This window comes from Maylandia zebra, linkage group LG16 (genome assembly GCF_041146795.1).
Source record: "Maylandia zebra isolate NMK-2024a linkage group LG16, Mzebra_GT3a, whole genome shotgun sequence".
In the NCBI taxonomy this organism is placed as follows: domain Eukaryota; kingdom Metazoa; phylum Chordata; class Actinopteri; order Cichliformes; family Cichlidae; genus Maylandia; species Maylandia zebra.
The window spans coordinates 17,617,755-17,760,216 of NC_135182.1; the positions used below are offsets into that span (position 1 = coordinate 17,617,755).

General features: G+C 40.7%; 7 protein-coding genes and 5 long non-coding RNA genes across 32 annotated transcripts in view; 7 read left to right on the top strand and 5 right to left on the bottom strand.

Moving 5' to 3' along the window:
* Positions 1 to 4,991: 4,991 nt before the first annotated feature.
* LOC112436087 (nectin-2-like) lies at positions 4,992 to 15,952 on the top strand. Its single transcript, XM_076874885.1, has 8 exons — positions 4,992 to 5,273; positions 5,474 to 5,561; positions 6,259 to 6,332; positions 6,889 to 7,038; positions 8,140 to 8,481; positions 8,600 to 8,902; positions 9,696 to 9,789; positions 13,636 to 15,952. The coding sequence occupies exons 4-8, from the start codon at positions 6,924 to 6,926 to the stop codon at positions 13,661 to 13,663; spliced, it is 882 nt and encodes a 293-aa protein (XP_076731000.1). The 5' UTR covers positions 4,992 to 5,273; positions 5,474 to 5,561; positions 6,259 to 6,332; positions 6,889 to 6,923; the 3' UTR covers positions 13,664 to 15,952.
* Positions 15,953 to 18,862: 2,910 nt separating this feature from the next.
* On the top strand, positions 18,863 to 21,754 carry LOC143412986 (uncharacterized). Its single transcript, XR_013093527.1, has 4 exons — positions 18,863 to 19,057; positions 19,777 to 19,876; positions 20,956 to 21,000; positions 21,559 to 21,754. It is a non-coding gene; the product is annotated as an uncharacterized LOC143412986 (long non-coding RNA).
* Positions 21,755 to 26,932: 5,178 nt separating this feature from the next.
* Positions 26,933 to 35,117, top strand: LOC112433213 (uncharacterized). Of its 5 annotated transcripts, XM_076874964.1 has the most exons (7): positions 30,204 to 30,847; positions 31,263 to 31,358; positions 31,493 to 31,582; positions 31,872 to 31,958; positions 32,033 to 32,061; positions 32,219 to 32,263; positions 33,977 to 35,117. In XM_076874964.1, the coding sequence occupies exons 1-7, from the start codon at positions 30,787 to 30,789 to the stop codon at positions 34,016 to 34,018; spliced, it is 450 nt and encodes a 149-aa protein (XP_076731079.1). In that variant the 5' UTR covers positions 30,204 to 30,786; the 3' UTR covers positions 34,019 to 35,117. The 5 variants fall into 5 exon arrangements, with proteins under 5 accessions (XP_076731076.1, XP_076731079.1, XP_076731075.1 ...); XM_076874961.1 differs by lacking the exon at positions 30,204 to 30,847 and adding an exon at positions 26,933 to 27,021 and having other exon boundaries at positions 31,266 to 31,358; positions 32,219 to 35,117; XM_076874960.1 differs by having other exon boundaries at positions 32,219 to 35,117.
* A 12,047-nt stretch (positions 35,118 to 47,164) lies between these two features.
* On the top strand, positions 47,165 to 51,547 carry LOC143412967 (uncharacterized). 7 transcript variants are annotated; one of them, XM_076874953.1, is made up of 6 exons: positions 48,711 to 48,878; positions 49,646 to 49,750; positions 50,506 to 50,530; positions 50,620 to 50,646; positions 50,738 to 50,904; positions 51,127 to 51,547. In XM_076874953.1, exons 1-5 carry the CDS (start codon positions 48,836 to 48,838, stop codon positions 50,862 to 50,864), a joined length of 327 nt encoding a protein of 108 aa, XP_076731068.1. In that variant the 5' UTR covers positions 48,711 to 48,835; the 3' UTR covers positions 50,865 to 50,904; positions 51,127 to 51,547. The 7 variants fall into 7 exon arrangements, 4 of the variants coding, with proteins under 4 accessions (XP_076731068.1, XP_076731069.1, XP_076731066.1 ...); XM_076874954.1 differs by having other exon boundaries at positions 49,646 to 49,741; XM_076874951.1 differs by lacking the exon at positions 50,506 to 50,530.
* An 8,616-nt stretch (positions 51,548 to 60,163) lies between these two features.
* On the bottom strand, positions 60,164 to 66,059 carry LOC143412947 (uncharacterized). 2 transcript variants are annotated; one of them, XR_013093466.1, is made up of 4 exons: positions 63,247 to 66,059; positions 62,428 to 62,527; positions 61,305 to 61,349; positions 60,164 to 60,746 (listed from the first exon to the last, which is right to left on the bottom strand). It is a non-coding gene; the product is annotated as an uncharacterized LOC143412947 (long non-coding RNA). The 2 variants fall into 2 exon arrangements; XR_013093465.1 differs by having other exon boundaries at positions 62,428 to 66,059.
* A 264-nt stretch (positions 66,060 to 66,323) lies between these two features.
* LOC143412946 (inositol polyphosphate-4-phosphatase type I A-like) lies at positions 66,324 to 76,475 on the bottom strand. Of its 2 annotated transcripts, XM_076874887.1 has the most exons (4): positions 76,023 to 76,475; positions 70,088 to 70,181; positions 69,722 to 69,932; positions 66,324 to 68,629 (listed from the first exon to the last, which is right to left on the bottom strand). In XM_076874887.1, the coding sequence occupies exons 1-3, from the start codon at positions 76,124 to 76,126 to the stop codon at positions 69,879 to 69,881; spliced, it is 252 nt and encodes an 83-aa protein (XP_076731002.1). In that variant the 5' UTR covers positions 76,127 to 76,475; the 3' UTR covers positions 66,324 to 68,629; positions 69,722 to 69,878. The 2 variants fall into 2 exon arrangements, 1 of the variants encoding a protein (XP_076731002.1); XR_013093464.1 differs by lacking the exons at positions 70,088 to 70,181; positions 76,023 to 76,475 and adding an exon at positions 69,998 to 70,031.
* On the top strand, positions 70,180 to 80,202 carry LOC101475761 (nectin-2). Its single transcript, XR_013093463.1, has 6 exons — positions 70,180 to 70,256; positions 71,149 to 71,298; positions 72,404 to 72,745; positions 72,864 to 73,166; positions 73,960 to 74,053; positions 77,900 to 80,202. It is a non-coding gene; the product is annotated as a nectin-2 (long non-coding RNA).
* Positions 80,203 to 80,496: 294 nt separating this feature from the next.
* On the top strand, positions 80,497 to 85,980 carry LOC143412984 (uncharacterized). 2 transcript variants are annotated; one of them, XR_013093524.1, is made up of 4 exons: positions 80,497 to 83,284; positions 84,004 to 84,103; positions 85,182 to 85,226; positions 85,785 to 85,980. It is a non-coding gene; the product is annotated as an uncharacterized LOC143412984 (long non-coding RNA). The 2 variants fall into 2 exon arrangements; XR_013093525.1 differs by lacking the exon at positions 84,004 to 84,103.
* Positions 85,981 to 94,972: 8,992 nt separating this feature from the next.
* On the bottom strand, positions 94,973 to 97,692 carry LOC143413002 (uncharacterized). Of its 6 annotated transcripts, none has more exons than XM_076875089.1 (6): positions 97,642 to 97,692; positions 96,779 to 96,874; positions 95,990 to 96,014; positions 95,874 to 95,900; positions 95,616 to 95,782; positions 94,973 to 95,393 (listed from the first exon to the last, which is right to left on the bottom strand). In XM_076875089.1, exons 1-5 carry the CDS (start codon positions 97,682 to 97,684, stop codon positions 95,656 to 95,658), a joined length of 318 nt encoding a protein of 105 aa, XP_076731204.1. In that variant the 5' UTR covers positions 97,685 to 97,692; the 3' UTR covers positions 94,973 to 95,393; positions 95,616 to 95,655. The 6 variants fall into 6 exon arrangements, 4 of the variants coding, with proteins under 4 accessions (XP_076731204.1, XP_076731203.1, XP_076731202.1 ...); XM_076875088.1 differs by having other exon boundaries at positions 96,770 to 96,874; XM_076875087.1 differs by lacking the exon at positions 95,990 to 96,014.
* A 28,134-nt stretch (positions 97,693 to 125,826) lies between these two features.
* Positions 125,827 to 129,380, bottom strand: LOC112433320 (uncharacterized). Its single transcript, XR_013093532.1, has 4 exons — positions 128,523 to 129,380; positions 127,704 to 127,803; positions 126,581 to 126,625; positions 125,827 to 126,022 (listed from the first exon to the last, which is right to left on the bottom strand). It is a non-coding gene; the product is annotated as an uncharacterized LOC112433320 (long non-coding RNA).
* Positions 129,381 to 131,596: 2,216 nt separating this feature from the next.
* On the bottom strand, positions 131,597 to 141,722 carry LOC112433642 (inositol polyphosphate-4-phosphatase type I A-like). 3 transcript variants are annotated; one of them, XR_013093467.1, is made up of 4 exons: positions 135,784 to 135,998; positions 135,249 to 135,432; positions 134,973 to 135,183; positions 131,597 to 133,900 (listed from the first exon to the last, which is right to left on the bottom strand). XR_013093467.1 is itself a non-coding variant. In XM_076874890.1 (4 exons), the coding sequence occupies exons 1-3, from the start codon at positions 141,371 to 141,373 to the stop codon at positions 135,130 to 135,132; spliced, it is 342 nt and encodes a 113-aa protein (XP_076731005.1). In that variant the 5' UTR covers positions 141,374 to 141,722; the 3' UTR covers positions 131,597 to 133,900; positions 134,973 to 135,129. The 3 variants fall into 3 exon arrangements, 2 of the variants coding, with proteins under 2 accessions (XP_076731005.1, XP_076731004.1); XM_076874890.1 differs by lacking the exon at positions 135,784 to 135,998 and adding an exon at positions 141,270 to 141,722; XM_076874889.1 differs by lacking the exon at positions 135,784 to 135,998 and adding an exon at positions 141,270 to 141,722 and having other exon boundaries at positions 134,973 to 135,432.
* Positions 135,368 to 142,462, top strand: part of LOC112433643 (nectin-2-like) — a 10,080-nt gene continuing 2,985 nt past the window's right edge. The window contains exons 1-5 of the mRNA XM_076874888.1: positions 135,368 to 135,507; positions 136,402 to 136,551; positions 137,651 to 137,992; positions 138,111 to 138,413; positions 139,207 to 139,300. Coding sequence (XP_076731003.1) covers positions 136,437 to 136,551; positions 137,651 to 137,992; positions 138,111 to 138,413; positions 139,207 to 139,300 — 854 coding nt within the window. The 5' untranslated portion in view covers positions 135,368 to 135,507; positions 136,402 to 136,436. The remainder of the gene's footprint in view (positions 135,508 to 136,401; positions 136,552 to 137,650; positions 137,993 to 138,110; positions 138,414 to 139,206; positions 139,301 to 142,462) is intronic.

Sequence of the window (142,462 nt, forward strand, 5' to 3'; positions counted from 1 at the left end):
TTTTCGTGGGTAAAGACAAAGTTCCTCTAACATCTCCTCCCATGTCATACTGGACACAACTCAAGATGCTGTTCTCTTTGTTCTCTTTGAACTTTAAATTAAACTTGCGCTTCATCTTAATTAGTCAATCATGTGCTTAATTATTATGTGCTACTGAGAGCCACAGGTATGATCAAATTTCTTTTATAACAAGAAAAACAACAACAACAACAAAACATGTTGTTGTTTAACTCTACCTCAAAAGACAACACAGGTGTAACAGATGAAATGGTCATAGCTCAATATATGTAGAAAATACTTTTATGAAGAGGTTTCTGTATAAAATTAGTAGTAAATTAATTTAAATTTCTATCTTGACCTTCACTGGAAGTGATTGATCCGGCTTATTGCCACTACCTACTTTTGAGATATTCAGACACTGTTAAATTGCACACACCGTTGTGTAGACCACTTTTATCAGTTGTGCTGAGTGCTAAAAATAATTGTAGGTAACTCGTGATTTATTTTTTCATGGAAAAAAAATCAGCTGATCAACATCAAATATCAGCTTGGTAAGTAAACCCAGGTTTACCTTAACTAGGTACTCACATGAAAGTGGTGGCAATGGCAACATCTGATTCACAGTCACATTGATCGGTGCACCAGAAGCTGAGTGGAGGATTTTAAATATGAACAGTAAACTAGAATACTACAAAGTTATGAACATTTCACACACATGATTCAGGATGCAAGTAAAATTTCTGCTGCAGATAAATCAGAGATGTGAGAGAAAAAACTCCGTACTGTAGTTTAGTGTCAAAAATGCTGGAGCTGCTGTGCTCACAGACAGCTGCATGCTTGAGCTAAAGAGGCTATAATAGCTCTCTTTCATTTCCTCTGATGTGTTCTCATGCAGTTCCTGCATGTCCATGTCTCTGTGTAACTGCATGGTTCATCAGCTTAGAAGTGATCATAGATTGAATTCAGGTTCTCCATATACTGACTCCTCCGCTTGTTATTTTTCCAATGAGCAGTGCGACCCTGTGGTTGATGGAGCTCCAACTATAAAGCTAGAAAGTGCAAAAACAAAACATGAGAGAAATTATGGGCAGGGATAGCTCAGTAGGTAAAGTGGTCGCCCCATGATCGGAAGGTCGGCGGTTCGAATCCACTTAACGGCTACCCTGAGGTACCCCTGAGCAAGGTACCGTCCCTACACACTGCTCCCCGGGCGCCTGCTTAGTGGGCTGCCCACTGCTTCACAGAGTGAATGGGTCAAATGCAGAGAAAAACAAGTAATTTCCCCATGGGGATCAATAAAGTATCCATTATTATTATTATTATTATTATTAAATTAGACCAGAGACATGTGAGAGTGTTACAGAGAGTTTTAGAGATGACAGAGATCTTCTGCCCTCCTCTGACTCAGAAGGCATCTCACTGCAGACTGGACCTTGAGTCCGTTTCTTCATCATAATTTTTCTTCAGAGAAAATGCAGTGACCAGTAATAAAACCCCTCATCTTAGTACTGTGGAGGTGTTTTAGGGACATTATAAGATCAGTGTAGGTTCATAAAGAGATTTTAAATCGTACAGTGACCACATGAAATGCAAAACATTTTGAGAATTTGTGGTGTTTTAGCACAACAGTAAAATCTTTGCATATGGTGTGTTTGCTGTAACTCGTTAACATGCCAATGCTGTTTGAAACTATTATGCAAACATGATAACTGTTTTTTCTACTGCATGAAGAAACATACCTCATCAAAAGCACAAAGGGCTGGTTCAGCCCTTGTAGGTTAGCATTAGTTTGCAGTACTGACAGAAGTAGTGAACAAATTGTATGATTTCTTTTATTTTGTTACCTGAAAAAAAACCACACATTTTATTTGTTAACATTATCTTGCAATTTGAATTTTATTTTTTTAAATCGTGTATTAAAGACATCATAGACACAATTTTTTTCAGTATCCAATATCCAGGTCTGTGAGCAGCATGGTATGAGCTCCTCAAACTAAGTTGCATTTAACTATTCTTTTTTATCTGATGCAATTTTCAGATGTTTCAAAACCTAGACATATATTTCCTTATGTACATAAAATAATTGTAGTTTAGAGTAAAGCAACACTTTATATGCAGGCAGACACAATAGAAAATGATCACTGATAAAAATACTGACAAAAGTTCAACAGCAGGATAGAAAAAAAGCACATTGATGCGTTTATTAGAAAGTTAAAAGTTTTTACTCCCCTGCAGAGGAAGAAAACTAGCATGATCCCACATAGAAGGAATCCAATTGCAGATGGGAGTATATATAAAAAATACTTTGATGAAATGGATTCTGCATAAACAAGCAGCCAATTAATTTTAATTGCTTATTGTTTACTGGAAGTCATTATAACTGTTTTTTTTATTCTACCCAAGTTTGAGGTTCTCACACAGTCAAATTCTATGTAATGCTGTGTAGTCCATCTAGGCCACTTATGATACATGTATAAAGTCCTTCATCCTCAGGTTGAGCACTAAAAATAATTATCTCACTGGGTAACTCGTGATTTATTTTCAGTTTGTAAAATGAAAAATTTGAAGAGGTGTGATTCAGCACAACGGAATATTGGAAAGCAGATCTGCCGTTGCTCCAGGAGATTTGTTTTGCATTTATGTTGGATATGTTGCAAGTCAACGTCACTGAGCCTCCTCTGAACACCAAGATAGACCTGTGGTCTTCTTCAGGCTTCTCTAAAGTTTAAATGGAAAAAATAAATTAAAAACAAGGTATCTATTTAATCTGGATAAAAAGATGATTCACAAACACAAGTGTGCTCTGTACCTGCAAAGACATGGCACATCACTAAAAGCTGAATGAAGAGCAGTGCTGCTTTGTGTGTTGTTCATCTTATGTGGAATGAAACATGAACTTAGGTTGCATGCAGTGTTTCAATGTAACAACAAATTGTAATAAATGAAGTAAATAAAGGGCTGTTCTTCATGTTATAAATGAAAATAAAATAACATGCCTTAAAACTGTGGTGGCATAGATTAACACCCTTTACCCACTTCACAGTTGTGACCATGTTGCATACTTAATCAGTATAGTGTCTATAAAAACTTTTGTAGACAATTGTTTTGTTTTATTTTTTATTTTGCTCACACCTAAAGACTAAATGTGACACAGTGCATGCAACAAAATTGCAATTTTACCCTGTCATTAGTGAGTAACAAAAACAACAACAACGCTGTCATGAAATAATGCTTCATCTAAAAAAATAAATAAATCTGCTGTTAAAAATGCTCATCAGAACTCTACTTTTCCTTTTAGAGGCATGTATGAATATTCATTTACAATTGGCTGTTACATTTAAAGATAGGTTAGATCAGTAACGGAAGTCCCTTCAACAAGTGGAACTTACAAAGAGTTTCTCTTGGCAATGCAAATGCGTTTGGCGCAGCAGGGCATTCAGATCAGATGAACTAAGTGAACAGCACTACCTGTATTTCTTGTGTGGGTCACCAAGAACAATCTCTCCAACAGGAGATTGAGAGACCAGTGACGGACTGCTAGATCGGCTGTGAAACTGACATGCAGTTGTTCGCACTAAAGGAATACTACCATCATTTCATTGCTACCATATTGCGCCAGCTGTGGTCTCAAGGCTCACCCTGATAACAGACGGTGTTTAGACTGTTCCTTCCTATTATAAGTCCAAGTCCACCTGGGTCGGCTGGAAGACTGTTTACTTAGCCTGGCTGGGCGAAGGATACTCTAACTCAGGACACACACACACGCATACACATACACATACACTGATACACACTCATCCCCCTCCCTTTCCAAACGCCTTCGATGCGTGTCCCCTCCCGGGCCAGATGGCAGGTCGACTGGATTGGCGCAGACATGCTGCAGGACCGGATGCGCTGTCTACACCGGCTCTCTCTTACACTTTACCCACCTGTTGCTTATGTTGTGTTTCTGTGGTGTATTGACTGTCATGTGCTTTTTGTGCTTGGGTGTTTTTTTTCTGTTCTCAAACTGTTCTCCCATTAGGAGCTCATTCTCAGTGGAGTTTTTTTTTCTCCTCCTCTCACCTCATGTTGTGTATTTTCATTGTTTTTTCCCTATCAGCCTACCTCTCTGACATGTCTCCCCAATGTGATGTTTTTGTAAAGTATGTCTGGTCAGATGGTTCCTTTGTAAGTGCACATGCCCCATTTACTGGGCTGCCTGCTGTAACCCACAATTTCCTTCGGGATTAATAAAGTATTTCTGATTCTGATTCTGATGAACAAGGATTTGGCCTATTGTGTTTAAAAATACCCAATATTATTTCACTGCTTTTGTTGGAGTGCCACCTTTTGGTACATTTGAGAATTGTTGAGAATTTATTCTTACACAGCAAGTAGAATGGTTGAAGCCAGTTCTATTCACCTTTATTCCTTCCATTTTTAAAAAAATGTTGTTTATTTTCACAGAAATCGCACCACATCTAACCTTCATTTACCATCACCCTGTGTATAAAATAAGTCACATCTTCTGCAGTTCAGTCTCTGGATGTAAAATTCTCTTTCGACTGGGGATAATCTTTGGAGTATCCACTTTTAAACAGACACCATTCTGTAGTTTTATTAGGGTCTGATCAGAGCATGGAGTTGAAAGTGGTTCTGTTAAATTGATTAATAAAGACCATTTAAAACAAACACAAAGCTTACAACGAAACAACAACTTCATATCTTGCAATGGTCAAAAATAACAAGCACATGATTCTGTGAGTCACATGCTGCACTTTTCACTTCATAGACCACGTCAATGGTGTTGCTCTCAATTGCAGTTATACTAAAGTCCAGGTAAATTGCATGACGGCTGGTTTAAATGTAATATTTGAGGCCTTTGTTTTCCATTACTTGCATGGTTTACATATTGGAGCAATGCTTTGTACCTTTGTCCACTGACCTCACTGGTCATTTTCAGGGGTTTACACCAGGGGCGGAGCGTGGGGGTGGCTTATTGGGCTTAAGCCCGGGTTGTTTTGTCAGAAGCCCGGGGTCTTTTGGAGTGTAATTTTTTCATAGTTAGATGCCTGGCTGACAACTGTATAAAACAAAAAGTACACACAATATTCGAAGCACATAGTGCACACTGTGGGAATTTACGACTGTGCGTGAATCCCCCCTGATATTGGTATGATCCGAGCTCAGGCACTAAGCGACTGAGCGAGGGGGCGGGGCAGCTGCTGCCTGTGAGTGCGCTGTTGGAGAAACGGAGCCAGCCATACTAAGGAGAGCTTAAGTTTGACCAGGTACCAAAGCAAATCATTCGTACTGTACAAATAATGTAAATATGACAGTGAATCATGAAAGATTGATATCAAACTGATCACTTGACCAATATTACGTTACTTGCTCTTCAAGTGAATCAACAAATGGCGAAATGAAAAGCCGAACAAATGCTATTTTTTTTTAGAGTCTTAGCTTACGTGTGTTTATTTCATATTTTCAGTTCTTACCCTCCCTGACTAAATTGGTTTCAGTTATGTACTGAAATATAAGAATGGACATTAGAGGGTTCTTTCAAAGAAAAAACTCAGGTAAATGTTATTTTATATATTATGCTTTGTATGTTGTTCAGTATATTTCTATGCAAAACAAGAGGGATTTCAGTACACAGCAGGATATTCACATTTGTAACCAGATATTTACATACACTTTAGGGAGAAAACATAAAACATTTTTACTGTACAACATCAATTTAGAGTAAACTTTTGTTTTAGATAAATATTGAAATATATTTTGAATTAGTTAAATGTCAGAATAAAGAGAGACAGAGCTGTCTATTTTTATCACTTTCATCAAATGTAGGAGTACATATACACTAAGTTTATTGTTAATAATTAAGAAAACTCCAGACGATTCCATTCTGAGCTGAAGAAGCTTCTGATAGGTTAGTAGAGTCCATGTGAGTAAATTGGTGGCACAGCTGTGGATGCATATAAGGCAAAACACAGAGCCTGTTTCTGTGACATGGGAAAATCAAGAGATGTCAACCAAAACACCAGGAAAAGAACTGTGGAGCTCCATAAGTGTGGCTCAGTTTGAATACAATTTGGTGCCATTTACAATTAAGAAATAGAGACAGTTTCTCTCTTTACTCTTAAAGTTAACAAATATGTTTTTTATATTTATCAATCTAAAAAAAATAAACATTTAGTCTGATTTGATGTTACAATTAAAAAAGTGTTTTTATCTGAAGAGTTTGTAAATATCTGTATATTTGATGATTGTCAGCACAAAGAGAGAGAGAGAGGAACAGAGAGGGAGAGAGAGGAGAATGAGGACAGAACAGAGATGAACAAGAGCAGGTGAGACACACATGTTAGTCAAATGGTCGTTTACCAAAAGTATCGCCATATCATAGGTCCTCATGTATCTCGTACCTAGTGTTTCTTTTTAGGTTTGTTATTTTTCAAATTCTATATTTATTAAGTTATGCAGGCTTGTTTGCACAACTACTTTGGTAGAATTAAAAAAAAATAAGTGTAGTGCAGGTCTATGATGATTTTTAGTGCTAGTATCATCTAGTTCTGATTCTGGTTCTGTCTTGGTTAAATCCCAAGTAGTCCTGACTTTGAACTGTTGTAGTCCTGTTTTAATTCTGGATCAGTTCTGGGTCTGGTTGAATTGGGGTTTAGTCCTCATGTCTTGATACAGCCCTGACCTTGTTCTGCCTTGCTGCTTAATTAAAAAAAACTAGTTTAAGGTGTCCTGCACATGTGATATATATATATATATTTGAGCAAAAGTCAAAACAGAGCCAATTAATCTTTCAGTCATTTCTAGCCCCCCCCCCCCCCCCCCCCCAAAGGTTTACACGAATATGTATTTCGTTTACCGACCTAACAACGTTTTTTTCCCCAGACTTTGGAACGTTCTTATAACTTTAAGATTTGCGGATGGATGAAGCTGCCTTCTTTTGTGCCAATTACTGCCACCGTTTCCCTTTAAGATGTGACTCCATGACACGTATGCTTCTGATGATAGTGCTTCTGATGAGTACAGACGCTGAAGGTACGTGGATTATCCTTTATTGCTGTTGCTTTGGTCGAAGGTAGAATAGAAAACGTCTTACATCTCTTATTTTAAATAAGAAGAAAACCCCTTTTTTTTAGTGAGCTGCCCGCGATCACCTTCGTTTTGGTATTTAATTTCTTCACTGTAGGTGATCACTTCGAGTTTCTACGCTAAACATCAATTGTAAATTATTATGTTTTAAAAATGTTTTTAAAAAATGTAAAAGTGTAGGATTGAGAGTCGTGTTTTGTTTTTATAACCCACTCCTGGCTAAGTACTCATCAGTAACTGTTTTTGATATGGGCGAGACGGACGGTTGCCCAGGGCGGCATCACGGGCATCGGCAAAAAAGTTGCTCGTACTGTGCCCCGACATCATGCCAGCGCATTTTGAGGATGGCATAGACACTGATCGGTGTTCTTACGGCCATTTGCTGGGAATAAGGGCGCCCTCCGTTTGCGAGGCGCGCCCGCTGCTTGCGACACAGGGAGGAGAGGACGGGGATTCTCTGGCTGGCTGGAGCAGCATCTAATAACCAACTCGCAAAATAAAACAAAATAAAAACAAAACAACAAACACGAAAACACCAGACATCATGATACAGACTTATAATTTGCACCGATGTTTTTTTTTTTCGAAATTCTATACGCGAAAAGTGAGCGCGAGAGCCCTCGGTGCGCCTTCTTGCTGCTGCAGTCAAAGTAAACTTTATTGTCATCTCCGCTACATACAGTCCAGTATATAGAGAGACGAGACGACGAGGCTTCAGTTACACCAGTGCAAATAAACAAACAATAAATATAAGAAGAGTAAGAAAATAAATATTCACTTTAGGACTCGGGGTAAAGGGATCAATAACAATTTAAAATTTATAATTTACAGTTTGATGATTTAAAGTTTCACACACAACCTGTCGACAGGGGAGGGCTGCTTCCAAATAGAGCACATTTCATTCATAATGGGAGGGAGGTATTATCCATGATTGTCCTTATTTTGCACATCTGCCTCTCAGACACCACCCTTAACCCCCCACCCCCACCCCAACACACACACACACATACATTATTCATTAAATTTTTGTGTGAATGCTCTTTACAGCTCTCCGGGTGATTGGTGGAAATGTGAAAGTGGTTCAAGGAGGTACCGCTATGTTATCGTGTTATGTCATGGATACCAATGATGACCTGACACAGATTACCTGGCAGAGGAGGACGAGAGAAAAACCTCACAATGACAATTTTCTAACTATCCTACCCAGAGATGGACCACAGTTTGTCAGTGAACGTGATGATCGATTTAAATATATTGGGAATTTTAATGACAAAAATGGAACTCTCCAGTTATCCAATGTTGCCCTGAAGGATGAAGGCAGCTACACGTGCATCTTCACCTTGTTTCCCAGTGGAAATCAGAAGACAGAAATACCTCTAAACTTGCTTGGTATACTAAACTTTTGTTTATCTTTATTTTAAAATACTCTTGTGTTTGTATGTGAGAAACAGTTATTGTCACCATCTGTCTTGCATGTTCATTTAAATTAGTGCTGTAACTCTCCTAGTGCCTCCTTTCACAAGCATCAAGGACAATCTTCCCACTTTGGGCACAGAAGAGGTTTTATTTGCTACCTGCACGGCTGCTGGATCAAAGCCTCCTGCAGAGGTGAGGTGGCTCACTGGTGCTTTGGGAGACAAAGTGAGGACGACAACAAATTCCACACAGTATGACAATGGCACGACTACCACAGTCAGCTCTCTGTTTGGTGTTCCTATGAGAGAGATTAACGGTCACCAGGTCCAGTGTGTCATCAGTGGTGACTTCCTGTCTAAAGTTGAAAGTCTGCCCTTCACTATACAGATCTACTGTGAGTATCAGTTGCTGATGTAGTTTATTTATTTATTTTTTTTATCCATGGTTGATGCATTTGTTATATTTTTTCTTGGAAATCTCTGAAAATTAGCCAGTGGACGCATCAGTCGCAATGCATGAACAGACTCAAGCGCAGGACTCTGTTAGTGAAACAGTTGTACAGTTTATTTATAACAGACAGAATACCTAGGACACTACTAAGGGACTGATAGATATAATCTGTTGCTGAATTCTGAAAACGCTAAAAGCTTTATGTGTAGTAAAGACAAAACATTCCATGTACCAAACTTTGGTTCGACTCCTTACATAATTAAATAAAACAGAGGCAGTGTTACTTTGATGTTTGACAAAACCCTCAAGGAAATGACTAAAACTAAGAAAGTGGACCTAAATGTTTGTTACTGGAAAGAGGATCAAGTCCTATCCAGATACTTTGTTTTGTTTTTCCTCTTTATTCTCGAGTGTGTGCTTTTTTGTTTTTTTAAATGAATGGGAGTGAAACATCCCAAATCTCATGACTTTGCCTCCTGTTTGTCACATTGTAGCATGTTGTCACAATAGATGGGAAAATTCTTTCTGAAAGACAAAAACATCTAGACTGATTAAAAAAAAGACCATTGTTATTGCTAAAGACTGAATCATGGCCTGAACCACACAACATCAGCCTCAGTCCCAAAAGTTTGTCGAGTTTGGATTCAAGATGTAGGAAACATTGGCGAAACATTATTTTCATGTTATTACTGTGTCCTCAGTTCAGGATTAACACAGCTGCCTTTCTGCTCTTGCAGTCTCTCCCACAGAAGTGAACATCAGAGCAAAATCTGAGGACTCATTTGAGTGTGTGACAGAAGCCAATCCAAGTGCAAATTTTACATGGAGCAGGTAAAGTAGCTTGAATAACAGTTTCAGCTGAAACATTCATTTCATTGGTTCTTTTTGTTTGTCTCAAGTGACCTGTGCTGAGCCATGAAAAAAAAAAGAGCGGTATAGAGTGTTTTTATATGGTTAACAAAGTTTGTGAGGTTTTGTTCATATATAATTTCTCAAATTTCATTCCCAGTAGTCCTATCTGAACTACCATAGCCAGTGGCGTGTCTAGAAAATTTTTGTTGGGGGGGCCAGGTAGGGGCACAGATTTGGAGAAGGGTGGCAGATTTAATTGGCAGATAATGTTTTAAAAAAAAATTCTACCAACCCTTAACCATAATTCAATAATCCTATAAACCTAATAACCAAATGCACTTTTAACTCTTATTAGAATGAGATTTTAACCACTACGGTGCAAAGTTTTTAGATACTGCGTTGATAAAGTACAAGAGATACAATCAGTGCTTTGTCAGTGTTTACTCAGCAGTCAAGGACAGCAATATTTGCATAGTATTTTTACTGACATATAGTGCACATATGTTTTGGGCAAAAACATTTTTGAAAATTAAAATACGAACATTTGTAACAAACAATTGACAAATTAGCCAATGCCAATGCAAAACTTTATCTGCCTGTTAAAAAAAGAAGATAATCTTCTCACAAACTGGTGTTTGATTTTGAAACAGGAAAAAAGTGGGGAAACAACTGAAAAGACTAACATTTGAATGAAACCTGAAAGCAAGTAAATACTTTCTATGCTGCCTTATCGTAAACTTTGGTAATATTGATAAAGAACAACACTGGCTGATGATAAAATACAGTCAGCTGGCATGGTGACACTGCCAGTATTAACCTGCAGGGCTGGACTGGGACAAAAAAATTGGGCATTTTTACTACAGACCGACCCACCAGGTAGTAAAGCCATAAAGACTTTGACTGAAAACAAACCCTGTTGTGACAGTGATGTACAGTCTTGTTGGTATATGTATGATTTCTATACATTTTACGTCAGATAAAAACTTTGGTTGTAAGATTTAGATAATTATTTAATAAAAACTAGGTATTTTAAATGAGAATAAGAAAGAAAAGTATTTCTTTGTGCCCACCTTTCCCTGTTAATGCCCTACCTGGCCCCCTGGCAAAACTTTGCTAGACCCGCCCCTGCACAGTTACCAGCTGTCTGCTACATAAAAAAGGATCCTGGTGTTATTTGTCTCTCAGAAACAGTTCATAACTTCCCTTCAACTCATTCATGTGACCTAAAAGGTAAACCTGTTTCTCCATCACCTGTTCAGCTCTGATGGTTCAGTAAGGACATCTCCTGGTTTCATCTTCATGTTTCCCTCTCACCACATATCTAAACAGACATCATGACCAGCAGCTTTACAGCTGTGGCTCCAGCAAACATCAGCTGATACTAGAAATTAATATTAAATACATTCTAACAACAGCCGATCAAGCTTAAACGTGCTGCTGTTGTTTAGCGCAACATCTGCTGGTTTCCTCTTTCTGGCGCAAAGTGGGCGATAAACAAGAGAGAAAAGCCGATCAGCTGATCATTGATCAGTTTCATGATTGAAGTAGCAACAGGAGAGGGAGGGGGAGAGAATGAGAGAAGAGGCAGCTGTGCAGCGTAAAGACAGAATAAATCCAGCTTTGTGTCTTTTTTCCATTCTAGCTAAAGTCTGGGACAAACTGCGTCTCTTCTCAGCTCAATACGAAACGCGTAATATTTTCTCTGAATGAGGGACCATTCCATTTTTTTAAGGAGCCGTTGGCAACTCTACTAACCTTATGAATAAAATAAAGTTCACTATCAGTAACATCATAGCACCCACCCAGCTGTATAAAAACTCCGTCAAACTGGCTAGAACGCAGTATGAGTTATTGCAACTGACAGTAAAAAGTCAGCAACATGAAAATAAACTCCACCTAAACTTGGTTTATATCTGACCCAGATAGACTGCAGGTCATAACTTCTTACCTGAAGTTCAGTTCACCTGACACTCGGACTGGTGGCTGCTTCGGGTCTCTCCTCCTGCCTCCCCTTCCCTCATCCACCTGTTGCCTCTGTGGAAGCCCCGTCATAGCCACCACCAAACAACGGAGTTATTTCTACACATCGACCTGCATCTGGCCAATCCACCACCTCTCATTGTTCATGCCATTACAAAAAAAATAAAAAATAAGTCACTGGGGATATGCCCGGTATGCCCGATGGCCAGTCCAGCTATGTTAACCTGCAACCAAATCTGCAGCTCCATACAGCAATGTTACGACTTAGATTATATCTTATAACGCATAACTCTTATGTTAGCTGCCCTCAGTAGCATACTGTCTGAAATATTCCACAGCTGCAATAATTCTTTAAGTGTTATTTTTTTCCTTGGTATTCTAATTTCACCGAAGTTTACTAAACTCAACAAACTTGATATTACTTACCGGGACATTTATTCTGTCCTCATTTTCTTTCACCGAAAAATTGTTTCCTGCAGTGCCATCTTTCGCGCTTGGCTCTCCTACCTTTGCTAACGTGATGCGCATAGCGCAGAAGCGATGCTGCATTCACTTACACTCGGATATCTGAGCGTCACCGTGAAAACATAATCGGACATTTGATATTTGATTGAATTTTATTGTTTTGCCTTTGGGGTGGCACCTGGGGTGGCCAGTCTGGTTTGGGGGGTGGCCTGTGCCCCCCCAGGCCACCCCGCTGGACACGCCATTGTTACCGGGGCACGATCACCGGGGACCCGTTTTTCCAGCACACACGCCCGATACCACGTGACAACAAATACGTCATTTCCTGTTGACTAAAAAAAAAAAAAAGCACCCTCTCACGGTCCTAGGGACCAAAAAATTGTCCCGCCCGATCAGCGGGCGAAGCCGCTGCTGCACGCCGGAAATGAGGCTTCATTTCCCGCAGGTCTATCTAAGCAGCCCGCTGTTTTCCAGCCCGGGGTCAAATGTGGAGCAAGGGCGCCACCCGGTGGACAAATAAAAAAATTACAACTCTAAGGCCCGTCCTGCAAAATGAAAATGAACGCTAAACATCAACGATCCCTTTGACCGTAATTAATTTGCAGTGAAAAATAGCGTTTATAATGGGTTTCAATGGGGCACAAATCGACCACTAAGCACAATAGTGTAAGTTTGTCTGTAGCTTAGCCACTGAAGCTAATTGAAGGAAGTCAGACTTGAATTTTGAAATAAAATCATATCAAACTTTTTTTTTGGAGAATTTGGCTATAGTCCATTCAACACTGTGCAAATGGCATGTAATCAAAATTTGAAAATAGCCACAAATCGACCCAAGACCCTCCAGGGGTTTTAAGTACACGCAATATTTTCACTCTCACATTTTACTCTGTACTGGAAGACTTGTTCATTTTCAAGATTCATTCATCCATCCATTTTCTTCCACTTTATCCGGAGCCGGGTCGCGGGGGCAGCAGCCCAAGCAGAGAAGCCCAGACCTCTCTCTCTAAATGTCAGCTTTTTCTTTACGTAAAGACTGGGGTCTGTAACATATCAGCTCGTTTCTTATTTATTAAAGAACATGCCTGACACCAGGCTTTTGAGTTAACGGCTCCATTCGATCTCTGCAAGTATTTTTAAGTATTTTTAGGTTCTTTCCAGCAGGATTTGTGGCTAGTTCTGGAGCTTGACCCTAAAAGATTTCAGTGTGTCGGTGCTTCTGCTTTCCCTGTTGTCCTTCTCTTCCGTCTTTATTTCTGTTTCTGTCAAATTTAAAAAAAACTGCACTCTGAAATACACACTCTTTGCAAGATGTTGTCTAAACTAGTGGTTGGAAGGCATATTTGTGTTTGGTCTCTGATGGTTTATTTACACTTTTTGCAGGCCACGCCCACGGACTACAGCGCCATGATGAGCAACAAAGCCAAGAAGTCTATTGACTTCCTTCTGATGCAGGACACCGCCCCGACGATAGCCACGGACGTGTCACTGCAGTACCGCCTCGACATCGTCTTCTGCCAAACGGTCACCTACACATATTTTAATTATTGTATGTCTGAGCTGATGCGTTTATCCTGGAGTGACTCAGAGTGAAGGAGAAGGCCAAGAAGAAGTGTAAATATCATAGAAGCAAGGAGTTCAGAGCTCTACGACTTAGTGTCTTTATGGTATTTATGTGTGTAATGGAGACCAGGGGTTCCATTACCCTTACTTGTATTTTTATTAATTGACTGACTGATTTGTATTTAAAAACCGTAATGAAGAAAAACACACACTGGTTGATTGTGATTCTTTATTAGGCTTTTTGGGTTGTTATTTAAGTGACTCGTTAAAGGTGAAGAGACAGGGGGACTGGCCATCCTACCTGTGTCAGGAAAAGAACCTGTGTTAGAGCTGTTCACATTTAATCATTTGTCTGTAACCTAAATTAGTTGTATATGTAAAAAGAGAAGTGTTAACAGTACTCACTTTGTAAAGAGTAAAAGCAGCTCAATCACCTGCTTATGAGCTCCTGGAGAAAACCAATGTGCCAGGCTAGGGGAGTGTGTTGGAGTGATTTTGTTAAAAGTTGTCATTATTGTGCTTGGACCTTGTCTTGAACTGTATGTTCAGATATTTTCTGTTCCTCCCCCACATGTAGGATGTTGGGGATGTTACTAGCTATAGTTTTCAACTGCAGGCACAATCTATGTAAGATTCTGGTTTCCTTATTTGGTAAGGAATGTTCACTTCCTGCCCTTTATGGGCTCACCATGTAAATGGTGGACTGTTAGAGAGGTTAAGCCATATACGAGGTTGAGGGGAGATGACCCTTTTATGACTAGAGATGCGGTTAAAACGTTTGTAAGCAGGAAGTCACGTATACAGACACACATACACTCTCTCTCACTCACACACACACACACACACACACACACACACACACACACACACACACAGTGCCTTAGCTTTTACCACACAACATATGGGGTTTACAATGGGCGGTTGTGTAACTGTTTTCATTCAATAAAAGGCTGCGAGTGGAGGCTGGAGTTGGAGTTGTCTGAGTTTGGGTGTAGAGCTTGCAACTCTGAGAATCCGACCAGGCTTCCCCTGCACAAGTAAAAACCAATCGAACTCTGATTGTCTTACTTTGTTCTGAGTCAGCGAGGGCTGAAACCTAACTGTGTGGTTAAGGTGTTTTAATGCAGCGGTCCCCAACCGCCGGGCCACGGACCGTCGTTTGGTCGAGAGATGAGGCTCGGGTGTGAAATGTATGGTTTTCAGAGTTTTTATCGTTTTTTATCGTTATTTTGTTATCGTTTTTATCGTTAACTCTGTTTTCCTGGGTCTTTCACGTGTGTTATGAATAAATCTTCTTTTTTTCCGGTATCGGTACTAGTTTTATTTTGTTGTATTTATCTGTGACACCTTAAAGGCCGGTCCGTGAAAATATTGTCGGGCATAAACCGGTCTGTGGCGCAAAAAAGGTTGGGGACCGCTGTTTTAATGTATATAGAAGAGACTGAAGTTTATATGTTATGGAATTATTTATAGGACTTGTTACAAATCTTCATATGTCTATGATGTGTTATATCAGCCCGTTCTCACTCCCGAGGCGTAACATGTCGACGTTTTGTCACGTCCCGCGGCGTTCCTGAGGAACGTGAAAGGAGACCTTCGGCGTTCTTATGGTACGCGGCGGGCTATGGCTGGAATCCAGTTCAATGACGCTCCCGCGGTAATAGACGTTCCAGCCCTGTATTCCAGCCCTAAACCTAACCTTATCCCTAGCCCTGACCATAACCTTATTCCTGACCTTATCCAGGACTTTAATGATGTTAAATAGCGTGTTTCTAAGCGATTTGAAGAAAAAGAGCAAACATGTGTAGATTCAGTCCAGACAGTTCTCATATTTCCTCTTTTTTCCGAGGTCATCATTTAGGAACGTGGTGGGTAGCCGAAAATGTAATATGGTGACGATTTGTCACCTAGCGTAAAATGTTACGCTTTGGGAGTGAGAACGTGTTGGTTATATTGTAGTGGTTTTCTTATGGGGAGGGTTTTGTTTTCCTTTGGTTTGCTGACCCCCAGACTTGGTCTATTCCAGATGCTCACCTGAATCAGGTAGAGTATAACAGGAAGCCATTTGCTTTTCAGAAGGGTTGGATTCTTTGCTGTATCACCATGTGTTCTCATTAATAAAGTACATTTTACTCCAGTCTCGTGCTATTTTAGTGGAAGTGACCCATGACCGTCGGCCAAAACTGACAATATGACTATTAAAAGTCTGAGTAATACTGTAATTTTCTGCTGCTCATTCCTGTGCAATATCCCATCTGACCTCCCGTCATATTTCTTTTCAAGATTTTCTTATTTAATCACTAGTGTACATATATTTATAGATACATATATATATATATATATATTTTTAGTCATCTTTTCTCTTTTACCACGTCTCTCTAATATTTTGCTCTTTACTATTTTTCTATTTTTTATTTTATTTTATTATATTTTATTATATTTTCTTCTACTGTACCATGCTGCTGAGTGACTGCTGCTCGTCAAACACATTTCATTGCAATGTTGACCCTGTGCTAACTTGCATATGACAAATAAAACTGAAAACTGATAAAACTGAAAACAGTAAAGGCAAAGGGAACACATCAAGTAAGGATTTCACACTCCCACTCACAACGGCACTTTCAAAGCATAAAGCCAAATGCTTCAAAATTTCATTTTGAGGCATTTTAAAAATGAATGTGTTTGAGTTTCATTGCTCCAAAGTAATGTTTTCATATAAGCAAGATAACCAGTTTGCAACCATGTAAGTACAGTCCTCTATTGTGAACAGACGTGTTGGCAATCTGTCTGCGTTTATAAATTAGACAACAGTTATTTGCAGATCTTCATCAATCTGCCTGAGAGTGATTGCAGTCAGTCTGAGTTGGACTGCAACTGTTTTGAGTCAGGTTGCCTCCAAGGAGGCAGTTTATTATTTTCCTTTCCTAGTTGGACAGATGGCTGTTGTTTTGTTTTTACTGTAGTGTGCTGGGCCATTAATGGCTCAGGGGCTGCAGCGTATCCGCGCCAACACCTAAGGCCAACGTGGAATCACCGGTCAGACTAACATAAAGAAAGAATCTGTTAAATTACACATTTGTATTCATTAAGTCACAGACAATGAAAACAAGCAGAAATCAAGATGTAATATTTTTATAATTTTATTGATGTTAAATTAAAGTCCCAGCTTAGTTATGTTATCAGTGCAAGTCACTTCAATCTGTATAGCACCAAAGGAAACAATGGTGTTTTCAAGGTGCTTCACACTGTAAGGTAACAACTTACAGTATTAAAAAGAAAACCCCAAAAGAACAAACCCCTCTGAGCAAGCACGAGGCGACAGTGGGAAGGAAAAACTCCCTTTTAAGAGGAAGAAACCTTCGACAGAACCAGGCTCAGGGCGGGGTGGCCATCTGCCGCGACCATTCCTGGGGATTTCAAAAATGACTTGATCTGATCTAAATGTAAAACTAGCTCATTTAAAGTGTCCAGTGAGTTTTAGAAAATATTTTGCTGTTGATATCACGATGTCACTATAAAGTGGAAACTTTGTTTCTTCCCTTACACCTCCCAAAAAATGCCCGCACCGATGAGAAGCACTTAGATATGCAACTTGGTTCTGTGAATATCTTTCTTTTGAAAGTTTTAACAATATCTTCATCAAGATCTTGGAAGTTTAATTGCCAGAATGTCACCAAAGATGCATGCTTCCATCTTTTACAGAGGGATTTGAAAACCCTCTCGCTGAGTTTCTTGAACTTCTCTGGTGGGATTTTGTCGTATCTGGCCCTGATTTCAGTCCAGATTTTCATGGTAAGCCGGTTGGAGATAGCTTCAGCACTTTCAATGCTGAAGACTGTGCCTGATTTTTTTGAAACCTGGGAAATCAGTCCTTCCACAAAGATTTCCACTGAAAATCTGCATCTTTCTTTCTTTTCATATGATTCCAGTCTATCAGTAACTGTTACTGCCAACAGGTGTTCTTGGAATACTGAGGTAGTTATGATATTAAATATTGGTTGTTCCATTAAATTCATTGAATCCTCCTCCCCACTCCTCCCCATTTTCAATGATATTAGTGACAATTTATGTAATTTGTCACAAATATCAGTGAAAATCGCATTAGCAATGCAGTCAAAATAATTCTGCACTTTTCGGTCTAAATGCAAATCCATCCCCTTGAATTTGTCCAAGAGTAGATCCAACAAACGTTTTTGGTGAGAATGAGGGCACTTTAAAAGTTTACCAAGCTTTGAAAGCACAGCCTGAATTAATGTCTCTAACCATCTTTCAAAGTCTGTTTTTTCAGGTGGCTCACAGTCTACAGAAGATCTGTGATGCTGTATCTTTTTATATGACTCCGTTTGACTTACGTTTGTTAATGGTGGGATGCTGGCTTCATGTTCAACACAGGATTTCTGCTGCTGGGGATCTGGAATTGGATTGTTTTCTGGTTTTGCAGCACTGTGTTGGTCAGCATTTTGACAGCTTTCTTCTGTGTTAGCTGTTTCTTGGCTGTTAGCATCTATATTCTGTGCTGTATCAAACTCCTGCTCAGCAGAATCGTCCAAAAATTTCACACGTGACAAAACCGTTTTGCCAGTAGTGGTGTGGACAGAACAGTTTTCATGTACAGGGGACTTCTGGGAAGACCTCAGTGGTGATACTGCTACTGACTGTGCACACAGGTCCATTACGTCCTCTACAAAACCTACAAGCCGCTTAGCGGTGAAGCAATCCGGATAGCCTGAGATAAGCTCTCCCCACTGCTTGATCGAAAAACTACTGAACAAGTTATTCAAGAGGGATACCAAAGCATGTACTGTAGAATTATCCCCATTGGTCTGAACTGTTTCATCATTTGTCATTGTGTTACAGTTCGAGCTTGCCATTTCACTTTTTTGTTTTTTATGTCTAAAATGTTGTTTTGTGTTAAACTCCGTGTTTGAACGTTTAAAGCGCTGCTGTCCCGCTGTGTGAATGCGTTTCAACTGAACAGCCAGGTCTATATATAAGGTCGGTTTAAGGTTTCTTTGTAACGTCAGGTGACGTTTCTTTGTAACGTCACCTGACGTTTCTTTGTAACGTCACCAGTCAAAGGACTGGCCCGCCCCGTCATAACGAAAGGGGCGGGACAAATCTGTTGCTTAGCAACTGAAAAAAAGGCACACCGCGCTGAATGCTACATCCGGCCTGCGACGGTACACCGCCTCCGCACCACCGTTTAAACATGAAGTGTGGATGTTAGAAGATCCCAAATATGGTGAGCTACTGGGAAATTACTCACGTTTTTGTTCTTGAGAGTGAGCGATAATAAGCGACATTTTATTGAGAAATTACAGTAGTCTGTCTACAAAAACTACAAAAATGACCTAAATAAGACAGAAGTACACATTCATTTTTATCGTTTTGTCAACAACAGGGCGCATGAGGTTTGTTCAGTATTTGTTGTGTCTACAAGGCTCAGGCGCCCCCATGAAGTGTCTTATTTGTATAGTTGAAAGCATTATAAAGGAACGCAAAACTAAATTACATATAATTATAATTCTTGGCACTTTCTGGTGTGTGTGAGTTAGTGTTTCTCTTTTATGATTTGTGGGTCCAGCATCAAATTCAGAATCCTTCCCATCACACATGAGGTCTTGAATAATCATCTTATTTTAAAGACCTTGTAGTTTGATAGTTTGCTCTCAGACTGTGGGCTTCCTTGTGGTTTTTAGGATATTTAGAAGTAGAAGGGGATCATCCTTCTGTGGAACCAGCTCCCAGTTTGAATGCAGGAGACGGACACTATCTCTACTTTTAAGATTAAGTTTCAAAGTTACCTTTTTGCCAACGCATATAGCTAGGGCTGAATCAGGTGACCATGAATCCTCCCTTAGTTACCCTGGGACTACCCTGCTGGGGGATTCCCACCATGTGTTTATACACCTCTCTGCATTCAATAATTAGTTCTTGTTCATCTCTGGCTCTCGTCCACAGTGTGTCTTTTGTCCCCTTTTTCGTCTCCTCATCCCCAAAGGGTCGCAGCGGGCTGCCCCTCTCTGACCGTGGTTCTGCCAGAGGGTGCTTCCTGTTAAAAGTGAGTTGTTCCTTCCCACTGTATTGAGGTTTTTTCTTTTTAATTGTAGACTTTCTACCTTACAATCTATACCACCTCGAGGAGACTGTTGTTGTGATTCAGCTCTGCATAAATACAATTAAATCGAATTAAGTGGGTTCAGCTGTTTTGTGAAATAAATGTGAGTGACATGGTAAGTAATAGCCTGCATGTAACTCATGGTAAGAAGAGCAATATCGCCCCCTCCTGGTTCAACCTTTTTTTCTTTGCAGTAATCTTTCCAATAATAATACATATGCACTAACCTCATGCTTGCTGTTAACAATAGCCTAAAGACACAAAATCAAGTTTAGTTTTTTCCTTAAGTTTATGTTTTTTTTTTATATGGTTGGCATTTATTTTGTTTCTTTTTAATAATTAAATTGATTCTATTGATTGTTTGCCAAGCACTGAGGTCTCTGCTTAGACTGTGCTACTGGGATCACTGATTTAAAAATGAGGCAAAAGCACCAAAGTTGTGCTCAAAAATAGTACAGTGAGCTACAACCTGTTGCTGTAGTAATTCTAACACACTTATTGTTTTTAAATACATACATGTTTAGTTCTTTTAAACCTAATTATATATATTTTTTGCAAAAGTGTCACCTAAACACCCAAATATACGTAATTCAAAACTTACTTTAATTATTACCCATTTGGCTGGTAACATGGACCCAGTCTGATGGATAGTTACTGAACAGATAGTCTTTTCTTTAAAGGCTGCATTCAGAGCAAATCATTGTAAAAACAAGACAAGTAATAACTATAATACTGAACTACAATAGAGAGAAAATCCAGTAAATATAATTATATTATGTAAAAAATATACAAATATTTACCTCTAATTTAAAAAGACATTACAAGGGTACTAGTTTCATTTTAATCTCAACATAATCTAAATTGACACTAAATCAGTTTAAATATTACAGCTGAAGGTGATTTTAATAAATGTACTGCTGCTTGACTTTGTTTTACTACTGCAGTATAATTTATCATGTACAAAAGCTCCAAATGTTGTTTCTCTGACTTAATGTTCTGATGACGTTTGTGTTACTTTGCAGGAAATAGTCAGGACCCAGATGAACCTGTGCTGGAATTCAGTGTGGGTGAGTAATATGAGCATTTATGAAGGCTGTCCATGACCTGTAATTAAATTTAGCGTCATTAGTGCCACTCATTGCAAGTGACAGTGCACATGCTTTCAGCATGGAGTCTGCTCTTATGGTAGCAAAATAAATTCAGAAAATCTCCATCAAAAAGCAGCTCAGCAGCAGAAATATATATGGTCAGCTGGTTGTGAGTTAATGAGCATGTGAAATCAGTGTGAACATTTTGAAACAACAACTCTCCAACCTCGTAATTGTAAGACTGCCTGTGCAGCCACAGGAGCCTTCAGAGAGTCTTCCTGCTTGTCTCTTGGGTTGATTTGCTCGTGTTTTCTCACCCAGTCAATGACTGTAAAAGGGCTGGACTAATTGGAGGCAGGTGTAATTGATTGCACTGATATGCTAGTCTACTTATAGCCCACATTACAAACACTGCTGTGTTATTTTGTCTCTCAGTGCAGGTATGTAATGTGACAAAACCTCTAATGATCTGATATGTTTGGGATGGATGGGCTGTGAATTATATAGTGAATTGTCTTATTTTGTCGCTCTGTGCAGGCTTTCTACTTACAGGGTGGTGGGTCTCAGAGGACAATTGCTACCCCTGTTGAAGTGAACAACGTGTGGAGTGCAACTGGCTTTGTGGCATAGCTGGCTCTGGCCTTGGACTGTGTGTTTTTACTTTGTACCTAAATGGGACACTGGACTTTTAACTACTATTCATTGTGTTTATAAATAAAATTTTAGAATTTTATTGACTGTCATCTTTTTGCCCACGGTGGAGACGGTTGGTCAGACCTAGAATCTGTGTGCGTGTGTGTGTCTGTGTGTGTCATCAGCAGGGTTTTGCATAAAAGAGTGTGAGCAGGTCAAAAGGTCAATTCATTTATTGTAGTTTTATGGCAGCACCCTCTAGTGGCCTTGAAGCAAACAGTCTCCTAACTAAGCCATGGCATCTCTGGTCTCTCCTACTTTTGTGTGCTCTGCTGGAGGAGCAGCATTGGATCTAGTGATACTGAGTAAGCTGATTAGGACAGGCCTGGAGAAATGTGGTTTGCATGAAGTATCAGGAAAAAAACAACCTTGTATTGTAAAATAATAATACACGAATAATAAATACTTTTCATGACATTCAGATTTCTGGACTCACGAGTTCATAGAACATTAATGTTACGAAACATTGAGAAGTCTTAAAACTACATTGTATACTTATTATTTACTTTAATCAGATTTGACTGGTATTTTTAAACATTACGTTTTTGTTCCTTCAACTATTGTATTTAAGCTTATGACTCACTCACAGTATGTTTATATAACTGCCTAAAAAACGGTGAGGATGTGGCCGCAGTGGCTGAGAAGCAAGAACTTTGCTTTGTCTTTTTTTTTTTTTTTTTTTTTTTTTTTTTTTTTTTAAATTGGGAAGCATAAATGAACATACCAGAAAACCCTGCACGAAGGAGCCATATTTGTTTTTTGTGTGTGCATAAGATGAAGCTTTAGTATTATTACACATATGATAAGGATGTTAGCATGCAACACACAAACTCAAGTGGTGTTGCCAAGATAGTTGCTGACTGGCAAGAAACTTCTAGAAGAAATCTGGTGACAGTCCAAAGCACAAATGAACATGTTTAATACTCGTGCAAGACCCTGTGGGAAGGTGCCAGATTGCTGTATTTTGTGTGAATCAGGAAAAGTGCACGGTGATGACTAAAGCTTATAAAACATCTCTCTCCTTATGTGTGCATATATGAGAAAGAAAATTCTGCCAAAGCAACTTTAGCTTCTTGCAAGCATCAGTACACAAAGGATGCTAACACAAAGCTAGCCAAGAACCAAGAGTGATTTTAAAGTTGAACGTATGCCGACCCCAGCAGCCAAAGGGAGCTCCGGGGAGAGCTTCTTGGGGTCCAGTGATGTGTCCTGAAGAGACGACATGAGCTCTCCCTCCTGTAGGCCCACCCCAGCAGTAGGTGCTGTCTGTCTCATTCCGAGTTAACTGCTACTCCTCTACATCTAAACGAGCCAGTTGAGGAGGTTCAGGCATCTGACAAGGGTGCCTCTTGAATGCCTCCTGGGTGAGATGTTCCAGGCATGTCCCACCAGGACAGACAGGACACACCCAGGACATGTTGGGGAGATCACAGCACTCAGCAGAGAATGCCTCAGTGTCCCCCAAATAATGGAGGAGCTGGCTCGGGAGAGTAAGGTCTGGGTCTTCTCTGCTTATGCTACTGCCACCGAAACTGGACACCAGATAAGCTCAGAAAAATGAACAACCTGTTTAAATAAAGGTTAATTTAAAAAAAAATGTTTGTCATTAGCTAGTCTGTGTACATGTACTTCTTCTCCAGTGTTGAAAATGTTAAACTCACAACCTGCACATTTTCTGGTTGCATCATCAAATAAATACCCCCAAAAGTAGTCTGAGTACTTTTACACTGGTTTTATGCTGCGATATTTTCAAAGTCTTTCACTGAACACATTCAGTCACACATTGTTCATAATTTATTGGAAGTTTATTGTTTAATGTCCTGTCTAAATAACTTCAGTCACCATTTGTATTCATTAATGAATAACTGACTTCCAATATTAAAAGAAATAGAAACTGTTGTGCTGTTGTTCACGTAGAAGGGCCTGCTGCTGGATGTCCAGACTTTGTGCGTCAGCAGGAGGGTCAGGGTACAGGGTTCGAACCTCCTCATGAGATGTCGTATCTGCTGGATAAAAGCAAGCTACATCACATCAGGGATTGTCCTAGAGCTGCCCTACAGTAACAATCAACTGACTAATATATGAAATACTTGCAGTAGCACAATAATAAACACAAAGCAAAAAAGTGTTTAGTGAAGATAAAAAAACCTCATCAAAGTTTTAGTTTGGATAAAGGGAGACAGAGCACCAATCTAAACAAGTCTAAACCATCTGGCACCTCCACACTTGTAAGAACAGCATGACCAAAGTGATTGTAGGAGGAAACAACCTTGACTTCCTTTACATAGCTTAGTACTGAGAATAAAAGAAAAGCATGATTAGAATTATTTGTGCTTCTTCTTCTTTCGGCTGCTCCCTTTAGAGGTCGCTACAGTGGATCATCCGCCTCCATCTCTCTATTTCTAGCATCCTCCTCAGTCACACCAACCCCCTGCATGTCCACCTTCACTACATCCACAAATCCTTTCTGTGGTTGTCTGAAAACATCATCCACGGAGACTCTTGCCTGATCTCATCTGTCAGCCTCTCCATCACCAGTGCAAACAAGAAGGGGCTCAGAGCCTCTCTCTGATGTAATCTCAACCCATCACATACTTCTCTGCCCCTCAGGACTTTCTTATGCAGCACCACAGTTACTCTCTTCGCACCTTATCATAGCCTTCACTCCTACCCTCTCTATGCCTCCCGTCTCCATCCTCTTCAGAGTTGCCTCACTTCCTTCTCTAATTCAATTTTCGTCCAAAGTACTCCTTCTCCCTTCTCAACACACTTTCTTCACATTAGCACATTTCCATCTCTATACTTGGTTACTCTCTTCCAGCACAATTTATGTGCCTTGCCATTCATTAAAAATCATTTTCTCCTTAGTGTCCAGCCTCACATACAACTCACTACAAGCCTTTTCCTGTGCCAGTGACACCGCTCTCTTTGCTGTGCACCTAGCCTTTTAGTACTCCTTCCTTCAGCTCCCTGACTATCCCACTCTTTCTTTGCCAGTCTCTTCCTTGAATACATTCCTGAATCTGTTATTATTTGTGCAATGAAAATTAAATCAAGAAAGATTTTGCTTTTACAGTCTCACTGCAGGTTGATACATTATAAGCACGCCTGTGGTTCACATAAGCATTAAAAGCTTGTATTACTCCCTGATGTTTTGCCTGTTAGCATGTGCAGCAGCTGGAGAAGGACTCCTAGCTGAAGACAGGACAGCTTCTCGATGTGCAGATTGGTCGTCTTCTACGAAGAAGCAAAGGAGAAAAACCCCAAATTAAACAGAACAACTACTTCTAATAACAAACAGACGTCTCTCTAAAACCGTGGCAGCAGTTCACCATGTCAAATGCTTTCTTGTCGTGCACAGTGACTATAACAATCAGCCCCACTGGCTGCACTGTCCTGCAGTGACATAAGTTAATTCAGCATTGCTATAAAACAATGAGGCTATTACGTTTGACCTGTACTTGCAGAATACATTCCAAAGCTTTTGTTTCCTAAAGCATTCGTCCTTCTTTGTGAGCAGTTTGTGACAAAAGAAAAGCCCAGAAACAGGCACCAGTTCAAAGGCATTTCTCAGATGATTTGCTGTAAACTTGAATACAAGCACAGATGAATAAATGTCTTGTAAAACATTGTACTGAATACATTCTTCACTACGAATATCAAATTAAGATCACACGTTAACAGCCCAGAGTTAGTATCGTGTCTTTGCCTCACCACATCTGGGGGTTAACTGGGTTAAATTCAACATAGCAGCGTCTCTAAATGACTGATTCTAAGCCTGGCACAAAAGATAGAAATCCTTGTTGTTCTGGCATCTTATGCCTGCACACATTACCCTGCTGTTCAGTGGTGCCTGACTGCAATACCTGTTTACCAGATTGTAGTGGGTCTCGTGTGAATCTGTGCAACCCATCTGAACCTCCAGTTGTCACCGCTCTTTCCTCAGACACCAACGTAAGGCTGACAGCAAACTGAACACTTCCTGTTGATCATCTGAAGCACGACAGGGGACTGAAGGCAGGGCAGGGATCAGGAAAATAAAGGTTTATAATTTGCACAAATCTTACCCTGCTGGCTGGGAATTTCATTGGGTGGTGGGTGGTTTGGTGCTGACACTGAGCAATTCTGTGAATGCATTTTTATTTATTTATAGAGTTGTCATACAGGGCAAAATGTGAAAAAATTTGCAGTCTTTGCAATGAGTTACTCAGAGTTCTAGACGAGCGCTGGCTAAAAACAGAGGAGGGCCTAGATGGCGCAAGATTTGCCAGCTTTTTCTGCAAGGTTGGGATGGGCGGAGAGGGCTGCCTCTGCAGGACGACAACTAGATTCTTTCTTTGTCATTCTTTGACAACGACACAGCGAGCTGAAGCACTCCTGTCTTTTCAGGCTTACTGTACCTCATAATTCAACCGTGAGTTAAATCAAACCAGTCGTCGTCTGATTTTTGTTATGTTTAAAAACTATAGTGTCACCGTCTGCCTGAGAAATATTCTGCTACAAGTGGGCTTTGGTATTGTTTTTCTCTCCTTTTCTCTCCCTCTATCGCCTGGGCGGAGGCCATTGTGGGCTCCCGCCTTTGGCCTACATACCTGGGAGATGGTGAACACCTGCGTCTCATTAACCGGCCTCTACTTACGGGAAGAAGTTAGACTGCTCTTTGCTGTATTGTTGCTTGACTCATGTTAGTGAAGTCCTGGCTAGGACACTAGTAATCTAGTTCTCTTGGATTTTGAATCTTGTGCTAACACGTCGTTTCCCTGTGTACAGACACCCTGGACCTGCCCTTGTTCCTTACAGAAATTCTGGTACGAGAGAGGAGTGAGAGACTGGTGAGACGCCAAGAGAGACAGAAGGAGAGTGAGTGTGTTCCCCCTGCTTTTCCCTGCAGATTCCCTGGAGACCTGATCCCTGCACCCTTGTCTATAGCACTTTGACACTGTCGCACATTTAACTTGGTCTAACACAGGGCCATATAGGTTTTTCCCCTCTTAATAATAAACAACTTCATTTAGGAATTGCATTTTGTGTTCATTTGTGTCATCTTTGTTTAATATTTAAATGTATTCATCAATTTCAGAGAAAGCTCACATACTCAATACCAACAAGAAGAAAGAACTACAAATGACTAAAGTTGCAGTGAGGAAGTGAGATCTGACTAATGACAGGAAGTAAAAAGAGTCATCAGTTCAGAGACTGTGACAGTTGAGATCGACAACAAGAAAGACGTGAGGCAGAGAAGCACGATGGATGAATTCAGATGGATTCAAATGTTTTTATCTCTGATGCTGATGATTCTGATTCCAGGTAAGGATACAGGAAACATTTTATTAGCAACAAAACTAAATATTATCAGTATTACTATGGTCAATAAACTTTACAGTAAATAAGAAAGCTGAGCATGTACTGTTGTTTTAGGGAAATATGGGACATGTTTACAGACCCGAGTCTAAAATCTTCGCTCTGATTGTAAAACTGCTGCATTCTAATTTATCTTTCATATTTCTCATCAATCTTCTCAACAGTATCTGAAACTGAAATATCCATTTTTATGAAAGTTGGAGATGACGTCACTCTGCCTTGTCTAAATGTGATAGATGAGCAGAATAACTGTGACAGTACTGAGTGGACATTTGTTTCAAGACACAAAACAACAGTAGAGCTGATCACACTTGGACAGACAAAGTCAAATCAGACAGACTGAGTGTTACAGCGAACTGTTCTCTGGTTATTAAGAAGCTCACATTTGAGGAAGTTGGTCTTTATTCATGCCTACAGTACAAATTAGGAGAAATACAAACTCTAAACGCTCTGGTTCATCTGTCTCAGGTTAATCTTTTTATTATTAGTCATTGGGAAGCACCTACAAAGAAATCCGTCACAATGAGAACCTGTTCTAACCATTTGATTTTGTGACCAAAGGTGCTGGTGTAATGACTTGTAATTGTGACAGCCCTGACACTTTGATATAAGTACTTGCTTTTGATGAATATATTATCTGTTTTGATTAAGGGACTTGCTTTTGAAGCATTGACTACTTATTTTGAGCAACTGACTTTTCTTTTTGATGAGGTGACTCACTTTTGCGAGTTATCCACCATGTTTTGCAGTTTGCACCAATTGTTTTGAGAAGAGCCTTAGTAGTGGTGCAGAGATCAATTCTGTTGTGAGAAATGCACCAAAGCAACTGAGAAAAACTGTAAACTGCTCTGTGGTGACATATGGACAGTGTCATCACACCGTGAATTGGCTGATTAAACGTCAAGATATGAACAAAGATGACAAAGAAATACTGACCTCACAGACTGACTGCTCCACTACTGTGACCCGTTGGAAGTCTCACTATATCTATCCATCAAGATATGAGAAAATGAAGTGTGACGTGACTGATGCTAACACAGGAAGTGTGCAGCTGTTTACCTTTAGCTGTCAGACCTCAGATGAGGAAACAGGTGAGCTCACGATCAGCTGTTTAAAACAACTAAAAATAGCTAAAATATTAATTAGATGTATTTCAGGTGTTTGGGCAAAATAGCTTTTGTTGTGTTTATAATTTTGGGGCGATCGTGGCTCAAGAGTTGGCAGTTTGTCTTGTAATCGGAAGGTTGCCGGTTTGAGCCCCGGCTCCGACAGTCTCGGTCGTTGTGTCCTTGGGCAAGACACTTCACCTGTTGCCTACTGGTGGTGGTCAGAGGGCCCGGTGGCGCCAGTGTCCGGCAGCCTCGCCTCTGTCAGCTTGTGGGGATAGGTTAATTGATTAATCCAAAGTGCCCATAGGTGTGAATGTGAGCACGAATGATGTCTTTGTGTGTTGGCCCTGCGACAGACTGGCGACCTGTCCAGGGTGTACCCCGCCTCTCGCCCTATGACAGCTGGGAGAGGCTCCAGCACCCCCCGCGACCCTAAGAAGGATAAGTGGAAGCGAACGGATGGATGGATGGATGGAAGGGGAGACCTTGGCAGTAGAATAATGGTAACATTTAACAATTTCAACCTAACACTCAAAAACACAAAAGAAAAGAAAACTAAGAACTAATGGAAAGAATATAACTGAAACCACAGGTAATAATAAACACAATGCCAATTTATTTGTCTCACAATCTGATACATTTGGTTTTGGGTTTTTTGCTTGTTTTTCACAGGTACATTATGATAAAGATGATGTTTCAATAAAGTATGAAAGCACTGGAGGCTCTGGTGTTTCTGTCAGATACCACTGATCCACAACATCAGCTCAGCAGAAAAAAACTGCTGTTGTATTATCAGTATAATCTTATCTAGTTTAATAGATTTAATCCTATTGTTACGGCTCTGGCCATCTTTTGAATCACAGTGGCTGGATTTTGCTGGCAGCTGCTGATTGGTTCCATCATCAAGTGGCTGTTTTAAAAATCCTCTCCAGCAGTCTCCCCAGCAGTAGCTGACAGCAGCAGCAGGCCCGTCCTTGGCCTCCAAACCATCTATGACAGATCTGGGTGTGTGATTTCAGAGAACTGCCAAGTTTTGTATTTAGTGTGTTGATACTTTGACTTTTAACTAAGCACTGAAGCAGAAAGAGAGAACTGCCTTATTATTTTCTATCATTTTTTTCCCTTGTTTATTCAATTAGCGAGTTGGGGGTAGCGCTCGGCTTTTGTTTGTTTTAGATTTCTAAATGACCGTTATGGGTTTTGTAGCATGAGTTTATTGACCGTTAAATACCATTAAATCTGTATCAGTTTCTTCCTTCTTATTGCTTACAATAATGTCATCTGGAGATAAAATGTTTTTCTATTCATTTGTTATCTGCCCACAACTAGTTTTGCTCTAAATGAATGCCTGGCTCATTAGGTGTTTGTCTGGTCTCTAGATTTATTTGTCTTTTTTCATTTCCTATTTTATTTTGGTTAGTTTTCTTTCATTTCTTGGTAGCTTTACTAACACCTTTGCCAACTCTGCCGTGATTGCCTTGAGCTGGGTGTATTTACCTTCACCGGTTTCTGCCTCCCAATTTGTGTCTTGTCTTCCCTTTGCCCTTTTTAGTTTACTGCCTTTGCTGTGATAGTTTCCCTAACTAATCTTATCTTCCTTGCGTCAAGCTGGATTTTGATTTTGGGTGTCCTGTTTTTACTGTTCTTATTTTGTATTTAGCCAAAAGAAAAAAATCCACTGTGTAACTTGAATAATACCGACAGGCCTGTGACTGAAACACTGGTTATCACAAATAAGGTGTTCGTGATATATTTGTTGAATTTAATTTGCTGAACTCTAGGGTTTTAAACACTAGAACATATTGATGAGCATATTAATATATTATATATAACATATTAATGAGCATACTTATTTACCAATTTCACAGATTATTGTTAAATGCTACTGCTGATAACCCCTGAACCACAGCCTCTATTCTCACCACTTACCGTTTTCTGTCAGAAACCAAGAGTGTCGCTACGAACCCAAAACATTTGGGGGCCTTACCTTCCCTTAATTTTTTTATATTTTCACTTGTAACAGCAGATTCTTAAAAAAACAGTAAAATGAGCACACCACATTGTAACGAACACACTTCCTCTCGACCTCATCAGGGGGAAATTACTTAAGATTAACGGTGAGGAACTGTTGGGTTTCACTCCAATAGCATTATCTGCTATATTTCCTGTACCTGCAGTTGTAAAATCAATTCATCAATTCATTGAGTCTGACACATTAACTGTCATGCACCTTCTGATTTAAAATATTTAAAAAAGGGGAGCTGCATTATTCCAAAAAATATCTCACATTCGACTTCTTTATTCATTATTTTTTTTTCAATGTCAAACACATCAATGTCACAAATCAACTGTGAGAATGACAAAAATATGAACCTGCCAAGTCTTCATATAAATTTCCTTTAGAAAAAATGTTTCAGAAAAGCTGATTTACTCCAGCTGTGTAACATTATCATCAACATAAATGAGAGACGACTAAAAATTGCTAAATTTGTGGTGAAACATGACAAATGACAGGAAGTACAAACCGTCCTGAAGGGTCATCAGTTCAGAGACTGTGACAGTTGAGACTGAGAACAAGAACGAAGTGAGACAGAGAAGCAGAATGGATGAATTCAGATGGATTCAAATGTTTTTATGTCTGATGCTGATGATTCAGATTGTAGGTAAGGATAGAGGAAACATTTTTATAGCAGTGAAATAATAATCGTATCAATATTATTACAATCACTTACCAATAACATGAATAAGACAGCTGAGCATGATCTGCTGTTTCAGGGAAGCATGTTTATAAAGTTGTTTCTAAATTGATTTTCACTCTTATTGTAAAAAGTGCTGTATTCTAATGTTTTTTTATTGGTTTTCTTCAATGAAGATTGTTGATGACGTCATTCAGCCTCGTCTAAATGTGATGACCAGAATAACTGTGATGGTACTAAATGTTTTTTTATTTCAAGAAACTAACAGCACAGCTGATCAACCTTCGACAGATCGATGAAAAGGCCACAACTAAACCAGACAGATTGATTATTGAGGTGAAATGTTCTCTCTCTGTTATAAAGTATTACCCTATTTACTGAGCAGGATACAACACAGTGAAGTGTGAGGTGACTGATACAGACACAGGAAGAGTGCAGCCATTTACCTTCAGCCCTCAGCCCTCAGGTGAGGAAACAGGTGAGCTCACGATCAACTGTTTAAGATGACCTCAAATATTAGTTTGATAGATTTTACATTTTTAAGATCTTTTTTTCATTAACAACTTGTGAAATAATGACACACTTTTTGGTTTGGTTTTGTCATTTATTCAGCTGAAGCAAACACAACAAAGGAACCAGCGAGAAAAACTGAAAGCAGCACAAAATCAGAACCAAACACAATCAGCAATCCTTCAAAATCACGTAAGATTATGATGATTAAGCAGGAAAAACACGTTTTCTTTTAGAGTTTTAAGGAGAGTTCATACTTTAGTTTACATCTTTTTTCCTAATGAATATTATTTACATTTTGATGACAGAAAATCACTTACCTATCCTATAGGAAACATAAGATGTAACATTTGATATGATGGTGTGGTTTTGGCAGGAAACATTGTTCACTTGAGTATCATGGCTGTTAAATGGTGTGAAACGTTTTTCAAACATTAACATGCAAAAATGTTTCAAATTTGTTTTGTCTGCTTTATCGCAGCTATTTCGTGGTACATCAATGGAGCTATTGGTTTGGTCGCACTGCTGATAACAGCTGTGTGTCTCATCATAAGGAAAAGAATGAAAGGTGAGAACATTTACAGATACAACATTTGTAAGTTGTTCTATGAATGTTAGAGTTGACTGTTTTTGTCTTTCCAGGAAACAAAATGCAGAAGAATGAAAATCCTGTGAGTTTTGAAACATATAATTAAATATTCCTATATCTGCCACTAAAAAGACAATTAAATAAACCGCTCATCTTTGAGGGAGTGTTAACAAGAACTAAACTGCCTTCATAGAAATGCTTTTCCACCAGATGTAACCGCACTATTGTCTGTTTTTCAGGGACTGAGTTCAAACCCTGCAGAGACTCAAACCAATCAGAACTCGGTGAGATCACCCACTACACCTAGAGTTAAAAACACTTCTTCTTATTCTCTAAAAAATTGTAAATGCATGACACTAACTGAAAAAGCATCCAAAAGATAAGAAAGTTAGGCCAAAAATAAAATCAGTAGACCACACCATGAATCGTAAAACCTGAAGTAAGAGGTCAAAACACAAATGCAATATCTTGAGACACCATTTCTGAGAAATTAAAGTGATGAATGAAGAGTTGTTTATGTTGCATTACAGTGAGACATATTTTCAAGGATAGCTGTTGGCAAAGTAGGATCCAAGTGCAGAACTCAAATCCATGTTAAACTTAAAAAGCAGCTTTATTGCTGACCTTAGCAGGCCAAAATGCAAAACACAAAATAATTCAGGCAACACTAAAAATCTGGAAGTCACAAACTAGCCTCTAAGGAACATAGAACATAACAAAGAACAGAAGCAAACTGGGGCTTTAAATACACATGAGGAGATTAGGCCATAGTGGAGACTAGGAACTCAGTTGTACGGTGGCCCTGAGAGGCCACTGCAACTTAAGAAAACACCAGCAATAAGAAAAATGCTGCAAAAGCACACAAAACACAACAAAAAGAGGAAAAACGACAACGGATATAGGAAAAAACAGATTTCCAAAAGCACAACGTGTTTCTGGGGAGACAATAACCCGACGGACCAGTTGCAGGAACCAAAATATGCTAAGAATTGCGCTGGGAGACACTTAAAAGAAGTGGAGGATTTATCGGTTTTGTGAGGAAAGAAAAGATGAGTGGTATATGTGTTAGCCTAACTATTAGCCTAAAAATCCATCCTCAGTATTATATGAATCATGATAAAACACACCTAGCATGTTTTGCGTCCCTGCAACTGGTCCGTCGGGTTATTGTCTCCCCAGAAACACTTCCCTTTGCTTTTGGAAATCTGTTTTTTCCTATTTCTGTTTTCGTTTTTCCTATTTACGTTTTTTTTCCTATGTCTGTTACCATTTTTCTTATTTCTATTTTGTTTTGTGTGTTTTGCAGTGTTTTTTTTTATTGGTAAATGGACTGATTCTTATATAGCAATTTTCTACTCTCCCAGTGCTTTGACTACTGTAGGGGCACTGTAGGGGTGGCTGTAGCTCAGGTGGCAGAGCAGGTCAGCCACTAATCAGAAGGACGGTGGTTCAATCCCAGGCTGCCTCCTGGCTGCATGCCAAATATCCTTGGGCAAGATACTAACCCCATGTTTGCCTACTGGTGGTGGTCAGAGGGCCCGGTGGCGCCAGTGTCCGGCAGCCTCGCCTCTGTCAGTGCGCCCCAGGGCAGCTGTGGCTACAATGTAGCTTGCCATCGCCAGTGTGTGAATGGGTGAATGACTGAATGTAGTGTGAAGCGCTTTGGGGTCCTTAGGGACTAGAAAAGCGCTATACAAATGCAGGCCATTTAAACAACATGCCTCATTCACCCATTCATACAAGCACTTCTAAAGGTATAGGTCAATTGAAAAATCTAAATTGCCCATAGGTGTGAATGCAGGAGTGAATGTGAGCGCGAATGGTTGTCTGTCTCTGTGTGTTGGCCCTGCGACAGACTGGCGACCTGTCCAGGGTGAACCCCACCTCTCGCCTTATGACAGCTGGGATAGGCTCCAGCACCCCCGCGACACTAAAAAGGATAAGTGGATGGATGGATATTACTGAGGAGTCAGCATGTTTTTCTCTTCATTGTTTAGGTGGATCCTGAAGTTTCCTATGTCACCATCAGCAACACCTAGAAAACCAAGATAAGGTGTTTTGTTTAGTGATATGTTTGTTTGTTTGTTATTATTTTATCTATATATCAGACAGCTTTTTTCAGATTCGTGTTGATGATGAAATGATGCAGTGACTTCTGCTCTACTGTCAATTTTAAAATAACATAGTTCAAGCTGTTGAAAAAAAAGAATTTGCATTTAATGGAAAGACAATTCTTGAATATTGTTTATGGGTCCAACAGATTTAAAGAAACACCAGTTTTTGGGACAGTGCCCAGCTACATTATAATACACTTATTTTTCCTTTTTTTAAATGAAAATATAATTGGTACCAGGAGTTCTTTGCTATGGATATGAGCAGTTGCTCTAAGAGAAGGCTGGATAGAAAACATACAGCTAAAACTATTGCTATTGCTAGACTATTGAACAGCACACAGGATTCAGTGCCATGGTCATAGAGTTTTGAGTTGTATTTGAGTTTCAAATTTGTGTTCTGAAGATCTTCCTTAGCTTCTATTTTTATTATTTATTACCTGTTTTTACTGTTCATCTTATTTTGAATTTTTCCTCTGTCAAAAGAAAAGAAATCCAAAGTACTGAAAGGAATCTATGCTCTTTATTTTGTTCTCATTTTTATGATGATGGGTAGGTTGACAGTTGAGGTCAGGCAGGAGTCTCTGGTCTATTATGTTTGTGGACAACATTAAGAAACAGGTGAAAGACGGCCTGTAGCGGTGGAGGAGTGTTCTGGAGAGAAGTTGTGTGAATGAGAGGGAGACAGGTTTAACAGAGATGCTTCAGGGAGTAGAGGTAATATAGGTGGAGAAATTCAAATACCTGAGGTCAATGAGCCAAAGCAACATTTATGATGTTATTATCATTGTGTAACCACATCATTTCTTTAGGGATTAATACATTTTTCTGATTCGCTGACACGCTGTTGTTATTTTAATCTGATAGAAGATGTGTATTCAAGTCTTAATCCTCTCTTATAATATGACTGTTGTTAAATGCCTTTAATGCCTTTATAGTTTGTGTAAGTGAAATATGTGCAGTGTCAAAAGTCCAGTATGAGTTTTATAACATGTCTTTCATGATGATTAAATAGAATCTGAATCAATATCTTGAATATTCTTTTTTATAGTAATGTAATCTGGAAAATATGCATTTCTATTAATTTGGTGAAATTCTATTTTTGCAGAACAAATTTTAAACTCTCACAGTTTATGTCTGAGCACTTTTTTGTGTATTATTCCTTTTGTCCGCCAGAGGTCCTCAGTTTTCCAGTATTTGCACAGTCACCTGTTAGAGACTTAGAGACTTAGACTTAGAGCTTTTTATTGTCATTGTGCAGTTTCTTGCACAGCGAAATTGGGTAGCTGAACCACAAAGGTGCTAAAGTAAGAAGAGAAACCAATATACAACGAAGGCGGAAAATAAATAAATAATTAAATAAATAGAATAAAATAAAAAACAGTGTATATGTATACATATGTGAGTGGAACTATATACATGGTGTATGTGTAGGAAACATTGAAACAGACTGGGACCAAAATAATTGCACATGAGCCAAAAATATTGCACAGAACATGGAAAGACTGAGATATTGCACATAGATGATCAACAGCAGTGTCAGGGTGGATGTGTTGGGGAAGTCTTTACACACTCTTAGTTTGCATTAAGAGTTCTGACAGCCCACGGGAAAAAGTTGTTCTTTAGTCTGTTGGTTTTGCACCTGATGGATCTGAGCCTTTTTCCAGAGGGCAGGATGTTGAAGAGGTGGTGGTTAGGATGGAGGTGGTCCTTTATAATTGCCCTGGCTCTGGAGAGACATCTTGAGCTGGCAATTAAGTCCAGGGAGGGGAGTGGACAGCCGATCACCTTCTCTGCAGTTCTGATGACCCTCTGTAGTCTCTTCTTGTCAGCTGTTGTGCAACCAGCGTACCACACAGGGATGGCGTGCACCAGCACACTCTCTATAGTGGCACGGTAGAAGGACACTAGGAGGTCAGTCTGCAGCCTGTTCCATCTCAGCACCCTCAAGAAATGGAGGCGCTGCTGGGCTTTCTTCACTAGAGCTGATGTGTTTGTGGACTGTGTGATTCTTACTCTGAATCTGAATAAGTACGCGGGACCACTGTGTGCGGTAAGACCATCTCTTTTCTTCCTGTATTACCATCTACCGGCATGCATTGCCAGTGCGTAACACGTAATTACACAATCAAACAGTGAACACATACTGCCCATACAACAAATGTACCAGAGACAATTATGAATACACCACATCTCCCCTTTTAAACAAAAACAGAATATTCCTTTTCTCAGGACAGAACTTCTCTTTTTCAAAGCCATACAAGAACATCTGGCAAACAATCTGCATTACATTTTTAACCTTTTGTTTTTGTTTTCTTGTTCTTTTCTTTTCTTAACAACTCTTTTTAGCTTTATTTTACTGTGCTCTACAAAACCCTTATAACACAGTTACATAACAACAACCTTTCTTTTTTTTCTTACAGATCTAACTTTTTAGGTTTAACTATTGGCCTCCCTGACTTGGTTCTGACCACATCAGTGTTAACAGGTGTAGCAGGGATCACACTGGGTGTTTGAGGCTTCTGCAACACAGGCACATTAGCAGGTTCATGCACAGGTGAACTTAAAGGAATCAAATGCACACGATTACGCCTCACAGTCCCTTGTGGTAACTCCACTGTGTATGATCGGGGTGTAGAGTGATTTTGGATAACAGTGCCTGTAGTTTTGACATCAGTCACCCAAACTTGCTCTCCTGGGGACAGGCTGCATAAAGGTTTTGCGTGGTGGCGCCTGTTGAAGTTTGCCATGTCCATCATCCTCTTCTCCCTTTCCTTTCGAGCGAGCAGTGCGTTGTCCGGCAGTGTGGGCTCCAGCTGCGATGGAAGCATCGGCAGTGTGGTTCGCAGACGTCTGCCCATTAAAAGCTCTGCAGGGCTGTATCCGGACTGCAGTGGTGTAGCTCTATAGGCAAGAAGAGCTAGATAAGGATCAGCTGCTTTTTTCAGAAGATTTTTTACAGTCTGCACAGCACGTTCTGCTTCTCCATTACTTTGCGGAAACTTGGGACTGCTTGTGATGTGTTTGAAGCCGTATGCTGCTGCAAAGTCTGTAAAGATTTGACCTGAATACTGTGGCCCATTATCAGACATGAGGACCTCTGGGATGCCGTGACGGGCAAAGAAAGATTTCAGGTGAGTAATGACGTCGTTTGATTTTGTCCTGTTTAACAAAGCAATCTCAACAAATCTAGAGTGATAGTCAACAGCGAGAAGGTAAGTTTTCCCTCCCAGCTCGAAAAGATCTGTGCCCACTCTCTGCCATGGGTGGGCAGGGTATTCTGTTGGCATGAGTGGCTCACTGTTATTGTGTCTTTCTTGAATACACGTTTTGCACTTGAGCACCATCTCAGAGATTTGTTGACTCAGCCCGGGCCACCACACTGTTTGGCGTGCACGAGCTTTACATTTTACAACACCTTGATGTCCTTCGTGTAGTTTTTCCAGCACCTCGTTTCTCATTGCTGAAGGAATGACAAGCCGTGTGTCTTTTAACAAAAGGCCGTCTTCAACAGTGAGCGTGGCTCGGTCAGGCCAGTAATTTCGCAGTAAAGGCTCTTGTTTTGCATGTTCTGGCCAGCCTTCGGTGCACATGTCCATGACGCGAGCACACACACTGTCGCTTTTCAGTTGTTCCTTCAGTGTTTGCATATATGATGAACTGACAGGCATGTTTGCTACAATACTGTCGACATATATGTCTGTGCTTTCCATTAGCTCTTTGTCTGACAGGTTCATTGGTTTTTTCAGAGGTGAGCAGGACAAAGTATCTGCTGTCCAGAGCGATTTCCCTGGGGCGTACTGCACAGTGTACGAGTAACGCATGAGTCTCATTCTGAATCGCTGGATCCTGGGTGGCAAGAGATCCAGAGCTTGTCCTCCCAGTAAGGAAACGAGAGGTTTGTGGTCCGTTTCAAGACAAAAATGTTTACCAATCAGGAAATCACGAAAACGCTCACACGCCCATGTAGATGCCAGTGCCTCTTTTTCCACTTGTGCGTATCGTTGTTCTGTAGGAGAAAGGGACCTCGATGCATACGCCACTGGTCGCCAGCCTTCTTCCCACAGCTGCAAAAGAACACCTCCGAGACCATAGGATGAAGCATCTGCTGATACTTTGTTGGGGTCATACATTGCGAGCACTGGGGGTGAGGTCAGGGCATCTCGTAATGTTTTGAAAGCTCTCACTTGGTCAGTTCCCCAATACCATGCATTCTTTTTGGAAAGAAGATCTCGCAGGGCTTTGTCTTTTTCAGCTAAATGGGGGATGAACTTGCCCACTTGATTCACCATGCCCAGAAAACTGCGCAACTCTGACACATTAGTTGGCTCTGTCATTTCTGTAATTGCCTCCGTTTTCTTCGGGTCAGGACTGATTCCTGTATCCGCTATGATGTGACCCAAGAAAGCAACCTTGCTCTGGGAGAGCTCGCATTTTTCAACATTCAGCGTTATGCCTGCTTTTTCCAGTCTTTGCAGTGTAGCATGGAGACGGGAATCGTGCTCCTGATGGTTACGTCCCCACACCAACACATCGTCAATGTGACACACCACTCCTTCGAGACCCTCGATGACCTCCGCCATCATGCGCTGAAAGTGTTCGGGCGCTGAGTTGATCCCAAACGGTAGGCGGTTAAAGTGGAACCGCCCAAAGGGTGTGATGAAGGTGGTGAGTTTGGCAGACTCATCGGACAGGGGAATCTGCCAGAAGCCCATGTTGGCATCCAGTTTGCTAAACACTTTGGCTCCTGCGAGCATTCCGAGACTTTGTTCAACCGATGGCAGCACATATTTTTCCCTGCACACATACTCATTTAGTCCGGTAAAGTCTACGCAAAGTCTTAGCCTAGGGCTGTTTTTCTTTGGAACAACAACCATGCCGGCACACCAATCCGTTGGTTCCTCAACTCGGGTAATGACACCAAGCTCTTCCATTCGTTGGAGTTCCTCTTTTACCCTTCCCATCAGAGGCAGAGGAAGCCTTCGCGGAGTTTTGAGTGAGTACGGCATAGCATTCGGTTTGAGTTTAATGTGATAGGCCCGCTGCACTTTCCCTAGACCATTGCAAAGTTTAGGGTAAGTAGTCTTCAGAGTGTCCATTGAAACCGCGTCAACTCGCACCAGCAGGCCAAGAGCTGTAATGGCGGGCAGGCCTAGCAGTGGAGTGCTCAGGTTTCTTACAACATAGACCTTCTCTGTTGTCTGTTTCGCTCCGTAGTTGAGCTGTAGCTTTGTAAAACCTGCAACGTCCAGTGGTGTTTTTCCAGGGCCTAACAAAGGTTTTTCTGGCTGCTGGAGAACTGGTCTGTGTTCGTTAGCAAAAATCTTTGATAAGTCCGAGTCAGCTATTACAGTCACATCTGCTCCAGTATCCAGTTTGAAAGTGATTTTTGCATCTTTCACTTGTATGTTGGCTGTCCACGCCTGGCCGTCACTGGAAACTGAGCCTAGGAAGAAACCTTGCTCCTCTTCCTCCTCAATACTTTGCACTGTCTTGCTTTGTCTGCAGACTCGCTGGTAGTGACCTTTTTTTCCACATAAATGACATTTTGCATCATTTGCTGGGCACTCAGGTTTCGGATGTGGAGAGCCTCCGCACTTGTAGCATTTGTTACTTTGTCTCTTGCTATATTGCTGTTGTGTTTTGACAGTTTTATTTTTGAACATGTTGAACTTTGTTTTGTCGTGCTTTTGTATCACTCTGTCAACTGTTTTCGCATTTACATGCATTACATTTGTTTCACTTCTCAAAGCTGACTGTTGCTTTTGATTTCTTCTGACTGCCTGGCCATATTTATAGCTTTATCCAAGTCCAAGTCTTTTTCCATCTGTATGCGCTCAGACAGCCTCGTGTCGGCCAAGCCCACTACTATTCTGTCTCTTATCAGCTCATCGTGGAGCGGTCCGTAGTTACAGTGCTCTGCTAATGCATGCAAGGCAGTCACGAATGCATCAACAGTCTCATTCGGCTCTTGTTTGCGCATATTAAAACGTGCGCGCTCATAAACAACATTTTTCCTGACAATGAAAAAGTTGTGGAAGCTATCTCTCACTTTAGCATAGTCCCGTTGGTCTACATCACTTAACTTTAGTCCTCTCAGGACGTCATCCGCTTCGTCTCCCATACAATATATGAGAGTGTTCACTTGATTTTCCTCCGAGCTCGCAGACAGATTACTTGCCTGACGGAATCTCTCGAAGCGACGGACCCATCTTGTCCATTCGTGTGGTTTGGAAAAATCAAAGGGCTCCGGTGGTTGGATGCTAAACGTAGCGCTGGGAGTGCTAGCCGCGGTGCTAACTCCTGCCCTCGGACGATCGTCTACGTCGTCATTCGGCATTTTGTTTCCACCTTCCCCTTCTCCTCACACTCGGCAGATGTATGGAGTCTTACGAGTCACACAGCACTTCTGACACCATGTGTGATTCTTACTCTGAATCTGAATAAGTACGCGGGACCACTGTGTGCGGTAAGACCATCTCTTTTCTTCCTGTATTACCATCTACCGGCATGCATTGCCAGTGCGTAACACGTAATTACACAATCAAACAGTGAACACATACTGCCCATACAACAAATGTACCAGAGACAATTATGAATACACCACATGGACCAGGATAGGTCCTCGGATATGTGGGTGCCGAGGAACTTAAAGGAGGACACCCTCTCCACATAGTCACCTTTTATGGAGAGGGGAGGAGGGTCAGTTCTTGTTTTGCGGAAGTCCATGACCACTTGCTTGGTTTTCTTGGTGTTTAGCGTGAGGTTATTGTAGTTACACCATTCTGACAGTCGCTGGACCTCATCCCTGTAGGCGGTGTCATCATCGTTGGTGATGAGCCCCATCAGAGTGGTGTCGTCTGCAAATTTGATGATGATGTTGCAGGGGTGCGTAGGGGTGCAGTCACTGGTGTAGATGGGGTATAATAATGGACTCAGCACACATCCCTGTGGTGAGCCAGTGCTGAGTGACAGGGTGGATGATTGCTGGGTGCCAACCTTGACTGACTGTGAACGGTCTGTGAGGAAGTTTTTGATCCATGCACATGTGGAGGGGGGGAGTCCAAGTTTACCAGCTTGTCTATAAGAATGTCTTGGATGATAGTATTGAGCTGAAATCAACGAAGAGCATCCTTACTGATGTCCCAGGATTCTCCAGGTGATGCAGAGCGGAGTGGAGAGCAGTGGAAATTGCATCCTCTGTGGACCTATTTGCCTTGTAGGCAAACTGGTGGGGGTCGAAGCTGGGTGGGAGGCAGTCATTTATGTGTTTTAGGACCAGCTTCTCAAAGCACTTTGCAACCACTGGAGTCAGTGCGATGGGTCTGTAGTCACTGAGGCTACTGATGGTGGTGGACTTGGGGACTGGGACTATTGTTGACAATTTCAGGCAGTGAGGGACAGAGGCATGTGTCAGGGAGAGGTTGAATAGTCTGGTGAACACAGGAGCCAGCTGGTCGGCGCAGGCCTTGAGCACTCTACCAGCAGCTTTAATGACACCACTCCCAAGACTTGTCTCAATTTTCAATTTTGTGCCTCCTCATCTCAGAATCAGAATCAGAATCAGAATGGGTTTTATTGCCAAATGTTGAGCAGGTTTACAACATTAGGAAATTGCTGCGGTGCTTCAGTGCAAACATGCTGTCATAAATTGCGCTTAAATAGACATGAAAAAAATAAAAGTAAGAATAAGAATTAAAAGTGCTACGTAGAAAGATATATGCATGAGATATACATGAGATATATACATGAGAATAAGAATTCAAAGTGCTACGTAGAAAGATATATACATGAGTGCAGGTGGTGATCAGTGCCAAAACATGGAATCATGCAGTGAACACAGTGTAGGGTCATGAGTTAGTGGTGGGGACAGTCGTACGTTTATTGTTCATGTGTCCAACAGCAGAGGGGAAGAAACTGTTCTTATGGCGAGAGGTTCTGGTGCGAATGGACCGGAGCCTCCTGCCTGAGGGGAGCAGGTCAAACAGACTGTATCCAGGGTGAGAAGGGTCAGCTGAGATCCGAGCTGCACTCCGCAGTGTCCTGGAGGTGTGCAGGTCTCCTGTGTCCTCCTGCTCGTGAGCTGCAAATCATTTTCAGTAAACCAAGTAAACCATGTTAAAGGATGTTTTAACTCAGAGGAAAGAGAGGAGAGGAGACTTGCTGCAGGAGTTACAATCAAGGATGCACAGATGTGTCTTTTGCAGAAACCTTTGCTTCACAACCCTGGTACACATCTTCTGCTTGCTTGGTCACAATTTCTGTTTTAAATATATCAATAAAACACCAACAGATAGTTTGAGTCTGTCCTGCCTCCTTCCTGCTCTCCTCACACAACTGTGAAAGACTGAACACAAACTCTCTAAACCCTTAAACCGATTTCATAGTGTCAGCGTTCAACAATTGTGATAATAGTTTGTGTTTCTGATGTTTAACTGTCCGTTATTATAAAGTCAAACCTCATGAGCTCTGCTGCTGTTGTAGCCACACTCTCACCAAAACACTTTCAGTTCTCAGAAACGTCTTCAGTTCAACAATGAGGAAGAGGAGCGTCTCAGACCTGCTTTATGTTCTGTAGCTGCAGCTGTGTAATCAAATGATCTATTAGACATCAAAAGTCCAACTGTGGTGGCGGAGGTGTTTGACCCTTCAACAGAACCTTGTTATGTGCTTTCATTTTCTTACATTTTAAAGAAAGAGAAGCTGCATTAATAGAAACATTTATCTTAAACTTCACACATTCAACTTCCTCAGTCGTCTGTTTATTTTCAGGGAGTGAAACACATGAAGCTTAAGTTCAGCCTTCACGAGTACAATGAGGAAGACTTATAATCACACTTCTGTCTACTTCCTGGGTGTTTAGTGGCCAGAGCTTTTCATCACTTCCACTTTCGAACACTGTCCAGCTGATTGCTGACATCACTGGTCAAGTCCAATCGTCTTTCTCCCGGCCTTCTTCAAGACAATCAGCCTCCACTTCATGTACTTTAAATCTCCCTGCTCATCTTTCAATCTCCCTTCCAGACATGTTACTCAGCGCTCCATCCAATTCTCCATCTTAACCACCACCATGTCTGGACTGTGGGGGGTCCTGCCTAAATTCTTTCATCAGCTGGAATCCAATCAGCCGTGAAGGCCATCAGAGTCCAATCACCAAATAGCTTGACTGGATTCTGTTTATCAGTTAATCATCTTCAATTCATCCTAACAATCAGTATTTAAATCACTGTCAGTCTGTCACAAATGCTCTGTGGGAATAGACACAAAGTGCACCTGCTGAATGTGATTTCTCATTACAATAAATTATGTTTATAAAAATCATGAATTTCAGACACATGAAAAGCTGACATACTCAACCTATGAAACATTATCATCAGCAAAAATAACAACTGGATCCCTAAAGCTGTGATGAGGAAGTGACATCTCACTGATGACAGGAAGTACAAACAGTCTTACAGAGTCAACAGTTCAGAGGGTGTGACAGTCGAGATCAAGAACAAGAAAGAAGTGAGACAGAGAAGCACGATGGATGAATTCAGATGGATTCAAATGTTTTCATGTCTGATGCTCATGATTCAGATCGCAGGTAAGAAGACAGGAATCACGAGTTGAATCTATTAAAATGAACATCTTGCCAAGAATATTATATTTATTCCAAACATTACCAATATCCATTGATCCAAGTCGTTTCAATGAATGGGATAAAATAATATCGCGGTTTATATGGGGGGGGGGAAGCGGCCGAGGGTTTGTTTTAAAACTTTACAATTACATAAGAAGGTGGGAGGATGGGGGTTGCCATCACTAAAAAATTATTATCGGGCTGCTCAGTTGGAAACGGTGGTTAATTGGTGTGATACAAGCTACCAAGCACACTGGAAGACTATAGAGGAGAATATGTTTTCCTCCCCAATACAAGCTGTCCTGATGGACTCGAATATTCGAAAATATATTGACAAGATTCATAACCCCTGGGTGTCATGCACACTTAATATATGGAGAAAAGTCGTGAAAGAATTCAAACTTGAACAGGATTTGGCTTTATTCAAATGGTATGCATATGATTCTGACTTTGCCCCGAATAAATTGGACTCACGTTTTAAAAGCTGGCCTGCTAAAGGGTTATCTACATATGATAGTTTGATAAAGGATGGGAACCTTATTAGTTTTGACACGCTGAAACAGAGACACAATCTAGAAAAACAGGATTTTTTTCGATACTTGCAAATAAGACACTATATAAAGACAACAATCGGTCAGATGTCAAATACTAACGTGGAATTGGTAACTTTATTTAGACAGGCGTACAGTGGGGATGTTGACACAAGACTCATTTTTTTTTGGTACAATTTTTTTATGAATAAGCTTCCACACTCAACTGATTATGTGAAGATGTTATGGGAAAAGGAGGGAGGGATGTGTATTTCTAGGGAAGAATGGACTCAGATGTGGGAATGGCAATGGAGGAGTACTTCCTCCAAAAGCTGGAGGGAGTTCGGATGGAAAACTCTGATAAGGTTCTTTATCACTCCATGTCAAAAGGCTCACTATGATGGGAATCCTCCCGTGTGCTGGCGAAACTGTGGATACCAAGGAGCCCATCACACCCATATTATGTGGGACTGTCCTGTGCTACGGACTTACTGGAAAGACATTCATGGTATATTACAAGGCATTTTTAACTGTACATTCCCTCAGGATATGAAGACAATTTTTTTTGGCTGTATACCGCAGAACTGGTCCAAAAATGACATATGTCTGTTAAGAGCTTTATTGGTTGCAAGTAAGAAATGTATAACAAAGAAATGGTCCTCGCAAGACATACCGACTTTGTCATTATGGTGGGAAATTACGTTAGAGATATATAGGATGGAGGAAGTAACAGCTCATGTTAATGACAGGATGGCCTGGTTCCATCTGTGTTGGGATAAGTGGGTCCAATACGTTAATACCTATAAACCGAATTTTCTCTTTAAAGCTTGAAACCACCAATTTAGTTAATTGTTTACTCCCGACAGAGCTTTCTCCTTTTATTTTATATATATATAATTTTTTTTCCTTTTTTTTTTCTTTCTCTTTCTTTCTATCTGCCTTTCTTTCTTCTCGTTTTGTTTCGTTTTTCTCTTGTAAACTGTGTTAATTAATGCCTGTAATCATCTTTATGAGGTAATATTGTAGAAATAACACAAGAAGAGTGCAGCTGTTTACTTTCGACCGTCAGCCATCAGGTGAGGAAACAGCTGAGATCAAAATCAGCTGTTAATATAAGTAAAATCACATCAAACATTTACTTAAATATTTCAAGTGTGAAAGTAGAATATTGTTTCTCATGTTTACATCAGATGAGAAACATGAAAAACTTTTGTGCTTTTACTTTTTCATTTATTCAGGTGACACAAAAACAACAAAGAATCCAGCCAGAAAAACTGAAATAAGCACAAAATCAGAAACAACCCCAACAATGAAGAGTCCTTCAAAAGCAGGACTGAAGATTAAGCTGGTTGCATAAATATCTGTTTATTTTAAATTTATTTGAGCTTTTGAAATGATATGCAAATGAAAACTCACTTTAACTTTGTATATAAATACTTTTAAATACAAATCATATCACAGAAATTTGCACATTTATTAATAAAATGCTGTTACATTTTTAAAAGAAAGGAATTTACACGGAACAGAAAACTGCAACCAAATAATTTTAATAATCACATTTTTTGTGTTTGACAGATTTTTTGTTTCTTTGAGGTTCATTGTTGTCTCTGTGGGATTAGCAGCGCTTTTAATAACTGCTGCAACAGTCAATATAAGGACAAGACATAAAGGTACATTTAAGATTGAATGATTTTGAATTTTAAAACAAAACTGAAATTGACTTTCTTCTCTCATTTTAGGGAACAAAACTCAGATGGATGAAACCACAGTAAGTACAAATCTCAATAATCCTAAGGTTGTTATTCTGATCTTGTTATTTGATATTGTCATTGACCCATAACTGTGGATGATGATGTAGAAGTGTCTTTGGATAATGGGATTAAATAAACATGAACCAGCTGTCCCTCTCTGAGGGAGTGTTAACAAAAACAAAACTGCCTTCACAGAGACAGTTTTCATCCAGATATAACTGGACTGTGTCTGTTTTCCAGGGACTGAGTTTAAACCCTGCAGAGACTCAGTCTGCTCCTCAAACCAGCTGGGACTCGGTGTGATCACACACTTCACCCAGAGTTTAGACTACTTGTCAAAGTGTGCTCTGTAAATACAAATGTGTGTGACTCACTGTGAGAGCAGACGAGAGATAAGAAAGTTGGACAATGCAAAAATGTGTTTTAGTGCAACTGCAATTTTGTATTTACAGCTCACTTGTTTCAAAATTCCATTTTTTGAATAAATTGTTTGGATGATTGATGTTTGTTTTTTTTAAATAGCCTCATATTTAAATTTGTTTATTGATCTGAAACTTTCACATGTGAAAAACATACAAAAAAAGGAAATAAGGAAGAAGCCAAAGACTTTTTCACTCCACTGTAAATCAAGTAGTTGTAATCTTGAAGGAAGATTTCATGAATGCTGTTTCAGGGTGAAGAGAGTGTCCGTCATTATCACGAGTTTGAAGCTGGAAATCAAATGGATTATGTTGAAAGTTGTCAGTTTGTCGGCCCCGAAGGAAAAGACTATTTGTGGAGTAAGATGGATAAAGATGGAAATGTGCTAAACAGTGAAAAGAGTGTGTTGGGAAGATGGAACGAGTACTCTGAGGACCTGATGAATGTAAAAAATGAGAGAAAGAGGAGGATGAATGGTCAGTTAAAAGTGTCCAATGTTGGGGAAGTCCTGACGTGAAGGGAGCTTAGGAGCAGTTACAGCAAAGGCAGCATTAATCTGTTTATCAAACATTAGATTAGAGTAAAAAAAAAACACTCCTAGGTTCCTTGCAAAGGTTTTTATTATTATTATTATGAATTCCTAAAGGGCCAAAGTCACAGCGGTCACAGGGACCAAACACAATCACCTCTGTTTTCTGTTCATTTAGGTTAAGGAAGTTAAAAGCCATCCATGCCATCCTCAACATCCTCCAAACAATCTAGCAAACCCTTCAGACGACTCACAGATTCACGTTTCAGTGGCAGGTAAATCTGTGAGTTGTCTGCATAGCAATGGAATGAGATCCCATGTTTTTCAAAAAATTGAACCCATGGGGAGCATATAAATAGAAAAGAGAACTGGACCAAGATTGGACTCCTTGAGGACCCCACAAGAAAGTGAGGCTTCTGAGGACGATGTTTCCCCCAATCTAACAGAAAAACTTTGGTTGGACAGGTAAGATTTAAACCACTCCAAAGCAGTCCCTTTGATTCTGACACAGTGCTCAAGCCGAGCGATAAGAATCCCATCAAATGCAGCACTGAGGTCTAACAGTATTAAAATGGCAAAATCTCCCAAGTCAGAAAAGTTAAAAGGTCATTAAAAACTTTTACAAGAGCAGTTTCAGTGTTGTGGTGCGTTTTTAAAACCAGACTGAAATACTTCACTAATGCCATTTTTATCTAGAAAGGTCTGGAGCTGAAGAAGGACAACTTTCTTTAGGAATGTCTGGACTGACAACCAAACATATCAAGCTTCTGTGTTTGAGCCAGAGACTGCACTTGTGGGTGAACAATACAAACATTTTATATTTCTTATATCAGTAATGTAACTTGCAACAAAACGTTCTGGGAAGCTTAAACTTAGTTTCAGAATAATTAAATCTGAGACTTTGTTTTATTGAAAAGGTTAATAAAGTTTGAAATTGTATCAAAAATAAAACAAATTATTAAATAACACCGGCTACAATATTGGTAACATATGTGTGTTGTTCAACAGAACTTTTTCCCAGGCTTTTGTTTATATGCTCAGTCGAAAACCACTTTAACATAATTTTCAGCATAATTACTATTTTTTGTGACTATTCAGTACTTGAGTATAATTTATTGAATTATTTAGTAATAAATATAAAGTAAAAAGTTTTGATCACAAATGGGATTTTTCCAAAACTAAGCTTGCTTAATAGTTCTGAACTGTTACTGTAAAGTTTATAATAAAGTCATAATAACCTGATATTTAGAATCTCCATATATCATTTCCTTTATGCTTATATGTTGTCAAACAATGGCAGTAAGAAACATAGTGTTAAAATAGCTCTATATAGCATTATCTAATCTTGAGAAGAGGTCAAAGGTCAGTTATGGGGTCTTGCTATATGCTATGAGACAAACATAGCACAGTTGTAAGTATCATAGTTTCTAGGCTCTAAGGCTTTGTCAGTTTAATAGTGAGCTTTACAAGATTGATTTTCGTGCTAAAAGCTGGCACAGAACTAAGTTCGCTTATGACCACTAGAGCTGGAAACAACCTCAAGCAATCCTAAGGCTAATCAGCACGGCTAGCATTGTTAAATGTTGTCATTGCTAACATATAGCTGTTTAACAGCATAGTGAGTAGCGAGAACGCTAAGTTATTGTTAGCTTTTAAAAGAAAAATGTTGGCAACCGTAACCATGGCCTGCGGAGGGTATATAAATGCTGCACAAGGTTCCATTCGTCCCTTTACACTTGCTATTGGACTTGTTTTGACCTGCTCCAACCTCAGCCTGTGGAAAGTTAAGTTTTCGGGAAAATATTTACTGAAAGCGGATTTGACTTGCTCGCCACAACAAGTACTTCATCTTTGGATTGTTTGTACTTGTTTTTCATACAGCAAAGCCTGAAGATGGCTCGTCGTGGACTCGACAGCCCCCTGGACTTCGCTGCAGGTACTTTTAACATTTCTTCAGTTATTTTAAGAGCTACTAAATGACTGTAATAATTTAACAAGTTCCAGTGTGAATATCAAGTTTTAATGTTATCAAAATATGCTTATTCCAATATTTTTCCCCGTAAATTGTTTGTATGCTTTAAATTTTCCGGGAGAGGTGTAGAAATTATTAACGACTGGTGTATGAATTTGAAAAAAAAGGTGTTACTTTGATTTGAAGGCTTCAAATTTGACACTTTTTTAATGATTTGGTTAAAAATAGCTTAACGGACTAAAATTTGTAAAATGCCCCAAAATCAGTCTCTGTGGTAACAGCATCTTCAGCATGTCATGACGTCAGAACACACAGGTGTAAACACACCAGATCCCGGTCCCTTCCTAACATCCTGTTCTTCTTGGATCAAAGGCTTTATTGAAATAAACTATAACTTTTCCCCTGCTACAAAACATGATAATAAAAAATAACAAAAATAAATGAATATAAAAAAGAATATGAAAACAGTAATCATAGTACAGTAGTAATAATGGTATCCTTATGTTATGCCACTACTATATCTTATTATATAGCAGTTAATGATGTGAACTTAGTTGACTTAGCTGTTTTTTGCTTGCATGAACAAGTAGAAGTGTCATTCAGTCTGACATAAATGTAGCCTAAAATGCTTTTCTCTCATCGTCTGCTCAAACTAACAGATGTAGCTCTGTTCCTTTAGCACTTGATGTTTATTACATTCTTAATGTTATTTTAAACTTGTTTCCTCACAGGTCGTCTCGACTACGTGGTTGAGCGTCCTGCAGAAGAAGGCCTTCCAGAGGTCATCAGGATCCTGGATGACTCTGATACCGAGCGTGTCAGTGAAGGTGAGTATGGTGAGTATATCCCTCTCCCATCCTCACCCTCTTCTCCTGAAGCACAGGATCCTGATGACAGTGAAGAGGAAGGTGAGTACCCTCCCTACATACCTGAGGACGTCGAAGAGGTGAGTGAAGACACTGACAATTCCTCTGACTGGAACAACTCAGAAGAGTGGGCCGATTGGCCTAGTGACGACTCGGGGTATGACACCATGGATGAGAGAGCTGATTCCCCTCTCATCCAGGAGCTCCCTCCAGAGCCGTTTTGGCACGATTGGCAACATCCTATTGCTCCAGGTGCTGCCCCGTTCGCCATGCCGCCTTTCGGCCAGGCCAACGCCCCACTCTTCCCGGTTGGTGATCCTTTAGCTTCTCCTGCTTCCTCTGCTCCTCCCTCAGCTGCTTCCTCTCCTGCTCCCTTAGCTGCTTCCTCCCCTGCTCCCTCAGCTCCTTCCTCTCCTGCTCCTTCTTCCGCTACTCTCTCAGCTTCTCCTTCAACCTCAGCTCTCACCTCCTCAGCAAAGAGAAGCGGAGACGACACCTGCACTGATGAGGTAAGTGCAAAGAGGTGCAAGGTAAGTGATGACACGTTTTATGGCCCTTCAACATCCTCGGGTTCTGTTGGTGTCAGACGCTTCTGGGAAAGGCCTTTTAACCTTTCACTTGATGACAGCGACTCTGACTAGATTATGTTAGAACTTGTTTTTAAGCTTTAAATGTTTAAGTTGGCCTTTGCAGTGTTTGTAAATGACTAACATTTTTTTCTCAAGCTCTAGCTCACCATGCAGGACAAAGGTAAGTCCGTACTTAATGTCAACACAAATAAGTAGAAAAGGTTTAAAATGATGTCGTGAACTGACTGTAGTCTCTTGTTTTTACATAAGGTATAGCCTGTGGCTCAGGGATCAGAGGTAAGGTAAAAACACATAACAGAAGAAAAGTAAAGTGAACAACTCTGTGATCTGTGAATTCATGCTTTTCTCTTTGTCTTTTTGTCTTCAGGTGCTTTACACTTGTCCTCTCCCAGCATTCAGCACTTCAGACACTCAACGCCCAGGACGGAGCTAACACAGAGAGATACTCCACCCAGAAGACAGCCTTACCCCAACCCGATGAGAAGGATGGATGACCAAATGACAAACTGGAGAGTGGTGCTGTGTTCCAGCTATGTAAGTTATCACCTCACATTGGCTACAAACTGTCTTGAAGACTAAATCCTTCCAATAGCTGGTGTAAATCATCGTCCTACAGTACTGTAGGTTTAAGTTTACTTATAGTTATTGTGTATATGTTGAGTTTAAAATTGCATTTTAACAACATGCTGCAGCTACCAACAATGGAAATGCTGTTTTGTGTTAAAATGACGTCTTTCTCGTGTTATTGCTTTGCAGGGCAGCTGAGAGTGGACAGAGCTGCACAGAGGACCAAAGATCCACTCTCAGCACTTCATACCTGACTGGCCACAGCACCACCCCTCTTCACCCAGGGTGAGGAGGGCCCTGACCCCACCTGCACAGAGGGAGTTGTGAACATGCACTTCTGTGTCGGTGGGTTTAGGAGCCTCCTCACACTCACACGGATGAAGACTGTCACTGGAAGATGTCTCCATTGCATCAGCAGGACGTAAGCATTTGTATAATATTACAGTTTGTGATGTTTTATACATGTTTTTATTGCTTCACTTCAAACTAGGAGATATAAAATAAACCAGTTTTCATAATATTTTCTGTGTATTTAGTTGTTTTCTTAATAAGTTATTTGGAACATCATTGCAACCTGTCAGCTTTTTATTGGGGATTTATAAAGTTGCTGGTGGCTCAAGTGTGTACAGTGGGGTGTTGTTTTTGTCACATGGTAAAAGTGACCTCATAGGGAGCAAAAAGAACAACTGAACAATTTGGGGATTCACAGACTTTGGTAATCATTAAAAGATGAAGAAAAATAGTTTTATGTGATCAGTTTTAAGTAGTGAGCAGCAATTTAATCAAATGCTGGGATGAAATGGGACAAAAGGGTCATGTGACAGCCACATTAGTTCCCTTCCCTCGTTTAACAATGTGTAAGCAGACTGCTTTAACCTGCAATTTACTGCATGTTATTAGGCTGCATGGTACAACCACAGTCTGCTAACCACCTGTGGTGAGCGAAGGTTTTGAGGCATTGTTCGAACTACTGATGAAGCTTTATCAATGCTTGTTAAGTTTCCCAACCACATTTCATCCCGATGGTCCAAGGCTTACATCTTTATGCTCACAAACGTGCTTCTGTAATTAACCAGTAACAAATGTATTACTTTAAGTTACAGTGTGAGGGGCACTGATGAACATAAATTAGATTTAACTTGATTATGTGTTTAGGTCAAGAGACACAGACCTTCATCTGTAAGAGGCTTTTCTTAAATGTCTGATCACGATGTTTGTGTTTGTCTGCAGCATCACTGCAGCAGAGAGGGTATAACACAAGGCCACAGTCACGTGGTATTCTGTCCTGCTATTAAGTGAATAAAATACTGAAACTCTGGCAGTAGACTGGAGCGAGGCAAAGAGTATGTAAAGGGACAATAAGAGGAAATGATGGGATTTAAAAAAAAAAAAAAAAAAAAAAAAAAAAAAAAAATTATACATGTCTGAGAAACAAAGGAAGAAGAAAAATAAAAAAAAAATGGTGGAAAAAAGGATTAGAGCCTAAATTCTAAAGCTGCAGCTTTGCATGCTGGCAGCTCCAAGATCTCACTGACATGTAATCATAGACTGAATAAACATAGGCCAGTGTGATGTCATTGATTTGTAGACTTTAATTTGTAACAAAGGGCAACCTCTGGGTACACACGACACAACACTGGGAAATATACCATTCACATCTGTGCCAAATTGAAACTCTCAAAACCTAAACTCTGCTGTCAAAACCTAACATTCCTTTGTCAAAATGTAACTGTTGACAAAATGACACATACTTGCATCATATGCAAACACTTACAGATCAGGGGGAGCACACTATTCTACTTTATATAAAACACTGCAGTCTTTCATTGTTTATTCAGAAGGCATATTTTCAGGAGACACATTTTCAAACAACCAAAACAACAAATAGGCCTACTCAGTATTGTACATTGCAGTACCATGAGAATGGGTGAATGACTGAATGTAGTGTAAAGCACTTTGGGGTCTTTAGGGACTGAGTAAAGCGCTATACAAATGCAGGCCATTTACCATGAATTCAGAGAAAGCAAAAAAAACCAAAAAACACCATAATACAGTAATAGAAAAAACACCATACTGTAAACACAAAAAATCATGACAATTGTGCATACGTGGGCTCATGGATCCCGCCGTCTGTTGGCGTCTGGCCACAGGACCTCATCGACATCGCAAGCAATGTCTTCTCTCGCTAGGCACCGGGGAAAATATCCTCTTGCATGTCGAAACCATCCATGGATTGCTGTCACCTGAATGTCGCCGCAGGCCTGTTCCATTGCCTGCAGAAGAGGCATGCGGGCATGTGGTTGGCGGTCATATACACGCCATCTCCAAGCCGAAAAAAATTCCTGTATAGGGTTTAAAAATGGTGAGTAAGGGGCAAGTATACCACTTCAAGTTGGTTGTGGTTGGAGAACCAGGCCTGGACCAGAGCAGCCTGATGGAAACAAACCTGGGCTGATCTGGTCTGTACAACTATGTTATGGAGAGCATCTAGAAATGTGAGTATATGTTGGCTGTTGTATGGACCTAGTTTTGCATGATGATGCAGAAGCCCTCGAAGGCTTATGGCGGCACACAATGTGACATTTCCCCTGCGCTGCCCTGGGACGTGCACAATTGCCTTTGACCAATGACATTACGACCCCGTCGTCTTGTTTTGCACAGGTCGAATCCAGCTTCATCAATGAAAATGAATTCATGAGGCTGTGCAACTCCATCCATGGCCAAGAGAACATATTACTGTACTACAGTGCTACACATACAGAACCCCATCACACAGGTACCTGTGTAGCTCTCAGAATGGATCCATGTGGTACTGATATGGTACATATTCAGCTGCTACTGGATTTCACCAATACTGTATTGTACATGTAAAGGACAGTTACACTTACCCATACATATTCAGCTCAAAGTCCTTTGACCCTGTCACTGTTCCTCTCAAATGGGACTCTGTAGAGCTGCTTCATGGTGATGCTGTGTTTTCCCAAGATGCGTCTGATGGTGGTGATGCTCACATGGTTTATGCTGTTGAACACTTGCCTGTCTGCAAGTATTTGCTTTCGTAGCTGGTGGAGACGGATGGCATTGTCTGCCCTCACTAGGTCCACAACGGCAAGTTCCTGCTGTTGTGTGAACAGGCGTTGGCGTCCTCCCCCAGAAGGTCTTCGAGTCAGTCTAGAGAAATACAACCACATATTGTCATCGCTTTGCTTATTTTTCTTACAGTACTTTACTGTATGTACTGTGTCATCCACTGTACTTCAATATAAGTAATCATGCTATGTTTCACAGAAACTACCACTTTGGCTGCAAAAGGAGCCTTAGCACCCTGCAATACCCTGTACACTTGATATGGTAATGGTATATACTGTAGAACAGTGCTATAAAAACCATCTGAGTGGAGTAGAAGGTAGAGAGGTGAAGACAGACCTGTTTTCTAGTCGGAATGTTCTTATTACAGATGCCACTGTGAAGCAGCTTAGATGTGGGTGGACTCTCTGCCCAGCTTCCCTCATAGTCAGGCCATGGTTGATGACATGGTCCACCAAAGTTGCTCTTATATCATCAGAAATATGGGTCCGTGCATGGCCTCTTCGACTTCGACTTCGACATCGACCTGCTCCTCCTCCTCCTCCTCTTGCTCTCCCTCCATCCATGCTTGCAAAGTTCTTGAATTGGCTAAACTGAGGGCTTTTTGTAGTTGGCTAATTGGTGTTCAGTTTTACAAGTAAGTGCCTTCAGGTGTGTATTTGAGTGGTTGCAATTACCCGATGTGTTTTGTATTTTGGGTACATGTGTTTTCCAAATGGCACCCTGAAATTTCATTTTGTGAACAAAGTGTCTTATGTATGAAATAGAGTGTAGCATGCAGGACCATGTGTGTTGCATAAAGGAGTAAGTGTGTTGCATAATTGCAACTAGGGTGCAAAGCAGCGCTTTTGTTTAAGGTAGGGGTACATGTGTTTGAGGTATGGTAACAAAAGCTTCAAGTTGTGTTACTTTAGTCTAAGCATGGGTTTGTAGTGTTCAAGCAACGGGCAAAAACTGTAATATCTCAAAAAGTATGAAAGGTATGACCACCAAAAGATACAGCTGGCATTAGCACAGGGAGCAGAACAGATTCAAGTTTAAATGGTGGAAATCGGCTGAAAACGGAGGGAGTAGTTAACCAGCAAAGGTCGGAGCAACTAGAATAAGGTAGAATAAAGTTTAAAGAGAAACAGGATCTCAATAGTGTGAATTCACACAATAAACAGAGGAGACAGTTTTCTGGTTGTATGAATCTCAAACATACTGGTTCCAGTCTGAGTACATATACTGGGTAAGTGACCTGGAAACTTACTGGAAGGTGACTCTAACGCATGATAGGTGGAGCAACATGTGAAACCACAGCCCCTAAATGTTTGTTTACACTGTCTTCTTGAAATATCTACTTGTGTGATTGTGTCTTAAAAATGTTCTGTGTCTTTAAAACAGAGAAACCTCTGCTTTTATATGAACTTTTCAGACGACTAAAAAGGACGATAACTAAAAGGTGTTTCTCGTAGTTCTGTCAGTCTGTGATAAATATCTTATAAAAATCATTGATGTGTCACAGCTGTGGCTGTCAAAAATGATCTTAAATAAATACAATGAACTTTGCAAATTCTTCTTTAAGCTGACTGTCCAGAGATAAGCTATCAAACCTGTGATCGATCAATATGCCAGATCTACAAGTTTTTTAACTGAAGGAAAAAAGTGTGTGACTGAGGAAAGTTAGTTTTGCAAAACACCCCAAAAACACATTTTCAAGAAAATGATAAAAGGAATCTTGAGTCTATGTAAACCTGTTTAGAGCAGATGGTTTACTTTATTTTTACAAACATATAAACTTCATAGAAAAAGTAAGGAAACTTATATTTGGACAATCAGTTCTTTGCTGTCGCACTTCTTGGCAAAAAATCTTATGCTACTGGAAAGTGTTGGGTCTGCGCTTCCACAGGCCCCGCTGCTTTAGAGACTTATTCCCGTTAATGAAACAAGACGAACAGCTCAACCGGTTTTTCACATGCTAGCAAGGGAAGGATCTCAGAGCAGCCCCTCTGCCCTCGGTGTCAGACCACTACGAAGAACCATCACGCCACAGCAGCCTTTTATTTCTGTGACACACAGTTTACACAAACACCCATTATAAAAAAAAACCTGTGGTTATAAAAGATAAGGCACTTTCATGTATACTTTCAGTTATCTCCTAAAAGCAGGAAAAGTTGATTTCAATCAATAAGAGACCCTCTGACTGAACTGTGCTTTATTTTAGGTCCCCTTCAGATATGCGATAACATGCTAAATGAAATATAACTCTCCAAATGATGCTATAATTGACTCTTGCACACAGGATGTAGGGAAGAAAAGTATTTAAACTTCAGTTTCACGTGGTTATTGCTTCAAGAACGTAAAATATGATTTTGTGAGTTTGAAAACACATAACATTGTGTGCTAAAATCCTTCAATTCAGAGCCTGGAGACATGCTTACAGCTGAGTTTTACTAAAGACATTGCCCATATTAGGAAAGAGACATGTGTTTGGCTTCACTGATTATGTAATTTTCTGGCCCTCTTTCAATGTGACAAATCAAATACAGTCCACTCCGGAGCTGCAGACATTTCACAACTCAGAAACCACAACCGAAAAAAAATCTGCTTGATTTATTTATGCACTTTGTAAAAGACATGATCCACTTTGTCTGACTTTCATTATCTGTATCATTATTATATTATATGTAAACAAGGAAAGCTTTCCCCTCATAGACATAGAAGTACTCCTGATAATTTTATCACAGCTGTGGTAATGTAAGCCACAGCTGGCCAAACAACATGCTAACATGTGAAAAGGAGAATCCACGTCTTCATACACTGAACAAAAATATAAACGCAACACTTTTGTTTTTGCTCCTATTCCCCATGGGATGGACGTAGAGACCTAAAATTCATTCCAGATACACAATATAACCATCCCTCCCAAACAGTGGTCACAAATCAGTCCAAATGTGTGGTAGTGGGCACATCTGCTATATTGAGATAATCCATCCCACCTCACAGGTGTGCCACATCAGGATGCTGATCTGACATCATGAGTAGTGCACAGGTGTACCTCAGACTGCCCACAACAAAAGGCCACCCTGGAATGTGCAGTTTTGTCTCACAGCAAAATGCCACAGATGCCACAAGCAATGAGGGAGCGTGCAATTGGCATGCTGACAGCAGGAATGTCAACCAGATCTGTCGCCCGTGCATTGAATGTTCATTTCTCAACCATAAGCCGTCTCCACAGGCGTTTCAGAGAATATGGCAGCACATCCAACCGGCCTCACAACCGCAGACCTCGTGTAACCACACCAGCCCAGGACCTCCACATCCAGCAGGTTCACCTCGAAGATCGTCTGAGACCAGCCACTCAGACAGCTGCTGGAACAATTGGTTTGCACAACCAAACAATTTCTGCACAAACTGTCAGAAACCGTCTCAGGGACGCTCAACTGCATGCCCGTCGTCCTCATCGGGGTCTTGACCTGACTCCAGCTCGTCGCCGTAGCAGACTTGTGTGGGCAAATGCTCACATTCGATGGCGTCTGGCACGTTGGAGAGGTGTGCGCTTCACGGATGAATCATGGTTCACATTGTTCAGGGCAGATGGCAGCTGAGAATGTCCCAGTTCTTGCATGGCCAGCATACTCACCGGACATGTCACCCATTGAGCATGTTCGGGATGTGCTTGACCGGCGTATACGACAGCGTGTACCAGTTCCCACGAATATCCAACAACCTCGCACAGCCATTGAAGTGGAGTGGACCAACATTCCACAGGCCACAATTGACAATCTGATAGACTCCATGCGACGATGTGTTGCACTGCATGAGGCAAATGGTGGTCACACCAGATACTGACCGGTTCTGGGTCCCCAGACCCCCAATAGCGCAAAAAACTGCACATTCCAGGGTGGCCTTTTGTTGTGGGCAGTCTGAGGTACACCTGTGCACTACTCATGATGTCAGATCAGCATCCTGATGTGGCACACCTGCGAGGTGGGGTGGATTATCTCAATATAGCAGATGTGCCCACTACCACACATTTGGACTGATTTGTGACCACTGTTTGGGAGGGATGGTTATATTGTGTATCTGGAATGAATTTTAGGTCTCTACGTCCATCCCATGGGGAATGGGAGCAGTAACAAAGGTGTTGCGTTTATATTTTTGTTGAGTGTATATAAATTAAAGTTGAAAATAAAATAACTGTACAACAAAATACACAATACACAATATAGAACTATATAAGAATGTATGAAGAAATCTAAATATAAATAAATATATACACAATAACAGCAGCTGTACAAGTATTAACCGGAAATGAAGAATATAGTGACCAGTGTTGTGCAAAACCAAAGTCCAGAAAGTCCAGTGTGTGTGTAAGAACCACATGTGTGGGTCAGTACTGTGTGGTGGTGTGATTGAGAGACCGTATCGCCTGCGGGAAGAAGCTCCTCCTCAGTCTCTCTGTGTTGGTCTTCAGGGAGTGGAATCGCTTTCCTGACCTCAGCAGAGAGAACAGTCTGTTGTTGGGATGGCTGAGGTCCTTCACCATCTTCCTGGCCTTGGTCCAGCACCGCCTGCTGTAGATTGAGTGCAGGTCAGGGAGCTCGGAGCGGATGGTGCGCTCAGCTGACCGCACAACCCTCTCTAGAGCTCGTCTGTCCTGCATGGTGCTGTTCCCGAACCAGGTTAAGATGTTTCCCGCCAGGATGCTCTCTATGGTGCACGAGTAAAAGTTCCTGAGCACCTTGGAGGGCAGTTGGAAGTCTCTCAAGCGTCTGAGGTGGTAGAGACGCTGTCGGGCCTTTTTCACCACGGTGTTGATGTGACAGGACCATGACAGGTCCTGCGTGATGTGAACTCCGAGGTATTTGAAGCTGTCCACTCTCTCCACTGGGCACTCGTTGATGACGGGGGTCTGGTAGTTCCTCTCCTGCTTAGTGCTGAAGTCCACTATCAGCTCCTTTGTCTTACTGACGTTTAGAAGGAGGTTGTTCCTCTGGCACCAGTTCTCCAGATTCCTAATCTCCTTCAGGTAGGCCGTCTCGTTGTTATCAGAGATCAGGCCCACCACGACGGTGTCGTCAGCAAACTTGATGATGGTGGTGGAGCTGGTAGTGGCCACACAGTCATATGTGTACAAAGAGTACAGCAGGGGGCTCAGAACACACCCCTGGGGGGCTCCAGTGCTGAGAGTGGTGGAGGCTGAGACATGTCCGCCCATCCTTACTGCCTGTGGTCTGCCAGTTAGGAAGTTGGAGATCCACTAACACATAGATGAGCTGAGTCCCAGATGCTCCAGCTTGGTGGTGAGTGTGGAGGGAATTATGGTGTTAAATGCAGAGCTGTAGTCTATGAAGAGCATTTTAACATAATTCCCCCTTCTAGTGTCCAAGTGAGTGAGTGATGTGTGGAGGAGATGAGAGATGGCATCGTCTGTGGAACGATTTGGACGGTAAGCGAACTGTAGTGGGTCCAGTGTGTCTGGTAGTGAAGAAATGATGAAGTCTCTGACCAGGCGTTCAAAGCACTTCATCACTACTGAGGTGAGGGCTACAGGGCGATAGTCATTGAGAGAAGCAGGGTGGGGTTTCTTCGGGACAGGAACAATGATGGACTCTTTGAAGCATGTGGGGATCACCGACTGAGATAAAGAGATGTTGAATATCTCAGTGAATATCTAATTTGTGCTTTGGACTGTCACCAGATTTCTTCTAGAAGTTTCTTGCCAGTCAGCAACTATCTTGGCAACACCACTTGAGTTTGTGTGTTGCATGCTAACATCCTTATCATATGTGTAATAATACTAAAGCGTCATCTTATGCACACACAAAAAACAAATATGGCTCCTTCGTGCAGGGTTTTCTGGTATGTTCATTTATGCTTCCCAATTAAAAAAAAAAAAAAGAAAAAAAAAAGAAAAAGCAAAGTTCTTGCTTCTCAGCCACTGCGGCCACATCCTCACCGTTTTTTAGGCAGTTATATAAACATACTGTGAGTGAGTCATAAGCTTAAATACAATAGTTGAAGGAACAAAAACTTAATGTTTAAAAATACCAGTCAAATCTGATTAAAGTAAATAATAAGTATACAATGTAGTTTTAAGACTTCTCAATGTTTCGTAACATTAATGTTCTATGAACTCGTGAGTCCAGAAATCTGAATGTCATGAAAAGTATTTATTATTCGTGTATTATTATTTTACAATACAAGGTTGTTTTTTTCCTGATACTTCATGCAAACCACATTTCTCCAGGCCTGTCCTAATCAGCTTACTCAGTATCACTAGATCCAATGCTGCTCCTCCAGCAGAGCACACAAAAGTAGGAGAGACCAGAGATGCCATGGCTTAGTTAGGAGACTGTTTGCTTCAAGGCCACTAGAGGGTGCTGCCATAAAACTACAATAAATGAATTGACCTTTTGACCTGCTCACACTCTTTTATGCAAAACCCTGCTGATGACACACACAGACACACACACACACACGCACACAGATTCTAGGTCTGACCAACCGTCTCCACCGTGGGCAAAAAGATGACAGTCAATAAAATTCTAAAATTTTATTTATAAACACAATGAATAGTAGTTAAAAGTCCAGTGTCCCATTTAGGTACAAAGTAAAAACACACAGTCCAAGGCCAGAGCCAGCTATGCCACAAAGCCAGTTGCACTCCACACGTTGTTCACTTCAACAGGGGTAGCAATTGTCCTCTGAGATCCACCACCCTGTAAGTAGAAAGCCTGCACAGAGCGACAAAATAAGACAATTCACTATATAATTCACAGCCCATCCATCCCAAACATATCAGATCATTAGAGGTTTTGTCACATTACATACCTGCACTGAGAGACAAAATAACACAGCAGTGTTTGTAATGTGGGCTATAAGTAGACTAGCATATCAGTGCAATCAATTACACCTGCCTCCAATTAGTCCAGCCCTTTTACAGTCATTGACTGGGTGAGAAAACACGAGCAAATCAACCCAAGAGACAAGCAGGAAGACTCTCTGAAGGCTCCTGTGGCTGCACAGGCAGTCTTACAATTACGAGGTTGGAGAGTTGTTGTTTCAAAATGTTCACACTGATTTCACATGCTCATTAACTCACAACCAGCTGACCATATATATTTCTGCTGCTGAGCTGCTTTTTGATGGAGATTTTCTGAATTTATTTTGCTACCATAAGAGCAGACTCCATGCTGAAAGCATGTGCACTGTCACTTGCAATGAGTGGCACTAATGACGCTAAATTTAATTACAGGTCATGGACAGCCTTCATAAATGCTCATATTACTCACCCACACTGAATTCCAGCACAGGTTCATCTGGGTCCTGACTATTTCCTGCAAAGTAACACAAACGTCATCAGAACATTAAGTCAGAGAAACAACATTTGGAGCTTTTGTACATGATAAATTATACTGCAGTAGTAAAACAAAGTCAAGCAGCAGTACATTTATTAAAATCACCTTCAGCTGTAATATTTAAACTGATTTAGTGTCAATTTAGATTATGTTGAGATTAAAATGAAACTAGTACCCTTGTAATGTCTTTTTAAATTAGAGGTAAATATTTGTATATTTTTTACATAATATAATTATATTTACTGGATTTTCTCTCTATTGTAGTTTAGTATTATAGTTATTACTTGTCTTGTTTTTACAATGATTTGCTCTGAATGCAGCCTTTAAAGAAAAGACTATCTGTTCAGTAACTATCCATCAGACTGGGTCCATGTTACCAGCCAAATGGGTAATAATTAAAGTAAGTTTTGAATTACGTATATTTGGGTGTTTAGGTGACACTTTTGCAAAAAATATATATAATTAGGTTTAAAAGAACTAAACATGTATGTATTTAAAAACAATAAGTGTGTTAGAATTACTACAGCAACAGGTTGTAGCTCACTGTACTATTTTTGAGCACAACTTTGGTGCTTTTGCCTCATTTTTAAATCAGTGATCCCAGTAGCACAGTCTAAGCAGAGACCTCAGTGCTTGGCAAACAATCAATAGAATCAATTTAATTATTAAAAAGAAACAAAATAAATGCCAACCATATAAAAAAAAACATAAACTTAAGGAAAAAACTAAACTTGATTTTGTGTCTTTAGGCTATTGTTAACAGCAAGCATGAGGTTAGTGCATATGTATTATTATTGGAAAGATTACTGCAAAGAAAAAAAGGTTGAACCAGGAGGGGGCGATATTGCTCTTCTTACCATGAGTTACATGCAGGCTATTACTTACCATGTCACTCACATTTATTTCACAAAACAGCTGAACCCACTTAATTCGATTTAATTGTATTTATGCAGAGCTGAATCACAACAACAGTCTCCTCGAGGTGGTATAGATTGTAAGGTAGAAAGTCTACAATTAAAAAGAAAAAACCTCAATACAGTGGGAAGGAACAACTCACTTTTAACAGGAAGCACCCTCTGGCAGAACCACGGTCAGGGAGGGGCGGCCCGCTGCGACCCTTTGGGGATGAGGAGACGAAAAAGGGGACAAAAGACACACTGTGGACGAGAGCCAGAGATGAACAAGAACTAATTATTGAATGCAGAGAGGTGTATAAACACATGGTGGGAATCCCCCAGCAGGGTAGTCCCAGGGTAACTAAGGGAGGATTCATGGTCACCTGATTCAGCCCTAGCTATATGCGTTGGCAAAAAGGTAACTTTGAAACTTAATCTTAAAAGTAGAGATAGTGTCCGTCTCCTGCATTCAAACTGGGAGCTGGTTCCACAGAAGGATGATCCCCTTCTACTTCTAAATATCCTAAAAACCACAAGGAAGCCCACAGTCTGAGAGCAAACTATCAAACTACAAGGTCTTTAAAATAAGATGATTATTCAAGACCTCATGTGTGATGGGAAGGATTCTGAATTTGATGCTGGACCCACAAATCATAAAAGAGAAACACTAACTCACACACACCAGAAAGTGCCAAGAATTATAATTATATGTAATTTAGTTTTGCGTTCCTTTATAATGCTTTCAACTATACAAATAAGACACTTCATGGGGGCGCCTGAGCCTTGTAGACACAACAAATACTGAACAAACCTCATGCGCCCTGTTGTTGACAAAACGATAAAAATGAATGTGTACTTCTGTCTTATTTAGGTCATTTTTGTAGTTTTTGTAGACAGACTACTGTAATTTCTCAATAAAATGTCGCTTATTATCGCTCACTCTCAAGAACAAAAACGTGAGTAATTTCCCAGTAGCTCACCATATTTGGGATCTTCTAACATCCACACTTCATGTTTAAACGGTGGTGCGGAGGCGGTGTACCGTCGCAGGCCGGATGTAGCATTCAGCGCGGTGTGCCTTTTTTTCAGTTGCTAAGCAACAGATTTGTCCCGCCCCTTTCGTTATGACGGGGCGGGCCAGTCCTTTGACTGGTGACGTTACAAAGAAACGTCAGGTGACGTTACAAAGAAACCTTAAACCGACCTTATATATAGACCTGGCTGTTCAGTTGAAACGCATTCACACAGCGGGACAGCAGCGCTTTAAACGTTCAAACACGGAGTTTAACACAAAACAACATTTTAGACATAAAAAACAAAAAAGTGAAATGGCAAGCTCGAACTGTAACACAATGACAAATGATGAAACAGTTCAGACCAATGGGGATAATTCTACAGTACATGCTTTGGTATCCCTCTTGGATAACTTGGTCAGTAGTTTTTCGAACAAGCAGTTGTTAGAGCTTACCGCAGGCTATCCGGATTGCGTCACCGCTAAGCGGCTTGTAGGTTTTGTAGAGGACGTAATGGACCTGTGTGAACAGTCACTAGCAGTATCACCGCTGAGGTCTTCCCAGAACTCCCCTGTACATGAAAACTGTTCTGTCCACACCACTACTGGCAAAACGGTTTTGTCACGTGTGAAATTTTTGGACGATTCTGCTGAGCAGGAGTTTGATACAGCACAGAATATAGATGCTAACAGCCAAGAAACAGCTAACACAGAAGAAAGCTGTCAAAATGCTGACCAACACAGTGCTGCAAAAGCAGAAAACAATCCAATTCCAGATCCCCAGCAGCAGAAATCCTGTGTTGAACATGAAGCCAGCATCCCACCGTTAACAAACGTAAGTCAAACGGAGTCATATAAAAAGATACAGCATCACAGATCTTCTGTAGACTGTGAGCCACCTGAAAAAACAGACTTTGAAAGATGGTTAGAGACATTAATTCAGGCTGTGCTTTCAAAGCTTGGTAAACTTTTAAAGTGCCCTCATTCTCACCAAAAACGTTTGTTGGATCTACTCTTGGACAAATTCAAGGGGATGGATTTGCATTTAGACCGAAAAGTGCAGAATTATTTTGACTGCATTGCTAATGCGATTTTCACTGATATTTGTGACAAATTACATAAATTGTCACTAATATCATTGAAAATGGGGAGGAGTGGGGAGGAGGATTCAATGAATTTAATGGAACAACCAATATTTAATATCATAACTACTTCAGTATTCCAAGAACACCTGTTGGCAGTAACAGTTACTGATAGACTGGAATCATATGAAAAGAAAGAAAGATGCAGATTTTCAGTGGAAATCTTTGTGGAAGGACTGATTTCCCAGGTTGCAAAAAAATCAGGCACAGTCTTCAGCATTGAAAGTGCTGAAGCTATCTCCAACCGGCTTACCATGAAAATCTGGACTGAAATCAGGGCCAGATACGACAAAATCCCACCAGAGAAGTTCAAGAAACTCAGCGAGAGGGTTTTCAAATCCCTCTGTAAAAGATGGAAGCATGCATCTTTGGTGACATTCTGGCAATTAAACTTCCAAGATCTTGATGAAGATATTGTTAAAACTTTCAAAAGAAAGATATTCACAGAACCAAGTTGCATATCTAAGTGCTTCTCATCGGTGCGGGCATTTTTTGGGAGGTGTAAGGGAAGAAACAAAGTTTCCACTTTATAGTGACATCGTGATATCAACAGCAAAATATTTTCTAAAACTCACTGGACACTTTAAATGAGCTAGTTTTACATTTAGATCAGATCAAGTCATTTTTGAAATCCCCAGGAATGGTCGCGGCAGATGGCCACCCCGCCCTGAGCCTGGTTCTGTCGAAGGTTTCTTCCTCTTAAAAGGCAGTTTTTCCTTCCCACTGTCGCCTCGTGCTTGCTCAGAGGGGTTTGTTCTTTTGGGGTTTTCTTTTTAATACTGTAAGTTGTTACCTTACAGTGTGAAGCACCTTGAAAACACCATTGTTTCCTTTGGTGCTATACAGATTGAAGTGACTTGCACTGATAACATAACTAAGCTGGGACTTTAATTTAACATCAATAAAATTATAAAAATATTACATCTTGATTTCTGCTTGTTTTCATTGTCTGTGACTTAATGAATACAAATGTGTAATTTAACAGATTCTTTCTTTATGTTAGTCTGACCGGTGATTCCACGTTGGCCTTAGGTGTTGGCGCGGATACGCTGCAGCCCCTGAGCCATTAATGGCCCAGCACACTACAGTAAAAACAAAACAACAGCCATCTGTCCAACTAGGAAAGGAAAATAATAAACTGCCTCCTTGGAGGCAACCTGACTCAAAACAGTTGCAGTCCAACTCAGACTGACTGCAATCACTCTCAGGCAGATTGATGAAGATCTGCAAATAACTGTTGTCTAATTTATAAACGCAGACAGATTGCCAACACGTCTGTTCACAATAGAGGACTGTACTTACATGGTTGCAAACTGGTTGTTATCTTGCTTATATGAAAACATTGCTTTGGAGCAATGAAACTCAAACACATTCATTTTTAAAATGCTTCAAAATGAAATTTTGAAGCATTTGGCTTTATGCTTTGAAAGTGCCGTTGTGAGTGGGAGTGTGAAATCCTTACTTGATGTGTTCCCTTTGCCTTTACTGTTTTCAGTTTTATCAGTTTTCAGTTTTATTTGTCATATGCAAGTTAGCACAGGGTCAACATTGCAATGAAATGTGTTTGACGAGCAGCAGTCACTCAGCAGCATGGTACAGTAGAAGAAAATATAATAAAATATAATAAAATAAAATAAAAAATAGAAAAATAGTAAAGAGCAAAATATTTGAAAGACGTGGTAAAAGAGAAAAGATGACTAAATATATATATATATGTATCTATAAATATATGTACACTAGTGATTAAATAAGAAAATCTTGAAAAGAAATATGACGGGAGGACAGATGGGATATTGCACAGGAATGAGCAGCAGAAAATTACAGTATTACTCAGACTTTTAATAGTCATATTGTCAGTTTTGGCCGACGGTCATGGATCACTTCCACTAAAATAGCACGAGACTGGAGTAAAATGTACTTTATTAATGAGAACACATGGTGATACAGCAAAGAATCCAACCCTTCTGAAAAGCAAATGGCTTCCTGTTATACTCTACCTGATTCAGGTGAGCATCTGGAATAGACCAAGTCTGGGGGTCAGCAAACCAAAGGAAAACAAAACCCTCCCCATAAGAAAACCACTACAATATAACCAACACGTTCTCACTCCCAAAGCGTAACATTTTACGCTAGGTGACAAATCGTCACCATATTACGTTTTTGGCTACCCACCACGTTCCTGAATGACGACCTCAGAAAAAAGAGGAAATATGAGAACTGTCTGGACTGAATCTACACATGTTTGCTCTTTTTCTTCAAATCGCTTAGAAACACGCTATTTAACATCATTAAAGTCCTGGTTAAGGTCAGGAATAAGGTTATGGTCAGGGCTAGGGATAAGGTTAGGTTTAGGGCTGGAATACAGGGCTGGAACGTCTATTACCGCGGGAGCGTCATTGAACTGGATTCCAGCCATAGCCCGCCGCGTACCATAAGAACGCCGAAGGTCTCCTTTCACGTTCCTCAGGAACGCCGCGGGACGTGACAAAACGTCGACATGTTACGCCTCGGGAGTGAGAACGGGCTGATATAACACATCATAGACATATGAAGATTTGTAACAAGTCCTATAAATAATTCCATAACATATAAACTTCAGTCTCTTCTATATACATTAAAACAGCGGTCCCCAACCTTTTTTGCGCCACGGACCGGTTTATGCCCGACAATATTTTCACGGACCGGCCTTTAAGGTGTCACAGATAGATACAACAAAATAAAACTAGTACCGATACCGGAAAAAAAGAAGATTTATTCATAACACACGTGAAAGACCCAGGAAAACAGAGTTAACGATAAAAACGATAACAAAATAACGATAAAAAACGATAAAAACTCTGAAAACCATACATTTCACACCCGAGCCTCATCTCTCGACCAAACGACGGTCCGTGGCCCGGCGGTTGGGGACCGCTGCATTAAAACACCTTAACCACAGTTAGGTTTCAGCCCTCGCTGACTCAGAACAAAGTAAGACAATCAGAGTTCGATTGGTTTTTACTTGTGCAGGGGAAGCCTGGTCGGATTCTCAGAGTTGCAAGCTCTACACCCAAACTCAGACAACTCCAACTCCAGCCTTTTATTGAATGAAAACAGTTACACAACCGCCCATTGTAAACCCCATATGTTGTGTGGTAAAAGCTAAGGCACTGTGTGTGTGTGTGTGTGTGTGTGTGTGTGTGTGTGTGTGTGTGTGTGTGAGTGAGAGAGAGTGTATGTGTGTCTGTATACGTGACTTCCTGCTTACAAACGTTTTAACCGCATCTCTAGTCATAAAAGGGTCATCTCCCCTCAACCTCGTATATGGCTTAACCTCTCTAACAGTCCACCATTTACATGGTGAGCCCATAAAGGGCAGGAAGTGAACATTCCTTACCAAATAAGGAAACCAGAATCTTACATAGATTGTGCCTGCAGTTGAAAACTATAGCTAGTAACATCCCCAACATCCTACATGTGGGGGAGGAACAGAAAATATCTGAACATACAGTTCAAGACAAGGTCCAAGCACAATAATGACAACTTTTAACAAAATCACTCCAACACACACTCCCCTAGCCTGGCACATTGGTTTTCTCCAGGAGCTCATAAGCAGGTGATTGAGCTGCTTTTACTCTTTACAAAGTGAGTACTGTTAACACTTCTCTTTTTACATATACAACTAATTTAGGTTACAGACAAATGATTAAATGTGAACAGCTCTAACACAGGTTCTTTTCCTGACACAGGTAGGATGGCCAGTCCCCCTGTCTCTTCACCTTTAACGAGTCACTTAAATAACAACCCAAAAAGCCTAATAAAGAATCACAATCAACCAGTGTGTGTTTTTCTTCATTGCGGTTTTTAAATACAAATCAGTCAGTCAATTAATAAAAATACAAGTAAGGGTAATGGAACCCCTGGTCTCCATTACACACATAAATACCATAAAGACACTAAGTCGTAGAGCTCTGAACTCCTTGCTTCTATGATATTTACACTTCTTCTTGGCCTTCTCCTTCACTCTGAGTCACTCCAGGATAAACGCATCAGCTCAGACATACAATAATTAAAATATGTGTAGGTGACCGTTTGGCAGAAGACGATGTCGAGGCGGTACTGCAGTGACACGTCCGTGGCTATCGTCGGGGCGGTGTCCTGCATCAGAAGGAAGTCAATAGACTTCTTGGCTTTGTTGCTCATCATGGCGCTGTAGTCCGTGGGCGTGGCCTGCAAAAAGTGTAAATAAACCATCAGAGACCAAACACAAATATGCCTTCCAACCACTAGTTTAGACAACATCTTGCAAAGAGTGTGTATTTCAGAGTGCAGTTGTTTTTAAATTTGACAGAAACAGAAATAAAGACGGAAGAGAAGGACAACAGGGAAAGCAGAAGCACCGACACACTGAAATCTTTTAGGGTCAAGCTCCAGAACTAGCCACAAATCCTGCTGGAAAGAACCTAAAAATACTTAAAAATACTTGCAGAGATCGAATGGAGCCGTTAACTCAAAAGCCTGGTGTCAGGCATGTTCTTTAATAAATAAGAAACGAGCTGATATGTTACAGACCCCAGTCTTTACGTAAAGAAAAAGCTGACATTTAGAGCGGTCTCGCAGCAGATTTTAAAACAGTGACACTGATTTGTGGGGTTTTTGGGCACAAATTTGAACCTTTTTGTTTTATCCATGTCCTTGAACACAGCTCGTGACTTGGGCGCTTTCATATGTACCGATTCATTTAGGTTTGTGCACTGAGGCCAGATTTAGGTATTAAAAACGAGTCAGTCATAACACTTCTTACATTAGTTAAAAAGCTGAGCTTACACTAAACCAACATTTAAATTTCCCCTTGTGGGACTAATAAAGGTATATCATATCATATCATATCATATCATATCATATCATATCATATCATATCATATCATATCATATCATATCATTACTAAAGTATTGCTGCAACATTGTAAAGACAAAGATGACACACAGACCAGACATAAAACACTGAACACTTTTTAAAGACGAGTCATTTAAGAGTATTTTCTCATAGAATAAAGTCGGCTGATATGGTGAAGGAAAAATCTGCTCACGAATCCTCCAACTTCTTAAAAGTAAGGAGTGACCTGAGCTGGAAATCAACATGAGAGGGATGACTCAAGAAGAAGAAGAAGCAACAAGAAAAGAAAAACAGAGTTCAGAGTGTAGTTAAGATATCAAGCTGTATCCACAATGTGTGCCAAGAAACTAAGCTTGTCTGTTGTCATGCTAAAGAAATAAAAAATCTGGAATCAGAAAACAGCCAATAACTGCTGATCAACTCACCCACTCCTCTTCGTGCCAGTCCACGTGCAGTGACGACTGGCTGTTGTGACCGCTGTACTTTGCTCTCAGCGTATCCTTGTCATTGCGGAGCACTACTTGTTCAGACTCAGCGGAAGGAGAAGCTTTGGTTGCGATGTACTCGTACTGCGTTCAGGGCCTAAATAGCTGAAGCTAGCAGCTTGCAGCCGCACACTGCCACCAGCTGACGGGTCTGAAAGGAAGAGGGTATGAATGAAATATGAAGCGTCCCCACGTAACGTCAAACACTTTTAGTACCTTGTCAACCAGACTGGCGAGCGTCCACTCCAGTCTGCTGGCCGATTGGTCTTTGGCAGCTTGAGACAGCCTCTCTGCGTAATAGCTGACCTGAGTCTTCAGCGTGTTGACGTAGGCGATGATCTCTTTGGCTCGGACAGTGTCCTGGGGTATGTGGATGATGACTGAGCTGGAGAGGGCACTACTGCAGGGAACAAAGACACACCGACACATCTGTATCCGAGCTGGGACTGAGGACACTCACCAGCCACTTTATTAGGTACATGTGTTCAAAAGCTTGTGGCAGCAATTTAGTGCATTTAGTCAAATAAAGACAATAGAGTGGCCTGCAGGTGTATATTTTTGTAATGTTTCTGTCTTATGCCTGAAATATGCTTCAGCAGGAAATATACGCTGTAACTGGAAACAACAGCATGATGGACCGGTTTAGTGTTAAGAGGTGTTACATCTGAAGTTAGAACGTAAATTTCCTGCAGAAATCTAAATCAAGCTTCAGAGGTACTGTTCCAAAAATATAGGGAGGGACGTTACCCACCAGATGTAAAAACAAACACTGTCTGCATGCACATGCCTGCTCTCAATGAGCCTAATCGTGGCTTAGAAAAAACAACGAGGAGCCGACTTCGATAAATGCGATACCACTCGCTTCACAAATTCAGACCATCTGTGTACAGTGGCGTGTCAGTCTAAATAGTGTACTTTGGTAGAATTAAAAAAAATAAGTGTAGTGCAGGTCTATGATGATTTTTAGTGCTAGTATCATCTAGTTCTGATTCTGGTTCTGTCTTGGTTAAATCCCAAGTAGTCCTGACTTTGAACTGTTGTAGTCCTGTTTTAATTCTGGATCAGTTCTGGGTCTGGTTGAATTGGGGTTTAGTCCTCATGTCTTGATACAGCCCTGACCTTGTTCTGCCTTGCTGCTTAATTAAAAAAACTAGTTTAAGGTGTCCTGCACATGTGATATATATATATTTTTGAGCAAAAGTCAAAACAGAGCCAATTAATCTTTCAGTCATTTCTAGCCCCCCCCCCCCAAAAAAAAAAATAAATCCCACATGCATACTACTCTTTTGGGCTAAGCCCCTGGCTCCGCCTCTGGTTTACACGAATATGTATTTCGTTTACCGACCTAACAACGTTTTTTTCCCCAGACTTTGGAACGTTCTTATAACTTTAAGATTTGCGGATGGATGAAGCTGCCTTCTTTTGTGCCAATTACTGCCACCGTTTCCCTTTACGATGTGACTCCATGACACGTATGCTTCTGATGATAGTGCTTCTGATGAGTACAGACGCTGAAGGTACGTGGATTATCCTTTATTGCTGTTGCTTTGGTCGAAGGTAGAATAGAAAACGTCTTACATCTCTTATTTTAAATAAGAAGAAAACCCCTTTTTTTTTTAGTGAGCTGCCCGCGATCACCTTCGTTTTGGTATTTAATTTCTTCACTGTAGGTGATCACTTCGAGTTTCTACGCTAAACATCAATTGTAAATTATTATGTTTTAAAAATGTTTTTAAAAAATGTAAAAGTGTAGGATTGAGAGTCGTGTTTTGTTTTTATAACCCACTCCTGGCTAAGTACTCATCAGTAACTGTTTTTGATATGGGCGAGACGGACGGTTGCCCAGGGCGGCATCACGGGCATCGGCAAAAAAGTTGCTCGTACTCTGCCCCGACATCATGCCAGCGCATTTTGAGGATGGCATAGACACTGATCGGTGTTCTTACGGCCATTTGCTGGGGATAAGGGCGCCCTCCGTTTGCGAGGCGCGCCCGCTGCTTGCGACACAGGGAGGAGAGGACGGGGATTCTCTGGCTGACTGGAGCAGCATCTAATAACCAACTCGCAAAATAAAACAAAATAAAAACAAAACAACAAACACGAAAACACCAGACATCATGATACAGACTTATAATTTGCACCGATGTTTTTTTTTTTCGAAATTCTATACGCGAAAAGTGAGCGCGAGAGCCCTCGGTGCGCCTTCTTGCTGCTGCAGTCAAAGTAAACTTTATTGTCATCTCCGCTACATACAGTCCAGTATATAGAGAGACGAGACGACGAGGCTTCAGTTACACCAGTGCAAATAAACAAACAATAAATATAAGAAGAGTAAGAAAATAAATATTCACTTTAGGACTCGGGGTAAAGGGATCAATAACAATTTAAAATTTATAATTTACAGTTTGATGATTTAAAGTTTCACACACAACCTGTCGACAGGGGAGGGCTGCTTCCAAATAGAGCACATTTCATTCATAATGGGAGGGAGGTATTATCCATGATTGTCCTTATTTTGCACATCTGCCTCTCAGACACCACCCTTAACCCCCCACCCCCACCCCAACACACACACACACACATACATTATTCATTAAATTTTTGTGTGAATGCTCTTTACAGCTCTCCGGGTGATTGGTGGAAATGTGAAAGTGGTTCAAGGAGGTACCGCTATGTTATCGTGTTATGTCATGGATACCAATGATGACCTGACACAGATTACCTGGCAGAGGAGGACGAGAGAAAAACCTCACAATGACAATTTTCTAACTATCCTACCCAGAGATGGACCACAGTTTGTCAGTGAACGTGATGATCGATTTAAATATATTGGGAATTTTAATGACAAAAATGCAACTCTCCAGTTATCCAATGTTGCCCTGAAGGATGAAGGCAGCTACACGTGCATCTTCACCTTGTTTCCCAGTGGAAATCAGAAGACAGAAATACCTCTAAACTTGCTTGGTATACTAAACTTTTGTTTATCTTTATTTTAAAATACTCTTGTGTTTGTATGTGAGAAACAGTTATTGTTACCATCTGTCTTGCATGTTCATTTAAATTAGTGCTGTAACTCTCCTAGTGCCTCCTTTCACAAGCATCAAGGACAATCTTCCCACTTTGGGCACAGAAGAGGTTTTATTTGCTACCTGCACGGCTGCTGGATCGAAGCCTCCTGCAGAGGTGAGGTGGCTCACTGGTGCTTTGGGAGACAAAGTGAGGACGACAACAAATTCCACACAGTATGACAATGGCACGACTACCACAGTCAGCTCTCTGTTTGGTGTTCCTATGAGAGAGATTAACGGTCACCAGGTCCAGTGTGTCATCAGTGGTGACTTCCTGTCTAAAGTTGAAAGTCTGCCCTTCACTATACAGATCTACTGTGAGTATCAGTTGCTGATGTAGTTTATTTATTTATTTTTTTTATCCATGGTTGATGCATTTGTTATATTTTTTCTTGGAAATCTCTGAAAATTAGCCAGTGGACGCATCAGTCGCAATGCATGAACAGACTCAAGCGCAGGACTCTGTTAGTGAAACAGTTGTACAGTTTATTTATAACAGACAGAATACCTAGGACACTACTAAGGGACTGATAGATATAATCTGTTGCTGAATTCTGAAAACGCTAAAAGCTTTATGTGTAGTAAAGACAAAACATTCCATGTACCAAACTTTGGTTCGACTCCTTACATAATTAAATAAAACAGAGGCAGTTTTACTTTGATGTTTGACAAAACCCTCAAGGAAATGACTAAAACTAAGAAAGTGGACCTAAATGTTTGTTACTGGAAAGAGGATCAAGTCCTATCCAGATACTTTGTTTTGTTTTTCCTCTTTATTCTCGAGTGTGTGCTTTTTTGTTTTTTTAAATGAATGGGAGTGAAACATCCCAAATCTCATGACTTTGCCTCCTGTTTGTCACATTGTAGCATGTTGTCACAATAGATGGGAAAATTCTTTCTGAAAGACAAAAACATCTAGACTGATTAAAAAAAAGACCATTGTTATTGCTAAAGACTGAATCATGGCCTGAACCACACAACATCAGCCTCAGTCCCAAAAGTTTGTCGAGTTTGGATTCAAGATGTAGGAAACATTGGCGAAACATTATTTTCATGTTATTACTGTGTCCTCAGTTCAGGATTAACACAGCTGCCTTTCTGCTCTTGCAGTCTCTCCCACAGAAGTGAACATCAGAGCAAAATCTGAGGACTCATTTGAGTGTGTGACAGAAGCCAATCCAAGTGCAAATTTTACATGGAGCAGGTAAAGTAGCTTGAATAACAGTTTCAGCTGAAACATTCATTTCATTGGTTCTTTTTGTTTGTCTCAAGTGACCTGTGCTGAGCCATGAAAAAAAAAAGAGCGGTATAGAGTGTTTTTATATGGTTAACAAAGTTTGTGAGGTTTTGTTCATATATAATTTCTCAAATTTCATTCCCAGTAGTCCTATCTGAACTACCATAGCCAGTGGCGTGTCTAGAAAATTTTTGTTGGGGGGGCCAGGTAGGGGCACAGATTTGGAGAAGGGTGGCAGATTTAATTGGCAGATAATGTTTTAAAAAAAAATTCTACCAACCCTTAACCATAATTCAATAATCCTATAAACCTAATAACCAAATGCACTTTTAACTCTTATTAGAATGAGATTTTAACCACTACGGTGCAAAGTTTTTAGATACTGCGTTGATAAAGTACAAGAGATACAATCAGTGCTTTGTCAGTGTTTACTCAGCAGTCAAGGACAGCAATATTTGCATAGTATTTTTACTGACATATAGTGCACATATGTTTTGGGCAAAAACATTTTTGAAAATTAAAATACGAACATTTGTAACAAACAATTGACAAATTAGCCAATGCCAATGCAAAACTTTATCTGCCTGTTAAAAAAAGAAGATAATCTTCTCACAAACTGGTGTTTGATTTTGAAACAGGAAAAAAGTGGGGAAACAACTGAAAAGACTAACATTTGAATGAAACCTGAAAGCAAGTAAATACTTTCTATGCTGCCTTATCGTAAACTTTGGTAATATTGATAAAGAACAACACTGGCTGATGATAAAATACAGTCAGCTGGCATGGTGACACTGCCAGTATTAACCTGCAGGGCTGGACTGGGACAAAAAAATTGGGCATTTTTACTACAGACCGACCCACCAGGTAGTAAAGCCATAAAGACTTTGACTGAAAACAAACCCTGTTGTGACAGTGATGTACAGTCTTGTTGGTATATGTATGATTTCTATACATTTTACGTCAGATAAAAACTTTGGTTGTAAGATTTAGATAATTATTTAATAAAAACTGGGTATTTTAAATGAGAATAAGAAAGAAAAGTATTTCTTTGTGCCCACCTTTCCCTGTTAATGCCCTACCTGGCCCCCTGGCAAAACTTTGCTAGACCCGCCCCTGCACAGTTACCAGCTGTCTGCTACATAAAAAAGGATCCTGGTGTTATTTGTCTCTCAGAAACAGTTCATAACTTCCCTTCAACTCATTCATGTGACCTAAAAGGTAAACCTGTTTCTCCATCACCTGTTCAGCTCTGATGGTTCAGTAAGGACATCTCCTGGTTTCATCTTCATGTTTCCCTCTCACCACATATCTAAACAGACATCATGACCAGCAGCTTTACAGCTGTGGCTCCAGCAAACATCAGCTGATACTAGAAATTAATATTAAATACATTCTAACAACAGCCGATCAAGCTTAAACGTGCTGCTGTTGTTTAGCGCAACATCTGCTGGTTTCCTCTTTCTGGCGCAAAGTGGGCGATAAACAAGAGAGAAAAGCCGATCAGCTGATCATTGATCAGTTTCATGATTGAAGTAGCAACAGGAGAGGGAGGGGGAGAGAATGAGAGAAGAGGCAGCTGTGCAGCATAAAGACAGAATAAATCCAGCTTTGTGTCTTTTTTCCATTCTAGCTAAAGTCTGGGACAAACTGCGTCTCTTCTCAGCTCAATACGAAACGCGTAATATTTTCTCTGAATGAGGGACCATTCCATTTTTTTAAGGAGCCGTTGGCAACTCTACTAACCTTATGAATAAAATAAAGTTCACTATCAGTAACATCATAGCACCCACCCAGCTGTATAAAAACTCCGTCAAACTGGCTAGAACGCAGTACGAGTTATTGCAACTGACAGTAAAAAGTCAGCAACATGAAAATAAACTCCACCTAAACTTGGTTTATATCTGACCCAGATAGACTGCAGGTCATAACTTCTTACCTGAAGTTCAGTTCACCTGACACTCGGACTGGTGGCTGCTTCGGGTCTCTCCTCCTGCCTCCCCTTCCCTCATCCACCTGTTGCCTCTGTGGAAGCCCCGTCATAGCCACCACCAAACAACGGAGTTATTTCTACACATCGACCTGCATCTGGCCAATCCACCACCTCTCATTGTTCATGCCATTACAAAAAAAATAAAAAATAAGTCACTGGGGATATGCCCGGTATGCCCGATGGCCAGTCCAGCTATGTTAACCTGCAACCAAATCTGCAGCTCCATACAGCAATGTTACGACTTAGATTATATCTTATAACGCATAACTCTTATGTTAGCTGCCCTCAGTAGCATACTGTCTGAAATATTCCACAGCTGCAATAATTCTTTAAGTGTTATTTTTTTCCTTGGTATTCTAATTTCACCGAAGTTTACTAAACTCAACAAACTTGATATTACTTACCGGAACATTTATTCTGTCCTCATTTTCTTTCACCGAAAAATTGTTTCCTGCAGTGCCATCTTTCGCGCTTGGCTCTCCTACCTTTGCTAACGTGATGCGCATAGCGCAGAAGCGATGCTGCATTCACTTACACTCGGATATCTGAGCGTCACCGTGAAAACATAATCGGACATTTGATATTTGATTGAATTTTATTGTTTTGCCTTTGGGGTGGCACCTGGGGTGGCCAGTCTGGTTTGGGGGGTGGCCTGTGCCCCCCCAGGCCACCCCGCTGGACACGCCATTGTTACCGGGGCACGATCACCGGGGACCCGTTTTTCCAGCACACACGCCCGATACCACGTGACAACAAATACGTCATTTCCTGTTGACTAAAAAAAAAAAAAAGCACCCTCTCACGGTCCTAGGGACCAAAAAATTGTCCCGCCCGATCAGCGGGCGAAGCCGCTGCTGCACGCCGGAAATGAGGCTTCATTTCCCGCAGGTCTATCTAAGCAGCCCGCTGTTTTCCAGCCCGGGGTCAAATGTGGAGCAAGGGCGCCACCCGGTGGACAAATAAAAAAATTACAACTCTAAGGCCCGTCCTGCAAAATGAAAATGAACGCTAAACATCAACGATCCCTTTGACCGTAATTAATTTGCAGTGAAAAATAGCGTTTATAATGGGTTTCAATGGGGCACAAATCGACCACTAAGCACAATAGTGTAAGTTTGTCTGTAGCTTAGCCACTGAAGCTAATTGAAGGAAGTCAGACTTGAATTTTGAAATAAAATCATATCAAACTTTTTTTTTGGAGAATTTGGCTATAGTCCATTCAACACTGTGCAAATGGCATGTAATCAAAATTTGAAAATAGCCACAAATCGACCCAAGACCCTCCAGGGGTTTTAAGTACACGCAATATTTTCACTCTCACATTTTACTCTGTACTGGAAGACTTGTTCATTTTCAAGATTCATTCATCCATCCATTTTCTTCCACTTTATCCGGAGCCGGGTCGCGGGGGCAGCAGCCCAAGCAGAGAAGCCCAGACCTCTCTCTCTAAATGTCAGCTTTTTCTTTACGTAAAGACTGGGGTCTGTAACATATCAGCTCGTTTCTTATTTATTAAAGAACATGCCTGACACCAGGCTTTTGAGTTAACGGCTCCATTCGATCTCTGCAAGTATTTTTAAGTATTTTTAGGTTCTTTCCAGCAGGATTTGTGGCTAGTTCTGGAGCTTGACCCTAAAAGATTTCAGTGTGTCGGTGCTTCTGCTTTCCCTGTTGTCCTTCTCTTCCGTCTTTATTTCTGTTTCTGTCAAATTTAAAAAAAACTGCACTCTGAAATACACACTCTTTGCAAGATGTTGTCTAAACTAGTGGTTGGAAGGCATATTTGTGTTTGGTCTCTGATGGTTTATTTACACTTTTTGCAGGCCACGCCCACGGACTACAGCGCCATGATGAGCAACAAAGCCAAGAAGTCTATTGACTTCCTTCTGATGCAGGACACCGCCCCGACGATAGCCACGGACGTGTCACTGCAGTACCGCCTCGACATCGTCTTCTGCCAAACGGTCACCTACACATATTTTAATTATTGTATGTCTGAGCTGATGCGTTTATCCTGGAGTGACTCAGAGTGAAGGAGAAGGCCAAGAAGAAGTGTAAATATCATAGAAGCAAGGAGTTCAGAGCTCTACGACTTAGTGTCTTTATGGTATTTATGTGTGTAATGGAGACCAGGGGTTCCATTACCCTTACTTGTATTTTTATTAATTGACTGACTGATTTGTATTTAAAAACCGTAATGAAGAAAAACACACACTGGTTGATTGTGATTCTTTATTAGGCTTTTTGGGTTGTTATTTAAGTGACTCGTTAAAGGTGAAGAGACAGGGGGACTGGCCATCCTACCTGTGTCAGGAAAAGAACCTGTGTTAGAGCTGTTCACATTTAATCATTTGTCTGTAACCTAAATTAGTTGTATATGTAAAAAGAGAAGTGTTAACAGTACTCACTTTGTAAAGAGTAAAAGCAGCTCAATCACCTGCTTATGAGCTCCTGGAGAAAACCAATGTGCCAGGCTAGGGGAGTGTGTTGGAGTGATTTTGTTAAAAGTTGTCATTATTGTGCTTGGACCTTGTCTTGAACTGTATGTTCAGATATTTTCTGTTCCTCCCCCACATGTAGGATGTTGGGGATGTTACTAGCTATAGTTTTCAACTGCAGGCACAATCTATGTAAGATTCTGGTTTCCTTATTTGGTAAGGAATGTTCACTTCCTGCCCTTTATGGGCTCACCATGTAAATGGTGGACTGTTAGAGAGGTTAAGCCATATACGAGGTTGAGGGGAGATGACCCTTTTATGACTAGAGATGCGGTTAAAACGTTTGTAAGCAGGAAGTCACGTATACAGACACACATACACTCTCTCTCACTCACACACACACACACACACACACACACACACACACAGTGCCTTAGCTTTTACCACACAACATATGGGGTTTACAATGGGCGGTTGTGTAACTGTTTTCATTCAATAAAAGGCTGCGAGTGGAGGCTGGAGTTGGAGTTGTCTGAGTTTGGGTGTAGAGCTTGCAACTCTGAGAATCCGACCAGGCTTCCCCTGCACAAGTAAAAACCAATCGAACTCTGATTGTCTTACTTTGTTCTGAGTCAGCGAGGGCTGAAACCTAACTGTGGTTAAGGTGTTTTAATGCAGCGGTCCCCAACCGCCGGGCCACGGACCGTCGTTTGGTCGAGAGATGAGGCTCGGGTGTGAAATGTATGGTTTTCAGAGTTTTTATCGTTTTTTATCGTTATTTTGTTATCGTTTTTATCGTTAACTCTGTTTTCCTGGGTCTTTCACGTGTGTTATGAATAAATCTTCTTTTTTTCCGGTATCGGTACTAGTTTTATTTTGTTGTATTTATCTGTGACACCTTAAAGGCCGGTCCGTGAAAATATTGTCGGGCATAAACCGGTCTGTGGCGCAAAAAAGGTTGGGGACCGCTGTTTTAATGTATATAGAAGAGACTGAAGTTTATATGTTATGGAATTATTTATAGGACTTGTTACAAATCTTCATATGTCTATGATGTGTTATATCAGCCCGTTCTCACTCCCGAGGCGTAACATGTCGACGTTTTGTCACGTCCCGCGGCGTTCCTGAGGAACGTGAAAGGAGACCTTCGGCGTTCTTATGGTACGCGGCGGGCTATGGCTGGAATCCAGTTCAATGACGCTCCCGCGGTAATAGACGTTCCAGCCCTGTATTCCAGCCCTAAACCTAACCTTATCCCTAGCCCTGACCATAACCTTATTCCTGACCTTAACCAGGACTTTAATGATGTTAAATAGCGTGTTTCTAAGCGATTTGAAGAAAAAGAGCAAACATGTGTAGATTCAGTCCAGACAGTTCTCATATTTCCTCTTTTTTCCGAGGTCGTCATTTAGGAACGTGGTGGGTAGCCGAAAACGTAATATGGTGACGATTTGTCACCTAGCGTAAAATGTTACGCTTTGGGAGTGAGAACGTGTTGGTTATATTGTAGTGGTTTTCTTATGGGGAGGGTTTTGTTTCCCTTTGGTTTGCTGACCCCCAGACTTGGTCTATTCCAGATGCTCACCTGAATCAGGTAGAGTATAACAGGAAGCCATTTGCTTTTCAGAAGGGTTGGATTCTTTGCTGTATCACCATGTGTTCTCATTAATAAAGTACATTTTACTCCAGTCTCGTGCTATTTTAGTGGAAGTGACCCATGACCGTCGGCCAAAACTGACAATATGACTATTAAAAGTCTGAGTAATACTGTAATTTTCTGCTGCTCATTCCTGTGCAATATCCCATTTGACCTCCCGTCATATTTCTTTTCAAGATTTTCTTATTTAATCACTAGTGTACATATATTTATAGATACATATATATATATATATATTTTTTTTTAGTCATCTTTTCTCTTTTACCACGTCTCTCTAATATTTTGCTCTTTACTATTTTTCTATTTTTTATTTTATTATATTTTATTATATTTTCTTCTACTGTACCATGCTGCTGAGTGACTGCTGCTCGTCAAACACATTTCATTGCAATGTTGACCCTGTGCTAACTTGCATATGACAAATAAAACTGAAAACTGATAAAACTGAAAACAGTAAAGGCAAAGGGAACACATCAAGTAAGGATTTCACACTCCCACTCACAACGGCACTTTCAAAGCATAAAGCCAAATATTTCAAAATTTCATTTTGAAGCATTTTAAAAATGAATGTGTTTGAGTTTCATTGCTCCAAAGTAATGTTTTCATATAAGCAAGATAACAACCAGTTTGCAACCATGTAAGTACAGTCCTCTATTGTGAACAGACGTGTTGGCAATCTGTCTGCGTTTATAAATTAGACAACAGTTATTTGCAGATCTTCATCAATCTGCCTGAGAGTGATTGCAGTCAGTCTGAGTTGGACTGCAACTGTTTTGAGTCAGGTTGCCTCCAAGGAGGCAGTTTATTATTTTCCTTTCCTAGTTGGACAGATGGCTGTTGTTTTGTTTTTACTGTAGTGTGCTGGGCCATTAATGGCTCAGGGGCTGCAGCGTATCCGCGCCAACACCTAAGGCCAACGTGGAATCACCGGTCAGACTAACATAAAGAAAGAATCTGTTAAATTACACATTTGTATTCATTAAGTCACAGACAATGAAAACAAGCAGAAATCAAGATGTAATATTTTTATAATTTTATTGATGTTAAATTAAAGTCCCAGCTTAGTTATGTTATCAGTGCAAGTCACTTCAATCTGTATAGCACCAAAGGAAACAATGGTGTTTTCAAGGTGCTTCACACTGTAAGGTAACAACTTACAGTATTAAAAAGAAAACCCCAAAAGAACAAACCCCTCTGAGCAAGCACGAGGCGACAGTGGGAAGGAAAAACTGCCTTTTAAGAGGAAGAAACCTTCGACAGAACCAGGCTCAGGGCGGGGTGGCCATCTGCCGCGACCATTCCTGGGGATTTCAAAAATGACTTGATCTGATCTAAATGTAAAACTAGCTCATTTAAAGTGTCCAGTGAGTTTTAGAAAATATTTTGCTGTTGATATCACGATGTCACTATAAAGTGGAAACTTTGTTTCTTCCCTTACACCTCCCAAAAAATGCCCGCACCGATGAGAAGCACTTAGATATGCAACTTGGTTCTGTGAATATCTTTCTTTTGAAAGTTTTAACAATATCTTCATCAAGATCTTGGAAGTTTAATTGCCAGAATGTCACCAAAGATGCATGCTTCCATCTTTTACAGAGGGATTTGAAAACCCTCTCGCTGAGTTTCTTGAACTTCTCTGGTGGGATTTTGTCGTATCTGGCCCTGATTTCAGTCCAGATTTTCATGGTAAGCCGGTTGGAGATAGCTTCAGCACTTTCAATGCTGAAGACTGTGCCTGATTTTTTTGCAACCTGGGAAATCAGTCCTTCCACAAAGATTTCCACTGAAAATCTGCATCTTTCTTTCTTTTCATATGATTCCAGTCTATCAGTAACTGTTACTGCCAACAGGTGTTCTTGGAATACTGAAGTAGTTATGATATTAAATATTGGTTGTTCCATTAAATTCATTGAATCCTCCTCCCCACTCCTCCCCATTTTCAATGATATTAGTGACAATTTATGTAATTTGTCACAAATATCAGTGAAAATCGCATTAGCAATGCAGTCAAAATAATTCTGCACTTTTCGGTCTAAATGCAAATCCATCCCCTTGAATTTGTCCAAGAGTAGATCCAACAAACGTTTTTGGTGAGAATGAGGGCACTTTAAAAGTTTACCAAGCTTTGAAAGCACAGCCTGAATTAATGTCTCTAACCATCTTTCAAAGTCTGTTTTTTCAGGTGGCTCACAGTCTACAGAAGATCTGTGATGCTGTATCTTTTTATATGACTCCGTTTGACTTACGTTTGTTAACGGTGGGATGCTGGCTTCATGTTCAACACAGGATTTCTGCTGCTGGGGATCTGGAATTGGATTGTTTTCTGCTTTTGCAGCACTGTGTTGGTCAGCATTTTGACAGCTTTCTTCTGTGTTAGCTGTTTCTTGGCTGTTAGCATCTATATTCTGTGCTGTATCAAACTCCTGCTCAGCAGAATCGTCCAAAAATTTCACACGTGACAAAACCGTTTTGCCAGTAGTGGTGTGGACAGAACAGTTTTCATGTACAGGGGAGTTCTGGGAAGACCTCAGCGGTGATACTGCTAGTGACTGTTCACACAGGTCCATTACGTCCTCTACAAAACCTACAAGCCGCTTAGCGGTGACGCAATCCGGATAGCCTGCGGTAAGCTCTAACAACTGCTTGTTCGAAAAACTACTGACCAAGTTATCCAAGAGGGATACCAAAGCATGTACTGTAGAATTATCCCCATTGGTCTGAACTGTTTCATCATTTGTCATTGTGTTACAGTTCGAGCTTGCCATTTCACTTTTTTGTTTTTTATGTCTAAAATGTTGTTTTGTGTTAAACTCCGTGTTTGAACGTTTAAAGCGCTGCTGTCCCGCTGTGTGAATGCGTTTCAACTGAACAGCCAGGTCTATATATAAGGTCGGTTTAAGGTTTCTTTGTAACGTCACCTGACGTTTCTTTGTAACGTCACCAGTCAAAGGACTGGCCCGCCCCGTCATAACGAAAGGGGCGGGACAAATCTGTTGCTTAGCAACTGAAAAAAAGGCACACCGCGCTGAATGCTACATCCGGCCTGCGACGGTACACCGCCTCCGCACCACCGTTTAAACATGAAGTGTGGATGTTAGAAGATCCCAAATATGGTGAGCTACTGGGAAATTACTCACGTTTTTGTTCTTGAGAGTGAGCGATAATAAGCGACATTTTATTGAGAAATTACAGTAGTCTGTCTACAAAAACTACAAAAATGACCTAAATAAGACAGAAGTACACATTCATTTTTATCGTTTTGTCAACAACAGGGCGCATGAGGTTTGTTCAGTATTTGTTGTGTCTACAAGGCTCAGGCGCCCCCATGAAGTGTCTTATTTGTATAGTTGAAAGCATTATAAAGGAACGCAAAACTAAATTACATATAATTATAATTCTTGGCACTTTCTGGTGTGTGTGAGTTAGTGTTTCTCTTTTATGATTTGTGGGTCCAGCATCAAATTCAGAATCCTTCCCATCACACATGAGGTCTTGAATAATCATCTTATTTTAAAGACCTTGTAGTTTGATAGTTTGCTCTCAGACTGTGGGCTTCCTTGTGGTTTTTAGGATATTTAGAAGTAGAAGGGGATCATCCTTCTGTGGAACCAGCTCCCAGTTTGAATGCAGGAGACGGACACTATCTCTACTTTTAAGATTAAGTTTCAAAGTTACCTTTTTGCCAACGCATATAGCTAGGGCTGAATCAGGTGACCATGAATCCTCCCTTAGTTACCCTGGGACTACCCTGCTGGGGGATTCCCACCATGTGTTTATACACCTCTCTGCATTCAATAATTAGTTCTTGTTCATCTCTGGCTCTCGTCCACAGTGTGTCTTTTGTCCCCTTTTTCGTCTCCTCATCCCCAAAGGGTCGCAGCGGGCTGCCCCTCTCTGACCGTGGTTCTGCCAGAGGGTGCTTCCTGTTAAAAGTGAGTTGTTCCTTCCCACTGTATTGAGGTTTTTTCTTTTTAATTGTAGACTTTCTACCTTACAATCTATACCACCTCGAGGAGACTGTTGTTGTGATTCAGCTCTGCATAAATACAATTAAATCGAATTAAGTGGGTTCAGCTGTTTTGTGAAATAAATGTGAGTGACATGGTAAGTAATAGCCTGCATGTAACTCATGGTAAGAAGAGCAACATCGCCCCCTCCTGGTTCAACCTTTTTTTCTTTGCAGTAATCTTTCCAATAATAATACATATGCACTAACCTCATGCTTGCTGTTAACAATAGCCTAAAGACACAAAATCAAGTTTAGTTTTTTCCTTAAGTTTATGTTTTTTTTTATATGGTTGGCATTTATTTTGTTTCTTTTTAATAATTAAATTGATTCTATTGATTGTTTGCCAAGCACTGAGGTCTCTGCTTAGACTGTGCTACTGGGATCACTGATTTAAAAATGAGGCAAAAGCACCAAAGTTGTGCTCAAAAATAGTACAGTGAGCTACAACCTGTTGCTGTAGTAATTCTAACACACTTATTGTTTTTAAATACATACATGTTTAGTTCTTTTAAACCTAATTATATATATTTTTTGCAAAAGTGTCACCTAAACACCCAAATATACGTAATTCAAAACTTACTTTAATTATTACCCATTTGGCTGGTAACATGGACCCAGTCTGATGGATAGTTACTGAACAGATAGTCTTTTCTTTAAAGGCTGCATTCAGAGCAAATCATTGTAAAAACAAGACAAGTAATAACTATAATACTAAACTACAATAGAGAGAAAATCCAGTAAATATAATTATATTATGTAAAAAATATACAAATATTTACCTCTAATTTAAAAAGACATTACAAGGGTACTAGTTTCATTTTAATCTCAACATAATCTAAATTGACACTAAATCAGTTTAAATATTACAGCTGAAGGTGATTTTAATAAATGTACTGCTGCTTGACTTTGTTTTACTACTGCAGTATAATTTATCATGTACAAAAGCTCCAAATGTTGTTTCTCTGACTTAATGTTCTGATGACGTTTGTGTTACTTTGCAGGAAATAGTCAGGACCCAGATGAACCTGTGCTGGAATTCAGTGTGGGTGAGTAATATGAGCATTTATGAAGGCTGTCCATGACCTGTAATTAAATTTAGCGTCATTAGTGCCACTCATTGCAAGTGACAGTGCACATGCTTTCAGCATGGAGTCTGCTCTTATGGTAGCAAAATAAATTCAGAAAATCTCCATCAAAAAGCAGCTCAGCAGCAGAAATATATATGGTCAGCTGGTTGTGAGTTAATGAGCATGTGAAATCAGTGTGAACATTTTGAAACAACAACTCTCCAACCTCGTAATTGTAAGACTGCCTGTGCAGCCACAGGAGCCTTCAGAGAGTCTTCCTGCTTGTCTCTTGGGTTGATTTGCTCGTGTTTTCTCACCCAGTCAATGACTGTAAAAGGGCTGGACTAATTGGAGGCAGGTGTAATTGATTGCACTGATATGCTAGTCTACTTATAGCCCACATTACAAACACTGCTGTGTTATTTTGTCTCTCAGTGCAGGTATGTAATGTGACAAAACCTCTAATGATCTGATATGTTTGGGATGGATGGGCTGTGAATTATATAGTGAATTGTCTTATTTTGTCGCTCTGTGCAGGCTTTCTACTTACAGGGTGGTGGGTCTCAGAGGACAATTGCTACCCCTGTTGAAGTGAACAACGTGTGGAGTGCAACTGGCTTTGTGGCATAGCTGGCTCTGGCCTTGGACTGTGTGTTTTTACTTTGTACCTAAATGGGACACTGGACTTTTAACTACTATTCATTGTGTTTATAAATAAAATTTTAGAATTTTATTGACTGTCATCTTTTTGCCCACGGTGGAGACGGTTGGTCAGACCTAGAATCTCTTTGTGTGTGTGTGTGTGTCTGTGTGTGTCATCAGCAGGGTTTTGCATAAAAGAGTGTGAGCAGGTCAAAAGGTCAATTCATTTATTGTAGTTTTATGGCAGCACCCTCTAGTGGCCTTGAAGCAAACAGTCTCCTAACTAAGCCATGGCATCTCTGGTCTCTCCTACTTTTGTGTGCTCTGCTGGAGGAGCAGCATTGGATCTAGTGATACTGAGTAAGCTGATTAGGACAGGCCTGGAGAAATGTGGTTTGCATGAAGTATCAGGAAAAAAACAACCTTGTATTGTAAAATAATAATACACGAATAATAAATACTTTTCATGACATTCAGATTTCTGGACTCACGAGTTCATAGAACATTAATGTTACGAAACATTGAGAAGTCTTAAAACTACATTGTATACTTATTATTTACTTTAATCAGATTTGACTGGTATTTTTAAACATTAAGTTTTTGTTCCTTCAACTATTGTATTTAAGCTTATGACTCACTCACAGTATGTTTATATAACTGCCTAAAAAACGGTGAGGATGTGGCCGCAGTGGCTGAGAAGCAAGAACTTTGCTTTTTCTTTTTTTTTTTCTTTTTTTTTTTTTTAATTGGGAAGCATAAATGAACATACCAGAAAACCCTGCACGAAGGAGCCATATTTGTTTTTTGTGTGTGCATAAGATGACGCTTTAGTATTATTACACATATGATAAGGATGTTAGCATGCAACACACAAACTCAAGTGGTGTTGCCAAGATAGTTGCTGACTGGCAAGAAACTTCTAGAAGAAATCTGGTGACAGTCCAAAGCACAAATTAGATATTCACTGAGATATTCAACATCTCTTTATCTCAGTCGGTGATCCCCACACGCTTCAAAGAGTCCATCATTGTTCCTGTCCCGAAGAAACCCCACCCTGCTTCTCTCAATGACTATCGCCCTGTAGCCCTCACCTCAGTAGTGATGAAGTGCTTTGAACGCCTGGTCAGAGACTTCATCATTTCTTCACTACCAGACACACTGGACCCACTACAGTTCGCTTACCGTCCAAATCGTTCCACAGACGATGCCATCTCTCATCTCCTCCACACATCACTCACTCACTTGGACACTAGAAGGGGGAATTATGTTAAAATGCTCTTCATAGACTACAGCTCTGCATTTAACACCATAATTCCCTCCACACTCACCACCAAGCTGGAGCATCTGGGACTCAGCTCATCTATGTGTTAGTGGATCTCCAACTTCCTAACTGGCAGACCACAGGCAGTAAGGATGGGCGGACATGTCTCAGCCTCCACCACTCTCAGCACTGGAGCCCCCCAGGGGTGTGTTCTGAGCCCCCTGCTGTACTCTTTGTACACATATGACTGTGTGGCCACTACCAGCTCCACCACCATCATCAAGTTTGCTGACGACACCGTCGTGGTGGGCCTGATCTCTGATAACAACGAGACGGCCTACCTGAAGGAGATTAGGAATCTGGAGAACTGGTGCCAGAGGAACAACCTCCTTCTAAACGTCAGTAAGACAAAGGAGCTGATAGTGGACTTCAGCACTAAGCAGGAGAGGAACTACCAGACCCCCGTCATCAACGAGTGCCCAGTGGAGAGAGTGGACAGCTTCAAATACCTCGGAGTTCACATCACGCAGGACCTGTCATGGTCCTGTCACATCAACACCGTGGTGAAAAAGGCCCGACAGCGTCTCTACCACCTCAGACGCTTGAGAGACTTCCAACTGCCCTCCAAGGTGCTCAGGAACTTTTACTCGTGCACCATAGAGAGCATCCTGGCGGGAAACATCTTAACCTGGTTCGGGAACAGCACCATGCAGGACAGACGAGCTCTAGAGAGGGTTGTGCGGTCAGCTGAGCGCACCATCCGCTCCGAGCTCCCTGACCTGCACTCAATCTACAGCAGGCGGTGCTGGACCAAGGCCAGGAAGATCGTGAAGGACCTCAGCCATCCCAACAACAGACTGTTCTCTCTGCTGAGGTCAGGAAAGCGATTCCGCTCCCTGAAGACCAACACAGAGAGACTGAGGAGGAGCTTCTTCCCGCAGGTGATACGGTCTCTCAATCACACCACCACACAGTACTGACCCACACATGTGGTTCTTACACACACACTGGACTTTCTGGACTTTGGTTTTGCACAACACTGGTCACTATATTCTTCATTTCCGGTTAATACTTGTACAGCTGCTGTTATTGTGTATATATTTATTTATATTTAGATTTCTTCATACATTCTTATATAGTTCTATATTGTGTATTGTGTATTTTGTTGTACAGTTATTTTATTTTCAACTTTAATTTATATACACTCAACAAAAATATAAACGCAACACCTTTGTTACTGCTCCCATTCCCCATGGGATGGACGTAGAGACCTAAAATTCATTCCAGATACACAATATAACCATCCCTCCCAAACAGTGGTCACAAATCAGTCCAAATGTGTGGTAGTGGGCACATCTGCTATATTGAGATAATCCACCCCACCTCGCAGGTGTGCCACATCAGGATGCTGATCTGACATCATGAGTAGTGCACAGGTGTACCTCAGACTGCCCACAACAAAAGGCCACCCTGGAATGTGCAGTTTTTTGCGCTATTGGGGGTCTGGGGACCCAGAACCGGTCAGTATCTGGTGTGACCACCATTTGCCTCATGCAGTGCAACACATCGTCGCATGGAGTCTATCAGATTGTCAATTGTGGCCTGTGGAATGTTGGTCCACTCCACTTCAATGGCTGTGCGAGGTTGTTGGATATTCGTGGGAACTGGTACACGCTGTCGTATACGCCGGTCAAGCACATCCCGAACATGCTCAATGGGTGACATGTCCGGTGAGTATGCCGGCCATGCAAGAACTGGGACATTCTCAGCTGCCATCTGCCCTGAACAATGTGAACCATGATTCATCCGTGAAGCGCACACCTCTCCAACGTGCCAGACGCCATCGAATGTGAGCATTTGCCCACACAAGTCTGCTACGGCGACGAGCTGGAGTCAGGTCAAGACCCCGATGAGGACGACGGGCATGCAGTTGAGCGTCCCTGAGACGGTTTCTGACAGTTTGTGCAGAAATTGTTTGGTTGTGCAAACCAATTGTTCCAGCAGCTGTCTGGGTGGCTGGTCTCAGACGATCTTGGAGGTGAACCTGCTGGATGTGGAGGTCCTGGGCTGGTGTGGTTACACGAGGTCTGCGGTTGTGAGGCCGGTTGGATGTGCTGCCATATTCTCTGAAACGCCTGTGGAGACGGCTTATGGTTGAGAAATGAACATTCAATGCACGGGCGACAGATCTGGTTGACATTCCTGCTGTCAGCATGCCAATTGCACACTCCCTCATTGCTTGTGGCATCTGTGGCATTTTGCTGTGAGACAAAACTGCACATTCCAGGGTGGCCTTTTGTTGTGGGCAGTCTGAGGTACACCTGTGCACTACTCATGATGTCAGATCAGCATCCTGATGTGGCACACCTGTGAGGTGGGATGGATTATCTCAATATAGCAGATGTGCCCACTACCACACATTTGGACTGATTTGTGACCACTGTTTGGGAGGGATGGTTATATTGTGTATCTGGAATGAATTTTAGGTCTCTACGTCCATCCCATGGGGAATAGGAGCAAAAACAAAAGTGTTGCGTTTATATTTTTGTTCAGTGTATGAAGACGTGGATTCTCCTTTTCACATGTTAGCATGTTGTTTGGCCAGCTGTGGCTTACATTACCACAGCTGTGATAAAATTATCAGGAGTACTTCTATGTCTATGAGGGGAAAGCTTTCCTTGTTTACATATAATATAATAATGATACAGATAATGAAAGTCAGACAAAGTGGATCATGTCTTTTACAAAGTGCATAAATAAATCAAGCAGATTTTTTTTCGGTTGTGGTTTCTGAGTTGTGAAATGTCTGCAGCTCCGGAGTGGACTGTATTTGATTTGTCACATTGAAAGAGGGCCAGAAAATTACATAATCAGTGAAGCCAAACACATGTCTCTTTCCTAATATGGGCAATGTCTTTAGTAAAACTCAGCTGTAAGCATGTCTCCAGGCTCTGAATTGAAGGATTTTAGCACACAATGTTATGTGTTTTCAAACTCACAAAATCATATTTTACGTTCTTGAAGCAATAACCACGTGAAACTGAAGTTTAAATACTTTTCTTCCCTACATCCTGTGTGCAAGAGTCAATTATAGCATCATTTGGAGAGTTATATTTCATTTAGCATGTTATCGCATATCTGAAGGGGACCTAAAATAAAGCACAGTTCAGTCAGAGGGTCTCTTATTGATTGAAATCAACTTTTCCTGCTTTTAGGAGATAACTGAAAGTATACATGAAAGTGCCTTATCTTTTATAACCACAGGTTTTTTTTTATAATGGGTGTTTGTGTAAACTGTGTGTCACAGAAATAAAAGGCTGCTGTGGCGTGATGGTTCTTCGTAGTGGTCTGACACCGAGGGCAGAGGGGCTGCTCTGAGATCCTTCCCTTGCTAGCATGTGAAAAACCGGTTGAGCTGTTCATCTTGTTTCATTAACGGGAATAAGTCTCTAAAGCAGCGGGGCCTGTGGAAGCGCAGACCCAACACTTTCCAGTAGCATAAGATTTTTTGCCAAGAAGTGCGACAGCAAAGAACTGATTGTCCAAATATAAGTTTCCTTACTTTTTCTATGAAGTTTATATGTTTGTAAAAATAAAGTAAACCATCTGCTCTAAACAGGTTTACATAGACTCAAGATTCCTTTTATCATTTTCTTGAAAATGTGTTTTTGGGGTGTTTTGCAAAACTAACTTTCCTCAGTCACACACTTTTTTCCTTCAGTTAAAAAACTTGTAGATCTGGCATATTGATCGATCACAGGTTTGATAGCTTATCTCTGGACAGTCAGCTTAAAGAAGAATTTGCAAAGTTCATTGTATTTATTTAAGATCATTTTTGACAGCCACAGCTGTGACACATCAATGATTTTTATAAGATATTTATCACAGACTGACAGAACTACGAGAAACACCTTTTAGTTATCGTCCTTTTTAGTCGTCTGAAAAGTTCATATAAAAGCAGAGGTTTCTCTGTTTTAAAGACACAGAACATTTTTAAGACACAATCACACAAGTAGATATTTCAAGAAGACAGTGTAAACAAACATTTAGGGGCTGTGGTTTCACATGTTGCTCCACCTATCATGCGTTAGAGTCACCTTCCAGTAAGTTTCCAGGTCACTTACCCAGTATATGTACTCAGACTGGAACCAGTATGTTTGAGATTCATACAACCAGAAAACTGTCTCCTCTGTTTATTGTGTGAATTCACACTATTGAGATCCTGTTTCTCTTTAAACTTTATTCTACCTTATTCTAGTTGCTCCGACCTTTGCTGGTTAACTACTCCCTCCGTTTTCAGCCGATTTCCACCATTTAAACTTGAATCTGTTCTGCTCCCTGTGCTAATGCCAGCTGTATCTTTTGGTGGTCATACCTTTCATACTTTTTGAGATATTACAGTTTTTGCCCGTTGCTTGAACACTACAAACCCATGCTTAGACTAAAGTAACACAACTTGAAGCTTTTGTTACCATACCTCAAACACATGTACCCCTACCTTAAACAAAAGCGCTGCTTTGCACCCTAGTTGCAATTATGCAACACACTTACTCCTTTATGCAACACACATGGTCCTGCATGCTACACTCTATTTCATACATAAGACACTTTGTTCACAAAATGAAATTTCAGGGTGCCATTTGGAAAACACATGTACCCAAAATACAAAACACATCGGGTAATTGCAACCACTCAAATACACACCTGAAGGCACTTACTTGTAAAACTGAACACCAATTAGCCAACTACAAAAAGCCCTCAGTTTAGCCAATTCAAGAACTTTGCAAGCATGGATGGAGGGAGAGCAAGAGGAGGAGGAGGAGCAGGTCGATGTCGAAGTCGAAGTCGAAGAGGCCATGCACGGACCCATATTTCTGATGATATAAGAGCAACTTTGGTGGACCATGTCATCAACCATGGCCTGACTATGAGGGAAGCTGGGCAGAGAGTCCACCCACATCTAAGCTGCTTCACAGTGGCATCTGTAATAAGAACATTCCGACTAGAAAACAGGTCTGTCTTCACCTCTCTACCTTCTACTCCACTCAGATGGTTTTTATAGCACTGTTCTACAGTATATACCATTACCATATCAAGTGTACAGGGTATTGCAGGGTGCTAAGGCTCCTTTTGCAGCCAAAGTGGTAGTTTCTGTGAAACATAGCATGATTACTTATATTGAAGTACAGTGGATGACACAGTACATACAGTAAAGTACTGTAAGAAAAATAAGCAAAGCGATGACAATATGTGGTTGTATTTCTCTAGACTGACTCGAAGACCTTCTGGGGGAGGACGCCAACGCCTGTTCACACAACAGCAGGAACTTGCCGTTGTGGACCTAGTGAGGGCAGACAATGCCATCCGTCTCCACCAGCTACGAAAGCAAATACTTGCAGACAGGCAAGTGTTCAACAGCATAAACCATGTGAGCATCACCACCATCAGACGCATCTTGGGAAAACACAGCATCACCATGAAGCAGCTCTACAGAGTCCCATTTGAGAGGAACAGTGACAGGGTCAAAGGACTTTGAGCTGAATATGTATGGGTAAGTGTAACTGTCCTTTACATGTACAATACAGTATTGGTGAAATCCAGTAGCAGCTGAATATGTACCATATCAGTACCACATGGATCCATTCTGAGAGCTACACAGGTACCTGTGTGATGGGGTTCTGTATGTGTAGCACTGTAGTACAGTGATATGTTCTCTTGGCCATGGATGGAGTTGCACAGCCTCATGAATTCATTTTCATTGATGAAGCTGGATTCGACCTGTGCAAAACAAGACGACGGGGTCGTAATGTCATTGGTCAAAGGCAATTGTGCACGTCCCAGGGCAGCGCAGGGGAAATGTCACATTGTGTGCCGCCATAAGCCTTCGAGGGCTTCTGCATCATCATGCAAAACTAGGTCCATACAACAGCCAACATATACTCACATTTCTAGATGCTCTCCATAACATAGTTGTACAGAACAGACCAGATCAGCCCAGGTTTGTTTCCATCAGGCTGCTCTGGTCCAGGCCTGGTTCTCCAACCACAACCAACTTGAAGTGGTATACTTGCCCCTTACTCACCATTTTTAAACCCTATACAGGAATTTTTTTCGGCTTGGAGATGGCGTGTATATGACCGCCAACCACATGCCCGCATGCCTCTTCTGCAGGCAATGGAACAGGCCTGCGGCGACATTCAGGTGACAGCAATCCATGGATGGTTTCGACATGCAAGAGGATATTTTCCCCGGTGCCTAGCGAGAGAAGACATTGCTTGCGATGTCGATGAGGTCCTGTGGCCAGACGCCAACAGACGGCGGGATCCATGAGCCCACGTATGCACAATTGTCATGATTTTTTGTGTTTACAGTATGGTGTTTTTTCTATTACTGTATTATGGTGTTTTTTGGGTTTTTTTTGCTTTCTCTGAATTCATGGTAAATGGCCTGCATTTGTATAGCGCTTTACTCAGTCCCTAAAGACCCCAAAGTGCTTTACACTACATTCAGTCATTCACCCATTCTCATGGTACTGCAATGTACAATACTGAGTAGGCCTATTTGTTGTTTTGGTTGTTTGAAAATGTGTCTCCTGAAAATATGCCTTCTGAATAAACAATGAAAGACTGCAGTGTTTTATATAAAGTAGAATAGTGTGCTCCCCCTGATCTGTAAGTGTTTGCATATGATGCAAGTATGTGTCATTTTGTCAACAGTTACATTTTGACAAAGGAATGTTAGGTTTTGACAGCAGAGTTTAGGTTTTGAGAGTTTCAATTTGGCACAGATGTGAATGGTATATTTCCCAGTGTTGTGTCGTGTGTACCCAGAGGTTGCCCTTTGTTACAAATTAAAGTCTACAAATCAATGACATCACACTGGCCTATGTTTATTCAGTCTATGATTACATGTCAGTGAGATCTTGGAGCTGCCAGCATGCAAAGCTGCAGCTTTAGAATTTAGGCTCTAATCCTTTTTTCCACCATTTTTTTTATTTTTCTTCTTCCTTTGTTTCTCAGACATGTATGATTTTTTTTTTTTTTTTTTTTTTTTTCTCCCATCATTTCCTCTTATTGTCCCTTTACATACTCTTTGCCTCGCTCCAGTCTACTGCCAGAGTTTCAGTATTTTATTCACTTAATAGCAGGACAGAATACCACGTGACTGTGGCCTTGTGTTATACCCTCTCTGCTGCAGTGATGCTGCAGACAAACACAAACATCGTGATCAGACATTTAAGAAAAGCCTCTTACAGATGAAGGTCTGTGTCTCTTGACCTAAACACATAATCAAGTTAAATCTAATTTATGTTCATCAGTGCCCCTCACACTGTAACTTAAAGTAATACATTTGTTACTGGTTAATTACAGAAGCACGTTTGTGAGCATAAAGATGTAAGCCTTGGACCATCGGGATGAAATGTGGTTGGGAAACTTAACAAGCATTGATAAAGCTTCATCAGTAGTTCGAACAATGCCTCAAAACCTTCGCTCACCACAGGTGGTTAGCAGACTGTGGTTGTACCATGCAGCCTAATAACATGCAGTAAATTGCAGGTTAAAGCAGTCTGCTTACACATTGTTAAACGAGGGAAGGGAACTAATGTGGCTGTCACATGACCCTTTTGTCCCATTTCATCCCAGCATTTGATTAAATTGCTGCTCACTACTTAAAACTGATCACATAAAACTATTTTTCTTCATCTTTTAATGATTACCAAAGTCTGTGAATCCCCAAATTGTTCAGTTGTTCTTTTTGCTCCCTATGAGGTCACTTTTACCATGTGACAAAAACAACACCCCACTGTACACACTTGAGCCACCAGCAACTTTATAAATCCCCAATAAAAAGCTGACAGGTTGCAATGATGTTCCAAATAACTTATTAAGAAAACAACTAAATACACAGAAAATATTATGAAAACTGGTTTATTTTATATCTCCTAGTTTGAAGTGAAGCAATAAAAACATGTATAAAACATCACAAACTGTAATATTATACAAATGCTTACGTCCTGCTGATGCAATGGAGACATCTTCCAGTGACAGTCTTCATCCGTGTGAGTGTGAGGAGGCTCCTAAACCCACCGACACAGAAGTGCATGTTCACAACTCCCTCTGTGCAGGTGGGGTCAGGGCCCTCCTCACCCTGGGTGAAGAGGGGTGGTGCTGTGGCCAGTCAGGTATGAAGTGCTGAGAGTGGATCTTTGGTCCTCTGTGCAGCTCTGTCCACTCTCAGCTGCCCTGCAAAGCAATAACACGAGAAAGACGTCATTTTAACACAAAACAGCATTTCCATTGTTGGTAGCTGCAGCATGTTGTTAAAATGCAATTTTAAACTCAACATATACACAATAACTATAAGTAAACTTAAACCTACAGTACTGTAGGACGATGATTTACACCAGCTATTGGAAGGATTTAGTCTTCAAGACAGTTTGTAGCCAATGTGAGGTGATAACTTACATAGCTGGAACACAGCACCACTCTCCAGTTTGTCATTTGGTCATCCATCCTTCTCATCGGGTTGGGGTAAGGCTGTCTTCTGGGTGGAGTATCTCTCTGTGTTAGCTCCGTCCTGGGCGTTGAGTGTCTGAAGTGCTGAATGCTGGGAGAGGACAAGTGTAAAGCACCTGAAGACAAAAAGACAAAGAGAAAAGCATGAATTCACAGATCACAGAGTTGTTCACTTTACTTTTCTTCTGTTATGTGTTTTTACCTTACCTCTGATCCCTGAGCCACAGGCTATACCTTATGTAAAAACAAGAGACTACAGTCAGTTCACGACATCATTTTAAACCTTTTCTACTTATTTGTGTTGACATTAAGTACGGACTTACCTTTGTCCTGCATGGTGAGCTAGAGCTTGAGAAAAAAATGTTAGTCATTTACAAACACTGCAAAGGCCAACTTAAACATTTAAAGCTTAAAAACAAGTTCTAACATAATCTAGTCAGAGTCGCTGTCATCAAGTGAAAGGTTAAAAGGCCTTTCCCAGAAGCGTCTGACACCAACAGAACCCGAGGATGTTGAAGGGCCATAAAACGTGTCATCACTTACCTTGCACCTCTTTGCACTTACCTCATCAGTGCAGGTGTCGTCTCCGCTTCTCTTTGCTGAGGAGGTGAGAGCTGAGGTTGAAGGAGAAGCTGAGAGAGTAGCGGAAGAAGGAGCAGGAGAGGAAGGAGCTGAGGGAGCAGGGGAGGAAGCAGCTAAGGGAGCAGGAGAGGAAGCAGCTGAGGGAGGAGCAGAGGAAGCAGGAGAAGCTAAAGGATCACCAACCGGGAAGAGTGGGGCGTTGGCCTGGCCGAAAGGCGGCATGGCGAACGGGGCAGCACCTGGAGCAATAGGATGTTGCCAATCGTGCCAAAACGGCTCTGGAGGGAGCTCCTGGATGAGAGGGGAATCAGCTCTCTCATCCATGGTGTCATACCCCGAGTCGTCACTAGGCCAATCGGCCCACTCTTCTGAGTTGTTCCAGTCAGAGGAATTGTCAGTGTCTTCACTCACCTCTTCGACGTCCTCAGGTATGTAGGGAGGGTACTCACCTTCCTCTTCACTGTCATCAGGATCCTGTGCTTCAGGAGAAGAGGGTGAGGATGGGAGAGGGATATACTCACCATACTCACCTTCACTGACACGCTCGGTATCAGAGTCATCCAGGATCCTGATGACCTCTGGAAGGCCTTCTTCTGCAGGACGCTCAACCACGTAGTCGAGACGACCTGTGAGGAAACAAGTTTAAAATAACATTAAGAATGTAATAAACATCAAGTGCTAAAGGAACAGAGCTACATCTGTTAGTTTGAGCAGACGATGAGAGAAAAGCATTTTAGGCTACATTTATGTCAGACTGAATGACACTTCTACTTGTTCATGCAAGCAAAAAACAGCTAAGTCAACTAAGTTCACATCATTAACTGCTATATAATAAGATATAGTAGTGGCATAACATAAGGATACCATTATTACTACTGTACTATGATTACTGTTTTCATATTCTTTTTTATATTCATTTATTTTTGTTATTTTTTATTATCATGTTTTGTAGCAGGGGAAAAGTTATAGTTTATTTCAATAAAGCCTTTGATCCAAGAAGAACAGGATGTTAGGAAGGGACCGGGATCTGGTGTGTTTACACCTGTGTGTTCTGACGTCATGACATGCTGAAGATGCTGTTACCACAGAGACTGATTTTGGGGCATTTTACAAATTTTAGTCCGTTAAGCTATTTTTAACCAAATCATTAAAAAAGTGTCAAATTTGAAGCCTTCAAATCAAAGTAACACCTTTTTTTTCAAATTCATACACCAGTCGTTAATAATTTCTACACCTCTCCCGGAAAATTTAAAGCATACAAACAATTTACGGGGAAAAATCTTGGAATAAGCATATTTTGATAACATTAAAACTTGATATTCACACTGGAACTTGTTAAATTATTACAGTCATTTAGTAGCTCTTAAAATAACTGAAGAAATGTTAAAAGTACCTGCAGCGAAGTCCAGGGGGCTGTCGAGTCCACGACGAGCCATCTTCAGGTTTTGCTGTATGAAAAACAAGTACAAACAATCCAAAGATGAAGTACTTGTTGTGGCGAGCAAGTCAAATCCGCTTTCAGTAAATATTTTCCCGAAAACTTAACTTTCCACAGGCTGAGGTTGGAGCAGGTCAAAACAAGTCCAATAGCAAGTGTAAAGGGACGAATGGAACCTTGTGCAGCATTTATATACCCTCCGCAGGCCATGGTTACGGTTGCCAACATTTTTCTTTTAAAAGCTAACAATAACTTAGCGTTCTCGCTACTCACTATGCTGTTAAACAGCTATATGTTAGCAATGACAACATTTAACAATGCTAGCCGTGCTGATTAGCCTTAGGATTGCTTGAGGTTGTTTCCAGCTCTAGTGGTCATAAGCGAACTTAGTTCTGTGCCAGCTTTTAGCACGAAAATCAATCTTGTAAAGCTCACTATTAAACTGACAAAGCCTTAGAGCCTAGAAACTATGATACTTACAACTGTGCTATGTTTGTCTCATAGCATATAGCAAGACCCCATAACTGACCTTTGACCTCTTCTCAAGATTAGATAATGCTATATAGAGCTATTTTAACACTATGTTTCTTACTGCCATTGTTTGACAACATATAAGCATAAAGGAAATGATATATGGAGATTCTAAATATCAGGTTATTATGACTTTATTATAAACTTTACAGTACACTTCAGAACTATTAAGCAAGCTTAGTTTTGGAAAAATCCCATTTGTGATCAAAACTTTTTACTTCATATTTATTACTAAATAATTCAATAAATTATACTCAAGTACTGAATAGTCACAAAAAATAGTAATTATGCTGAAAATTATGTTAAAGTGGTTTTCGACTGAGCATATAAACAAAAGCCTGGGAAAAAGTTCTGTTGAACAACACACATATGTTACCAATATTGTAGCCGGTGTTATTTAATAATTTGTTTTATTTTTGATACAATTTCAAACTTTATTAACCTTTTCAATAAAACAAAGTCTCAGATTTAATTATTCTGAAACTAAGTTTAAGCTTCCCAGAACGTTTTGTTGCAAGTTACATTACTGATATAAGAAATATAAAATGTTTGTATTGTTCACCCACAAGTGCAGTCTCTGGCTCAAACACAGAAGCTTGATATGTTTGGTTGTCAGTCCAGACATTCCTAAAGAAAGTTGTCCTTCTTCAGCTCCAGACCTTTCTAGATAAAAATGGCATTAGTGAAGTATTTCAGTCTGGTTTTAAAAACGCACCACAACACTGAAACTGCTCTTGTAAAAGTTTTTAATGACCTTTTAACTTTTCTGACTTGGGAGATTTTGCCATTTTAATACTGTTAGACCTCAGTGCTGCATTTGATGGGATTCTTATCGCTCGGCTTGAGCACTGTGTCAGAATCAAAGGGACTGCTTTGGAGTGGTTTAAATCTTACCTGTCCAACCAAAGTTTTTCTGTTAGATTGGGGGAAACATCGTCCTCAGAAGCCTCACTTTCTTGTGGGGTCCTCAAGGAGTCCAATCTTGGTCCAGTTCTCTTTTCTATTTATATGCTCCCCATGGGTTCAATTTTTTGAAAAACATGGGATCTCATTCCATTGCTATGCAGACAACTCACAGATTTACCTGCCACTGAAACGTGAATCTGTGAGTCGTCTGAAGGGTTTGCTAGATTGTTTGGAGGATGTTGAGGATGGCATGGATGGCTTTTAACTTCCTTAACCTAAATGAACAGAAAACAGAGGTGATTGTGTTTGGTCCCTGTGACCGCTGTGACTTTGGCCCTTTAGGAATTCATAATAATAATAATAAAAACCTTTGCAAGGAACCTAGGAGTGTTTTTTTTTTTACTCTAATCTAATGTTTGATAAACAGATTAATGCTGCCTTTGCTGTAACTGCTCCTAAGCTCCCTTCACGTCAGGACTTCCCCAACATTGGACACTTTTAACTGACCATTCATCCTCCTCTTTCTCTCATTTTTTACATTCATCAGGTCCTCAGAGTACTCGTTCCATCTTCCCAACACACTCTTTTCACTGTTTAGCACATTTCCATCTTTATCCATCTTACTCCACAAATAGTCTTTTCCTTCGGGGCCGACAAACTGACAACTTTCAACATAATCCATTTGATTTCCAGCTTCAAACTCGTGATAATGACGGACACTCTCTTCACCCTGAAACAGCATTCATGAAATCTTCCTTCAAGATTACAACTACTTGATTTACAGTGGAGTGAAAAAGTCTTTGGCTTCTTCCTTATTTCCTTTTTTTGTATGTTTTTCACATGTGAAAGTTTCAGATCAATAAACAAATTTAAATATGAGGCTATTTAAAAAAAACAAACATCAATCATCCAAACAATTTATTCAAAAAATGGAATTTTGAAACAAGTGAGCTGTAAATACAAAATTGCAGTTGCACTAAAACACATTTTTGCATTGTCCAACTTTCTTATCTCTCGTCTGCTCTCACAGTGAGTCACACACATTTGTATTTACAGAGCACACTTTGACAAGTAGTCTAAACTCTGGGTGAAGTGTGTGATCACACCGAGTCCCAGCTGGTTTGAGGAGCAGACTGAGTCTCTGCAGGGTTTAAACTCAGTCCCTGGAAAACAGACACAGTCCAGTTATATCTGGATGAAAACTGTCTCTGTGAAGGCAGTTTTGTTTTTGTTAACACTCCCTCAGAGAGGGACAGCTGGTTCATGTTTATTTAATCCCATTATCCAAAGACACTTCTACATCATCATCCACAGTTATGGGTCAATGACAATATCAAATAACAAGATCAGAATAACAACCTTAGGATTATTGAGATTTGTACTTACTGTGGTTTCATCCATCTGAGTTTTGTTCCCTAAAATGAGAGAAGAAAGTCAATTTCAGTTTTGTTTTAAAATTCAAAATCATTCAATCTTAAATGTACCTTTATGTCTTGTCCTTATATTGACTGTTGCAGCAGTTATTAAAAGCGCTGCTAATCCCACAGAGACAACAATGAACCTCAAAGAAACAAAAAATCTGTCAAACACAAAAAATGTGATTATTAATATTATTTGGTTGCAGTTTTCTGTTCCGTGTAAATTCCTTTCTTTTAAAAATGTAACAGCATTTTATTAATAAATGTGCAAATTTCTGTGATATGATTTGTATTTAAAAGTATTTATATACAAAGTTAAAGTGAGTTTTCATTTGCATATCATTTCAAAAGCTCAAATAAATTTAAAATAAACAGATATTTATGCAACCAGCTTAATCTTCAGTCCTGCTTTTGAAGGACTCTTCATTGTTGGGGTTGTTTCTGATTTTGTGCTTATTTCAGTTTTTCTGGCTGGATTCTTTGTTGTTTTTGTGTCACCTGAATAAATGAAAAAGTAAAAGCACAAAAGTTTTTCATGTTTCTCATCTGATGTAAACATGAGAAACAATATTCTACTTTCACACTTGAAATATTTAAGTAAATGTTTGATGTGATTTTACTTATATTAACAGCTGATCCTGATCTCAGCTGTTTCCTCACCTGATGGCTGACGGTCGAAAGTAAACAGCTGCACTCTTCTTGTGTTAGTGTCAGTCACTTCACATTTCAATATTTTATGACGTGATGAGTATAAATAATTATTCTTCAGAAAAGACACAGTGGCAGCGCAGTGAGTCTGTGAAGTCACTATTTCTTTGTTCTCTTTGTCCACATCTCGACCTGTAAGCAGCCACTTCACTGTGTGATGACACTGTTCATATGTCAGCACAGAGCAGCTTAACGTCACCGTATCAGTGTCCTTATGTTCAGTCACTGGTGAACATAATGTAACAAAGTGAGACAAACAGAGCGGAAATTAGTCAAGTTATCTTAATCAGTTTCAGTATGATTATTGAACATTTTATGTCCTGAAAAGATTTGAACTGAAAATATTTTGATGTAAATACTCACAGGTAATAACAGAGAGATCAACCAAAGACTGATGAACCAGAGTATGTGTAGATTGTATTTTGTCTAATTTGTATTGTCGACAATAATAACAACCAACATCCCCGACTGTGAGCTTCTTTATGAGCAGAGAACAGTTCACTGTAACTCTGTCTGTCTGATTTAGTTTTAGCTTGTTCACCAATCTGTCCAAGTGTGATCAGCTCTACGTAGTCCCATCACAGTTATTCTGCTCATCTATCACATTCACACAAGGCAGAGTGACGTCATCTCCAACTTTAATAAACATGGAGGCTTCAGTTACAGATACTGTTGAGAAGATTGAAGAGAAATATGATAGACATTAGAATACAGCACTTTTACAGTTAGAGTGAAGATATTTTAGACACAAGTTCATAAACAGAGCATGCTCAGCTCTCTTATTTACTGTAAAGGTTGTTGACTGTAATAATATGAACAATATTTAGTTTGACTGCTATTTAAGTGTTTCCTGTATTCTTTTTTTTTTTTTTATATTCTTTATTTCTACAATATTACCTCATAAAGATGATTACAGGCATTAATTAACACAGTTTACAAGAGAAAAACGAAACAAAACGAGAAGAAAGAAAGGCAGATAGAAAGAAAGAGAAAGAAAAAAAAAAGGAAAAAAAATTATATATATATAAAATAAAAGGAGAAAGCTCTGTCGGGAGTAAACAATTAACTAAATTGGTGGTTTCAAGCTTTAAAGAGAAAATTCGGTTTATAGGTATTAACGTATTGGACCCACTTATCCCAACACAGATGGAACCAGGCCATCCTGTCATTAACATGAGCTGTTACTTCCTCCATCCTATATATCTCTAACGTAATTTCCCACCATAATGACAAAGTCGGTATGTCTTGCGAGGACCATTTCTTTGTTATACATTTCTTACTTGCAACCAATAAAGCTCTTAACAGACATATGTCATTTTTGGACCAGTTCTGCGGTATACAGCCAAAAAAAATTGTCTTCATATCCTGAGGGAATGTACAGTTAAAAATGCCTTGTAATATACCATGAATGTCTTTCCAGTAAGTCCGTAGCACCGGACAGTCCCACATAATATGGGTGTGATGGGCTCCTTGGTATCCACAGTTTCGCCAGCACACGGGAGGATTCCCATCATAGTGAGCCTTTTGACATGGAGTGATAAAGAACCTTATCAGAGTTTTCCATCCGAACTCCCTCCAGCTTTTGGAGGAAGTACTCCTCCATTGCCATTCCCACATCTGAGTCCATTCTTCCCTAGAAATACACATCCCTCCCTCCTTTTCCCATAACATCTTCACATAATCAGTTGAGTGTGGAAGCTTATTCATAAAAAAATTGTACCAAAAAAAAAATTAGTCTTGTGTCAACATCCCCACTGTACGCCTGTCTAAATAAAGTTACCAATTCCACGTTAGTATTTGACATCTGACCGATTGTTGTCTTTATATAGTGTCTTATTTGCAAGTATCGAAAAAAATCCTGTTTTTCTAGATTGTGTCTCTGTTTCAGCGTGTCAAAACTAATAAGGTTCCCATCCTTTATCAAACTATCATATGTAGATAACCCTTTAGCAGGCCAGCTTTTAAAACGTGAGTCCAATTTATTCGGGGCAAAGTCAGAATCATATGCATACCATTTGAATAAAGCCAAATCCTGTTCAAGTTTGAATTCTTTCACGACTTTTCTCCATATATTAAGTGTGCACGACACCCAGGGGTTATGAATCTTGTCAATATATTTTCGAATATTCGAGTCCATCAGGACAGCTTGTATTGGGGAGGAAAACATATTCTCCTCTATAGTCTTCCAGTGTGCTTGGTAGCTTGTATCACACCAATTAACCACCGTTTTCAACTGAGCAGCCCGATAATAATTTTTTAGTGATGGCAACCCCCATCCTCCCACCTTCTTATGTAATTGTAAAGTTTTAAAACAAACCCTCGGCCGCTTCCCCCCCCCCATATAAACCGCGATATTATTTTATCCCATTCATTGAAACGACTTGGATCAATGGATATTGGTAATGTTTGGAATAAATATAATATTCTTGGCAAGATGTTCATTTTAATAGATTCAACTCGTGATTCCTGTCTTCTTACCTGCGATCTGAATCATGAGCATCAGACATGAAAACATTTTAATCCATCTGAATTCATCCATCGTGCTTCTCTGTCTCACTTCTTTCTTGTTCTTGATCTCGACTGTCACACCCTCTGAACTGTTGACTCTGTAAGACTGTTTGTACTTCCTGTCATCAGTGAGATGTCACTTCCTCATCACAGCTTTAGGGATCCAGTTGTTATTTTTGCTGATGATAATGTTTCATAGGTTGAGTATGTCAGCTTTTCATGTGTCTGAAATTCATGATTTTTATAAACATAATTTATTGTAATGAGAAATCACATTCAGCAGGTGCACTTTGTGTCTATTCCCACAGAGCATTTGTGACAGACTGACAGTGATTTAAATACTGATTGTTAGGATGAATTGAAGATGATTAACTGATAAACAGAATCCAGTCAAGCTATTTGGTGATTGGACTCTGATGGCCTTCACGGCTGATTGGATTCCAGCTGATGAAAGAATTTAGGCAGGACCCCCCACAGTCCAGACATGGTGGTGGTTAAGATGGAGAATTGGATGGAGCGCTGAGTAACATGCCTGGAAGGGAGATTGAAAGATGAGCAGGGAGATTTAAAGTACATGAAGTGGAGGCTGATTGTCTTGAAGAAGGCCGGGAGAAAGACAATTGGACTTGACCAGTGATGTCAGCAATCAGCTGGACAGTGTTCGAAAGTGGAAGTGATGAAAAGCTCTGGCCACTAAACACCCAGGAAGTAGACAGAAGTGTGATTATAAGTCTTCCTCATTGTACTCGTGAAGGCTGAACTTAAGCTTCATGTGTTTCACTCCCTGAAAATAAACAGACGACTGAGGAAGTTGAATGTGTGAAGTTTAAGATAAATGTTTCTATTAATGCAGCTTCTCTTTCTTTAAAATGTAAGAAAATGAAAGCACATAACAAGGTTCTGTTGAAGGGTCAAACACCTCCGCCACCACAGTTGGACTTTTGATGTCTAATAGATCATTTGATTACACAGCTGCAGCTACAGAACATAAAGCAGGTCTGAGACGCTCCTCTTCCTCATTGTTGAACTGAAGACGTTTCTGAGAACTGAAAGTGTTTTGGTGAGAGTGTGGCTACAACAGCAGCAGAGCTCATGAGGTTTGACTTTATAATAACGGACAGTTAAACATCAGAAACACAAACTATTATCACAATTGTTGAACGCTGACACTATGAAATCGGTTTAAGGGTTTAGAGAGTTTGTGTTCAGTCTTTCACAGTTGTGTGAGGAGAGCAGGAAGGAGGCAGGACAGACTCAAACTATCTGTTGGTGTTTTATTGATATATTTAAAACAGAAATTGTGACCAAGCAAGCAGAAGATGTGTACCAGGGTTGTGAAGCAAAGGTTTCTGCAAAGGACACATCTGTGCATCCTTGATTGTAACTCCTGCAGCAAGTCTCCTCTCCTCTCTTTCCTCTGAGTTAAAACATCCTTTAACATGGTTTACTTGGTTTACTGAAAATGATTTGCAGCTCACGAGCAGGAGGACACAGGAGACCTGCACACCTCCAGGACACTGCGGAGTGCAGCTCGGATCTCAGCTGACCCTTCTCACCCTGGATACAGTCTGTTTGACCTGCTCCCCTCAGGCAGGAGGCTCCGGTCCATTCGCACCAGAACCTCTCGCCATAAGAACAGTTTCTTCCCCTCTGCTGTTGGACACATGAACAATAAACGTACGACTGTCCCCACCACTAACTCATGACCCTACACTGTGTTCACTGCATGATTCCATGTTTTGGCACTGATCACCACCTGCACTCATGTATATATCTTTCTACGTAGCACTTTGAATTCTTATTCTCATGTATATATCTCATGTATATCTCATGCATATATCTTTCTACGTAGCACTTTTAATTCTTATTCTTACTTTTATTTTTTTCATGTCTATTTAAGCGCAATTTATGACAGCATGTTTGCACTGAAGCACCGCAGCAATTTCCTAATGTTGTAAACCTGCTCAACATTTGGCAATAAAACCCATTCTGATTCTGATTCTGATTCTGATTCTGAGATGAGGAGGCACAAAATTGAAAATTGAGACAAGTCTTGGGAGTGGTGTCATTAAAGCTGCTGGTAGAGTGCTCAAGGCCTGCGCCGACCAGCTGGCTCCTGTGTTCACCAGACTATTCAACCTCTCCCTGACACATGCCTCTGTCCCTCACTGCCTGAAATTGTCAACAATAGTCCCAGTCCCCAAGTCCACCACCATCAGTAGCCTCAGTGACTACAGACCCATCGCACTGACTCCAGTGGTTGCAAAGTGCTTTGAGAAGCTGGTCCTAAAACACATAAATGACTGCCTCCCACCCAGCTTCGACCCCCACCAGTTTGCCTACAAGGCAAATAGGTCCACAGAGGATGCAATTTCCACTGCTCTCCACTCCGCTCTGCATCACCTGGAGAATCCTGGGACATCAGTAAGGATGCTCTTCGTTGATTTCAGCTCAATACTATCATCCAAGACATTCTTATAGACAAGCTGGTAAACTTGGACTCCCCCCCTCCACATGTGCATGGATCAAAAACTTCCTCACAGACCGTTCACAGTCAGTCAAGGTTGGCACCCAGCAATCATCCACCCTGTCACTCAGCACTGGCTCACCACAGGGATGTGTGCTGAGTCCATTATTATACCCCATCTACACCAGTGACTGCACCCCTACGCACCCCTGCAACATCATCATCAAATTTGCAGACGACACCACTCTGATGGGGCTCATCACCAACGATGATGACACCGCCTACAGGGATGAGGTCCAGCGACTGTCAGAATGGTGTAACTACAATAACCTCACGCTAAACACCAAGAAAACCAAGCAAGTGGTCATGGACTTCCGCAAAACAAGAACTGACCCTCCTCCCCTCTCCATAAAAGGTGACTATGTGGAGAAGGTGTCCTCCTTTAAGTTCCTCGGCACCCACATATCCGAGGACCTATCCTGGTCCATGTGGTGTATTCATAATTGTCTCTGGTACATTTGTTGTATGGGCAGTATGTGTTCACTGTTTGATTGTGTAATTACGTGTTACGCACTGGCAATGCATGCCGGTAGATGGTAATACAGGAAGAAAAGAGATGGTCTTACCGCACACAGTGGTCCCGCGTACTTATTCAGATTCAGAGTAAGAATCACACATGGTGTCAGAAGTGCTGTGTGACTCGTAAGACTCCATACATCTGCCGAGTGTGAGGAGAAGGGGAAGGTGGAAACAAAATGCCGAATGACGACGTAGACGATCGTCCGAGGGCAGGAGTTAGCACCGCGGCTAGCACTCCCAGCGCTACGTTTAGCATCCAACCACCGGAGCCCTTTGATTTTTCCAAACCACACGAATGGACAAGATGGGTCCGTCGCTTCGAGAGATTCCGTCAGGCAAGTAATCTGTCTGCGAGCTCGGAGGAAAATCAAGTGAACACTCTCATATATTGTATGGGAGACGAAGCGGATGACGTCCTGAGAGGACTAAAGTTAAGTGATGTAGACCAACGGGACTATGCTAAAGTGAGAGATAGCTTCCACAACTTTTTCATTGTCAGGAAAAATGTTGTTTATGAGCGCGCACGTTTTAATATGCGCAAACAAGAGCCGAATGAGACTGTTGATGCATTCGTGACTGCCTTGCATGCATTAGCAGAGCACTGTAACTACGGACCGCTCCACGATGAGCTGATAAGAGACAGAATAGTAGTGGGCTTGGCCGACACGAGGCTGTCTGAGCGCATGCAGATGGAAAAAGACTTGGACTTGGATAAAGCTATAAATATGGCCAGGCAGTCAGAAGAAATCAAAAAGCAACAGTCAGCTTTGAGAAGTGAAACAAATGTAATGCATGTAAATGCGAAAACAGTTGACAGAGTGATACAAAAGCACGACAAAACAAAGTTCAACATGTTCAAAAATAAAACTGTCAAAACACAACAGCAATATAGCAAGAGACAAAGTAACAAATGCTACAAGTGCGGAGGCTCTCCACATCCGAAACCTGAGTGCCCAGCAAATGATGCAAAATGTCATTTATGTGGAAAAAAAGGTCACTACCAGCGAGTCTGCAGACAAAGCAAGACAGTGCAAAGTATTGAGGAGGAAGAGGAGCAAGGTTTCTTCCTAGGCTCAGTTTCCAGTGACGGCCAGGCGTGGACAGCCAACATACAAGTGAAAGATGCAAAAATCACTTTCAAACTGGATACTGGAGCAGATGTGACTGTAATAGCTGACTCGGACTTATCAAAGATTTTTGCTAACGAACACAGACCAGTTCTCCAGCAGCCAGAAAAACCTTTGTTAGGCCCTGGAAAAACACCACTGGACGTTGCAGGTTTTACAAAGCTACAGCTCAACTACGGAGCGAAACAGACAACAGAGAAGGTCTATGTTGTAAGAAACCTGAGCACTCCACTGCTAGGCCTGCCCGCCATTACAGCTCTTGGCCTGCTGGTGCGAGTTGACGCGGTTTCAATGGACACTCTGAAGACTACTTACCCTAAACTTTGCAATGGTCTAGGGAAAGTGCAGCGGGCCTATCACATTAAACTCAAACCGAATGCTATGCCGTACTCACTCAAAACTCCGCGAAGGCTTCCTCTGCCTCTGATGGGAAGGGTAAAAGAGGAACTCCAACGAATGGAAGAGCTTGGTGTCATTACCCGAGTTGAGGAACCAACGGATTGGTGTGCCGGCATGGTTGTTGTTCCAAAGAAAAACAGCCCTAGGCTAAGACTTTGCGTAGACTTTACCGGACTAAATGAGTATGTGTGCAGGGAAAAATATGTGCTGCCATCGGTTGAACAAAGTCTCGGAATGCTCGCAGGAGCCAAAGTGTTTAGCAAACTGGATGCCAACATGGGCTTCTGGCAGATTCCCCTGTCCGATGAGTCTGCCAAACTCACCACCTTCATCACACCCTTTGGGCGGTTCCACTTTAACCGCCTACCGTTTGGGATCAACTCAGCGCCCGAACACTTTCAGCGCATGATGGCGGAGGTCATCGAGGGTCTCGAAGGAGTGGTGTGTCACATTGACGATGTGTTGGTGTGGGGACGTAACCATCAGGAGCACGATTCCCGTCTCCATGCTACACTGCAAAGACTGGAAAAAGCAGGCATAACGCTGAATGTTGAAAAATGCGAGCTCTCCCAGAGCAAGGTTGCTTTCTTGGGTCACATCATAGCGGATACAGGAATCAGTCCTGACCTGAAGAAAACGGAGGCAATTACAGAAATGACAGAGCCAACTAATGTGTCAGAGTTGCGCAGTTTTCTGGGCATGGTGAATCAAGTGGGCAAGTTCATCCCCCATTTAGCTGAAAAAGACAAAGCACTGCGAGATCTTCTTTCCAAAAAGAACGCATGGTATTGGGGAACTGACCAAGTGAGAGCTTTCAAAACATTACGAGATGCCCTGACCTCACCCCCAGTGCTCGCAATGTATGACCCCAACAGAGACATTAAAGTATCAGCAGATGCTTCATCCTATGGTCTCGGAGGTGTTCTTTTGCAGCTGTGGGAAGAAGGATGGCGACCAGTGGCGTATGCATCGAGGTCCCTTTCTCCTACAGAACAACGATACGCACAAGTGGAAAAAGAGGCACTGGCATCTACATGGGCGTGTGAGCGTTTTCGTGATTTCCTGATTGGTAAACATTTTTGTCTTGAAACGGACCACAAACCTCTCGTTTCCTTACTGGGAGGACAAGCTCTGGATCTCTTGCCACCCAGGATCCAGCGATTCAGAATGAGACTCATGCGTTACTCGTACACTGTGCAGTACGCCCCAGGGAAATCGCTCTGGACAGCAGATACTTTGTCCTGCTCACCTCTGAAAAAACCAATGAACCTGTCAGACAAAGAGCTAATGGAAAGCACAGACATATATGTCGACAGTATTGTAGCAAACATGCCTGTCAGTTCATCATATATGCAAACACTGAAGGAACAACTGAAAAGCGACAGTGTGTGTGCTCGCGTCATGGACATGTGCACCGAAGGCTGGCCAGAACATGCAAAACAAGAGCCTTTACTGCGAAATTACTGGCCTGACCGAGCCACGCTCACTGTTGAAGACGGCCTTTTGTTAAAAGACACACGGCTTGTCATTCCTTCAGCAATGAGAAACGAGGTGCTGGAAAAACTACACGAAGGACATCAAGGTGTTGTAAAATGTAAAGCTCGTGCACGCCAAACAGTGTGGTGGCCCGGGCTGAGTCAACAAATCTCTGAGATGGTGCTCAAGTGCAAAACGTGTATTCAAGAAAGACACAATAACAGTGAGCCACTCATGCCAACAGAATACCCTGCCCACCCATGGCAGAGAGTGGGCACAGATCTTTTCGAGCTGGGAGGGAAAACTTACCTTCTCGCTGTTGACTATCACTCTAGATTTGTTGAGATTGCTTTGTTAAACAGGACAAAATCAAACGATGTCATTACTCACCTGAAATCTTTCTTTGCCCGTCACGGCATCCCAGAGGTCCTCATGTCTGATAATGGGCCACAGTATTCAGGTCAAATCTTTACAGACTTTGCAGCAGCATACGGCTTCAAACACATCACAAGCAGTCCCAAGTTTCCGCAAAGTAATGGAGAAGCAGAACGTGCTGTGCAGACTGTAAAAAATCTTCTGAAAAAAGCAGCTGATCCTTATCTAGCTCTTCTTGCCTATAGAGCTACACCACTGCAGTCTGGATACAGCCCTGCAGAGCTTTTAATGGGCAGACGTCTGCGAACCACACTGCCGATGCTTCCATCGCAGCTGGAGCCCACACTGCCGGACAACGCACTGCTCGCTCGAAAGGAAAGGGAGAAGAGGATGATGGACATGGCAAACTTCAACAGGCGCCACCGCGCAAAACCTTTATGCAGCCTGTCCCCAGGAGAGCAAGTTTGGGTGACTGATGTCAAAACTACAGGCACTGTTATCCAAAATCACTCTACACCCCGATCATACACAGTGGAGTTACCACAAGGGACTGTGAGGCGTAATCGTGTGCATTTGATTCCTTTAAGTTCACCTGTGCATGAACCTGCTAATGTGCCTGTGTTGCAGAAGCCTCAAACACCCAGTGTGATCCCTGCTACACCTGTTAACACTGATGTGGTCAGAACCAAGTCAGGGAGGCCAATAGTTAAACCTAAAAAGTTAGATCTGTAAGAAAAAAAAGAAAGGTTGTTGTTATGTAACTGTGTTATAAGGGTTTTGTAGAGCACAGTAAAATAAAGCTAAAAAGAGTTGTTAAGAAAAGAAAAGAACAAGAAAACAAAAACAAAAGGTTAAAAATGTAATGCAGATTGTTTGCCAGATGTTCTTGTATGGCTTTGAAAAAGAGAAGTTCTGTCCTGAGAAAAGTAATATTCTGTTTTTGTTTAAAAGGGGAGATGTGGTGTATTCATAATTGTCTCTGGTACATTTGTTGTATGGGCAGTATGTGTTCACTGTTTGATTGTGTAATTACGTGTTACGCACTGGCAATGCATGCCGGTAGATGGTAATACAGGAAGAAAAGAGATGGTCTTACCGCACACAGTGGTCCCGCGTACTTATTCAGATTCAGAGTAAGAATCACACAGTCCACAAACACATCAGCTCTAGTGAAGAAAGCCCAGCAGCGCCTCCATTTCTTGAGGGTGCTGAGATGGAACAGGCTGCAGACTGACCTCCTAGTGTCCTTCTACCGTGCCACTATAGAGAGTGTGCTGGTGCACGCCATCCCTGTGTGGTACGCTGGTTGCACAACAGCTGACAAGAAGAGACTACAGAGGGTCATCAGAACTGCAGAGAAGGTGATCGGCTGTCCACTCCCCTCCCTGGACTTAATTGCCAGCTCAAGATGTCTCTCCAGAGCCAGGGCAATTATAAAGGACCACCTCCATCCTAACCACCACCTCTTCAACATCCTGCCCTCTGGAAAAAGGCTCAGATCCATCAGGTGCAAAACCAACAGACTAAAGAACAACTTCTTCCCGTGGGCTGTCAGAACTCTTAATGCAAACTAAGAGTGTGTAAAGACTTCCCCAACACATCCACCCTGACACTGCTGTTGATCATCTATGTGCAATATCTCAGTCTTTCCATGTTCTGTGCAATATTTTTGGCTCATGTGCAATTATTTTGGTCCCAGTCTGTTTCAATGTTTCCTACACATACACCATGTATATAGTTCCACTCACATATGTATACATATACACTGTTTTTTATTTTATTCTATTTATTTAATTATTTATTTATTTTCCGCCTTCGTTGTATATTGGTTTCTCTTCTTACTTTAGCACCTTTGTGGTTCAGCTACCCAATTTCGCTGTGCAAGAAACTGCACAATGACAATAAAAAGCTCTAAGTCTAAGTCTCTAAGTCTCTAACAGGTGACTGTGCAAATACTGGAAAACTGAGGACCTCTGGCGGACAAAAGGAATAATACACAAAAAAGTGCTCAGACATAAACTGTGAGAGTTTAAAATTTGTTCTGCAAAAATAGAATTTCACCAAATTAATAGAAATGCATATTTTCCAGATTACATTACTATAAAAAAGAATATTCAAGATATTGATTCAGATTCTATTTAATCATCATGAAAGACATGTTATAAAACTCATACTGGACTTTTGACACTGCACATATTTCACTTACACAAACTATAAAGGCATTAAAGGCATTTAACAACAGTCATATTATAAGAGAGGATTAAGACTTGAATACACATCTTCTATCAGATTAAAATAACAACAGCGTGAAACACAAAAACTGTTAACATTGCTTTAAAGTTCTCATCTAGTTTATATTTACCTATAAAACCAGATGAGATTACATTGATAATATAACAGCAGTTTTCTCTGCTGAGTTGATGTTGCTGATCAGTGGCTGGACGACAAAAACAAAACATAATCAGAATCAGAAAAATGTATTAATCCCTAAAGAAATGATGTGGTTACACAATGATAATAACATCATAAATGTTGCTTTGGCTCATTGACCTCAGGTATTTGAATTTCTCCACCTATATTACCTCTACTCCCTGAAGCATCTCTGTTAAACCTGTCTCCCTCTCATTCACACAACTTCTCTCCAGAACACTCCTCCACCGCTACAGGCCGTCTTTCACCTGTTTCTTAATGTTGTCCACAAACATAATAGACCAGAGACTCCTGCCTGACCTCAACTGTCAACCTACCCATCATCATAAAAATGAGAACAAAATAAAGAGCATAGATTCCTTTCAGTACTTTGGATTTCTTTTCTTTTGACAGAGGAAAAATTCAAAATAAGATGAACAGTAAAAACAGGTAATAAATAATAAAAATAGAAGCTAAGGAAGATCTTCAGAACACAAATTTGAAACTCAAATACAACTCAAAACTCTAGGACCATGGCACTGAATCCTGTGTGCTGTTCAATAGTCTAGCAATAGCAATAGTTTTAGTTGTATGTTTTCTATCCAGCCTTCTCTTAGAGCAACTGCTCATATCCATAGCAAAGAACTCCTGGTACCAATTATATTTTCATTTAAAAAAAGGAAAAATAAGTGTATTATAATGTAGCTGGGCACTGTCCCAAAAACTGGTGTTTCTTTAAATCTGTTGGACCCATAAACAATATTCAAGAATTGTCTTTCCATTAAATGCAAATTCTTTTTTTTCAACAGCTTGAACTATGTTATTTTAAAATTGACAGTAGAGCAGAAGTCACTGCATCATTTCATCATCAACACGAATCTGAAAAAAGCTGTCTGATATATAGATAAAATAATAACAAACAAACAAACATATCACTAAACAAAACACCTTATCTTGGTTTTCTAGGTGTTGCTGATGGTGACATAGGAAACTTCAGGATCCACCTAAACAATGAAGAGAAAAACATGCTGACTCCTCAGTAATATCCATCCATCCACTTATCCTTTTTAGTGTCGCGGGGGTGCTGGAGCCTATCCCAGCTGTCATAAGGCGAGAGGTGGGGTTCACCCTGGACAGGTCGCCAGTCTGTCGCAGGGCCAACACACAGAGACAGACAACCATTCACGCTCACATTCACTCCTGCATTCACACCTATGGGCAATTTAGATTTTTCAATTGACCTATACCTTTAGAAGTGCTTGTATGAATGGGTGAATGAGGCATGTTGTTTAAATGGCCTGCATTTGTATAGCGCTTTTCTAGTCCCTAAGGACCCCAAAGCGCTTCACACTACATTCAGTCATTCACCCATTCACACACACATTCACACACTGGTGATGGCAAGCTACATTGTAGCCACAGCTGCCCTGGGGCGCACTGACAGAGGCGAGGCTGCCGGACACTGGCGCCACCGGGCCCTCTGACCACCACCAGTAGGCAAACATGGGGTTAGTATCTTGCCCAAGGATATTTGGCATGCAGCCAGGAGGCAGCCTGGGATTGAACCACCGTCCTTCTGATTAGTGGCTGACCTGCTCTGCCACCTGAGCTACAGCCACCCCTACAGTGCCCCTACAGTAGTCAAAGCACTGGGAGAGTAGAAAATTGCTATATAAGAATCAGTCCATTTACCAATAAAAAAAAACACTGCAAAACACACAAAACAAAATAGAAATAAGAAAAATGGTAACAGACATAGGAAAAAAAACGTAAATAGGAAAAACGAAAACAGAAATAGGAAAAAACAGATTTCCAAAAGCAAAGGGAAGTGTTTCTGGGGAGACAATAACCCGACGGACCAGTTGCAGGGACGCAAAACATGCTAGGTGTGTTTTATCATGATTCATATAATACTGATGATGGATTTTTAGGCTAATAGTTAGGCTAACACATATACCACTCATCTTTTCTTTCCTCACAAAACCGATAAATCCTCCACTTCTTTTAAGTGTCTCCCAGCGCAATTCTTAGCATATTTTGGTTCCTGCAACTGGTCCGTCGGGTTATTGTCTCCCCAGAAACACGTTGTGCTTTTGGAAATCTGTTTTTTCCTATATCCGTTGTCGTTTTTCCTCTTTTTGTTGTGTTTTGTGTGCTTTTGCAGCATTTTTCTTATTGCTGGTGTTTTCTTAAGTTGCAGTGGCCTCTCAGGGCCACCGTACAACTGAGTTCCTAGTCTCCACTATGGCCTAATCTCCTCATGTGTATTTAAAGCCCCAGTTTGCTTCTGTTCTTTGTTATGTTCTATGTTCCTTAGAGGCTAGTTTGTGACTTCCAGATTTTTAGTGTTGCCTGAATTATTTTGTGTTTTGCATTTTGGCCTGCTAAGGTCAGCAATAAAGCTGCTTTTTAAGTTTAACATGGATTTGAGTTCTGCACTTGGATCCTACTTTGCCAACAGCTATCCTTGAAAATATGTCTCACTGTAATGCAACATAAACAACTCTTCATTCATCACTTTAATTTCTCAGAAATGGTGTCTCAAGATATTGCATTTGTGTTTTGACCTCTTACTTCAGGTTTTACGATTCATGGTGTGGTCTACTGATTTTATTTTTGGCCTAACTTTCTTATCTTTTGGATGCTTTTTCAGTTAGTGTCATGCATTTACAATTTTTTAGAGAATAAGAAGAAGTGTTTTTAACTCTAGGTGTAGTGGGTGATCTCACCGAGTTCTGATTGGTTTGAGTCTCTGCAGGGTTTGAACTCAGTCCCTGAAAAACAGACAATAGTGCGGTTACATCTGGTGGAAAAGCATTTCTATGAAGGCAGTTTAGTTCTTGTTAACACTCCCTCAAAGATGAGCGGTTTATTTAATTGTCTTTTTAGTGGCAGATATAGGAATATTTAATTATATGTTTCAAAACTCACAGGATTTTCATTCTTCTGCATTTTGTTTCCTGGAAAGACAAAAACAGTCAACTCTAACATTCATAGAACAACTTACAAATGTTGTATCTGTAAATGTTCTCACCTTTCATTCTTTTCCTTATGATGAGACACACAGCTGTTATCAGCAGTGCGACCAAACCAATAGCTCCATTGATGTACCACGAAATAGCTGCGATAAAGCAGACAAAACAAATTTGAAACATTTTTGCATGTTAATGTTTGAAAAACGTTTCACACCATTTAACAGCCATGATACTCAAGTGAACAATGTTTCCTGCCAAAACCACACCATCATATCAAATGTTACATCTTATGTTTCCTATAGGATAGGTAAGTGATTTTCTGTCATCAAAATGTAAATAATATTCATTAGGAAAAAAGATGTAAACTAAAGTATGAACTCTCCTTAAAACTCTAAAAGAAAACGTGTTTTTCCTGCTTAATCATCATAATCTTACGTGATTTTGAAGGATTGCTGATTGTGTTTGGTTCTGATTTTGTGCTGCTTTCAGTTTTTCTCGCTGGTTCCTTTGTTGTGTTTGCTTCAGCTGAATAAATGACAAAACCAAACCAAAAAGTGTGTCATTATTTCACAAGTTGTTAATGAAAAAAAGATCTTAAAAATGTAAAATCTATCAAACTAATATTTGAGGTCATCTTAAACAGTTGATCGTGAGCTCACCTGTTTCCTCACCTGAGGGCTGAGGGCTGAAGGTAAATGGCTGCACTCTTCCTGTGTCTGTATCAGTCACCTCACACTTCACTGTGTTGTATCCTGCTCAGTAAATAGGGTAATACTTTATAACAGAGAGAGAACATTTCACCTCAATAATCAATCTGTCTGGTTTAGTTGTGGCCTTTTCACCGATCTGTCGAAGGTTGATCAGCTGTGCTGTTAGTTTCTTGAAATAAAAAAACATTTAGTACCATCACAGTTATTCTGGTCATCACATTTAGACGAGGCTGAATGACGTCATCAACAATCTTCATTGAAGAAAACCAATAAAAAAACATTAGAATACAGCACTTTTTACAATAAGAGTGAAAATCAATTTAGAAACAACTTTATAAACATGCTTCCCTGAAACAGCAGATCATGCTCAGCTGTCTTATTCATGTTATTGGTAAGTGATTGTAATAATATTGATACGATTATTATTTCACTGCTATAAAAATGTTTCCTCTATCCTTACCTACAATCTGAATCATCAGCATCAGACATAAAAACATTTGAATCCATCTGAATTCATCCATTCTGCTTCTCTGTCTCACTTCGTTCTTGTTCTCAGTCTCAACTGTCACAGTCTCTGAACTGATGACCCTTCAGGACGGTTTGTACTTCCTGTCATTTGTCATGTTTCACCACAAATTTAGCAATTTTTAGTCGTCTCTCATTTATGTTGATGATAATGTTACACAGCTGGAGTAAATCAGCTTTTCTGAAACATTTTTTCTAAAGGAAATTTATATGAAGACTTGGCAGGTTCATATTTTTGTCATTCTCACAGTTGATTTGTGACATTGATGTGTTTGACATTGAAAAAAAAATAATGAATAAAGAAGTCGAATGTGAGATATTTTTTGGAATAATGCAGCTCCCCTTTTTTAAATATTTTAAATCAGAAGGTGCATGACAGTTAATGTGTCAGACTCAATGAATTGATGAATTGATTTTACAACTGCAGGTACAGGAAATATAGCAGATAATGCTATTGGAGTGAAACCCAACAGTTCCTCACCGTTAATCTTAAGTAATTTCCCCCTGATGAGGTCGAGAGGAAGTGTGTTCGTTACAATGTGGTGTGCTCATTTTACTGTTTTTTTAAGAATCTGCTGTTACAAGTGAAAATCTAAAAAAATTAAGGGAAGGTAAGGCCCCCAAATGTTTTGGGTTCGTAGCGACACTCTTGGTTTCTGACAGAAAACGGTAAGTGGTGAGAATAGAGGCTGTGGTTCAGGGGTTATCAGCAGTAGCATTTAACAATAATCTGTGAAATTGGTAAATAAGTATGCTCATTAATATGTTATATATAATATATTAATATGCTCATCAATATGTTCTAGTGTTTAAAACCCTAGAGTTCAGCAAATTAAATTCAACAAATATATCACGAACACCTTATTTGTGATAACCAGTGTTTCAGTCACAGGCCTGTCGGTATTATTCAAGTTACACAGTGGATTTTTTTCTTTTGGCTAAATACAAAATAAGAACAGTAAAAACAGGACACCCAAAATCAAAATCCAGCTTGACGCAAGGAAGATAAGATTAGTTAGGGAAACTATCACAGCAAAGGCAGTAAACTAAAAAGGGCAAAGGGAAGACAAGACACAAATTGGGAGGCAGAAACCGGTGAAGGTAAATACACCCAGCTCAAGGCAATCACGGCAGAGTTGGCAAAGGTGTTAGTAAAGCTACCAAGAAATGAAAGAAAACTAACCAAAATAAAATAGGAAATGAAAAAAGACAAATAAATCTAGAGACCAGACAAACACCTAATGAGCCAGGCATTCATTTAGAGCAAAACTAGTTGTGGGCAGATAACAAATGAATAGAAAAACATTTTATCTCCAGATGACATTATTGTAAGCAATAAGAAGGAAGAAACTGATACAGATTTAATGGTATTTAACGGTCAATAAACTCATGCTACAAAACCCATAACGGTCATTTAGAAATCTAAAACAAACAAAAGCCGAGCGCTACCCCCAACTCGCTAATTGAATAAACAAGGGAAAAAAATGATAGAAAATAATAAGGCAGTTCTCTCTTTCTGCTTCAGTGCTTAGTTAAAAGTCAAAGTATCAACACACTAAATACAAAACTTGGCAGTTCTCTGAAATCACACACCCAGATCTGTCATAGATGGTTTGGAGGCCAAGGACGGGCCTGCTGCTGCTGTCAGCTACTGCTGGGGAGACTGCTGGAGAGGATTTTTAAAACAGCCACTTGATGATGGAACCAATCAGCAGCTGCCAGCAAAATCCAGCCACTGTGATTCAAAAGATGGCCAGAGCCGTAACAATAGGATTAAATCTATTAAACTAGATAAGATTATACTGATAATACAACAGCAGTTTTTTTCTGCTGAGCTGATGTTGTGGATCAGTGGTATCTGACAGAAACACCAGAGCCTCCAGTGCTTTCATACTTTATTGAAACATCATCTTTATAATAATGTACCTGTGAAAAACAAGCAAAAAACCCAAAACCAAATGTATCAGATTGTGAGACAAATAAATTGGCATTGTGTTTATTATTACCTGTGGTTTCAGTTATATTCTTTCCATTAGTTCTTAGTTTTCTTTTCTTTTGTGTTTTTGAGTGTTAGGTTGAAATTGTTAAATGTTACCATTATTGTACTGCCAAGGTCTCCCCTTCCATCCATCCATCCATCCGTTCGCTTCCACTTATCCTTCTTAGGGTCGCGGGGGGTGCTGGAGCCTCTCCCAGCTGTCATAGGGCGAGAGGCGGGGTACACCCTGGACAGGTCGCCAGTCTGTCGCAGGGCCAACACACAAAGACATCATTCGTGCTCACATTCACACCTATGGGCACTTTGGATTAATCAATTAACCTATCCCCACAAGCTGACAGAGGCGAGGCTGCCGGACACTGGCGCCACCGGGCCCTCTGACCACCACCAGTAGGCAACAGGTGAAGTGTCTTGCCCAAGGACACAACGACCGAGACTGTCGGAGCCGGGGCTCAAACCGGCAACCTTCCGATTACAAGACAAACTGCCAACTCTTGAGCCACGATCGCCCCAAAATTATAAACACAACAAAAGCTATTTTGCCCAAACACCTGAAATACATCTAATTAATATTTTAGCTATTTTTAGTTGTTTTAAACAGCTGATCGTGAGCTCACCTGTTTCCTCATCTGAGGTCTGACAGCTAAAGGTAAACAGCTGCACACTTCCTGTGTTAGCATCAGTCACGTCACACTTCATTTTCTCATATCTTGATGGATAGATATAGTGAGACTTCCAACGGGTCACAGTAGTGGAGCAGTCAGTCTGTGAGGTCAGTATTTCTTTGTCATCTTTGTTCATATCTTGACGTTTAATCAGCCAATTCACGGTGTGATGACACTGTCCATATGTCACCACAGAGCAGTTTACAGTTTTTCTCAGTTGCTTTGGTGCATTTCTCACAACAGAATTGATCTCTGCACCACTACTAAGGCTCTTCTCAAAACAATTGGTGCAAACTGCAAAACATGGTGGATAACTCGCAAAAGTGAGTCACCTCATCAAAAAGAAAAGTCAGTTGCTCAAAATAAGTAGTCAATGCTTCAAAAGCAAGTCCCTTAATCAAAACAGATAATATATTCATCAAAAGCAAGTACTTATATCAAAGTGTCAGGGCTGTCACAATTACAAGTCATTACACCAGCACCTTTGGTCACAAAATCAAATGGTTAGAACAGGTTCTCATTGTGACGGATTTCTTTGTAGGTGCTTCCCAATGACTAATAATAAAAAGATTAACCTGAGACAGATGAACCAGAGCGTTTAGAGTTTGTATTTCTCCTAATTTGTACTGTAGGCATGAATAAAGACCAACTTCCTCAAATGTGAGCTTCTTAATAACCAGAGAACAGTTCGCTGTAACACTCAGTCTGTCTGATTTGACTTTGTCTGTCCAAGTGTGATCAGCTCTACTGTTGTTTTGTGTCTTGAAACAAATGTCCACTCAGTACTGTCACAGTTATTCTGCTCATCTATCACATTTAGACAAGGCAGAGTGACGTCATCTCCAACTTTCATAAAAATGGATATTTCAGTTTCAGATACTGTTGAGAAGATTGATGAGAAATATGAAAGATAAATTAGAATGCAGCAGTTTTACAATCAGAGCGAAGATTTTAGACTCGGGTCTGTAAACATGTCCCATATTTCCCTAAAACAACAGTACATGCTCAGCTTTCTTATTTACTGTAAAGTTTATTGACCATAGTAATACTGATAATATTTAGTTTTGTTGCTAATAAAATGTTTCCTGTATCCTTACCTGGAATCAGAATCATCAGCATCAGAGATAAAAACATTTGAATCCATCTGAATTCATCCATCGTGCTTCTCTGCCTCACGTCTTTCTTGTTGTCGATCTCAACTGTCACAGTCTCTGAACTGATGACTCTTTTTACTTCCTGTCATTAGTCAGATCTCACTTCCTCACTGCAACTTTAGTCATTTGTAGTTCTTTCTTCTTGTTGGTATTGAGTATGTGAGCTTTCTCTGAAATTGATGAATACATTTAAATATTAAACAAAGATGACACAAATGAACACAAAATGCAATTCCTAAATGAAGTTGTTTATTATTAAGAGGGGAAAAACCTATATGGCCCTGTGTTAGACCAAGTTAAATGTGCGACAGTGTCAAAGTGCTATAGACAAGGGTGCAGGGATCAGGTCTCCAGGGAATCTGCAGGGAAAAGCAGGGGGAACACACTCACTCTCCTTCTGTCTCTCTTGGCGTCTCACCAGTCTCTCACTCCTCTCTCGTACCAGAATTTCTGTAAGGAACAAGGGCAGGTCCAGGGTGTCTGTACACAGGGAAACGACGTGTTAGCACAAGATTCAAAATCCAAGAGAACTAGATTACTAGTGTCCTAGCCAGGACTTCACTAACATGAGTCAAGCAACAATACAGCAAAGAGCAGTCTAACTTCTTCCCGTAAGTAGAGGCCGGTTAATGAGACGCAGGTGTTCACCATCTCCCAGGTATGTAGGCCAAAGGCGGGAGCCCACAATGGCCTCCGCCCAGGCGATAGAGGGAGAGAAAAGGAGAGAAAAACAATACCAAAGCCCACTTGTAGCAGAATATTTCTCAGGCAGACGGTGACACTATAGTTTTTAAACATAACAAAAATCAGACGACGACTGGTTTGATTTAACTCACGGTTGAATTATGAGGTACAGTAAGCCTGAAAAGACAGGAGTGCTTCAGCTCGCTGTGTCGTTGTCAAAGAATGACAAAGAAAGAATCTAGTTGTCGTCCTGCAGAGGCAGCCCTCTCCGCCCATCCCAACCTTGCAGAAAAAGCTGGCAAATCTTGCGCCATCTAGGCCCTCCTCTGTTTTTAGCCAGCGCTCGTCTAGAACTCTGAGTAACTCATTGCAAAGACTGCAAATTTTTTCACATTTTGCCCTGTATGACAACTCTATAAATAAATAAAAATGCATTCACAGAATTGCTCAGTGTCAGCACCAAACCACCCACCACCCAATGAAATTCCCAGCCAGCAGGGTAAGATTTGTGCAAATTATAAACCTTTATTTTCCTGATCCCTGCCCTGCCTTCAGTCCCCTGTCGTGCTTCAGATGATCAACAGGAAGTGTTCAGTTTGCTGTCAGCCTTACGTTGGTGTCTGAGGAAAGAGCGGTGACAACTGGAGGTTCAGATGGGTTGCACAGATTCACACGAGACCCACTACAATCTGGTAAACAGGTATTGCAGTCAGGCACCACTGAACAGCAGGGTAATGTGTGCAGGCATAAGATGCCAGAACAACAGGGATTTCTATCTTTTGTGCCAGGCTTAGAATCAGTCATTTAGAGACGCTGCTATGTTGAATTTAACCCAGTTAACCCCCAGATGTGGTGAGGCAAAGACACGATACTAACTCTGGGCTGTTAACGTGTGATCTTAATTTGATATTCGTAGTGAAGAATGTATTCAGTACAATGTTTTACAAGACATTTATTCATCTGTGCTTGTATTCAAGTTTACAGCAAATCATCTGAGAAATGCCTTTGAACTGGTGCCTGTTTCTGGGCTTTTCTTTTGTCACAAACTGCTCACAAAGAAGGACGAATGCTTTAGGAAACAAAAGCTTTGGAATGTATTCTGCAAGTACAGGTCAAACGTAATAGCCTCATTGTTTTATAGCAATGCTGAATTAACTTATGTCACTGCAGGACAGTGCAGCCAGTGGGGCTGATTGTTATAGTCACTGTGCACGACAAGAAAGCATTTGACATGGTGAACTGCTGCCACGGTTTTAGAGAGACGTCTGTTTGTTATTAGAAGTAGTTGTTCTGTTTAATTTGGGGTTTTTCTCCTTTGCTTCTTCGTAGAAGACGACCAATCTGCACATCGAGAAGCTGTCCTGTCTTCAGCTAGGAGTCCTTCTCCAGCTGCTGCACATGCTAACAGGCAAAACATCAGGGAGTAATACAAGCTTTTAATGCTTATGTGAACCACAGGCGTGCTTATAATGTATCAACCTGCAGTGAGACTGTAAAAGCAAAATCTTTCTTGATTTAATTTTCATTGCACAAATAATAACAGATTCAGGAATGTATTCAAGGAAGAGACTGGCAAAGAAAGAGTGGGATAGTCAGGGAGCTGAAGGAAGGAGTACTAAAAGGCTAGGTGCACAGCAAAGAGAGCGGTGTCACTGGCACAGGAAAAGGCTTGTAGTGAGTTGTATGTGAGGCTGGACACTAAGGAGAAAATGATTTTTAATGAATGGCAAGGCACATAAATTGTGCTGGAAGAGAGTAACCAAGTATAGAGATGGAAATGTGCTAATGTGAAGAAAGTGTGTTGAGAAGGGAGAAGGAGTACTTTGGACGAAAATTGAATTAGAGAAGGAAGTGAGGCAACTCTGAAGAGGATGGAGACGGGAGGCATAGAGAGGGTAGGAGTGAAGGCTATGATAAGGTGCGAAGAGAGTAACTGTGGTGCTGCATAAGAAAGTCCTGAGGGGCAGAGAAGTATGTGATGGGTTGAGATTACATCAGAGAGAGGCTCTGAGCCCCTTCTTGTTTGCACTGGTGATGGAGAGGCTGACAGATGAGATCAGGCAAGAGTCTCCGTGGATGATGTTTTCAGACAACCACAGAAAGGATTTGTGGATGTAGTGAAGGTGGACATGCAGGGGGTTGGTGTGACTGAGGAGGATGCTAGAAATAGAGAGATGGAGGCGGATGATCCACTGTAGCGACCTCTAAAGGGAGCAGCCGAAAGAAGAAGAAGCACAAATAATTCTAATCATGCTTTTCTTTTATTCTCAGTACTAAGCTATGTAAAGGAAGTCAAGGTTGTTTCCTCCTACAATCACTTTGGTCATGCTGTTCTTACAAGTGTGGAGGTGCCAGATGGTTTAGACTTGTTTAGATTGGTGCTCTGTCTCCCTTTATCCAAACTAAAACTTTGATGAGGTTTTTTATCTTCACTAAACACTTTTTTGCTTTGTGTTTATTATTGTGCTACTGCAAGTATTTCATATATTAGTCAGTTGATTGTTACTGTAGGGCAGCTCTAGGACAATCCCTGATGTGATGTAGCTTGCTTTTATCCAGCAGATACGACATCTCATGAGGAGGTTCGAACCCTGTACCCTGACCCTCCTGCTGACGCACAAAGTCTGGACATCCAGCAGCAGGCCCTTCTACGTGAACAACAGCACAACAGTTTCTATTTCTTTTAATATTGGAAGTCAGTTATTCATTAATGAATACAAATGGTGACTGAAGTTATTTAGACAGGACATTAAACAATAAACTTCCAATAAATTATGAACAATGTGTGACTGAATGTGTTCAGTGAAAGACTTTGAAAATATCGCAGCATAAAACCAGTGTAAAAGTACTCAGACTACTTTTGGGGGTATTTATTTGATGATGCAACCAGAAAATGTGCAGGTTGTGAGTTTAACATTTTCAACACTGGAGAAGAAGTACATGTACACAGACTAGCTAATGACAAACATTTTTTTTTAAATTAACCTTTATTTAAACAGGTTGTTCATTTTTCTGAGCTTATCTGGTGTCCAGTTTCGGTGGCAGTAGCATAAGCAGAGAAGACCCAGACCTTACTCTCCCGAGCCAGCTCCTCCATTATTTGGGGGACACTGAGGCATTCTCTGCTGAGTGCTGTGATCTCCCCAACATGTCCTGGGTGTGTCCTGTCTGTCCTGGTGGGACATGCCTGGAACATCTCACCCAGGAGGCATTCAAGAGGCACCCTTGTCAGATGCCTGAACCTCCTCAACTGGCTCGTTTAGATGTAGAGGAGTAGCAGTTAACTCGGAATGAGACAGACAGCACCTACTGCTGGGGTGGGCCTACAGGAGGGAGAGCTCATGTCGTCTCTTCAGGACACATCACTGGACCCCAAGAAGCTCTCCCCGGAGCTCCCTTTGGCTGCTGGGGTCGGCATACGTTCAACTTTAAAATCACTCTTGGTTCTTGGCTAGCTTTGTGTTAGCATCCTTTGTGTACTGATGCTTGCAAGAAGCTAAAGTTGCTTTGGCAGAATTTTCTTTCTCATATATGCACACATAAGGAGAGAGATGTTTTATAAGCTTTAGTCATCACCGTGCACTTTTCCTGATTCACACAAAATACAGCAATCTGGCACCTTCCCACAGGGTCTTGCACGAGTATTAAACATGTTCATTTGTGCTTTGGACTGTCACCAGATTTCTTCTAGAAGTTTCTTGCCAGTCAGCAACTATCTTGGCAACACCACTTGAGTTTGTGTGTTGCATGCTAACATCCTTATCATATGTGTAATAATACTAAAGCTTCATCTTATGCACACACAAAAAACAAATATGGCTCCTTCGTGCAGGGTTTTCTGGTATGTTCATTTATGCTTCCCAATTTAAAAAAAAAAAAAAAAAAAAAAAAAAAAAAAGACAAAGCAAAGTTCTTGCTTCTCAGCCACTGCGGCCACATCCTCACCGTTTTTTAGGCAGTTATATAAACATACTGTGAGTGAGTCATAAGCTTAAATACAATAGTTGAAGGAACAAAAACGTAATGTTTAAAAATACCAGTCAAATCTGATTAAAGTAAATAATAAGTATACAATGTAGTTTTAAGACTTCTCAATGTTTCGTAACATTAATGTTCTATGAACTCGTGAGTCCAGAAATCTGAATGTCATGAAAAGTATTTATTATTCGTGTATTATTATTTTACAATACAAGGTTGTTTTTTTCCTGATACTTCATGCAAACCACATTTCTCCAGGCCTGTCCTAATCAGCTTACTCAGTATCACTAGATCCAATGCTGCTCCTCCAGCAGAGCACACAAAAGTAGGAGAGACCAGAGATGCCATGGCTTAGTTAGGAGACTGTTTGCTTCAAGGCCACTAGAGGGTGCTGCCATAAAACTACAATAAATGAATTGACCTTTTGACCTGCTCACACTCTTTTATGCAAAACCCTGCTGATGACACACACAGACACACACACACACACACACAGATTCTAGGTCTGACCAACCGTCTCCACCGTGGGCAAAAAGATGACAGTCAATAAAATTCTAAAATTTTATTTATAAACACAATGAATAGTAGTTAAAAGTCCAGTGTCCCATTTAGGTACAAAGTAAAAACACACAGTCCAAGGCCAGAGCCAGCTATGCCACAAAGCCAGTTGCACTCCACACGTTGTTCACTTCAACAGGGGTAGCAATTGTCCTCTGAGACCCACCACCCTGTAAGTAGAAAGCCTGCACAGAGCGACAAAATAAGACAATTCACTATATAATTCACAGCCCATCCATCCCAAACATATCAGATCATTAGAGGTTTTGTCACATTACATACCTGCACTGAGAGACAAAATAACACAGCAGTGTTTGTAATGTGGGCTATAAGTAGACTAGCATATCAGTGCAATCAATTACACCTGCCTCCAATTAGTCCAGCCCTTTTACAGTCATTGACTGGGTGAGAAAACACGAGCAAATCAACCCAAGAGACAAGCAGGAAGACTCTCTGAAGGCTCCTGTGGCTGCACAGGCAGTCTTACAATTACGAGGTTGGAGAGTTGTTGTTTCAAAATGTTCACACTGATTTCACATGCTCATTAACTCACAACCAGCTGACCATATATATTTCTGCTGCTGAGCTGCTTTTTGATGGAGATTTTCTGAATTTATTTTGCTACCATAAGAGCAGACTCCATGCTGAAAGCATGTGCACTGTCACTTGCAATGAGTGGCACTAATGACGCTAAATTTAATTACAGGTCATGGACAGCCTTCATAAATGCTCATATTACTCACCCACACTGAATTCCAGCACAGGTTCATCTGGGTCCTGACTATTTCCTGCAAAGTAACACAAACGTCATCAGAACATTAAGTCAGAGAAACAACATTTGGAGCTTTTGTACATGATAAATTATACTGCAGTAGTAAAACAAAGTCAAGCAGCAGTACATTTATTAAAATCACCTTCAGCTGTAATATTTAAACTGATTTAGTGTCAATTTAGATTATGTTTAGATTAAAATGAAACTAGTACCCTTGTAATGTCTTTTTAAATTAGAGGTAAATATTTGTATATTTTTTACATAATATAATTATATTTACTGGATTTTCTCTCTATTGTAGTTTAGTATTATAGTTATTACTTGTCTTGTTTTTACAATGATTTGCTCTGAATGCAGCCTTTAAAGAAAAGACTATCTGTTCAGTAACTATCCATCAGACTGGGTCCATGTTACCAGCCAAATGGGTAATAATTAAAGTAAGTTTTGAATTACGTATATTTGGGTGTTTAGGTGACACTTTTGCAAAAAATATATATAATTAGGTTTAAAAGAACTAAACATGTATGTATTTAAAAACAATAAGTGTGTTAGAATTACTACAGCAACAGGTTGTAGCTCACTGTACTATTTTTGAGCACAACTTTGGTGCTTTTGCCTCATTTTTAAATCAGTGATCCCAGTAGCACAGTCTAAGCAGAGACCTCAGTGCTTGGCAAACAATCAATAGAATCAATATAATTATTAAAAAGAAACAAAATAAATGCCAACCATATAAAAAAAAACATAAACTTAAGGAAAAAACTAAACTTGATTTTGTGTCTTTAGGCTATTGTTAACAGCAAGCATGAGGTTAGTGCATATGTATTATTATTGGAAAGATTACTGCAAAGAAAAAAAGGTTGAACCAGGAGGGGGCGATATTGCTCTTCTTACCATGAGTTACATGCAGGCTATTACTTACCATGTCACTCACATTTATTTCACAAAACAGCTGAACCCACTTAATTCGATTTAATTGTATTTATGCAGAGCTGAATCACAACAACAGTCTCCTCGAGGTGGTATAGATTGTAAGGTAGAAAGTCTACAATTAAAAAGAAAAAACCTCAATACAGTGGGAAGGAACAACTCACTTTTAACAGGAAGCACCCTCTGGCAGAACCACGGTCAGGGAGGGGCAGCCCGCTGCGACCCTTTGGGGATGAGGAGACGAAAAAGGGGACAAAAGACACACTGTGGACGAGAGCCAGAGATGAACAAGAACTAATTATTGAATGCAGAGAGGTGTATAAACACATGGTGGGAATCCCCCAGCAGGGTAGTCCCAGGGTAACTAAGGGAGGATTCATGGTCACCTGATTCAGCCCTAGCTATATGCGTTGGCAAAAAGGTAACTTTGAAACTTAATCTTAAAAGTAGAGATAGTGTCCGTCTCCTGCATTCAAACTGGGAGCTGGTTCCACAGAAGGATGATCCCCTTCTACTTCTAAATATCCTAAAAACCACAAGGAAGCCCACAGTCTGAGAGCAAACTATCAAACTACGAGGTCTTTAAAATAAGATGATTATTCAAGACCTCATGTGTGATGGGAAGGATTCTAAATTTGATGCTGGACCCACAAATCATAAAAGAGAAACACTAACTCACACACACCAGAAAGTGCCAAGAATTATAATTATATGTAATTTAGTTTTGCGTTCCTTTATAATGCTTTCAACTATACAAATAAGACACTTCATGGGGGCGCCTGAGCCTTGTAGACACAACAAATACTGAACAAACCTCATGCGCCCTGTTGTTGACAAAACGATAAAAATGAATGTGTACTTCTGTCTTATTTAGGTCATTTTTGTAGTTTTTGTAGACAGACTACTGTAATTTCTCAATAAAATGTCGCTTATTATCGCTCACTCTCAAGAACAAAAACGTGAGTAATTTCCCAGTAGCTCACCATATTTGGGATCTTCTAACATCCACACTTCATGTTTAAACGGTGGTGCGGAGGCGGTGTACCGTCGCAGGCCGGATGTAGCATTCAGCGCGGTGTGCCTTTTTTTCAGTTGCTAAGCAACAGATTTGTCCCGCCCCTTTCGTTATGACGGGGCGGGCCAGTCCTTTGACTGGTGACGTTACAAAGAAACGTCAGGTGACGTTACAAAGAAACCTTAAACCGACCTTATATATAGACCTGGCTGTTCAGTTGAAACGCATTCACACAGCGGGACAGCAGCGCTTTAAACGTTCAAACACGGAGTTTAACACAAAACAACATTTTAGACATAAAAAACAAAAAAGTGAAATGGCAAGCTCGAACTGTAACACAATGACAAATGATGAAACAGTTCAGACCAATGGGGATAATTCTACAGTACATGCTTTGGTATCCCTCTTGAATAACTTGTTCAGTAGTTTTTCGATCAAGCAGTGGGGAGAGCTTATCTCAGGCTATCCGGATTGCTTCACCGCTAAGCGGCTTGTAGGTTTTGTAGAGGACGTAATGGACCTGTGTGCACAGTCAGTAGCAGTATCACCGCTGAGGTCTTCCCAGAACTCCCCTGTACATGAAAACTGTTCTGTCCACACCACTACTGGCAAAACGGTTTTGTCACGTGTGAAATTTTTGGACGATTCTGCTGAGCAGGAGTTTGATACAGCACAGAATATAGATGCTAACAGCCAAGAAACAGCTAACACAGAAGAAAGCTGTCAAAATGCTGACCAACACAGTGCTGCAAAACCAGAAAACAATCCAATTCCAGATCCCCAGCAGCAGAAATCCTGTGTTGAACATGAAGCCAGCATCCCACCGTTAACAAACATAAGTCAAACGGAGTCATATAAAAAGATACAGCATCACAGATCTTCTGTAGACTGTGAGCCACCTGAAAAAACAGACTTTGAAAGATGGTTAGAGACATTAATTCAGGCTGTGCTTTCAAAGCTTGGTAAACTTTTAAAGTGCCCTCATTCTCACCAAAAACGTTTGTTGGATCTACTCTTGGACAAATTCAAGGGGATGGATTTGCATTTAGACCGAAAAGTGCAGAATTATTTTGACTGCATTGCTAATGCGATTTTCACTGATATTTGTGACAAATTACATAAATTGTCACTAATATCATTGAAAATGGGGAGGAGTGGGGAGGAGGATTCAATGAATTTAATGGAACAACCAATATTTAATATCATAACTACTTCAGTATTCCAAGAACACCTGTTGGCAGTAACAGTTACTGATAGACTGGAATCATATGAAAAGAAAGAAAGATGCAGATTTTCAGTGGAAATCTTTGTGGAAGGACTGATTTCCCAGGTTTCAAAAAAATCAGGCACAGTCTTCAGCATTGAAAGTGCTGAAGCTATCTCCAACCGGCTTACCATGAAAATCTGGACTGAAATCAGGGCCAGATACGACAAAATCCCACCAGAGAAGTTCAAGAAACTCAGCGAGAGGGTTTTCAAATCCCTCTGTAAAAGATGGAAGCATGCATCTTTGGTGACATTCTGGCAATTAAACTTCCAAGATCTTGATGAAGATATTGTTAAAACTTTCAAAAGAAAGATATTCACAGAACCAAGTTGCATATCTAAGTGCTTCTCATCGGTGCGGGCATTTTTTGGGAGGTGTAAGGGAAGAAACAAAGTTTCCACTTTATAGTGACATCGTGATATCAACAGCAAAATATTTTCTAAAACTCACTGGACACTTTAAATGAGCTAGTTTTACATTTAGATCAGATCAAGTCATTTTTGAAATCCCCAGGAATGGTCGCGGCAGATGGCCACCCCGCCCTGAGCCTGGTTCTGTCGAAGGTTTCTTCCTCTTAAAAGGCAGTTTTTCCTTCCCACTGTCGCCTTGTGCTTGCTCAGAGGGGTTTGTTCTTTTGGGGTTTTCTTTTTAATACTGTAAGTTGTTACCTTACAGTGTGAAGCACCTTGAAAACACCATTGTTTCCTTTGGTGCTATACAGATTGAAGTGACTTGCACTGATAACATAACTAAGCTGGGACTTTAATTTAACATCAATAAAATTATAAAAATATTACATCTTGATTTCTGCTTGTTTTCATTGTCTGTGACTTAATGAATACAAATGTGTAATTTAACAGATTCTTTCTTTATGTTAGTCTGACCGGTGATTCCACGTTGGCCTTAGGTGTTGGCGCGGATACGCTGCAGCCCCTGAGCCATTAATGGCCCAGCACACTACAGTAAAAACAAAACAACAGCCATCTGTCCAACTAGGAAAGGAAAATAATAAACTGCCTCCTTGGAGGCAACCTGACTCAAAACAGTTGCAGTCCAACTCAGACTGACTGCAATCACTCTCAGGCAGATTGATGAAGATCTGCAAATAACTGTTGTCTAATTTATAAACGCAGACAGATTGCCAACACGTCTGTTCACAATAGAGGACTGTACTTACATGGTTGCAAACTGGTTATCTTGCTTATATGAAAACATTACTTTGGAGCAATGAAACTCAAACACATTCATTTTTAAAATGCCTCAAAATGAAATTTTGAAGCATTTGGCTTTATGCTTTGAAAGTGCCGTTGCAAGTGGGAGTGTGAAATCCTTACTTGATGTGTTCCCTTTGCCTTTACTGTTTTCAGTTTTATCAGTTTTCAGTTTTATTTGTCATATGCAAGTTAGCACAGGGTCAACATTGCAATGAAATGTGTTTGACGAGCAGCAGTCACTCAGCAGCATGGTACAGTAGAAGAAAATATAATAAAATATAATAAAATAAAATAAAAAATAGAAAAATAGTAAAGAGCAAAATATTAGAGAGACGTGGTAAAAGAGAAAAGATGACTAAATATATATATATATGTATCTATAAATATATGTACACTAGTGATTAAATAAGAAAATCTTGAAAAGAAATATGACGGGAGGTCAGATGGGATATTGCACAGGAATGAGCAGCAGAAAATTACAGTATTACTCAGACTTTTAATAGTCATATTGTCAGTTTTGGCCGACGGTCATGGGTCACTTCTACTAAAATAGCACGAGACTGGAGTAAAATGTACTTTATTAATGAGAACACATGGTGATACAGCAAAGAATCCAACCCTTCTGAAAAGCAAATGGCTTCCTGTTATACTCTACCTGATTCAGGTGAGCATCTGGAATAGACCAAGTCTGGGGGTCAGCAAACCAAAGGAAAACAAAACCCTCCCCATAAGAAAACCACTACAATATAACCAACACGTTCTCACTCCCAAAGCGCAACATTTTACGCTAGGTGACAAATCGTCACCATATTACGTTTTCGGCTACCCACCACGTTCCTAAATGACGACCTCGGAAAAAAGAGGAAATATGAGAACTGTCTGGACTGAATCTACACGTTTGCTCTTTTTCTTCAAATCGCTTAGAAACACGCTATTTAACATCATTAAAGTCCTGGTTAAGGTCAGGAATAAGGTTATGGTCAGGGCTAGGGATAAGGTTAGGTTTAGGGCTGGAATACAGGGCTGGAACGTCTATTACCGCGGGAGCGTCATTGCACTGGATTCCAGCCATAGCCCGCCGCGTACCATAAGAACGCCGAAGGTCTCCTTTCACGTTCCTCAGGAACGCCGCGGGACGTGACAAAACGTCGACATGTTACGCCTCGGGAGTGAGAACGGGCTGATATAACACATCATAGACATATGAAGATTTGTAACAAGTCCTATAAATAATTCCATAACATATAAACTTCAGTCTCTTCTATATACATTAAAACAGCGGTCCCCAACCTTTTTTGCGCCACGGACCGGTTTATGCCCGACAATATTTTCACGGACCGGCCTTTAAGGTGTCACAGATAAATACAACAAAATAAAACTAGTACCGATACCGGAAAAAAAGAAGATTTATTCATAACACACGTGAAAGACCCAGGAAAACAGAGTTAACGATAAAAACGATAACAAAATAACGATAAAAAACGATAAAAACTCTGAAAACCATACATTTCACACCCGAGCCTCATCTCTCGACCAAACGACGGTCCGTGGCCCGGCGGTTGGGGACCGCTGCATTAAAACACCTTAACCACAGTTAGGTTTCAGCCCTCGCTGACTCAGAACAAAGTAAGACAATCAGAGTTCGATTGGTTTTTACTTGTGCAGGGGAAGCCTGGTCGGATTCTCAGAGTTGCAAGCTCTACACCCAAACTCAGACAACTCCAACTCCAGCCTTTTATTGAATGAAAACAGTTACACAACCGCCCATTGTAAACCCCATATGTTGTGTGGTAAAAGCTAAGGCACTGTGTGTGTGTGTGTGTGTGTGTGTGTGTGTGTGTGTGTGTGTGTGTGTGTGAGTGAGAGAGAGTGTATGTGTGTCTGTATACGTGACTTCCTGCTTACAAACGTTTTAACCGCATCTCTAGTCATAAAAGGGTCATCTCCCCTCAACCTCGTATATGGCTTAACCTCTCTAACAGTCCACCATTTACATGGTGAGCCCATAAAGGGCAGGAAGTGAACATTCCTTACCAAATAAGGAAACCAGAATCTTACATAGATTGTGCCTGCAGTTGAAAACTATAGCTAGTAACATCCCCAACATCCTACATGTGGGGGAGGAACAGAAAATATCTGAACATACAGTTCAAGACAAGGTCCAAGCACAATAATGACAACTTTTAACAAAATCACTCCAACACACTCCCCTAGCCTGGCACATTGGTTTTCTCCAGGAGCTCATAAGCAGGTGATTGAGCTGCTTTTACTCTTTACAAAGTGAGTACTGTTAACACTTCTCTTTTTACATATACAACTAATTTAGGTTACAGACAAATGATTAAATGTGAACAGCTCTAACACAGGTTCTTTTCCTGACACAGGTAGGATGGCCAGTCCCCCTGTCTCTTCACCTTTAACGAGTCACTTAAATAACAACCCAAAAAGCCTAATAAAGAATCACAATCAACCAGTGTGTGTTTTTCTTCATTACGGTTTTTAAATACAAATCAGTCAGTCAATTAATAAAAATACAAGTAAGGGTAATGGAACCCCTGGTCTCCATTACACACATAAATACCATAAAGACACTAAGTCGTAGAGCTCTGAACTCCTTGCTTCTATGATATTTACACTTCTTCTTGGCCTTCTCCTTCACTCTGAGTCACTCCAGGATAAACGCATCAGCTCAGACATACAATAATTAAAATATGTGTAGGTGACCGTTTGGCAGAAGACGATGTCGAGGCGGTACTGCAGTGACACGTCCGTGGCTATCGTCGGGGCGGTGTCCTGCATCAGAAGGAAGTCAATAGACTTCTTGGCTTTGTTGCTCATCATGGCGCTGTAGTCCGTGGGCGTGGCCTGCAAAAAGTGTAAATAAACCATCAGAGACCAAACACAAATATGCCTTCCAACCACTAGTTTAGACAACATCTTGCAAAGAGTGTGTATTTCAGAGTGCAGTTGTTTTTAAATTTGACAGAAACAGAAATAAAGACGGAAGAGAAGGACAACAGGGAAAGCAGAAGCACCGACACACTGAAATCTTTTAGGGTCAAGCTCCAGAACTAGCCACAAATCCTGCTGGAAAGAACCTAAAAATACTTAAAAATACTTGCAGAGATCGAATGGAGCCGTTAACTCAAAAGCCTGGTGTCAGGCATGTTCTTTAATAAATAAGAAACGAGCTGATATGTTACAGACCCCAGTCTTTACGTAAAGAAAAAGCTGACATTTAGAGCGGTCTCGCAGCAGATTTTAAAACAGTGACACTGATTTGTGGGGTTTTTGGGCACAAATTTGAACCTTTTTGTTTTATCCATGTCCTTGAACACAGCTCGTGACTTGGGCGCTTTCATATGTACCGATTCATTTAGGTTTGTGCACTGAGGCCAGATTTAGGTATTAAAAACGAGTCAGTCATAACACTTCTTACATTAGTTAAAAAGATGAGCTTACACTAAACCAACATTTAAATTTCCCCTTGTGGGACTAATAAAGGTATATCATATCATATCATATCATATCATATCATATCATATCATATCATATCATTACTAAAGTATTGCTGCAACATTGTAAAGACAAAGATGACACACAGACCAGACATAAAACACTGAACACTTTTTAAAGACGAGTCATTTAAGAGTATTTTCTCATAGAATAAAGTCGGCTGATATGGTGAAGGAAAAATCTGCTCACGAATCCTCCAACTTCTTAAAAGTAAGGAGTGACCTGAGCTGGAAATCAACATGAGAGGGATGACTCAAGAAGAAGAAGAAGCAACAAGAAAAGAAAAACAGAGTTCAGAGTGTAGTTAAGATATCAAGCTGTATCCACAATGTGTGCCAAGAAACTAAGCTTGTCTGTTGTCATGCTAAAGAAATAAAAAATCTGGAATCAGAAAACAGCCAATAACTGCTGATCAACTCACCCACTCCTCTTCGTGCCAGTCCACGTGCAGTGACGACTGGCTGTTGTGACCGCTGTACTTTGCTCTCAGCGTATCCTTGTCATTGCGGAGCACTACTTGTTCAGACTCAGCGGAAGGAGAAGCTTTGGTTGCGATGTACTCGTACTGCGTTCAGGGCCTAAATAGCTGAAGCTAGCAGCTTGCAGCCGCACACTGCCACCAGCTGACGGGTCTGAAAGGAAGAGGGTATGAATGAAATATGAAGCGTCCCCACGTAACGTCAAACACTTTTAGTACCTTGTCAACCAGACTGGCGAGCGTCCACTCCAGTCCGCTGGCCGATTGGTCTTTGGCAGCTTGAGACAGCCTCTCTGCGTAATAGCTGACCTGAGTCTTCAGCGTGTTGACGTAGGCGATGATCTCTTTGGCTCGGACAGTGTCCTGGGGTATGTGGATGATGACTGAGCTGGAGAGGGCACTACTGCAGGGAACAAAGACACACCGACACATCTGTATCCGAGCTGGGACTGAGGACACTCACCAGCCACTTTATTAGGTACATGTGTTCAAAAGCTTGTGGCAGCAATTTAGTGCATTTAGTCAAATAAAGACAATAGAGTGGCCTGCAGGTGTATATTTTTGTAATGTTTCTGTCTTATGCCTGAAATATGCTTCAGCAGGAAATATACGCTGTAACTGGAAACAACAGCATGATGGACCGGTTTAGTGTTAAGAGGTGTTACATCTGAAGTTAGAACGTAAATTTCCTGCAGAAATCTAAATCAAGCTTCAGAGGTACTGTTCCAAAAATATAGGGAGGGACGTTACCCACCAGATGTAAAAACAAACACTGTCTGCATGCACATGCCTGCTCTCAATGAGCCTAATCGTGGCTTAGAAAAAACAACGAGGAGCCGACTTCGATAAATGCGATACCACTCGCTTCACAAATTCAGACCATCTGTGTACAGTGGCGTGTCAGTCTAAATAGTGTACTTTGGTAGAATTAAAAAAAATAAGTGTAGTGCAGGTCTATGATGATTTTTAGTGCTAGTATCATCTAGTTCTGATTCTGGTTCTGTCTTGGTTAAATCCCAAGTAGTCCTGACTTTGAACTGTTGTAGTCCTGTTTTAATTCTGGATCAGTTCTGGGTCTGGTTGAATTGGGGTTTAGTCCTCATGTCTTGATACAGCCCTGACCTTGTTCTGCCTTGCTGCTTAATTAAAAAAACTAGTTTAAGGTGTCCTGCACATGTGATATATATATTTTTTTGAGCAAAAGTCAAAACAGAGCCAATTAATCTAGCCCCCCCCCCCCCCCAAAAAAAAAAATAAATAAATAAATAAATCCCACATGCATACTACTCTTTTGGGCTAAGCCCCTGGCTCCGCCTCTGGTTTACACGAATATGTATTTCGTTTACCGACCTAACAACGTTTTTTTCCCCAGACTTTGGAACGTTCTTATAACTTTAAGATTTGCGGATGGATGAAGCTGCCTTCTTTTGTGCCAATTACTGCCACCGTTTCCCTTTACGATGTGACTCCATGACACGTATGCTTCTGATGATAGTGCTTCTGATGAGTACAGACGCTGAAGGTACGTGGATTATCCTTTATTGCTGTTGCTTTGGTCGAAGGTAGAATAGAAAACGTCTTACATCTCTTATTTTAAATAAGAAGAAAACCCCTTTTTTTTAGTGAGCTGCCCGCGATCACCTTCGTTTTGGTATTTAATTTCTTCACTGTAGGTGATCACTTCGAGTTTCTACGCTAAACATCAATTGTAAATTATTATGTTTTAAAAATGTTTTTAAAAAATGTAAAAGTGTAGGATTGAGAGTCGTGTTTTGTTTTTATAACCCACTCCTGGCTAAGTACTCATCAGTAACTGTTTTTGATATGGGCGAGACGGACGGTTGCCCAGGGCGGCATCACGGGCATCGGCAAAAAAGTTGCTCGTACTCTGCCCCGACATCATGCCAGCGCATTTTGAGGATGGCATAGACACTGATCGGTGTTCTTACGGCCATTTGCTGGGAGTACGGGCGCCCTCCGTTTGCGAGGCGCGCCCGCTGCTTGCGACACAGGGAGGAGAGGACGGGGATTCTCTGGCTGACTGGAGCAGCATCTAATAACCAACTCGCAAAATAAAACAAAATAAAAACAAAACAACAAACACGAAGACACCAGACATCATGATACAGACTTATAATTTGCACCGATGTTTTTTTTTCGAAATTCTATACGCGAAAAGTGAGCGCGAGAGCCCTCGGTGCGCCTTCTTGCTGCTGCAGTCAAAGTAAACTTTATTGTCATCTCCGCTACATACAGTCCAGTATATAGAGAGACGAGACGACGAGGCTTCAGTTACACCAGTGCAAATAAACAAACAATAAATATAAGAAGAGTAAGAAAATAAATATTCACTTTAGGACTCGGGGTAAAGGGATCAATAACAATTTAAAATTTATAATTTACAGTTTGATGATTTAAAGTTTCACACACAACCTGTCGACAGGGGAGGGCTGCTTCCAAATAGAGCACATTTCATTCATAATGGGAGGGAGGTATTATCCATGATTGTCCTTATTTTGCACATCTGCCTCTCAGACACCACCCTTAACCCCCCACCCCCACCCCAACACACACACACACATACATTATTCATTAAATTTTTGTGTGAATGCTCTTTACAGCTCTCCGGGTGATTGGTGGAAATGTGAAAGTGGTTCAAGGAGGTACCGCTATGTTATCGTGTTATGTCATGGATACCAATGATGACCTGACACAGATTACCTGGCAGAGGAGGACGAGAGAAAAACCTCACAATGACAATTTTCTAACTATCCTACCCAGAGATGGACCACAGTTTGTCAGTGAACGTGATGATCGATTTAAATATATTGGGAATTTTAATGACAAAAATGGAACTCTCCAGTTATCCAATGTTGCCCTGAAGGATGAAGGCAGCTACACGTGCATCTTCACCTTGTTTCCCAGTGGAAATCAGAAGACAGAAATACCTCTAAACTTGCTTGGTATACTAAACTTTTGTTTATCTTTATTTTAAAATACTCTTGTGTTTGTATGTGAGAAACAGTTATTGTCACCATCTGTCTTGCATGTTCATTTAAATTAGTGCTGTAACTCTCCTAGTGCCTCCTTTCACAAGCATCAAGGACAATCTTCCCACTTTGGGCACAGAAGAGGTTTTATTTGCTACCTGCACGGCTGCTGGATCGAAGCCTCCTGCAGAGGTGAGGTGGCTCACTGGTGCTTTGGGAGACAAAGTGAGGACGACAACAAATTCCACACAGTATGACAATGGCACGACTACCACAGTCAGCTCTCTGTTTGGTGTTCCTATGAGAGAGATTAACGGTCACCAGGTCCAGTGTGTCATCAGTGGTGACTTCCTGTCTAAAGTTGAAAGTCTGCCCTTCACTATACAGATCTACTGTGAGTATCAGTTGCTGATGTAGTTTATTTATTTATTTTTTTTATCCATGGTTGATGCATTTGTTATATTTTTTCTTGGAAATCTCTGAAAATTAGCCAGTGGACGCATCAGTCGCAATGCATGAACAGACTCAAGCGCAGGACTCTGTTAGTGAAACAGTTGTACAGTTTATTTATAACAGACAGAATACCTAGGACACTACTAAGGGACTGATAGATATAATCTGTTGCTGAATTCTGAAAACGCTAAAAGCTTTATGTGTAGTAAAGACAAAACATTCCATGTACCAAACTTTGGTTCGACTCCTTACATAATTAAATAAAACAGAGGCAGTGTTACTTTGATGTTTGACAAAACCCTCAAGGAAATGACTAAAACTAAGAAAGTGGACCTAAATGTTTGTTACTGGAAAGAGGATCAAGTCCTATCCAGATACTTTGTTTTGTTTTTCCTCTTTATTCTCGAGTGTGTGCTTTTTTGTTTTTTTAAATGAATGGGAGTGAAACATCCCAAATCTCATGACTTTGCCTCCTGTTTGTCACATTGTAGCATGTTGTCACAATAGATGGGAAAATTCTTTCTGAAAGACAAAAACATCTAGACTGATTAAAAAAAAGACCATTGTTATTGCTAAAGACTGAATCATGGCCTGAACCACACAACATCAGCCTCAGTCCCAAAAGTTTGTCGAGTTTGAATTCAAGATGTAGGAAACATTGGCGAAACATTATTTTCATGTTATTACTGTGTCCTCAGTTCAGGATTAACACAGCTGTCTTTCTGCTCTTGCAGTCTCTCCCACAGAAGTGAACATCAGAGCAAAATCTGAGGACTCATTTGAGTGTGTGACAGAAGCCAATCCAAGTGCAAATTTTACATGGAGCAGGTAAAGTAGCTTGAATAACAGTTTCAGCTGAAACATTCATTTCATTGGTTCTTTTTGTTTGTCTCAAGTGACCTGTGCTGAGCCATGAAAAAAAAAAGAGCGGTATAGAGTGTTTTTATATGGTTAACAAAGTTTGTGAGGTTTTGTTCATATATAATTTCTCAAATTTCATTCCCAGTAGTCCTATCTGAACTACCATAGCCAGTGGCGTGTCTAGAAAATTTTTGTTGGGGGGGCCAGGTAGGGGCACAGATTTGGAGAAGGGTGGCAGATTTAATTGGCAGATAATGTTTTAAAAAAAAATTCTACCAACCCTTAACCATAATTCAATAATCCTATAAACCTAATAACCAAATGCACTTTTAACTCTTATTAGAATGAGATTTTAACCACTACGGTGCAAAGTTTTTAGATACTGCGTTGATAAAGTACAAGAGATACAATCAGTGCTTTGTCAGTGTTTACTCAGCAGTCAAGGACAGCAATATTTGCATAGTATTTTTACTGACATATAGTGCACATATGTTTTGGGCAAAAACATTTTTGAAAATTAAAATACGAACATTTGTAACAAACAATTGACAAATTAGCCAATGCCAATGCAAAACTTTATCTGCCTGTTAAAAAAAGAAGATAATCTTCTCACAAACTGGTGTTTGATTTTGAAACAGGAAAAAAGTGGGGAAACAACTGAAAAGACTAACATTTGAATGAAACCTGAAAGCAAGTAAATACTTTCTATGCTGCCTTATCGTAAACTTTGGTAATATTGATAAAGAACAACACTGGCTGATGATAAAATACAGTCAGCTGGCATGGTGACACTGCCAGTATTAACCTGCAGGGCTGGACTGGGACAAAAAAATTGGGCATTTTTACTACAGACCGACCCACCAGGTAGTAAAGCCATAAAGACTTTGACTGAAAACAAACCCTGTTGTGACAGTGATGTACAGTCTTGTTGGTATATGTATGATTTCTATACATTTTACGTCAGATAAAAACTTTGGTTGTAAGATTTAGATAATTATTTAATAAAAACTAGGTATTTTAAATGAGAATAAGAAAGAAAAGTATTTCTTTGTGCCCACCTTTCCCTGTTAATGCCCTACCTGGCCCCCTGGCAAAACTTTGCTAGACCCGCCCCTGCACAGTTACCAGCTGTCTGCTACATAAAAAAGGATCCTGGTGTTATTTGTCTCTCAGAAACAGTTCATAACTTCCCTTCAACTCATTCATGTCACCTAAAAGGTAAACCTGTTCCTCCATCACCTGTTCAGCTCTGATGGTTCAGTAAGGACATCTCCTGGTTTCATCTTCATGTTTCCCTCTCACCACATATCTAAACAGACATCATGACCAGCAGCTTTACAGCTGTGGCTCCAGCAAACATCAGCTGATACTAGAAATTAATATTAAATACATTCTAACAACAGCCGATCAAGCTTAAACGTGCTGCTGTTGTTTAGCGCAACATCTGCTGGTTTCCTCTTTCTGGCGCAAAGTGGGCGATAAACAAGAGAGAAAAGCCGATCAGCTGATCATTGATCAGTTTCATGATTGAAGTAGCAACAGGAGAGGGAGGGGGAGAGAATGAGAGAAGAGGCAGCTGTGCAGCATAAAGACAGAATAAATCCAGCTTTGTGTCTTTTTTCCATTCTAGCTAAAGTCCGGGACAAACTGCGTCTCTTCTCAGCTCAATATGAAACGTGTAATATTTTCTCTGAATGAGGGACCATTCCATTTTTTTAAGGAGCCGTTGGCAACTCTACTAACCTTATGAATAAAATAAAGTTCACTATCAGTAACATCATAGCACCCACCCAGCTGTATAAAAACTCCGTCAAACTGGCTAGAACGCAGTATGAGTTATTGCAACTGACAGTAAAAAGTCAGCAACATGAAAATAAACTCCACCTAAACTTGGTTTATATCTGACCCAGATAGACTGCAGGTCATAACTTCTTACCTGAAGTTCAGTTCACCTGACACTCGGACTGGTGGCTGCTTCGGGTCTCTCCTCCTGCCTCCCCTTCCCTCATCCACCTGTTGCCTCTGTGGAAGCCCCGTCATAGCCACCACCAAACAACGGAGTTATTTCTACACATCGACCTGCATCTGGCCAATCCACCACCTCTCATTGTTCATGCCATTACAAAAAAAATAAAAAATAAGTCACTGGGGATATGCCCGGTATGCCCGATGGCCAGTCCAGCTATGTTAACCTGCAACCAAATCTGCAGCTCCATACAGCAATGTTACGACTTAGATTATATCTTATAACTCATAACTCTTATGTTAGCTGCCCTCAGTAGCATACTGTCTGAAATATTCCACAGCTGCAATAATTCTTTAAGTGTTATTTTTTTCCTTGGTATTCTAATTTCACCGAAGTTTACTAAACTCAACAAACTTGATATTACTTACCGGAACATTTATTCTGTCCTCATTTTCTTTCACCGAAAAATTGTTTCCTGCAGTGCCATCTTTCGCGCTTGGCTCTCCTACCTTTGCTAACGTGATGCGCATAGCGCAGAAGCGATGCTGCATTCACTTACACTCGGATATCTGAGCGTCACCGTGAAAACATAATCGGACATTTGATATTTGATTGAATTTTATTGTTTTGCCTTTGGGGTGGCACCTGGGGTGGCCAGTCTGGTTTGGGGGGTGGCCTGTGCCCCCCCAGGCCACCCCGCTGGACACGCCATTGTTACCGGGGCACGATCACCGGGGACCCGTTTTTCCAGCACACACGCCCGATACCACGTGACAACAAATACGTCATTTCCTGTTGACTAAAAAAAAAAAAAAGCACCCTCTCACGGTCCTAGGGACCAAAAAATTGTCCCGCCCGATCAGCGGGCGAAGCCGCTGCTGCACGCCGGAAATGAGGCTTCATTTCCCGCAGGTCTATCTAAGCAGCCCGCTGTTTTCCAGCCCGGGGTCAAATGTGGAGCAAGGGCGCCACCCGGTGGACAAATAAAAAAATTACAACTCTAAGGCCCGTCCTGCAAAATGAAAATGAACGCTAAACATCAACGATCCCTTTGACCGTAATTAATTTGCAGTGAAAAATAGCGTTTATAATGGGTTTCAATGGGGCACAAATCGACCACTAAGCACAATAGTGTAAGTTTGTCTGTAGCTTAGCCACTGAAG

Bases quoted from the DNA above. Each gene is read 5' to 3' on its own strand.
- LOC112436087 (XM_076874885.1), top strand. From the start codon at position 6,924: ATGGATGAAGCTGCCTTCTTTTGTGCCAATTACTGCCACCGTTTCCCT. The intron at 8,482-8,599 runs GTATACTAAACT...TAACTCTCCTAG, and splicing joins AATACCTCTAAACTTGCTTG to TGCCTCCTTTCACAAGCATC. The intron at 9,790-13,635 runs GTAAAGTAGCTT...CACTTTTTGCAG, and splicing joins GCAAATTTTACATGGAGCAG to GCCACGCCCACGGACTACAG.
- LOC112433213 (XM_076874960.1), top strand. From the start codon at position 30,787: ATGGATGAATTCAGATGGATTCAAATGTTTTTATGTCTGATGCTGATG. The intron at 30,848-31,262 runs GTAAGGATAGAG...CTATTTACTGAG, and splicing joins GCTGATGATTCAGATTGTAG to CAGGATACAACACAGTGAAG. The intron at 31,583-31,871 runs GTAAGATTATGA...GCTTTATCGCAG, and splicing joins CAGCAATCCTTCAAAATCAC to CTATTTCGTGGTACATCAAT.
- LOC143412967 (XM_076874951.1), top strand. From the start codon at position 48,836: ATGGCTCGTCGTGGACTCGACAGCCCCCTGGACTTCGCTGCAG. The intron at 48,879-49,645 runs GTACTTTTAACA...GTTTCCTCACAG, and splicing joins CCCCCTGGACTTCGCTGCAG to GTCGTCTCGACTACGTGGTT. The intron at 50,647-50,737 runs GTAAGGTAAAAA...TTTTGTCTTCAG, and splicing joins CTGTGGCTCAGGGATCAGAG to GTGCTTTACACTTGTCCTCT.
- LOC143412946 (XM_076874887.1), bottom strand. From the start codon at position 76,126: ATGACGGGGCTTCCACAGAGGCAACAGGTGGATGAGGGAAGGGGAGGC. The intron at 70,182-76,022 runs GTAAGAAGTTAT...TGTTCCCTGCAG, and splicing joins TCAGGTGAACTGAACTTCAG to TAGTGCCCTCTCCAGCTCAG. The intron at 69,933-70,087 runs GTCAGCTATTAC...TCTTCCTTTCAG, and splicing joins TCAACACGCTGAAGACTCAG to ACCCGTCAGCTGGTGGCAGT.
- LOC143413002 (XM_076875086.1), bottom strand. From the start codon at position 97,684: ATGGCTCGTCGTGGACTCGACAGCCCCCTGGACTTCGCTGCAG. The intron at 95,901-96,769 runs GTGAGTATATCC...TTTTTACATAAG, and splicing joins TGTCAGTGAAGGTGAGTATG to GTATAGCCTGTGGCTCAGGG. The intron at 95,783-95,873 runs GTAAGGTAAAAA...TTTTGTCTTCAG, and splicing joins CTGTGGCTCAGGGATCAGAG to GTGCTTTACACTTGTCCTCT.
- LOC112433642 (XM_076874889.1), bottom strand. From the start codon at position 141,373: ATGACGGGGCTTCCACAGAGGCAACAGGTGGATGAGGGAAGGGGAGGC. The intron at 135,433-141,269 runs GTAAGAAGTTAT...TGTTCCCTGCAG, and splicing joins TCAGGTGAACTGAACTTCAG to TAGTGCCCTCTCCAGCTCAG.